At 45.9% G+C, this 144,179-nt stretch overlaps 1 pseudogene; it reads right to left on the bottom strand.

Annotated features, from left to right (window-relative positions):
• Positions 1 to 69,037: 69,037 nt before the first annotated feature.
• LOC148532213 (uncharacterized) lies at positions 69,038 to 130,779 on the bottom strand (annotated as a pseudogene).
• Between the last annotated feature and the right edge of the window lie 13,400 nt (positions 130,780 to 144,179).

The raw sequence follows: 144,179 nt of genomic DNA, 5'->3' as shown, positions 1-144,179 counted from the left end.
ATCACCAGTTTCAGTAAGAGGCACACCACCGACAAGCTCTTTGTGATTTGTGATATCTGACAACGCCACCAATATTGTGCGGGCATTACATCTGGGCAAATTCCAGCACGTCCCATGTTTTGCTCACACTATAAACTTGGTGGTGCAGAATTTTCTGAAAAGCGACAAGGGCGTACAGGAGATGCTTTCGGTGGCCCGAAAATTTCTGGCCACTTTCGCCATTCAGCGACTGTGTGCCAAAGACTGGAGTGCCAGCAAACACTCTTGAACCTGCCCCGCCATCACCTGAAGCAAGAGATTGTGACATGGTGGAACTCAACCCTCTATATGCTTCAGAGGATGGAGGAGCAGCAAAAGGCCATTCAAGCCTATACATCCACCTATGACATAGGCAAAGGAGGGGGTATGCACCTGACTCAAGCGCAGTGGAGAATGATTTCCGTGTTGTGCAAGGTTCTCCAGCCCTTCGAACTTGCCACACGTGAAGTCAGTTCAGACACTGCCAGCTTGAGTCAGGTCATTCCCCTCATCAGGCTTTTGCAGAAGCAGCTGGAGAAAGTGAAGGAGGAGCTAAGACGGAGCGATTCCGCTCGGCATGTGGGACTTGTGGATGAAGCCCTTCATTCGCTTTGCCAGGATTCCAGGGTGGTCAATCTGTTGAAATCAGACCACTATATTTTGGCCACCGTGCTCAATCCTAGGTTTAAAGCCTATGTGGTGTCTCTCTTTCTGGCTGACTCAAGCCTGCAGAGATGCAAAGACCTGCTGGTGAAAACACTGTCAGCTGAAGCGGAACGTGACACGTCAACAGCTCCTTCTTCATTTTCTCCCACAACTGGGGCTGCCTGGAAAAAACTTAGGTATCCTAAGCAATCCGCTGGCAGTGATGCAGGGCAGGCAGGACCAAGTTTGAACATCTGGTCCGGACTGTAGGACCTGGCAACAATTTCTGACATGTCTACTGTCACTGCATATGATACTGTCACCATTGACAGAATGGTGGAGGATTACATCGGTGACAGCATCCAAGTAGGCATGTCAGACAGTCCGTACCTGTACTGGCAGGAAAAAGAGGCAATTTGGAGGCCCCTGTACAAACTGGCTCTATTTTACCTGAGTTGCCCCCCCTCCAGTGTGTACTCTGAAAGAGTGTTTAGTGCAGCCGGGAACCTTGTCAGTGAAAGGCGTAGGAGGTTGCTTCCACAAAATGTGGAGAAGATGATGTTCATAAAAATGAATTATCAACTCTTCCAGGGAGACCAGCCTCCAGAACGTACAGAGGGACCTGTGGTGGTGGATTCCAGCGGAGACTAATTAATAACGAATTAATACTCGGATTAGGATGTACACAACACTGAAGAGGGTGAGGAATCGGTGGATGAGGAGGATGAGGACGACATCTTGCCTCCGTAGAGCCAGTTTGTGCAGGGACAGATTAATTGCCAGCTTGTTTTGTGGGGGCCCAAACGAACCAATAATTTCAGCCACAGTCGTGTGGCAGACCCTGGCGCTGAAATGATTGGTTTGTTAACGTGTGCATGTCCTGTTTATACAACATAAGGGTGGGAGGGCCCAAGGACAATTCCACCTTGCACCTCTTTTTTTTCTTTGCATTATGTACTGTTTGGGGACTAGTTTTTCAAACTGCCATCCTGTCTGCCACTGCAGTGTCACTCCTAGATGGGCCACGTGTTTGTGCTACCCACTCGTGTCGCTTAGCATAGTCATCCAGCTACCTCGGTGCAACCTTTTGGACATAAAAACACTATTGTGAGGTGTGAGGTGTTCAGAATAGACTGGAAATGAGTGGAAATTAATGTTACTGAGGTTAATAATAGCATAGGAGCAGAAAAACCCTCAAATTCTGTGATTTTAGCTGTTTTTATGCTTTTTTTCCAAAAAATACAGATCCAAAACACAAAACCCAGAACCCAAAACACGGAAGGGTGATTTTGGCAAAACCAATCCAGATCCAAAACACGAACAAAGATCCAGATCCAAAACCAAAACACAATACACGATACACGAAAAGTGGCCGGTGCACACCCCTCATATATATATATATATATATATATATATATATATATATATATATATATAATATATAATATATATACATACATAAATACATACACACATAAATAAATGAATATACATATACATAAAATAGAAAAAAATAAGTTACAAAATAAATTACAAAAATGTGTTAAATGCAATAAAGAACTAAAATAAAAAAATGTGAAGTCTACACAAAGGGCCTGATTCAGACCCACTCGCAAGCGGCTGACCGCTCGCAAGTGGGTCGATGTTGTGCACTGCGCATGCGCACGAAGGCGGGAGCTCCGTCGTGCGCATGCGCCATACGCGACGAGCGAAGGACTTTCCTTCGCTCGTTGTGTCTGATCAAAGGGGGCGTGCTGTCGATGTTGATTGACAGCACGCCCCCTTTGGTGGGCGTGCCGGGGGCGTGCCTCCCTGACGGGGGCGTTCCCAAGGGAACGCCTCCCGTCAGAAGCCGGCCCACTGACATCACTAGTGATGTCAGTGGGAGTGATTTTGGCTCTGATAGAGCCAAAATCACTCCGGGCCTTGCGGTTGAAAAACTCAACCGCAGGCTCCAGCTCGCAGTGGCGATGGTCACGATGGTCAAGACCATCGCGGCCATCAAACTGCACGCACGTATAGGCTGTGGGTGTTGACCAACAGCTATACGAGCGTCCAGGAGGACGCTCCATAATTATGGAGGGCGGCCCTCATTCAGAGCGTGCGCTCTGCTCAGAGCATACGGCTCTGAATGAGGTTTTGATTCTTATTGTTACGGACAGGTTTGGTATGGGTTGCCAGCAGCAAGGCCAAAACTAGGATTTCTGTCACCCGGGGCAAGGCACTAATTTGGCGCGCAACCTCATGTTTTGACTTTACTGATTGTCTTACTGCCTCCCCCCTCAACCCCCTCTCTATGTTTATTACAACTTACCTGACCATTAATAACACCACAGAAAAACCCTCTCACCTCACAGCCCCCCACAGCACAGCCCCCTCACTGCACAGTCCCCTCACTGCACAGGTCCCTCACACCATAGCCCCCTCACTGCACAGTACCCTCACACCACAGTCCCCTCACACCACAGGCCCTTTACACCACAGCCCCCTCACTGCACAGCATAGGCAAATGCAGGGGGGTGTCTGGTTGCCAGGAAACCCCCCTCCCCAGGCCATACCATGACCACTATGGAAATAGTAATATAGAATGTTATTACTGCTGCATGTTATTCTCAGACAGTAATAAATACACCTGCGCACCAATTAGGAGATCTGTAAAAACATGCACTGTTAGGGGTGCACTGCTATAGACCAACAATAGGGTTAATTATTAATACCATATAATAATACACTATCCAGTGCATGATGAGACCAATATGTACATATATGTCCAGGGCAGTGCTAGGTTCTTCTGCCCGGACTTGCTCCTATGCTCTGGAATGGTGCCCACATCTGAAATAAAAACATTCAGCTCAGGCAGGATGGCCCTACTGTGATTGCTGGTCTTGTATATGCTGGAATTATGACACACAATACACTGTGTATGACGCATAATAAAGATGATTAAGTGATAATTATGCCCTCTTCATGGACTGGCCACACTCACTCTAAAATTAAGCATTGAAAACCCCCCTCTAGAAATCCTGCGTTTGCCACTGCACAGCCCCCTCACAAAATAGTCCCCTCACACCACAGCCCCCTCTCTGCACAGCCTCCTAACACCACAGCCCTCTCACTGCACAGCCCCATCACACCATAGTCCCCTCACACCACAGCCCCCTCACTGCACAGCCTCCTTACACCACACCACACCTCCTTACATCACACCACAGCCCTCACACCACAGTCCCCTCACACCACAGCCCCCTCACACCACAGCCCTCTCACTGCACAGCCTCCTTACACCGCACCTCCTTACATCACACCACAGCCCCCTCACACCACAGCCCCCTCACTGCACAGCTTCCTTACACTACAGTCCCCTCACTGCACAGCCTCCTTACACCACACCACACCTCCTTACATCACACCACAGCCCCCTCACACCACAGTCCCCTCACACCACAGCCCCCTCACTGCGCAGCCTCCTTACACCACATCACACCTCCTTACATCACACCACAGCCCCCTCACACCACAGTCCCCTCACACCACAGCCCCCTCACTGCACAGTCCCCTCACACCACAGTCCTCTCACTGCACAGCCTCCTTACACCACACCACACCTCTTTACATCACACCACAGCCCCCTCACACCACAGTCCCCTCACACCACAGCCCCCTCACTGCACAGCCTCCTTACACCACACCTCCTTACATCACACCACAGCCCTCACACCACAGTCCCCTCACACCACAGCCCCCTCACTGCACAGCCTCCTTACACCACACCACACCTCCTTACATCACACCACAGCCCCCTCACACCACAGTCCCCTCACTGCACAGCCTCCTTACACCACACCACACCTCTTTACATCACACCACAGCCTCTTTACACCACAGTCCCCTCACTGCACAGCCCCTCTCCTCTACCCGCCAGGCTCCTATACAGCGGGGGACTGGCGGCGGCAGTCGAGGATCGGCGGTGGCGTGGAACTCTAAGCATAAAGGATGGGCAGACACTGGCTGCCCGCCCCAACACCGCGGGCGTACTAACTGCTCCTTGGTGCAAGCCAAGGTAATGTGTGAACAGACTGGGAGAGTCGTAATGACATCTCTCCCAGTCCCAAGAGACACTGCAGGGGGAGGGATGGACCAAAAGGTGCCCACTGCCCACTGCAATGTGCCCACTGCAATGTGCTAACTCTACCCTAACCCTCCCTTCCTGTTGCCTAACCCTAACCCCCCCAGTGCCTGAACCTAACCCCCCCTCCCCGCACCCTAAACCTAACCCTCCACCCATAGTGCCTAACCCTAACCCTCCCCCTAGTGCCTAACCCTAACCCCCGATACTTAGCTTTGGGATGCCAACGGTCAGTATTCTGGAGCCGTGATCTCAACTGCTGTTGGGATTCCGGCGCTGGTATTTAGACCGTCGGCATCCCATCAGCCGGGATGCTGACTACATCCCTTACACACAACAGTAAGCCTTTGAAGTGAGAAAAAGTAAAAATATTTTTTAAAGAAAACATTGTACTTACCTGTCATCTTTAGGTACAGAGATATATGGTATTAAATATGATCCTGCTTGCATTCATCCATGCTGCTTCTGATTAGCAACCACAAGCCAGGGAGAGCAGAGTCAAAGTTGTGATGGGGGTGGGGGTCAAAGACATAGAAATTGGTAATCAGAGGAACACATGGGGAGTGATGGTCAGAGGAACACATGGAGAGGGGGTTTCAGAGGAACACATTGAGTAGGGCTGTCAAGGGGGGACACATTGGAGGGGGGTCAGAGGAAAACTTGGGGAGGGATGGAGGTAGAGGAACACTTGGGGAAGGATGGAGGTAGAGGAACACTTGGGGAGGGATGGAGGCAGTGGCACAGTTGGGAAGGGAGGCGGGCAGAGGCACACTTGGGGAGGGAGGGGAAAGAGGCACACTTGGAGAGGGAATGGGACAAGGGCACTAGGGGAGTGATGGAGGCAGCAGAGGCACACTTGGGGAGGGAGGGGGCAGAGGCACAGTTTGTGGAGAGATGGGAAAGAGGCACACTAAGGGAGGAATGGAGGCAGCGACACTAGGGGAGGGATGGAGGCAGCAGAGGCACACTTGGGAAGAGAGGGGGAAGGGGCACACTAAGGGAGGAATGGAGGCAGGGACACTAGGGGAGGGATGGAGGCAGCAGAGGTACACTTGGGTATGAAGGAACAGAGGCACACTTGGTTAGTGATGGGGCAGAGGCACTTGGGGATGTAGGGGGGCAGATGCACAGTTGGGAAAGTTCTGCCACTGTGTGCCTCTATTACTGTGCAGTATGGCATGCACAGCAGGCAGGTACAATGGAAACAGCAGTAGAAGGTGAAGAATAAAGGAGAGTTGTGGTCAAGGAATAGGAGGAGCTAGGGGTGTATCTAGGGGGTCCAAGCACCCCTGGCAAAGTAATGGACTGGCGCCCGCCATAATTTCTGAATAATTACGCTCTGTACTTATAACGTCTCCCCAGCCAGCCCCCTTTCTGTCTCCCCAGCTACCCCCATCTGTCTCCCCAGCCATCCCCCATGTTTCATCAGCCAGCACCTCCTTTTGTTTCATTGGACAGCACCCCTTCTGTCTCTCCAGCCAGCACCAATTCTGTCTCCCAGGCCAGATCCCCTTCTGTCTCCCAGCCAGCCCCATTCTGTCTCCCCAGCCATCTCCCCTCCTATCTTCCCAGCAGGCTCCTCTTCTGTCTCCCCAGCCAGTCCCCTTCTGTCTCCTCAGCCAGCACCAGTTCTGACTTCCCAGCCAGCCTTCTTCTGCCTCCCCAGCTAGCTCCCCTTCTGTCTCCCCAGCCAGCCCCATTCTGTCTCCCCAGCCATCTCCCCTCCTGTCTTCCCAGCAGGCTCCTCTTCTGTCCCCCCAGCCAACTCCCCTTCTGTCTTCAGCCAGAAATGTGAGTGATGGTACAGGTATGAGGCAGTCCCTATATCTCCTCACTCTCAAGATTAATTTAAGCCATAAATTAAGTTAAAGAGCAATAGTTTAGGAAAATAAAACTCCAAAGTGTAAAGGAACAAAGGGGCGCTCCACCATGCACCTTTGGGGCCTAGCAGCAAATCCACAAATTAAGATGTACAGATCTGCCCAGCTTCATTGTTGCTCATGGCACAGCGAATCGCGAAATGCGTGGCGCGAGATGCCCTCCCGTGATCAGCGATGCGCAATAGCATATCCATTCAATCCTATGGAGATGCACTCCTGCGATCGGGGACGCACCATAGCATAGCATGGTGCATAGCTCGATTCACGGGCATGTTTGTGCTGCAACCGGCAACAATGAACCTGGCCGCATCTGTAGTTGAATCCTACCTTGGGGTTTGCAAACATTGTGACATGGGTGTATACTTGCAATGCATTGGGCAGACAAGTAGGTACATTTGTGTAAATAGGGTTTACAGAAAAAAAGAAGAAAGAAAAGAAGTTTCCCTCTAGCACACTGCAACAAACAGCATAAAGGCTAGAATACTGCATGACAATAGAAACTCAGAGGTCTTTGTTGCATATATTTGCAAATATATGGTTAAATGCACCCTCCCAGTGCTGGTCCCGTACATGTAAAGCACATGCGAAAAGCCATTAAGTTGATATGAGCAACCACTATTTTGTAAATAGGGTTTATTTATTAATAGTGCAGTTAAATCCTCAAAAAATAGCATTCCATATCGCCGCACATTAGGTCTCCTATTAGTGGTAGTCTCCTCCTACCTGGCCGCCTAACGCTACCAGCAAGCAGTTACTGCAGTATATGCATGAGCGCCATTTGGGCGCTTAGGTGCCAGCGTAGACTATCATGGAGGGATCCTTAGGACACAAAATTCAGAGGCTTATAAATGAGAATGTTGGTCTGCGATATTGTGCCTTACTTATCTGTGACATCTCCTGTGTTCAGCATCTGGTAAATTGCAGATACATAAAGTATGCAGAATACTGGGAGATATTCAGTATACTTTACCGCCGGCCGGGGGGGGTGCCTAACCCTAACCCCCCCACGGGGGCGCCTAACCCTAACCCCCCCTTCCCCTAGCCTGACCCTAACCTCTTGGGGGGGTGCCTAACCCTAAGTCCCCCCCCCGGGAGACCTTAACCTAACCCTCACCCCCCGTGTGCGTCCGCGCCCGGCATCCCTTCGATCGGGATGCCGGGCGCCGGTCTCCCGGCATCGGTAAAATGACAGGCGTCTAGATTTAGATGCCTGTCATGTAACCTTCGCCGGGATTAAGTAGTCTGGAAGCCGGCGGTCGGCATTGTGTCCACCGGCTTCCCGTACGTATACGAATGTGAGACCTTTAATAAATTGACCCATTAAAGAAGAATTGGGGGTCATACTTTTTTTTGGTTCATAAATGAACCTTATTATCAGTTATTCCCACCTGTGTTCTTATTTTAATATAAGCAAAAACCTCACCTTTCCGTCAGCACATTTGTTGTACCTATTGAATATTATACAGATTTACTTTACTCTCTCCTACCCTAGAGAATGGGGATGGAAGACTCTGCACTAGGACAATACAGATTTAAACTCCTCTATTTGTAGCATTTCAATTTGTGATGCATCTTGAGGCCAGCAACTATTTGTTTTCTGCAATGAAAGAGGTTTCTTATCAAACACTACGGGGAGGTGGAAATGATTTATGATAAGGCTGTAGATTGTTTATGCATCTTGCAGAGAGCAATGAAGAATAGATGTGTATGTCCAAGCCTCATCTACATGCAGATGGAATATAAATGAGACACTGTATGTATGCAGTTTGTTTACCACTATGGGCCGTATTCAATTAGAAGCGAAAAGTCAGTTTCCACGATACTTTTTCGACGATGATGTCATTTTCGCCAATTCCATTTATCCCCGTATTCAATTTGTCCGACTTTTTTCGCCGGTGCGAAAAATTTGCGCCTTGTAACCAGCGGAAAAGTTTCGCCGATGGATACCCAGTGGAAAAAGTGCCTTTTACACCCCTCATTGACGCTAATTGCGTCAAAAAACGCAAAAAAAAAGCCACAAAAGTCACCCCAAAAAAGCACTTTGAAAAAGTGGGTGAAAAAAACCCAAAGTGGGGGTACAAAATAAAAAACTAGCAAAATAGCCTTTGGGGAGGTCTGGAAGTAAGGGGGAGGTTCTTTTTGGATTGCAGGTGTTTGCTGAAGGTGCGTTTTTGGCGCTTTTTAATGGTTGACTTTAGCAAATTTGCTGGGACAACTTTTCCACCGCCCTAAAAAAAATTGGAAAATGCTATTCTTCACCACTTGCTCCAAGACGCTAAATGAGACCATTTAAAACCCCGAATACCTTTTGCAGAGCTATTTGGGGGTACCCATAGTGAACCCCCATGTCAGAGCATCTTTAGGGGGGTGTCAGGCTGATTTCCCCAAAAACGACAGGACTTTTCGCCCAATTAGATTTCACCAGATCCCGTTTTCACACATTTGCAATTGAATACGGGGATGCACGGGGACGTACGCGATAAGTTTCCACCGGCAAAACCTCTGATGACGGCGAAAAGTCCGACAGTGGCCTTTTCGCCTCTGATTGAATATGTCCCTATATGTGAGTTATGAACTGTTTGATATGTTTTAATGGTTTCACATGTGGCCGTTGGTGCATCAAGGGAGCATTCACATTACAGAAGAAGTACCAGCTGCAGAGGATGTAGTAAAATGCAATGGTCCCATAGGCATCCATAACTCAAGTGGTGTGGTCCATGCTCCTCACAATGGCAATATATTATCCATGTGATAAAGCTATGACTGCCCACTCACTAAATGTAATGGAACACAATCTGGCCAAGTTGCCGTTGGCCTCCAACCCCCAGACTTAATTTTTTACACATTGCTTTAGAGGCTGAAGATCCAAACTGTGTGTATTATATGATAGGTTTAAAACCAAGGCGGTAGATGTATCAAACTTTCTACAGAGGACAGATGGAGAAGTTACCCTAAGCAACCAATCAGCTTCCAGCTATCATTTTATAGACTGTGGTAGATAAATGATAGATAGAAACTAATTGGTTGCTATGGGCAACCTTTGACCTCTTTAGGTTTGATACATCTCCCCCTAAGACATCGCTGGCAAATTCAGCTATTATGATAAAATATATAGACTCCCTCAGGAGGTTGAACCGACTCATCTTGAACTCTACCTTAAGATACTTGTTACCCAATTTTCTCCCGTGACCTCTGAAGATCATCTTCTTCTTGACTGAGCCCAACATGCACTGCGTCCCCGCTCACAGGACCTGACTCACTTCAGAGACGTTATTCTGAAAATGCACTAATTCAGTGTGAAAGCAGCTATCACGAGGGAAGTTCGTAAATATCAAACAATAACTTTCAACAATACTGTCCTACAAATCCTCCAAAATGTCTCCCCAGTTACCCTGACTAAACGCAGAGTTTTCAAACCTATCGTCACTTTACTTCACCAAAGAGACATTAAGCACCACTGGGGCTTTCCCTTCCACATGCCGGTTTGGCACCAAGGGAAGATGCTCACGTCTAGATCCCTCTCTGAATCTCAGGCTTTGCTCTCCAAACTGGTTATTGCCACTGGAGAAGGTGATCCTGCTGCTGCACCCTCCTTCCCCCAAAGACCACCAAAGATTCTGCATGTCAAACCCCAGATCTGATTGGACCACCATTCCTGCTCCATCTACCTCTCCTGCCCTGCTTCCTGGAAGTGGACTTACTGCAACAGGTTTTTGTTTTTTTGTTGTGATTACTAATTTGTTTCTCTTGACAATTAATAGAGGTTGTCTTCCTCTACTGAGAGGCCCCTATTAGTCCTTGTGTCTGATCTATGCAATCTCCCTCAGACTCTGCACCTCTGGCATAGTTTATAGTTTTTATTTTTTGGTTGCCTCATACTACTCCACTGTTATGGTCGCCCAGGCTGTTTTTTTTTTTTTAGTATCCGTCTGATCATTCTGTGTCTTCTGACCATATTATTGGGTTAAACTTACTTCAATTATGTTTGTTATATGTTTTATGCAAACTTTGTTTCATTTAATTGATGTACTGTTATAATGTATATACCTCATTCTTCTATGTTCTCTCGCATCTCTTGCCCTTTTTTGATCCATGCCTCTCTTCTACTCCTCGCTCTCTCCTGCCCCTATCCCCCAGCCTACCATTTGCTTCCTCTGCCTACTTGTTATTTTCACTTCCAGTCTATTACTTCAGGTTCCCCAAGAGGGGCCCATCCTAGCTTTCACCCTGTGTTCACCACAATGCACCCCCCAGATGTTCTGCCATGCTCCTCTGGGGCTTCCAGCCCTCTAGCTGGCCTATGTGTCCCTCGAGCGCATAGTAACGCTCCCCATTGTCAGCGCTATAGTTCCCGGCCTACTTTGCCAAAGGACCATCTTTCCCTTCTCCCCTTTCCAGTTCTCCTCCCAACTCCCTTCCCCCTTCCAATTGACCACGATACAATTTTTCTCCCAACCACTGTTTGCCTCCCTGCACACTTCTGCTATCCTGAAAGTGTTTCTTTTGATTTACTCATCATGCACCTTTATACCTCTCACACGGATGTCTTCTGCATCCTCCTCTCATTTCACTGCCCATGGGTTTCTGGGTACTATACTTTAATGTAAAAAGGCTCAATAGCCCCCAGAAACATGGAAACTTTTTGCCACCCTCAGGTTCCAAATGTGGGATCTAGTCTTTTTACAGGAGACACAACTCCCACCCCGAACTACACTCCAAACTGTACCCTGACAGCTACCATGCATGTGACCAGACTGCTAAAACATGGGGTCATGACCCTGTTTGCCCGCCACCTCAACTTTGAACTTGCAGATTCCCTTGCAGAAAAAGAAGGGCGCTGTCGTATTCTAGTGGGCAAGTTTAATAATAAATTATGCACTCTGGTTAATAATTATGTCACTAACCAATGTCCAAACCAGTTCTTTGCTAAACTGAATTCTCTTCTTGCCCGAGTGAGGCAGGGGAAGCTCATTGTCCCTGGAGACTTCAATACTGTCCTGAACAAATCTTTAGACTGATCTACCCCTGCAATCTCAGCTCTCCCTCCATCAGACTCCCAACACACTAAGGGGTAAAACTACTAAGAATCGAGTTTGGGTGAGATTGCAATCTCACGTGAGTTTAGACATGTTTTTCAACTTTCAAATTTACTAAAAACAAACTGGAGTGAGTTTGGAAGAGAGTTCTCTCTTTTCACAGTTAAAACACGTGTGAGATATCAAACTCGGATAAACTCACCATTGGCCAAACTAAGAAGTACTTAACATGAAAAAGATGCTACTCACAAATTTACCAATAATCGAGATTACTATCTCAAGTGAGATTGTAGCAAACTCACTGATAAATTGAAGTTTCAAATAGACCATCTCCTAAGCTGTGCGTTTGCCAGAAACATACACAGATCAGTGTATGTTTCTGCCTGTATACCTAATGTAAAGGTTTTGTTTTGTGACATATGGCCCCTCCCCCCCAAAAGCTATAACTAGCCCCGGACTTGTCAGCCTGTCCTGGTACCTAAAATTACGGGGAACAAAACGAGTAGGGTTCCATAGTAATTTAGGTACCAGCACCAGGCTGCAGGGCCAGTCCTGGTTTTAATTATAGGGAAAAAAAATGCGTAGGGGTCCCTCTATAATTAAAACCAGCACCGGACCCAAAACAACCAGTGTATAATGCCACAACCCAGAGACCCAATTACCGGGTCTCCAGGGCCAAAGCATTCTCACCCCAAGTCGCTCAGGCCAAGCCAGGGAGCTCAGGGGAGGTGGGGACCCCCCAAAAAAGGGGTTCCCCCTCTCCCAAAACCCCAGGCTTGGTCTGAAGCCTGAGGCTCTTCCCCGCTCCCCTGGGCTGTGGGTACGGGGGTAATAAAGTGGAAAATAGTAGTAAACTATTGTATTTTACAATGGAACTACAGGTGACAGCATGCCTGTACCTCCATTGTAAAAGAAATAGTTAAACAAAGACACAACACATACACCGTATACAGTAAAAATGTATTACACACCTACCTCACTCACACATACTTACCTACTGCCAGATGTTCCCGTCCCCTTGTCCCATTTAGAAATCCGTGAGGAATGATCTGCAAAAAAGATCCTATACTCACCTCCATCCTCGTGCTGGTCTCCGTAGCATCCAGGGGGGTCTTTGCAAAAAACAAACCGAGTACCTGATCCATATACTTACCATTAGTGTTGTATGTGTGTGACCACATACACCGCTAACCGGCTCCCAAATGATCAGTGAGAACTGTCAGGAGCTGCTAGCCAATCAGCAGCCGCACTTCAGTTAGCGAACAGTCGGGAGCCGGTTAGCGGTGTATGTGGTCACACACATACAGCACTAATGGTAAGTATATGGATCGGGTGGCGGTTTGTTTTTTTTGCAAACACCCCCTGGATGCTATGGACACAGCACGAGGATGAAGGTGACTATAGGAACTTTTTTGCAGGTCATTCCACATGGATTTCTACATATATCTTTGCTTTGGCCCTGGAGACCCGGTAATAAGGTCTCCTGGCTGTGGCATTACACCCTGGTCGGTTTGGGTCCGGTGCTGGTTTTAAATATAGGGGACCCCTACGCAATTTCCCCCCCTTATTTAAAACCAGGACTGGCCCTGCAGCCTGGTGCTGGTTCCTAAATTACGGTGGAATCCTACTCGTTTTGTTCCCCGTAATTTTAGGAACCAGGACTGGCTGACAAGTCCGGGGCTGGTGATGCTTTTGGGGGGAGACCCTACATAATTTTTTTATTATATTTTAACTTGTTTTTTACAGGTACAACACACAAGCAGCCTTCACATGTCTCATTGATATGTGCAGGCTGCTTGCTCGGGTGAGTTTGGCAGAGAGAAAAGACTGCAATCTCGGGTGAGTAATCTCATCTAAACTCGCAACTAGGGGAAGAAGTATCGATCTACTTCACCATCGGAAAACTCACTTTCAGCTAAACTCATTTCTTAGTAAATTTTCGAGATGAAAAACGGAAAAAACTTAACCGGGTTTCGGAGAAGTAAAGAGTGTTTAAAAAAAAAAAAAAACTCGACCAAACTCGATTCTTAGTAAATTTACCCCTAAGTTCATTGGCTGTGAGAGGTCAGGTCTTGCCTCTCAGCCAATGAACGGCTCCCTCCATTGAACTCAATGATGGGAACCACAGGATAAACTTTAGTTACCCTGCGGCTCTCCATTGAGTTCAATGGAGGGAGCTGTTCATTGGCTGAGAGGCTGGGCCTGACCTCTATCAGCCAATGAATGCTCAGACATGGACCTTCAAAGGAGGTTGCCACATCTGAGTGCTTCATTCGGGAAGTAATAATCATCCTGGTTTATCGTTTTGTTATTTTAAGAAGACCCATGGATGCCTACTGGACAAGGGGACCACTCGAGGTAATACAGGTGAGTATGTGTGAGTATGTATTAAACTTATACTGTGTAAGGTGTGTGTGTGTGTTTCTTTTAACATTTCTTTACAGGTGAACAAAAAAATGGCGGCTGCTCAATCAATCTCATAGTACTTTTCATGTACATGAAAGGGAGGGGTCATACCAAGTAGAAAGAGAAGGGGGTTTTAACCCCCTATTGTTCCTCAGCAAACTGAATTATACTAGCAACAACATATGAACACTATATGGTAATAGAAATCAGAGATATTGGTTGCATTTGCAAATACATGGGAAGCTGCTAGGCCTCATCATGGCTTCTCTGTCACTAGCAGTCCCTAACACTAAGTGGTTCACGTCCGGGGTGCAGTGCACCCCAAAAAACATCCAGCCCATGAACCCCCAAGGGCATCACATGAAAATGGAAAAAGAGTGACAGTGCAGTGTAAAGTATAGATGTGTGCGAGTAATCATTAAGTGTGGAATGAGAGGTTAAAATATATGTGAAAAAATACATGAATAATAAACAAACATAAAAGGTGATGTGAAAAGTAACTATGTGTATTAAGTTGTGCAAAGGTGAGGCGATATCTCTTAAATCACAGCTCAGACTCAAGAAGACCCCCTTTTTTAGGAGAAAGGAGAGGAATGAGGAGCATTTGACACAGGAGGTTTTGGAACTCGAGGGAGAGACTCAAAAAAGCAAAGTAAATAAAAGAAAGAAAAGTAAATTAAAGAAAAGAGGGAATAGAGCTGGAAAAAAGAAAAAAATAAGAAAGAAAACAAGTAGTTTGATAACCATTGAGACCACTAATGATGGGGAGGAGAAGAAACTTATCTTCAACCTCAGTGACCGAGAATTAACTAAGGAAGAGGAAAAAGTGCTTAATAAAGGATTGAAATATGCACCAAAGACACATATGGATCATTTTGAAAAATTCGTCAATGTTCATAAGTTTGTAAGGAAAGTTACATTAAAGAAATTCTTCGCGATGAAAGAAAAAGAGAGTCAAAATGAAAATAACGATGACAACAATCGGGATAACCTGGAGGAAATGAACTCAAAGACGAGAAAGAAATCAACCTTCTATCCGGCCTATATTAAGGGAAATTTCATAGATACTTTTTCTAAAGTTATAATAGAAGAATTGGAGAAACTTAAAAAACCCAAGATAAGGTTTAACCTTACTAGAAAAGAAAGAGAGATTGTGAACCAATTAGGATCAGACGAAAATATAATCATTAAGCCCTGCGATAAAGGAGGGGGTATAGCGATTATGAATCGGGAAGATTATCTAAAGGAAATATACAGACAGCTATCAGATGCTAAAACATATACAAAATTGAAAGTCGATCCCACTAAACGAATTAAAGAAAGATTGGACCTTTTGATTAATGACCATATAAGTAAGGGAAGTATCACTAAATCCGAAGGGGATTATATTAAAGTGGAGAATCCAATTATTCCCACAATATATATATTGCCAAAGGGTCACAAAAGTATGGTGAATCCCCCGGGGAGGCCGATTATTGCCGGTATGGAGAGTCTCACTTCGAATTTGTCATCCTTTATAGATGGAATTTTGCAACCATTAGTGGTAAAAAATCCCTCTTATTTGAGAGACACAGGAGACGCCCTTAAAAAAGAGTTTAATTGGACCGAAAACACAAGATTGGCATCAGCGGATGTAACATCCCTATATACGTGCATACTCCATGAAAAAGGGCTAGAAGCGATATCTTGGTCTCTGGACAAAACTACTTTACTTCCATCAAGAAAAATGTTTATTTTAGAGGCAATAAAGTTCATCTTGGAAAATAATTATTTTCTCTTTAATGGGGACTTCTACATACAAAAACCGGGACGGCTATGGGCACAAAATTTGCCCCAAGCTATGCTAACCGCCTTATGAGTTACTGGGAACAATCATACATCTATAATAGCATAGCTTGGGGCACGAACCTTATCAAATGGTATAGATACATAGATGACGTGTTACTTATGTGGGATGGAACAGAGGAAACTTTGGAAGATTTTTTTAACCTTCTTAATATAAATGATATGAACATAAAATTCACGCTCACACATAGTTGTGAACAAATTAATTTTTTAGACCTTACCGTCTATGTGGAAGATGGTACTGTTCACACAAAAACTTTTAGAAAACTTACAGATGTCAACACGTTTATACCCATGGATAGTCAACACCATATACAATGGCTTAAAAGTGTCCCGAAAAGCCAGTTTACCCGCGTTAAGAGGAACTGTAGTAAAGATGAGGTGTGTCAAGAGCAAATAAATTGTATGAAGAAAGACTTTGTAGAAAAAGGTTACAAGCAAGAGGATTTAGAGATAACTATAAAAGAAACTTTGAAAAAGGAAATAATTCATCTTATTGAACCAAGAAAAAAGGTCACGGACCGAAATAAAGATAAGACTGTGGACAAAAAGAAATGGGCTCTTATCACCAATTATGATGCCCAACACAAACAGATGGAAGGACTGATACATAAATATTGGCATTTATAAGGGACCCAATCTTGAAGGATATAATTCCAGAAAGACCACTCTTCATATATAGGAAATCAAAAAATCTAAAAACACATCTTGTAAAAAGCACTTTACCCGCTACGACTAGACAATTAATCCGTACGAGGGGTTTCCACAGATGTGGAGTTTGTATTGGTTGTAGGAACATCCAAGACAATCAATCAAGATATAATGAAATAGAAGTCAATGGAACCAAAATGAAAATTAGAAATTTAATTACATGTCATACTGCCAATGTAGTGTATTTAGTGGAATGTTCCTGTGGGCTAGTCTATGTTGGACGGACCACCAGACCACTTAAAGTCAGGATATCTGAACACTTACGAAATATAAAGAAAGGTCTTTTAACACATCATTTATCCAATAATTTCAAAACAGAACATAACAGCTCAGTTGCACACATTCGAAGATTCGTAGGGGTGCAACACATTAAACCCTCTATGAGAGATAAAAATACAGAAAGGAAACTCGCCAAATCAGAGATGAAAACCATCTTTAATCTCAAAACTCTAAATCCAAGAGGCTTAAATCAAGACTTCGAGCTGAAATGGTTTTTATAACCAAGATCCAACTTTCTAACTTTATTTCCGCTTTATAGCCAAAAACCACATTCCAGTGGTATTTCAAGGGGATATTCCTTAATATAACATTCTAATATGTCTTGATAAACCAGTTTTATCATGATTTGTTTTTATTTTCCACCTATTGTAAAATAAGGTTATGAACTCTTACTTTAGATATATAATATATGTGTATTGTAAAGAATGAATTGGTTTTCATTTCATTGTGCCATGATGGCATAATAGAAGCATATGCAGGTTCAATGTATATTTGACTATGTAACACCTAAATTAGGTATTGTTTAATTAATCCGAGTTCCAGCCCATAAAGTGAACATCGCAGTCTTGGAATTTGTAACCACCGATTGCTATGGGGAGTTCAGAATATAAGACTTGATTAATAATATGTCAGAGTTAATTGTAGTTCCAATTTGAAGAGGTACTACTTTTCCTGAGTATCATTTGCGCTTTTGTAGTTCTTTTTATGATAATTCACTACATTTCCCAACTTCCCCTGCGGGTGGTCAGATATATGTAGTTCTAAGAGATTGAAAAAACTACATCTCCCAAGCATCCCCGCGGCTGCTCGAATACTTCCGGTTTCCGTTTTATAACGGAGGCTATTAGAAGGAATTAGGCCAGCGTTCCTGGTTATGTCCCTGGGTAGGGCATTCAATCGCGAATACTGGCTAAAGGACAGGAGAATGAGTTTATAATAAGCTCTCATTCTTTCAGATGATATACTTCGCGAACCGGAACCGGAAGTGACGCGGGTATGATTAATCATGGACTAGTATAAAAGCAGAAGAAATGCCATTATACCTCCATACCTTGATAAAGAGAATCATCTCGAAACGCGTTGGTTGTGGAGGCTGGAGAAAAGGGAAAAGAAGACTCTGCACTGTGGGAATTTTTCCTTGAGGTATGTGCTCTGTGTTTTTTCACTAGAGCTGTTTTAAATCCTTTTTGTGTGTTTCACAACACATACCTCACTGTATCCCAGTGCAGATCTATATTCTTCAAAAATCCCTTTTTATATATTTTTTGTATCAAAGACAATTTTATATGTTTTAAAAAAACACCTTTTACTTTTTCGAATAAATTATATTTATGGATCTAACTACATAACCTGTGGGAATCTATATGAGTGAAAGAAACCCAGATACATGCATCATTTCCGTGCCATACGTGAGTACGGTACGCAAAACATATTATCTGTCAAACCCAGTTGAATCTCCCATTATAGGGGTGGCATTATTTCAGCTATTATTTTGAGGAAAAGAAACTGTTACAAGTTTATAACCGCATATACCATACGTAAGTCAGGTGTGTTACCTGATGAAAATATTTTTTGGAGAAATATATGTAAAGATTCATCTCACAAGACTTTATTACCAATCAGTGGGGTGTGGACATTGTGATTAATCACCCAATGTTTGCTTGTTCCCATAAGATCATAAAAGATTGATTGTATGAACATATAATTAATATCATAGGACTGTGTATGGTCAGTAATAGCAAGTTGGATTACGATATTCTGCAACTGTGTATATTTCAGAGATTTGTGTATGGTAATACACAATGGATTATATGTTTTTTTACATATCTGTATGAACGACTTGAATTGATGTGAAAGAGTGACAACATCAACCAAATGAGCAGCATATGAGATAGTTTAAGATAAGTATTTTTCTTGGTTTCAAACTGTCACCTGTGATTTAAGAGATATCGCCTCACCTTTGCACACCTTTTTATATTGTATTATTGGTTACCCATTATTTAGACCTTCAGGGATTGGTCTTAATAGTGCAAAAGGGCAGAAATCTTGGAAGTGTAGCGCCACTCCTTCTCCCAGCACCCAATTTGTTCTTATTTATGTGTATTAAGTGGTGATGCCCTGAGGAGGCCCAGCCAGAGTAGTCTCGGGGGGCCCTATGCCCAAACGCTCCCCCCAAATGTAATATATACCAATTAAAGCCTCATAATAAAGGCACATATATTTTGGCAAATGTAAGGCCTCATGATAAAGGCACATACCTAAATGCATCCAAATTGAGAGCCAGCTTACCTGGGAGTCACCCCTGGGAACTCCAATTAGCACTACTAGAACCAACATGCCCTCCTAATGCTGGCTCATTCATGCAACTCATAACAAACAAAAAAGTGGCAGCTGCTCAATCAATCTGGCAGTACTTTTCAGGTGCATGAAAAGGAGGGGTCATACCAAGTAGAAAAGATAAGGAGGTTTTAACCCCCTATTGTTTCTCAGCACACTCAATTATACTAGCAACAACATATGAACACTATATGGTAATAGAAATCAGAGATATTGGTTGCATGCATTTGCAAACACATGGGAAGCTGCTAGGCCTCATCACGGCTTCTCTGTCACTAGCAGTCCCTAACACTAAGTGGTTCATGTCCGGGGCGCAGTACACCCAAAAAAAAGTCCAGCCCAGGATCACCCCAGGGCATCGATGTAGATATCTCTGATTTCTATTACCATATAGTGTTCATATGTTGTTGCTAGACTTTTATATGGGGACTTATTGTATCAATATACAGATACATTCTTACTAGGTATAAGAGTTGTAACAATTGTAGCATTGTGTTGAATACATTCTTTTTATAAAGACAGATTTTATGATGTTATATATATTTTTATTGTGTGTATAATAAATGTTTTTTTGATTCAGAGAAGCTTATTATTATTCAGCTCACTCAGGCACATTTTATCAAACATTAGCGGTAGCAGAACTTATTTCTTTTTTTCTTGTGTTTTTGCTGTGTATGTCAGACTAGCAACTGACATTAAGTTTTTGCAGCACTGCAAACTGTGTAGGAAAACAGCAATTATATAATTTGATCTTTACAAATAAATATATATATCTTTTTTCAACTATTGCAATTGTGTTTCATAAAGCGCCAGGTGTAAACTGAGGACTTCAGTTTTACTGATAAATCTCAGTTTATTTTATAGAGTTCTTTATTTGTTAAATAGCAACTATACTTAATCATTGCCTAGACCAGGGGTCTTCAAACTTGGCCCTCCAGATGCTGTGGAACTACACATCCCAGCATGCACTGCACATAGTTTTAGCATGCTGTTATATCAAAAAGGTGGCAGTGCATGCTGGGATGTGTAGTTCCACAGCAGCTGGAGGGCCAAGTTTGAAGACCCCTGGCCTAGACCCTTAATTCCTACACATTGACTCTATACAAACACACTAATTACTATACATAACGTTGTATAATTGACATATGATTTATTCAGAATACTTTTGCATCCATACACATATTACATTCTGGGTCTCATTCAGATCCGCTCGCGAGCGCAGGACGCTCGCAAGCGGGTTGATGGTACCCAAATGCTCATGTGCACGATGGAGGCTGCTCCGTCGTGCGCATGCGTGACACCCGGCGAGCGACGGGGAAGCCGTCGCTCGGGGTCTCGCACCAAAGGGGGCGTGCTGTCGATGGTGAGCGTGGTTGCCCAGACGGAGTTGTTCCCATGGGAACGCCTACCGTCTGGGTCCGGCCCCACTGACATCACTAGTGATGTCAGTGGGAGTGCTTTTGGCTCTGATAGAGCCAAAATCACTCCAGGGCTTGCGGCAGCGAGACCCTACCGCAGGGTCTCGTCGCAAGCCCGATGGTTGCGATGGTCTTGACCATCGCGACCATCATCATGGACGCTCACATAAGCTGTGGGTGGATCAGGCCCACTGTCCCTTCCTGTTTACATTGTATGAATGATGTACATTGCATCCATGTAGTTCATTGCAGCTACACAATTTTCGGTTTTGCGGCTTCCTCACACTTTGACCAATGAGAGCAAAGCTGCTCTGTTGGCTTAGTTACTGACTGGCTGAGAATAATGTCATTCCCGACAGAACTCCTTTCCAATCTATTGCCAAACTCATACCTCACGGCATTTCCCATTTCCAATGAATTAGGAAAGTGAAAGATGAAGGTGGCCACACACACACCGGGGGCATGTCTAGGTCATTTCCAACACCTGATCAATACTTGCCACTAAGTCTCATGGTCTTCAGTCTCAACAACAGCAACATTACAGACAACAATAAACCCATCTATTACTAGATTGTATTTTTTTATTTATAGGACTCCACAAGGGTCCGCGGTGCAGTGATAAGCAAACACTTCATATAAATACATAGAATAACATTAAACCTATTAGATACCAGTACATTGCAATATACTATACACACCGGGGCAATTTGGCCCTACTCGCAGGCTTTACTATACGTTCTGAAACATGTTAATTTACAAATACAGTGCAGAATAGTGAAGCAGAAGCATAACTCCACATGCGTGAGATGTATCCGTTCAGCTCGAATACCAGCCCACTATGATCTGTGCAGCCTTTGTTATGTGAATAATGCTTACAAGGGTTAACAAATGTAAAAAAAAAATTGCCCCACCCAAAATCAATAATCAGACCTGGGCCTCTGAGACTAGACTGGCATTAGAAAATAGGGGTAAAAAATGGAGTGGGATCCCCCCTATTTTCCAACAACCACAACCATCACCAGCTGGACCAGCTATGCCATAGCAGGTGGACCAGTGGCGTAAGTTCATCCCAGACGCAAGTTATAATTTGGTGCCCCCCCTCCCCCCACATCACAGCCGCTGACACTGTAATGTAGCAATTTGCATGCAGACAGGCTGTAGGCAGCAGCTGATGGTCTGACATGGAGCTCTCCACTAGTGTATGGTGGCTTCTCAGGGAAGGGGTGCCATGTATTGGGCAGCCGTGACGGTACACTCCGGGTATATAGTTAGAGCCCTAAGTGGGGTGGATATGTTGTGGACAATGGAGGAGGTGCCCCTTCAGAGCTGGAGCCTGGCGGGAGGCGCCTCCATTGTCTCCCATAGTTCTGCTCCTGAGGTGGACATAGCTGAAGTCCCCATGCCATAACGGCAACCCTTCCCAAGTACAACCACCCCCTGGGGCTTTGGATGCAGATGTAGTATTGTAATTATATAGTTAAATAACATTGTTCTTTACTGGTGGATAACAGGTCCCAGGAAAATTTTGCAGGCATAAAGGACCTACTGACACCTGTATTCCACCTGTACAACAAATATTAAACATAGACACACAAGTACAAACACTGGGCCTGATTCAGAGCCGTTCGCTATTTGTGGTCGTTCGTTCAAAAACAAGGGGTGGCTATTCAAATGATCCGTTCGCAAATTGCAGTCTGTTCCCACCTCTAAGCAAAACATACGCTCGTTTTTTTGATAAAAACGCCCCCTGGCCGCACGCACCATACGTAATGTCCGCTATTTATTAGATTAATCGAGTACATCGTACAGCGTATGAACTGCTCGCTATTCTTGTGGTTGGTGTTTTCAACCGCTATTTTGCGAGCAGTTCTGAGTTAAAAAAAACCAAGTGACGTGGTCAATGACGCTGCTGTATTAATTATGCACTCCCTTAAAACGCCCGTTTTGACCTTTAAGCACGCCTGCGTTCGGATCTCCACTCCCCGTTTTCAAGCACCTTCCCCTGTTACCACCCACATACGCCTCATTCTGTCACTCAAAATAGCAGGCCCTCGCTATATTGCGTACCAACGATTTTCGGCCGCACTGACTGGTTCGCGCATGCGTACTAAAAACCGTACGCATGCGCAGATCTGCGAACATCTCTCGGAACGAGCGTACTGCCGCTAGCGAGTGGCTCTGAATGAGGGCCACTGAGTATGTTAGCAAATGAAAAAGTGTCCCACATTGCCCTTGTTTACTCATTTATTACTCGCAAAATGTCAGGGTTCACGTCCTCTTTGTTCCCTATGCCAACTGCTCATTAGAGAGCCATGCCGTGAATGAGATGTCACTCTTGCACTCTTGCACAGTCTCCATAAGAGTGAATGAGGAAATGCTGATTGGTCAGAGCGTGGGAACTGCCACAAACTATTGTCCATTTCTTTAGGGATTGCAGTCCTGGGCTGATCAATTTGGGGCAGGTTGCCATTGTGGCAGGGGTATCCCAAGTGTTTTTTTTTATTTTATTTTAACCCTTTTAAACATTATTCAAAAAACAAAACCTGCACAGATCAATGTGATCTGTGCAGTGCTGCACATCAACTCGGAATCAATATATGAAATACCGCCGGCAGCGCCTGGCCGACAAAAGCAGAGTTCCCGGCAGCGGAAGCCCGACAGCGCTGGAAATCCCGATCGTCGCTAAGGTAAGTATAAACTAACCTAACCCCCTAATTCTCCTTAGGGGTGCCTAACCATAACCTCCCCCCCCCCCTTCCCCGCTGCCTAGACCTATGTCCCCCGGGGAGGTGCCTAACCCTAACCTCCTCCCGGGGGTGTCTAACCCTAACCCCACCCTTCCCCTAGCCTAACCCTAACCCTCCCGGGGGGGTGCCTAAGCCTTTCCCCCACGGGTGCCCTAAACCTAACCACCCTCGCCGGGATATGACAGTCGGGAAGCCGGCTGTCGGTATTAAGGCAGCCGATTTCCCGATTGTATACCCATCAACTTGCATGTTAGAGGCAGGTTTATTATTTGGGCAGGGTTCTATTCTTGTTACTAAAATAACATTAATAGTAGATATGTGCGGGTCTGGTTCCCACAGAACCAACAACCAAATTTAGGGGTTTTGAGTTGAACAGAGTCTGAGTTCGGAATCACTTTGGGGTATCGAGTCGAGTCGAACCGAGTCCTGGATAAGATCTTCCTGCGGTTCAGAACTTGGATTTTAAAACCAAAATTGGGTTTTGGATTGCATGTAAACAGTGAAAAATGACATAATTATAGCTTTTTTTTTATTAAACAGATCCAAAACCAAAACACAAAGATGAATCCAGATCCAAAACCAAAACACGGGGGTTGGCTTATATCTCTAATTAAGGGATGTAGTCAGCATCCCGACGTGCGGGATGCCGATGGTCTTAATACCGGTGCCGTAAGCCCGACAGGTCGGGATCCCGGCACCAGTATCCTGACCATCGGCATCCCGAAGGCAAGTATCGGGGTGTTAGGGGGAGGGTAGCGTTAGCTGTTAGGGTTAGGCACTAGGGGGAGAATTAGGGTTAGGCACCGTGGAGGGAGGGTTAGGATTAGGGTGCGGGGAGGTTAGGTTTAGGGGGAGGGGAAGGTTAGGTTTAGGCACTAGGGGGGGAGGGGTCTTAGGTTTAGGGTACGGGGAGGAGGAGGTTAGGTTTAGGCACTAGGAAGGGGGGGGGTAAGGTTTAGGCACCGGGGAGGGAGGGTTAGGGTAGTGGTTAGAATAGTTCCTACCTTAGCGTCCTATGGGTGTCGGTATTCAGGATGTCGGGATGCCAATGTCGGTATTCTGAACAGCGGCATCCTAACAGCCGGGATATCATACCCAACCCCTAATTAATAGTGAGCCAATGTTTTATTATATTCTAAAGTTGGTCCTTTTGTAAATCAGCAAAATCAAATGGAAAAATGCCCAAAAAAGCAAAACCAACCCTTAGATAATGTACCCCATGGTCTCTTTGCTCCACCCAGCGGTGCCATATTTCCAGCGATATCTTTGGAAAGGTGGCAAATGCACAGAAGATAGCAAGGACTCTCCTTTGCTGGCGGCAATTTTCCGCTGGACAAATGGTCTGTTAGCGTTTTGGTCCAGATTTTGTGGTGATAGATAGAATGTTCAGGCTACAGTATGGTTTATGTTTTGTCTCATTGTGAAAAAAAAGATACAAAATGTAATATGTTGGCAGCAGACGTTGATCCTCATCACTGAGTCTGTTAGTATTGCCTGACAGTGATGAGGTCACAGTGCTCAGTTTGCACAATGTGCAGCCAAAACTGCAATTAGCACTGAGCATGGCAGTATTAAGGATGACACACAAGGGATTACTGACGGAACGGCTCAGCCATGGGATCAGCAAGAGTAGAAGAATTTCACACTCAGATTCTTTGATTTCCATATATGCATAATGTACATCATAAACCATTCCATCATTCCAGTGTCAGAGAGGAAAGATATCTACAGTATGCGATGCTGTCTCCTGAATCATACTGTAAATCCCGATAGATCAGGGATGGGGACCCTCAGCCCCGGGGGCCGTATAAGGCCCTCGGGATCATTTGGACTGGCCCTCTGAGCTTTTTTCTGCTAGCCTCATCTCGCTTGCAGGATGCCTAGCATGTCACTCTGCAGCAGGTCCGTCCTTAGGATGCTTCAGATGGTCACACCGCTGCCCTTACAGCTCCCTGGAACATCCTCAGGATGCTCCGGGCATTGCTGTAATCACTGGCGATTGTGGCCCCGCCCCATGTGATGTCACATGGAGGGGGTGTGGTCTGCACCAGGCATGCGAATAATGTTAAATATATATCCAAATGGCCCTCTGCAAAAAAAAAGGTTCCCCACCCCTGCTATAGATTGTAGGCAGGGGCGTACTAAGAGAGGAGAGGGCATATGTGCAGTCTCCATCCGGTGCCTTCTTCTCTCTGGCCGGCGGCCACAAGCGCACGGAGTGCAGCTGTAGATTCTTGGAACTAGTAGACTCTAGCGCGGTGCCAGAGTCTACTGCACATGCGCAAGTCCCTATGGTTTTCGCAAACCCTCATGTGGTTTGCGGTTTACAAAACATTTGCCAAATGACCAGGGACCCTAGGACCATAGAAAATTTACATGTACAAAGTCTAAAATCATACTGGCTGACTGCATGTAACCCCCTCCAGGAGAGATACAGGCGTCTAGTGCTGGGGTACAGGGTAATGCAAATCATGCCACCATGGAGACGGTGCTTCTGTGATACGAGTCACTGATACACCCCCCCTTCCCAACCCGACCATTTGCAGGAGTGTGACCTCATCTTCTGAGAGTCCTTGGAATCCACACATTGTGAGAGTTTCCCGGATGTTCTGGGGGAGTAGTTATGTGTATGTAGCTTCATTGTACATGTAATGAGAGTTTAAAAATTAACTACTGTCAGTCAACAATATAAACTGTAGATTTGTAACAAGACATTTCAGTGCTCTGGGAGATAGAATACACTGGCTCTCTGTTATTAGGAGCTATAGGGACTGATTCAGAGGCGCTCGCTGTTTGCGAGCGCTCGCTCTGAATCAGGGCGGGGATTTTTTTTTCTCCTGCCTGCTCACTAAGCTGTGGGTGCCCAGTTTGTGCGAGCAGGCTGGAGACGGTTGCGATTATCGCGACCATCGGCATTGCGAGGAGACCCTAAGGTAGGGTCTCAGCACTCGCAATGCCGAGTGGACTTCCTGCTCTAATAGAGCAGGAAGTCCACTGCTGACATAACAAGTGATGTCAGTAGGGCCGTCCACATATGGCAGGCGTTCCTTCGGGAACCCCTCCGTTTGTGCAGCCACCCCCCCTACCTGTCTACAAAATGGGGCGAGCTGTCGATCAACATCGACAGCCACTTTGTTTTGTTGCGTGCCCTGGAGTGAGTGAAGTTCTCACTTGCTATAGGGCTTGGGCATGCGCTTGCGCACTGGGCCACCATCAACCCGCTTGTGAGCGCTGTGCGCTCGCGGGCGGGTCTGGATCAGGCCAATAGTAGGTAATACACAATGAGACATGGATAACCCACTTGCACCGTACTAGTAAAATTTAAGATTTTCCGGAGCTTTTTGTTACCACCAGGCACTACCCTCTCATGGCATTATGCCGCAAATCATGGGTTGTGAAGAGGGGGCAAAGCCAAAATGATGCCAGTCTCTGAGAAGTGAGTGAGTGACCTATTCTCCCAGAAGTCTGTGGGACTACACAAAAAATTTGGGAGCCCCCAGACATTTTGGGAGAGTAGCAAGCAAGACTTCCACACAGTACAGATCACGCAGCTTGGACTAAAACTAGGATACCCTAGGCCAGAGGTCTCCAAACGCGGTCCTCAAGGCTCCCCAGCTGTTCAGGTTTTAGAGATATCCAGGGTTGAGCACAGGTGGTTAAATCAAATTGACTAAGGTACTAATTAAATCACCTATGGATATCTCTAAAACCTGAACTGTTGGGGAGCCTTGAGGACTATGGGCCTGATTCAGAGCCACTCGTAAGCGGCAGCTCGTTCGCTCCGAGCGATGTTTGCCCAACTGTGCATGCGTACGGATCGTTATACGCATGCGCGAACCAGTCAGTGCGGCCGAAATTCATGTGCTCGCAAAATAGCGAATGCCTGCTAATTTGAGTGACAGGATGAGGCGTATGTGGGTGGTAACAGGGGAAGGTGCTTGAAAACGGGGAGTGGAGATCCGATCGCAGGCGTGCTTAAAGGTCAAAATGGGCGTTTTATGGGTGTACATATTTAAAACGGCAGCGTCATTGACCACGTCACTGGGTTTTTTTTTAGCCAGAACTGCTCGCAAAATTGTGGTAGCAAAAACCAACCACAAGAATAGCGAGCAGCTCATACCCTGGTCGATGTACTCGATTAATCTAATAAATAGTGGACATGACGTAGGATGCGAGCGGCCAGTGGTCGTAGTTTCCCAAAAAACGACCGCAAGTTTTGTTCGCTCGTTCAGACCTAGAGGCGTGAACAGACCGCAAACAGCGAACGGTTCATTTGAATATCCACCCCTATTTTCAGGACGAGCGAGCGCTAATTGCGTCCGGCTCTGAATCAGGCCCTATGATTGGTAAACCTCTGCCCTAGGCACAATAGGGTAATATTGGGTTTCCACCACTTACATTCAATCTTCTTCCCATAGATACAGTAAAGGTGTCCTCAAACATTCTCTCTATCTGGATGTTTAATGACGGGGCTGAGTTTCTGTGACATTTGGTGCAATTCATACACCCAGGCAGAACAAATTACTTGTCACTCGTCATCTAGAACATACATCTGATGAATGGATTACTTTTATCTAGTATGAATAAATTGTGAATTACCTTTCTCTTTGACTCCTGGAGATAGGTGGTATTAAATAGTCGTGAATTACATAAAAACAATGGAGGGAGGGGCGCTGTCATGGATATACTGCAGAAGGGGTGTGCATTAATTTTATCCCATTCATTACTGGGGGCTTTCTCAGCCCTGTGCTGACTCTGCATTTACCAACATCAATATCACTTATTATTTTATGCCGCGGTACCCACACAAATTATATATATATATATATATATATTTTTTTTTTATCAGAAGACTTTGTATTTTCTGAATTACCATTAGGTTTTTTTTTTTATTGAATTTTCAGAGCAGTGATATAAAAGGAAATTACCTTTAATCAACTTAAACACCACAACTGAAACATAATCTGTGGTTCTGGCTTTGGAATTAATTTATCTTACCAAAAAGGCAAACAGGATTCTACGCAGAGATTTTCATAATAAATGTTACAATTCTGCTTTTCGATACAGATGTGTCCTCAATACACACAGGGCCATATTCGATTGAGGGTGAAAAGCCATTTTCAGCGAAAAAGTTTTGCCAGTGACATCATTTCGCCAGGCGAGAACATATCCCCGTATTCAATTCCAAAGACTTTTTGCCGGTGCGAAAAGTCTGCGCCTTGTAACCAGCGAAAAGATTCACCTCTGAATGCAGGCGGAAAAAGGTGCAGAATTGCGGTTTTGGGGTGCACACTTTTGAAAACCAGTCCCCCAAAGGTAAACTGCGTAAAAATAAATAAAAAAACCCATTAGAACACCCCAAAAAAGTACTTTTGTTTTGGAGTGAAAAAAAACAAAGTTGTGGGACAAAGATAAAAGCTAGTGAAATAGACTCCAGGGTTTCCCCCAAGTATGCCCCAGGTGTTTTTTTTGATTGCAGGCAATTGCTGAAGGTGCATTTTTTAAGTTTTTTAATTCATCAAGTTAGTTATTTTTAACCATGCTAGCACCCATTTTCATGTACCCCAAATTTGTTGAGACTACTTATTTTTAGCAAAAAAACAACTCCTACATGCTATTCTTCACCACTTGTGCAAAGACGCTAAATAGCAGCTATTGAGAGCATTTTAGCACCCCAAATACCTTCAGCAGGGCTATTCGGGGGTATCTATAGTGATCCCCAATGTCAATGCATCTTTTGGGGGGTGTCAGGCTGATATCCCCAAACCTGACAGCACTTTTCGCCTGTTTCAGTTTCGCCAGGACGCGTTTTTGCGTCCTTTAGAATTGAATAGGGCAAAAAGTGGCGACCTGCATGATACTTTTCCGCATGCAAAACTAGTGATGACAATGAAAACTCCAGCATGCAAAAACTCTAGGACTTTTCGTCGGCAATTGAATGCGGGCCTTAGACTCAAAACTCGAGGCGTGACTGAGCTGCTCCGAGAGGTACCATCTTTTTCTTAAAATTTTGAGTCACATTGCAGACGTAGCCTAACATCACTCACAGGAGGTCATTCAGACCCGCTTGCGAGCGCAGGACGCTCGCAAGCGGGTCGATGTTCCCCCACTGCGCATGCGCACGACGGAGGGAGCTCCGTCGTGCGCATACTCGAGACCCGGCGAGCGACGGGCTCTCCATCGCTCCGGGTCTCGCACCAAAGGGGGAGTGCTGTCGATGTTGATTGACAGCACGCCCCCTTTGGTGGGCGTGCCGGGGGCGTGCCTGCCAGACGGAGGCGTTACCATGGGAACGCCTACCGTCTGAAGCCTGCCCCACTGACATCACTAGTGATGTCAGTGGGAGTGATTTTGGCTCTGATAGAGCCAAAATCACTCCAGGGCTTGCGGCAGCGAGACCCTACCGCAGGGTCTCCGTCGCAAGCCCGATGATCGCGATGGTCTTGACCATCGCGACCATCATCATGGACGCTCGCATATGCTGTGGGTGGTCACCCACAGTTATGCGAGCGGCCAGGAGGCCGCTCCATTTTCATGGAGGAGGGCCCTGATTCAGAGCGAGCGCTCTGGTCAGAGCGTTCGGCTCTGAATCAGGCCCACAGTGTATTACATTGCTAGGCTTAAACATGAACCACACAGTCTTGCACACTTACAACGTCGCAGATAAAGCACAGCAGAACTTGGCGTGAGAAAAAGCCGCTGCCGATGCATCGCAGCACTTCATATACATCAGACTCTATCGCACACAGATATACAAATGTAGCTCATCGAATTGATCAGCGCAATCTAGCAAAGTAGTTTGTCACTTCCAGTGAATAAGATGCACAGTTTGAGCAAATAAGACAATTAGCGCGGCCAAGCCACCTGGGACCTGGCATGCCGAGAGCGGAAGTTTGGCGAGACTGAAGCCACCGTGTATGAGGACACATCTGTACCACTCTGTATGGTAATGTTATTGCAGCCATTACTACTGTAGTCCAGAAATCCATCCCAGCCCAATATTATTCTATTTATTTTATAAGAGGACCAGGATTAAGCTGGGAACACACTTTTACAATTATAGTTAAGATGCGATTGTTCTTACAATTTCACTGACCATTAAAAGTCCCAACAAACCTGCAAATTCACACATACACACTATTACAATCTACCTTGTGATATGTTACCCTTATCTCTCCTAACCATCTGCTGAAAAGATCAGATAGCTGGCTACACTGTTGGAGGAGCACCTGCAGATGTATTAGACAGAATGGTTGGTAGTGCGTACACACTACCAGGTTTGCCTGACATTGTACCATCCCGTCACAGAAATATTAGGTTGCAAATAAAACCAAATCAGCAGACGCAACCTGTTTTGTTGAGATAAAACATGATCTCATCTGGTATCTTAACAACAAGTCATGAATCGTATGAACTGCAACTGGATTGTATAGGTGTGTACCCAGCTTTAGACAGTGACAACTGATTAGAGGCTTTCTAGGGGAGGAGGGAGAATGGAATCTACGGAAGACAATTATCCACTACTAGTGTACAGCTTGTACTGGTCCCAATAAAGTGGGCAATGTGGAAATTATAATGTTTGAAACTAAACTTATAAGGAAATATTCATGGGGCAGAGTTTCACTGAACAGCCATTTCTCAACTAAACACTTCAGATTGGTGTTCTATTTCGATTGAACTTCAGTATAATGAGAGCAAGAGAGAGAGTGAAAGAGAGAGAGAGAGAAAGAGAGATGGAGAGACCTATTTATCATCACTTCATTTATACAAAAGCAGGTGAAAATTAACATTTTCACCTGCAATTGTAGAAATTAAGTATTTGGGAGGATATCTCCTACTTACCTTCCTATGGCGGAATGGCCTGCTGTCATCATACACTAGTATCACAGATATCTCCTACTTACCTTCCTATGGCGGTATGGTCCGCTGTCATCATACACTAGTATCAGATATCTCCTACTTACCTTCCTCTGGCGGAGTGGCCCGCTGTCATCATACACTACTATCACAGATATCTCCTACTTACCTTCCTCTGGTGGAATGGCCCGCTGTCACCATACACTAGTATCACAGATATCTCCTACTTACCTTTCTCTGGCGGAATGGCCCGCTGTCCCCATACACTAGTATCACCGATATCTCCTACTTACCTTCCTCTGGTGGAATGGCCCGCTGTCCCCATACACTAGTATCACAGATATCTCCTACTTACCTTCCTCTGGCGGAATGGCCCGCTCTCCCCATACACTAATATCACAGATATCTCCTACTTACCTTCCCCTGGTGGTATAGTCCGCTGTCCCCATACACTAGTATCACAGATATCTCCTGCTTACCTTCCTCTGGCGGAATGGCCCGCTCTCCCCATACACTAATATCACAGATATCTCCTACTTACCTTCCCCTGGTGGTATAGTCCGCTGTCCCCATACACTAGTATCACAGATATCTCCTGCTTACCTTCCTCTGGCGGAATGGCCCGCTGTCCCCATACACTAGTATCACCGATATCTCCTACTTACCTTCCTCTGGTGGAATGGCCTGCTGTCCCCATACACTAGTATCACAGATATCTCCTACTTACCTTCCCCAGGTGGTATGGTCCGCTGTCCCCATTCACTAGTATCACAGATATCTCCTGCTTACCTTCCTCTGGTGGTATGGTCCGCTGTCATCATACACTAGTATCACAGATATCTCCTGCTTACCTTCCTCTGGTGGTATGGTCCGCTGTCATCATACACTAGTATTGGGACAGAATTCATCAAGCTTCGAAAATACAATATTTTCAGAGCTTGACTGCGGGAGCATTCACCATCTTAACATGGCGTTTGCTCCGCTTGTCTATTGCAACCTTTCGGAACCCTCCGCCCCTGTCCGGCTCCTTCCGCTGGACACCGGGGCTCTTGTGCGCATGCGTGACCTGTAGGTTATGCATGCGCCCTTGCCTCACTGCTCCGAAAGGAACAAACTGCTCCGAAAAGTTTTACTGCTTGGAAAGGAGCGGTGAAACACTTCGGGGAGACAGCTGATTTTGATTGTGCACCGGAGCAATGATGAATGGAATGTCAATTATCGGGGTCCGTTCGGATAATAAATAGGCATCAAAGAAAGAGGGAGAGAGAGTTTCAGTACCCACTGAGGTCTCGGCGACACTGAAAGCATGCTTTGCTATTTTATCTTTTTGACACATTTCAGAGCCACGTGGTCACCTTGGTTTTACCAAGGAGTTACATTACAGATAGTATTTTTGTTAGAGGGGATTGAGCTACGGCGCTCTCTCCACTGCTGTGATGCGCCTGTGGGATGACGTCACCACCAGGCTTGTGCACATGACACTGTGCGGAGCGCCACGGTACTGCTAGTGAGGTTTGATTACCACTTCCATAGACATTACTGCTGCTTATGGTGTATACTTCTGACACCGCGTTACCATAATAAACCATCCAGCCCGTTAAAAGGACAACCGTGTGGACTATCCTCCATTTCACATTCTGCGGACACCTATTGTGACCAAACCGGTTCTACCAACAGGTTATACCGATAGTTTTCACACGCAGGGAAGCATTGTTCAATATAGCTGCATTATTCAATATTAGCATACAACAAACTGCTTAAATTAGTTTGAGGATTAATGATGCTATAGGAAACTATAACTTGACAATTAATTAAAACAAAATGTTTTCCAATATACTGTGTATTTTACTGTACTTCTATATCTTAAATGAAAGAGATTTATGTTTATTCTGTGGCAGGAATGAGACGTACTTCTGCAGTGCTGAATGATTAATGGGCTACAAGACATGTTTATTAGTACATTATCTGGCATACATGGGTATCTACAGAACAGACCGCCGCCATCAGCAAATCTGTCACACATTACTCCCATTCATTTCTCATTTACGGCCCAGGAATGTGATTTTCTTCCTTATATGCTACTTATTAGTTATTAACGGAGGAGGTAAAATGGCTATGCTCTGATTATACAGTGGTTGTATGAACTGCAGTCTGACCCGTCACCCTTCACATTGACAGTATTTTATTACAGTTCTTGGAATAGGTCACCCTGCCTGGTCTCCCAATCTCCTGTCTCCCATATTGATGTCGTTATCAGAATATTGAACCATACAGGAATGTCTCTGCAATGACTAAGAAATGATTTATCCAGTCACTACCAAACATCATGGGTCAGGGGCACCTCGATGTATACTCTGGAATAGCTGGAAGGGGATCAGATCGGCACTGGAATAACGCCCCCCAGAGTTTATAGATGGCCGGCGGACAGGATACTGGTGATCAGAAGACCAACAGCGGCATCCCGATCTGCAAAATCCAGACGGGCTGGTAAGTACACTTACCCTCCCCCTGTCCCCCCCTAACCCTCCCCCAGTGGTGCCTAGCCCTAACCTACCACTGGTGGTGCCAAAACCTAACCCCCCGTCCCCGCACCCTAGACCTAATCCTCCCGGGATGTGGTGACTAACCCTAACCTTCCCCCTATGGTCTTCCCCCTATGCCCTCCTCCCCACAGCCTAACCCTAACCTTCCCCCTATGGTCTTCCCCCTATCCCCTCCACCCCACAGCCTAACCCTAACCCTCCCGGGGTGATGCCTAACTCTAACCTCCCCCATGTGGTCCCTAAACCTAACCCCGCCCTGCAGCCTAACACTAACCCTCCCGGGGTAGTGCCTAACCCTAACCTTCCCCCTATGGTCTCTAACCCTATCCCCTCCTCCCCACAGCCTAACCCTAACCCTCCCGGGGTGGTGCCTAACACTAACCTCCCCCATGTGGTCCCTAAACCTAACCCCGCCCTGCAGCCTAACACTAACCCTCCCGGGGTGGTGCCTAACCCTAACCTTCCCCCTTTGGACTCTAACCCTATTCCCCCCCACAGTCTAACCCTAATCCTCAAGGGGTGGTGCCTAATCCTAACCTCCCCCCTGTGGTCCCTAAACCTAACCCCCCCTTCCCCGGACAGACACTAAGCCGCATACTTACATTCAGGATGCCGGCAGTCAGGATGCCGGCATCAGTATCTTCATCCTCTTCGGCATAGCAGCGTCGGCATATTGATCGTGCTTGGGATTCAAGCGTCAGTATATCGATGTCCGGCATCCCGTCCGCCGGCATTCTGATTATGTAGCTCATTCAGACTCACTCGCTATGATGATGCGTTCGCTCGCTCCCTGCATATGCAAATCCAGCACACGCCCTGCAAGTAAAGCAATCACTCGTCAAGGCATTAGCACGCCCACTATGTCTTGGCGTGCGATCACATTGTGTATGCAGATGCCCACCAGCGGTTCATAAGATGCCCACTTGCATATGTCATCTCCAGGAAGTGCTTTAAACCATTGGTACATCGAGCACCATCGGATGCGATCGCAGCGCTTAAGGTTGACTATACCCTGCCGCAAGCACTGCGAGCATTTGAGAGTGAAATCCCACCAAGTGACGTGCACTATGACGCTGCCTTTTAATTATGCACGCCTCTGAAATGGCGTAGAAGTTCATAAGCACGCCTGCGTTCGCACCCCCGTTACTTGTGGCCAGCCCCTGTTACCACCCACAAACGGCCTCTCCTGTCACTCACTCTGCTGGGCTGTCTATGCACAGCGAGCGAACGCATCCCGGACTCTCGTACTTGTTCGCGCACGTGCATTGCGAAACATAGGTATGCGCAGAAGAGCGACTATCAGCCAGCAACGAGTGTTCGCATCATAGCGAGTGGGTCTGAATCAGGCCCTATATCCCAGTGTATGTTTGTCTTCAGGTGTCACTGTCTTTAGCTCGGAAGTTGGTCTGGAAGTGGGTATTAGGGGAGGGGGGTTTACAGTAGCCTGACATTTTGCCTAGGTCTCCGAGAAACCTTGCACTGAACTTGACTCCAATGGGCCTATTTATCAAGCTTTTCAACCACATAAATCATGCGGAAAAGACAGTTTTCAAATTTTTTTACACTGAGTTAAGTGAGGTTACAATTTATCAAGTGTCTAACGCAGGAGGTATTGCAGATATACACAAAATAGCGGCGTACCGGTATCCCCATACACATACAATGATCGCGTTAGCATGCTGTTTCCTTGGGTTTGCAAAGAGCGATCTCTTCAGATCCTCCCGTTACCCTTCTGCTCTTTTAGGGGCTTATTTATTATTATTTGTGGGATATCCTTTGAAAAACTCTGCAAATAAGAATGTATGTACAGGGGATCACAGCAGTTATGAGGGATATCTGCCGTAGTCCCCTGTTTTCACCTGCAAAAGCAGCCCCCATAGAAACTATGGGACTGTTCTTTTGCCATATTTACAAAGCTCTGGAATGAGATTCATCCCAGAGTGTTTACCCCGGTAGCTAACGCCACCTGAAGATGCTGTTATCCATTGCATCCTATAGCCTACAGATTGCAAAAAATACTGGGAGAGGGATCCTTAGGACCCCTCCTCGGCACTCTCCTCTCGCACATGCGGGGTCAGCAGACAGCACATGCGCAGTATTGCCTACTTTTTATTTTCCTCCCCGGGAGGAGAAGCAATTGGGTTGCGACAGGGGCGGGGCCCGACGGGTTGCATCATAAAGCCCCACCCCTTTTGCTATAAACTGATGGAATTGGTGCTAATTTAAATAGGGGTGGGGCTAAATGACATGATTCATGAAGAATCACATCATTAAGCTCCGCCCCCTCACGGGGACCCACCACCGCCGCGGAAATTCTGCCCACTTCACTAGGAAGTGGGCAGAGTGCGGGAGAAGTGCCTACCCTTCCAGGGTGGCGGCGGGTTACCCGAAAAATCGGGAACCTCCCGCGAATTCCGGGAGCGTAGGCATGTATGTGCTAATGCAATCCCTTAACTTCTTACACACCACAGGGATGGGCCTCTTTCGGAGCCTATGTCCCTGCTGGGGAATTTTAATATATAACAGCGGCAATAAGAAATTATAATTATCGGGTATAGGACACAGTCGTGTATAACTATTCTTAGTGCCCATGTGCTTACACCCTGCCGGGACAGACCCCATCATTGTAATGTTTCGCTGCTGACATCAGAGATATACATCGATAAGGAATGTTCACTTATAGGGTCGTATCGATATTATTAGTAAATATAGCCCCCAAATGAATGAAAATCTGAGGAGACATTTCCTTCTTGTTTTTAGTAGTATCCCAAGATAACAACGTAAACCAGTCTGCTTGGCTACATAAAGACATGGGTGAAAAGCACAGATGAAAGCTAGAAAAAGTCAATAAATTATTGTCAAAGTCAACAAATTATTGTCCTCTTGAGGAGCAAAACCCATATTTTAATAAACATCAACAAGGAGGTCATTCAGAGAGACAACTATAGCCCAAGGAAAATGACAAATGATAATTCCATATAATACTGTGATCAGTTAAAGTGTTATTGATTTGGGAACCATGGATTCAGTTTTCCTTTAATACATGAGAAGCGAGATTGTCAAAGCAAAATAGATCAACAACCATTAACTGATCTGGCAGCCACTGGCCAGGGCACTAGATATATTGTGATATTTTATTTGTGGTAATATACACAATTGTAGAGACATTTTCTGTATTGATTACACCAGTGGGACACAAAATTGCATTTAGTCTTTTAAATACCGAAGTCAGAAGCACAACAGTGGGCTGGACATTCATGTTTTATTTGACAAAGTACGGAAATAAATAACTTTTATTACAGAAACAATTTTACCCATACAGTGCCCCCAGTTCCCATTATTCCACACACTGCCCCCAGTTCCCATTATAGGGCTGATTGTAAGTGGGGAGCACAGCAAAAAAAGAAAACAAGTACTGTAACTTTGCGCATGGAAAAGCCATGTTGCAAAGCAAGGGGTGCACATACAGTTATTTTTGCATGTACTGTAATGCTGGACAGCTTTATTTTTACACTGCAATTTAGATTTGAGTTTGTACACACCCCATTTTAAATCTAAGGGGTAAATTTACTAAGATTTGAGATAGGTCGAGGTGACCATCTCGGGTGATTTATTGATTTTTTCCCTGCTTGAAAATTTACTAAAGGCAAAGTCGGGTGAGTTAGAGAGAGATTTCTCTTATCTCACTCATAAAACTCGGGTGAGATAGCAATCTCGAATCTTATCACCATCGGGCCAAATCGGAAGTACTTTTCACCAAAAACATACATCTCTCAAATTTACCAAAAATCAGGATGACAAGCTCGGGTGAGATAGGAGCAAACTCTCTGTCAAAATCACTTTTCAAACTCTCAAGCCCCTGAGCTGTGAGATGGTCAGAAACATACAGAAATCATTGTGATTTGTGTATGTTTCTTTCTGTAAATGGATAAAATAGGGATAATTATTTAAAAAAATTACGTGAGGTCCCCCCCCAAAACACTAACCAGCCCCGGGCTTGCCAGCCTGTCCATGTTCTTAACATTACAGGGAAAAAAATGTGTAGGGTTCCACTGTAATGTAAGAACCAGCACAAGGCAGCAGGGACAGAGCTGGTTTTAAATATACAGAGAAAAAAATGACGTGCGGTACCCCGTATATTTAAAACCAGCCCTGGACCCTTTCTAACAGGGTAAGATTGGGGGGTACGTGCACTCCTTGGTTGTGTGTGTGTAATGGTGGGGAGAGGGAGGAGGGAAAAAAACGGGGGGGTTGGGGGGAGCAGATGGCTGTGTGTTGTGGTGGATGTGTTGTTGTAGAACAGAAATACTGGAGGCTGGATAGGTGGTGGAAGAAACAAATACATTTATTTGTATCTGTGTGTGCACATAGGGGGTGGTAGTTGCTCAGTAGGAGGCACAGTGCTCCTGGAAGATAAATGTCTCTTAGATGGTTCGTGGCAGCACACACTGCCCAGTTGTTGGTGATTTGGGGTGACAGGGCGTATCCACAGTGTGGGGAGTAGGGTCAACCCTTTCAGGGGGCTCCTTGACATGCGGTCCTGACTACTGCATGCTTCCCTGCTGGACCTATGGTCGACAGACTTCTGAACTGGGATGCCCTGTTGGAGGTGATCAGGGGTGCTCCCACTTTGCAGCGTCCCGCACTGGTGAGGAGAATGGGTGCTGACCTACCGGTAGGTGCCCAGGTCCGTTGGTGTGGGATCAGTTCTTCTCAAAGTCCAGTATGATGCCGCGGTGGGGGACGTGCACTGTTTCAGTGGCTCACGTCCATGGATGCAGTGCAGGGGAAACCTGTGCTGCGTGCGGTGGTGTGAAGAGCGCATGCAGCGCTGTCGTTTGGCAGAGGCTGGGGCTGGTGTGAGTGGGGACCAGCGTCCGGTTAAGCGCCGCTGCTGCCGTTCAAGTGCCCGGATTGGGGCGGATGTAGATGCAGGTGGGTTCAAGATGGGTAGGTGTCTGGGGCTCTCCAACGCGTTTCGGCACAGATGCCTTCTTCAAGGCACCGCAGCACTGCCATTCCATGTACTGTGGAGCAGTGGCGTAACTAGGGTATTTGGAGCCCAGGGCAAATGTAAAAATGGAGCCCACCACCCCCCTTATGTGCGCTCGCCGGAGCGCGCACGTCAAAAAATGGGCATGGCCACTTAAACATGGGGCGTGTCCACATGACACACCCCTTTATCGTCACTCTGAACATTCCTTTCCATATGCACCTTAACCCCAGTAGTGTCCCTTATACAGTACCCCGAGTATGCAATGTCCCCAGTTGTGGTCCCTCTTATGCAGGCCCATAGTAGTGCCCCTTATACAGTACCCCCAGTAGTGGTCCCCCTTATGCATCCCCCAATTAGTTCCCCTTATACAGTACCCCAGTATGCAATGCCGCCAGTAGTGGTCCCCCTTATGCAGCCCCTCATTAATTCCCCTTATTCAGTACCCCAGTAGTGGTCTCCCTTATTCAGTGCCCCCCCTATGAAGTGCCCCCAGTAGTGGTCCCCCTTATGCAGTGCTCCTTTATATAGTGCCCCCAGCAGTAGTCCCCCCCCTTATGCAGTGCCCCCAGTAGTGGTCCCCAGCAGTGATCCCCCCTATCCAGTGCCCCTTATACAGTGCCCCCTGTAGTTTTCCTCCCTATTTAGTGCCCCTAGTAGTAAGCCCCTTATATAGTGCCCCCAGCAGTAGTCCCCCCCTTATGCAGTGCCTCCAGTAGTGGTTCCCCCTAACCAGTGCCCCTTAAACAGTGCCCCCTGTAGTTTTCCTTCCTATTTAGTGCCCCCAGCAGTAGTCCCCTAGTAGTAAGCCCCTTATTTAGTGCCCCCAGTAGTAGCCCCCCCCTCCCAATGCAGTGCCCCCAATACTAGTCCCCCCCAGTTGTAGTCCCCAGTAGTGCCCCACCCACCCCCAGTAGTGGTCCCCCCCAGTAATGGTGCCCCCAGTAGTGGTCCCCCCAGTAATGGTGCCCCCAGTAGTGCTCCCCCTCTGTAATGGTGCCCCTAGTAGTGGTCCCCCCCGTAATGGTTCCCCCAGTAGTGGTCCCCCCTGTAATGGAGCCCCCAGTAGTGGTCCCCCCTGTAATGGTGCCCCCAGTAGTGGTCCCCCCTGTAATGGTGCCCCCAGTAGTGGTCCCTCCCTGTAATGGTGCCCCCAGTAGTGGTCCCCCCCTGTAATGGTGCCTCCCCGATGTGCAGACATACAACACAAGTAAAAAACGTTTTTTTAAAATACACTAACCTGAATCCACGCTCCGGCTCCAGCCACTGCTCCTGGCGCCGCAAGTCAGTCCTCCCGGGCTGGCGCGCTCTGCGTTATGGGAGAGACGTTATGACATCATGACGTCTCTCCCATTACCCACTACAGGAGCCGGAAGGGAGCCGGCACTTGCAGTGGGAGCTCAGCAGTCAATGAGAGTCTGTCTGACTCTCATTGGCTGCTGGTTAACACACACACATCGCTGCCGCATGGCGGTGATGTGTGTGCAGCAGCAGCAGCCAATGAGAGTTTGTCTGACTCTCATTAGCTCCTGGTTAACACACACATCGCTGCCGCACTGGCGGCCATGTGTTTGTTACTGCACAGCCTGAGACCGCCGCCTCCCTCCCTCTTCCTGGCGCTATTGGGTAAGCGCTCAGGGGGAGGGAAGGTTTCGGCTGTGCAGCAAAGGACCGGCGCTGGGCGCAGGGAAGCCTAGCGCCGGTCCTTTGTAAATGTGTAGCGCTGACCGCACACACTGCGGTCGGCGCTACACTGCCTAACTAGGGCGGGTCGGTACCTTGGCCGGTGATGCCCCCACGCCACCGGTGCTATGGCGCCCATGGCACATGCCCTGCTCGACCCCCCTTAGTTACGCCACTGCTGTGGACTCCGTCAGCAACCCTGCTCTGCCGACACTGCTGTCACAGTAAGTGCACTATTGGTGTATCCAACCCACACTGTATAACACACTGTATCTGTGTTGGAAAGTGGAAGCTGAACTGCCACATGTTAGTGCCGCCCACTGTGTCGCTTAGCTTAGTCAGCCAGCTAGCTGAATGCAACCTTTTGGCCTTAACTAGATGAAAAAAATAATATTGTGAGGTGGTCAAAATTGATTGGAAATGACTGAAAATTAATTTTTAATTAGGTTAATAATACTGTAGGAACACAAAAACAGGCCCATTTTATGTGATTAGAAGCTCTTGGCCGTGTTTACACTGTACACCTGACAAATTTAGAATGCTTCTATCTCCGAAGTTTGCTTTACACCGTTACAGGTCCTACTTCCTTCGAAGACCTTAGGACTGTGGATGGGGAATTTTTGTTACACTTTTCGTGAGGCCTGCTTTAGGAGAAGTTTGTTGGAGGATGATGTGTAAACAAACATTCTTAAAATCCTGGACAACGTCGGGTACTCCAGCTGGTATGACAATAAAATGAGATATTTAAACGCCAGCACTGTTATCTGTGTTTTATTTTATATGGTTAAGCTGTTTAAATTTCTTGTTGCGATTTGGTGACATTTTAGGCACAACAGAAGGAATATACTGTACCGTTGGTGAGTTTACCCACTAATCAAGTGCTCCGGGCTGGGGTAATTAAGGGCGCTTGTGTCTGCAATCTTTTTTCAAAAGTCTATCATACAACACGTCTTATATGAATAAAATGAGGGCTTGTCCAATGAAAGTTTAGCAGAAGTGTAGACAGTCCCATCAAACGAACATTGTGACGTCATGATGAGGGGTGGGGCCAGGAAGAAGCTGAGCTCCCAGCATCCTAAAGGGGATCCTGATGGCTTTTCGGCGGATCTCTAAGCTGCAGGGTACCTTTCCAGGCCAATCAATAAATAAGATCCTGGGCTAGCAATTACGTGTTGGTCGGCCGTACAGACAGCCAGATGTACCAATATATCTGCAAAGTCCGATGCGATATGTCTGTGAATGACATCGCTCTCAGACATATTCTGTACACATGTACAGATGCACTAGGCGACATGTCGTTCGTCGGCTGATTGAACGACATATCGCATAATGTGTACCCAGCTTTAGCCTACAATGTCTCAATTTTCTATTAGCACAAAAGCTCTGTCTTAAACCCCGCTGTGCCAGCAAAGAGCATATTTTTGCAGATGTGAAAAATTGTATTCAATGTTCCCTTTTTTTCTTTTTGTTTAGAGACTAGAAATATAGCAGCAAGAATTTTTTTTTTTTGCAAAAAACTATAGACTAGGAGCAATTCTTTCAAAAAAAAGTCTGTATTGCAGATAAATTATGATTACAATGGCACCCTTCAAAAGAGAGAAATGAAGTTGCAGAGTTTGCCAAGGGCACTACACGGCGGCTCCCGTCAGTTTGAGTAATGCTTTAAACACCTGCTGAGCAGAGGTGAGGGTCTAAGCCAGCCAGTGTCCTCTGTGGAGGTTGTAAACAGTAGAACACCCTGGGCTAAATTGAGACCTCAGAACAGATATGACAGTGAAAATACAAGGTGCTTGTGGTGAACTTTTATAGTTTAGGTGAGACAGCGCAGAGGAACAGACAGAAAATGAACAGGCAGGCAAAAAAAAAGTGAAAATGTACCTCTGTTTTACTAAAAAGAAACAATGAGGGGAACGTAATAGGGTGCTAGTTATTTAATGTAACGATTTTTCTGCAATTCAGCTGCGGGATGTAAAGCGTGATATTTTAAAGGCAAACTCTGTTTTTCTAATTTGATTACAAAAAATAATTCATACACTCACTGGCTGGTGGGCTGTATAGAACCCTGCTCCACTCCATCACCAGTGTGCATGTAACAGTGAGTATGGCTGTACCTGCTATCTCTCAATAAACCAAAACCTCTGGTTAAGTAACTGGGCTTTTCATAATTTGAGTCATCCGCTGGTATGTACCTACTGTATATCATTCTGCAATATCAACACCTGCACAAGCATAATTTCTAACAATGAGTCAGGGGGTAATGCCGGGTACACACTAGACGATATGTCGTCCGATCCAGCCAGATAAAATGACATATTGGCACTTCATCTAGTGTTTACCGCAATGGTGCAAATGATGCATGCTCCCTCGCGTCGTCAGCAACATTGCCCATCGGACCTGCATGCAGGTCTGTCGGGGAACATCGATAGTGAGGGCCATGCTGCTGAATGCAGCGTGGCCTCCACCGTTGCTTCGTTGCTGCTGGCATCGGCAAGTGTGCACGCCAGGTCCCGCCCCATAGAGGGCAGACCACTACCAACCATCCCAATTAGCATCACTTAGGGGACGTGGTCCATGATAATTAGGCCACTCCCCTTTTCAGATGCGCAGATTGAGGGGCGTCGGAGTCCCTCCATACAGGGGGTAGCAACACCTGGTGCCAGCACTGTGAGAGAGTTATTAGAAAAGAACTCACAGTGCCTCTATAAGGTTATTTCTACTGCAGCCTTCATAATTGTTGGACAGCTCCCAGGCACAAAGCAGATTGAGGGGTCTATTTACTGAGCCTTGGATGGAGATAAAGTGTACGGAGATAAAGTACCAGCTAATCAGCTCCTAACTGCCATGTCACAAGCTGTGTTTGAAAAATGTCAGGAGTTGATTGGATGGTACCTTATCTCCGTTGACTTTATCTCCGTCCGAGGCTTAGTAAATAGACCCCTCAGTCCCTGCCCTAAGCTCTTCACAGGCAGCAGGCTCAGTATCTCAGGTACCACCTCAATCACTGCCCATAAGGAGTGGCTAGTACGGGCTTATCATAGAGGAGAGTGGGACAGACTCCACCCACCCTCATCTCTGCTCTCCGGATTGGCCGTTCTCAGCCTCTTCCCAGCATAGCGCCACTCTCCAGGTCAGTTACCTCAGCTCTGCCCCGACCAACTACTGCTCGCCTCCAAATGTAGCTTACCTCACCCCCTGACACTGCTCAGGTGATGTCCAGCTGACCTCCTGGGCAGCTGCAGAGGCTGCTAGGGAATGTGGTCTGCCTGTGTAATGACATACACATGTGCTGCAGTGGGATGCACGGTGTCAGGCGTATTACCTCGCGTAAGTGGGTAATGTATTATGTATCAACAGGATGTGTGTTTTCAATTGCAAAAGCTATAGGGGAATGCTAGGTGGTCAAATTTACCAAGCTCCAGATTGCGGAGCATTTCGAAGATTGGCCCCTGTAGCTAATGCCATCTTCAGGCTACCCTGTCGCCGGCTCGACGCTGCAAAGTAGCACTACGGAGAGGTAAGTATAAGACTATGGGTGCAGGGTGTGCGGTGTGGGCCCCCTGGACCCATGAGCCTGTGTGCCCCGCACACCCTGCACCCATTATAAATACGCCCCCGTTTCCAATCAACATGTATTTTGTATATCCAGTGATGAACATGGTGGTCTATTATTAATACATAGACATTGGATATAGCAATCTGCTGCAGTTTACATGGAAAAGGTGTTCGAATAGAAAAATATTGTTCCAGGTATTTGATATTCTACAGGATTTTAATGTCACATTAGTTGTCTCAAGTGCACACTCAGATTAGTGGAGATGGAAATTACCGTATATACTCGAGTATAAGTCGACCCGAATATAAGCCGAGGTACCTACTTTTACCCCAAAAAACTGGGAAAACTTACTGACTCGAGTATAAGCCTAGTGTGGGAAATGGCAGCAGCTGGTAGTGCCCCCAGTAGTAATTCCCCCTGGTTGTGCCCCCAGTAGTAATCCCTCCTGGTAGTGCCCCCAGTGGTAATCCCCCCTTTCAGTGCCCCCTGTAGTAATCCCCCACTGGTAGTGCCCCCTGTAGTAATCCTCCCCTGGTAGTTCCCCCAGTGGTAATCCCCCCTTTTAGTGCCCCCTGTAGTAATCCCCCCTTTTAGTGCCCCCTGTAGTAATCCCCCCCTGGTAGTGCCCCCTGTAGTAATCCCCCCCTTGTAGTTCCCCCAGTGGTAATCCCCCCTTTTAGTGCCCCCTGTAGTAATCGCCCCCTGATAATGCCCCTTGGTAGTGCCCCTGTAGTAATCGCCCCCTGGTAGTGGCCCCTGTAGTCCCCCCCCCCTAGTAGAGAGAGACGTGAAAAGAATAAAAAAAAAATAAACACTTACCTTAAACTCCCGCTCCTGGTCCCGCCGCTGTCCGCTCCTCCAGCCGCTTTGCATGGGAGAGACGTCGTCATGACGACGTGTCTCCCATCACCCACTGCGGGAGCCGGAAGATGGCTCCCGCAATGGGAGCAGCAGCAGCCGCTGAGAGTCTGACAGACTCTCAGCGGCTGCTGATTACACCAAACACGCAGCTGCCAGCTCCGGCGGCTGTGTGTTTGGCAGTGTGTAGCGCTGACCGAACTCCGTCCGGTCAGCGCTACACTTGACTCGAGTATAAGCCGAGGGGGTACTTTTTCAGCACATTTTTTGTGCTGAAAAACTCGGCTTATACTCGAGTATATACGGTAAGTACAGATGAGAACTATGGATTAACCTGGAGATGCACAAAGTGTGGGTCACTAACTGCCCCTTTTGGGGTTATAGAACAATTCTACATTGAATCTTAGGGATAACCTTACTATGCGGCACATTTCAATGACGCCCTGCTTAGGTTATTTTGCCGCTGGATTTAAAGAGGCACTACTATTAAATACAAAACCAGGCATGCTCCGTATTTAATACATACTTGCCAACTCCCCCTCATTGTCAGGGAGACTCCCTGAAATATTAGCAATCTCCCTGTCTCCCTGAAGAGTCTAGCAATCTCCCTCATTTCATCCTTACCCCCATTATGAAGCTGTTATATTAAAAAACAGAGATATATACATTCAAATGGGATCATTAGTGTAATTTCCTTGCATTGGTTTTTATAAGGCACAATGATCCCTATGAATTTCTGAAAAGTATAATGGTGCATACACACGATCAGATTTTTCCTTCAGATATGAACGATAACGATTTAAAAATCGTTCAGTCGTTCATATCTGAAGGAAAATCTGACATATCTGACATGCCTGAACGATGGACGATCAACGATGCGCGTTCCCGTTTGTCAGATAACGATATCTGACATCTGATGGGTTTGCAGTCAGACTTGGACGATTCCATTCATTTTAATGCAGTCAAAAATCGTTCAATCGTTCAAATCGTTCAAAACTTTGGTCAAATCGTTCAATCGTTCAGTCGTTCATCTGACAAATCTGACAAGTCTGACAAATCTGACCGTGTGTACGCTCCATTAGTGTGTTTTCATCAAGAAAAAGATCTTACTAACTGCTTTTGGGCTGGTTTACATTTGGATTTGTCAGGTTTAGGACACGCCTCTCAGATTTATCAGTACACGCCCACTGTAACATGCGCTCATAGGTGCTGCTCTCACATTCTCCCTGAAATGCTTTTTCAAAAGTAGGCAAGTATGATTTAATATTATTGCCCCTTTATATGCACAAGTCAAAACTGCTTTAGACGCGGTGGCTTTGAAAAGTGCTGCATAGTGAATTTACCCTCAAGTGTCCCAAACTGTACAAAGAACTGAACATCAGTGCTGTGAACAAGGACATGTATCAGGTCACAGGTGCAGCAATTTCATTATTAGTACATTAGGTTATTCAATAAAAATAACTCCATTCATTCCTCTATCTCAGGGGTTCTCAAACTTGGTCCTCAGGACCCCACACAGGTCACATTTTCCAGGTCACCCAGCAGGTGCACAGGTGTATTCATTACTCACTGACACATTTTAGAAGACCCACAGGTGGAGCTAATTCTATCACTTGTGATTCTGTGAGGAGACCTGGAAAACATGCACTGTTTGGGGTCCTGAGGACCGAATTTGAGAATCGAATATAGATGAAATCTTAGTGACATTTTATTTTTTATCTTTTCTCATCCATTTAACATAGTAAATAAGGCACAATAAAGACTGAGGAATTAATATACAGGATTCAACTTTAGAACCGCAGAGAATGCATTCAGTATTTCACTACAATGACTGAAACTTAAAAAGTGATTTCTCTGCCAGAAAATAATACTTCATCATGGGTTGGCTATGCTACACAGTTGTGTAAATCAGTATTGACTGCAGAGATGGCTGACAACTTACTTAAAACAATTCAATGCGTCATTAACTTTAAATTTCATTGACTGGAGGCCTTAAAAGATTGGAAATGTAATGGGACAATGACGTTTGGTATTGTCGTTGAGTTTTGCTCATTTGTTAGGCAAGACGTGCCAATGATAGGGAGAGTATAAATAGTTTATACAGTACATGCTCGTGCTTCTGAGCTCTAACTTCTCAGCACCTGGGGCATAGGTCATAATCCTCATAAGAATACTTGCTAAATAATTCCCCAAGATGTTCATTATGCCCGCTCATCAAATACCGGAGTATGTTGTCATATTGTACCTATTGTGTAACCTTGGCGAAGAAATGTCAAGAAACCTTAATCATATCTATTCTTTATTTAAATTCTCCAGAGATAAAATAACAATTCAACTTTGTTAAATAAGAAGAAATAAAAAAAGAGAATTCTTTAAAAATGAATGACCCTCCACCCTGACCTGAATAATAATTGGTCCCTGCTGTATCACGGTGGTACTTCAGTGTGTCAATGTAACAATACCTGAATTGTTAATGTCAGTATTAGTGCTAGGACTGTAACATCGTATTACGTTGGCGGGATTAGCATAACCCCTGTAGTAAATTCAGTGCATTGGGTCCTCTTTTATAAAGGCCCCGACATGATGCATAGGGCCTGATTCAGACCCACTCGCGAGCGGCTGTCCGTACGCAAGTGGGTCGATGGTGTGCACTACGCATGCGCACGACGGAGGGAGCTCCTTCGTGCGCATGCGCGAGACGCGACGAGCGAAGGACTTTCCTTCGCTCGTAGTGTCTGAGCAAAGGGGGCATGCTGTCGATGTTGATTGACAGCACGCCCCCTTTGGTGGGCGTGCCGGGGGCATGCCTGCCAGACGGAGGCGTTCCCAAGGGAATGCCTACCGTCAGAAGCCGGCCCCACTGACATCACTAGTGATGTCAGTGGGAGTGATTTTGGCTCTGATAGAGCCAAAATCACTCCTGGCCTTGCGGTTGAGAAACTCAACCACAGGCTTCTGCTTGCGGTGGCGATGGTCGCGATGGTCAAGATCATCGCGACCATCATCCTGCACGCTCGTATATGCTGTGGGTGGTGACCCACAGCTATACGAGCGTCCAGGAGGACGCTCCATATTTATGGAGGTGGGCCCTGAGTCAGAGCGAGCGCTCTGGTCAGAGGGTCCGGTTCTGAATCAGGGCCATAATTTTTAAAAAAACTACTTTTGAGATTTAAAAGAAATTACATTTAGCCTACGTTGGGGGTGTATTAAGTGAGGAGAGGGCATGTATGCAGTCTCCGCCCGGGCCCCCTCCTCTGTTAACCATCAAGATTAGAGTCCTGAAAAGGTCCCTTAAGTGTATAATACTGTACAACATTCCTGGACGGATTCAACAAAATTAATCAAAGTGCAATTTTTGGCTGCATATGGGACAGGATGTACTAAAGTGAGAAATGTGGTAAAACCCCCAAAAATACAGTTTATAGGGGGGTTAGTACATTTTCCATATGTACTAAGCACTTCGTCCCGGTGAGTAACGCCATCTTCAGAAGGTGTTTTCCAATAGAAGCCGATGGGCTTCTCATCCGGACACTCCCCGAGAGGAATCAAATCGGATCCCTCCCATCTCTCCCGCGGCGCGCGCAGACAGACACAAGGGGGACTTCTGGGTGTTAAACCTGGACGTTCCTCTATCCTAGGGCATCGCAAAGGACAGCTATTATCGGGAGAGCTGTCCTTTGCAATTTTCATCTAATTTCTAAGTACATACTGCGGTAATCAATCACGGTATGTACCTGTTAAGGGGCGGGATGTACCGCATTGCAGATGCAATGCACATCCCGATCTTTGTCATTATAGGGCTTTTCCCAGATACATGAATTTCCTATTTTAGATGATTCTATTTATGAACTGTGCATAGTGCAATATTTGTTTTTTTGTTTCAAAAAACACTTTGGGCACAGAGATAAATTTAATTCATTAAAAGTATGTTGTGGATTTATGGGCCTGATTCAGAGATGGACGGTACTGCAGAGCCGCACAGAAGCAGCTGTGTAATACCGTCCAACAAAATGTAAATGCAGCAGGAGGTGCCTGTATAAAATAGACACCTCCTTGCTGCATTTGCGATCCGAGTGCAGTGTCCATAGACGCTACCTTGGATCATCCCTGCAAGAGCGATAGTTGCTCCTTTGGTCAGGCTGTGGAAGCTGGAGCTTGCCTCAGCCTGGCTGGTTCCTGGTGGAAAGCTGCAAACCATGGCCTCATCCCTCCCAGCTATTGCACACAGGGCAGGGGGCGCTGTTTGGGCCTGTCAATTTTATCATTCTCACTTGTAGCTTCCTCTTCTTTTATCCCCAGCATCTCCTGGCCTCCCCTATCTCTTCCCTGCCCCTTCCCCATGGGGCAATGGCCCCTTTTCAGGTGCACTATTATATGTTCCTATTTAAAAAATGGAGGGGGGGTGCCAATGCTCTCTCTCCCACAAAATCTAGTTATAGCTCTGTACCCACTACCAACTTGCTGGCGAGCAGGTAGGATGTGGAGGGGTGGGGCCTGCTCAGAGGGGGGAGAAGCATAAGTTTGCATTGGCTAATGATAGGAATTATGGGCAGCGACAGTGTTCCTTGATAAATAGGGAGTAGACCAGTGGCGTCCCTACCTCTCTTTGCACCCGGTGCGGGCAGTGGCAGGGCGCTTGTACTGCATGTGGCGCCACTGCCGGCAAATAAGGGGGCATGGCCTTGTGGGTGGGCGTGGCCTCATAGCCCGAACCCCAGTTTTTAGTCACACTGGGGATGCCGGAGGTTCAGGCTGCCCCGGGGACCAGCCTGTGTGAAGTGCCAGCACCCTCACTGTGCTAAGAGCAGAGTGCTGAACGTAATGCAGCACCCGGCTCCTGTCACTGAGGCGGAGCTAGCACTTTGGAGTCACCCCTCGGCTGGTGACACCCGGGTGCGGTCCACAGCCCCCCGCACCCCCTTGTGATGCCAGTGGAGAAGGCAGAACAGTGCAAAAATAGGGATTTTCATTTGGAGGAGCAGTTAACACTTAACAAACTAACCTAATATAAAAACTAGAGATGAGCGGGTTCGGTTCCCAGAGAAACGAACCCACCCGAATTTAGCATATCCGAGTCGGATCCAAGCAGGCACGGAGGTTTCCGCCTTACTTGGTTCTCGAAACCGAGGCAAAACCATAGAGATGGAAATCTTGTGGTTCGCGAGCTTTCGTCTCTATGATCAGTGTAGTATATAGGGACCACGCAACAGACGCCATTTCACTCCGGCTGTAGAGACTGAACAGGGAGGGTGGGTAGTGTAGGGCTGGGAGGGGTGCTGGTGCTGTCTGCTGTGTCCTGGGCTGGTGACTGCTGATCCATTCTGGTCTCTGGTCACGGTGGTGTCACTGTCACTGTACTGTCTCCTGAGTCCTGATCCATTCCGGTCTCTGGTCATGATGCAGTCACTATCGCTGTGCTGTCTGCTGATCCATTCTGGTCATGGTGCTGTCACTTTCACTGTGCTGTCTGCTGATACATCTGGGCTGTCTGCTGTGTCCTGGGCTTGTGCTGTGTTCATCTCTGGGCCCAAGTTCCAGACTCCAAAAAAAATAAAATGTAAAAAAAAAATAAAAATCAAAGTATCTTTATTATATTTTTCTGTGTGTGCTCGTGGGTGTTAGGCTTAACCGCAGTAGCACACAAGAGCCAGCGACTCCAGTCGTGCTCAATCAAAAAAAAAACAATTAAAGTGTCATATTTTTTTCTTCTGTGTGCTCGTGGGTGTTAGTCTTAACCGCAGTAGTGCACAAGAGCCAGCCAGCAACGCAAGTTGCAACCTTGTGCTGCCCGACTACAGTCATACTCCAAAAAACCTCTGGGGCAAAGTTCTTCTGGAGCTGACAAAAAATAAAAATCATCATTTGTCTTTTTTCTAATATTTTTGTGTGTGTGTACGACTGCACGTGTGTGAATTTTGTAACTACACCTTGGCTACACTATTGGTGATTGTGATACTGCTTCCAGACTGCAGAAAAAATATGAAGGGCTGTCACATGACAGGAGTGCAAGGCCGTCAACTTCTTCGACCTCTAGGAAGGCCCATGCCCCAGGGCTTAAGTCACGCTATCGATATGGTAAAGCAAGTTTTACTGAAATTAAGAAAAGAAAATTGAAAGAATATTTGCCTTTAGATAAACAAAAAATTGGCAATATGCCATTCACTAAACGAAGTGGCAAGGAAAGGATAAGGGCTTGGCCTTCTTTCTTTATGAAGACTGCTGGTTCTGATAGCCCTTCTGCTTGTAGTAGTAGTGGTGGTGGTCCAATTAAAAATATGAAAGTTGTTTAGACAGCTCTGGAAAAACCAACTTTGTGCCCTGAGAAATCGAAATCACAAATCCCCGAGGAGAGTGTGTCTGCAGCTGCCATGTGTGAGCCCGACCTAAATACTAGTGTACTGGAGGATCCTCCAAGTTCCAACATTTGTGTGCCCTCTGTAAATGTGGGGAAGGGCAGTCAACATCTTGCACACGTAGTCATTGAGGATGCTTCTGTGGAATTGCACATGGAGGAGGAGGATATTTTGGTGGATGAAGGTGCTTAGGATGATGAGGATGTTGATGATGAAGATGTTGGTGATGAGGATGTTGATGCCGAGGATGTCCTTTGTGTAAGTAAGGCAACAGCTGTTACCCATGGCTTGAAAAAGCTAAAGCCCATTGTTGTCATGCCGTGACAAAAGACAAAATAATCTGCTTCTCACGTGTGGAATTATTTCCATCCCGATCCGGACAACAGTTGTCAAGCCATATGTGCCCATTGCCATGCAAGAGTGAGTAGAGTGAGGGACCTAAACCATCTAGGAACCTCCTCCTTGTTACGTCACTTGGCGCGCATTCATCAAATATCAAAGTGTATGTTGCCAAGTTCCAAAACTCAAAACGTAACAAGCCCAGTGTCACCTACCTGCTCCCTCTCTGTGAGATCCAAGCGCCTTCGATCTCCAACACCAACACCTGCATCATCAACATCCTCATTCGTCATCACAAGTAGTCCTGCTGCATCCAATGTTGGTATTTGAAGCATGATTGACTCCTCTCCTATCAGTGATCCCTCAGAAGGATCCTTGATGACTATGTCTGTTGCTGCTGCTGATGTTGCTGTGAGTGGATATTCATCCCAGGAGGGGACCAGGAGGAAGACGCGTATCCTCCAAAAAACATTTAACTGTTAAACAATCGTTTGCAAGGGCAAACAAGTATGACAGCAATCACACAGCTGCACAGCGGATTACTGACGCCATAACAGCTATGCTGGTATTAGATGTGAGTCCAGTATCCGCCATTACTGCAGTGGGTTTTCAACAGTTAATTCAGGTCCTGTGTCCTCGCTACCAGATCCCTTCTAGATTCCACTTCGCTAGAAGAGCAATTCCAAATCTGTACAAGGACATTAAAAAAACCTTATTAATGTCCTCAGAAATGCCATTGTACCCACTGTCCACTTGACCACTGATATGTGGACAAGTGGGACAGGGCAAACTAAGGATTACATGACTGTGACAGCCCACTGGGTAGGTGTATTGCCTACAACAGCAACATCTACCAAAAGACAGCTGATACAGAGGCAGGCTACTCTTTGTATAACTGGTTTCACTAAGAGGCATACCGCTGAGAACCTCTTAGAAAAACTCAGGAAAATCATTGCTAAATGGCTTACCCCACTTGGACTCTCCTCAGGATTTGTGATTTGGGCCAATAACACCAATATTATGAGAGCATTACATCTGGGCGAATTTTAACATGTCCCATGTTTTGCTCACACAATTAATTTGGTGGTGCAAATTTTTAAAAACTGACACGGTCATGCAGGAGATGCTCTCGGTGGCCCGCAAAATATCCGGACATTTTAGACATTCGACGACTGCTTGTCGAAGATTGCATGACCAGCAGGTACAGTTAAATTTGCCCTTCCATCAGCTGAAGCAAGAGGTAGTAACTCGGTGCAACACTACCCTCTATATGCTTCAGAGGATGGAGGAGCAGCAAAAGGCCATCCAGGCCTATACAACGGACTATGACATAGGCCGTGGAGGGGGAATGCACCTTACTCAAGCGCAGTGGAGAATAAGTTCCGTGTTGTGCAAGGTTCTCAAACCCTTTGAACTTCCCACACATGAAGTTAGTTCAGACACTGCCAGCTTGAGTTAGGTCATTCCCCTCATCAGACTTTTGCAAAAACAGCTGGAGAAACTGAAGGGGGAGCTGAAACGGAGTGAAAGCGCAAAGTATGTCGGACTGGTGGATCAAGCCCTTGATTCACTTCACCAGGATCCAAAAGTCGTCAATCTATTGAAATCTGAAAAATATATTTTGGCCACCATTCTGGATCCTAGGCTTAAGTCCTACCTTGTGAGTTTTTTTTACAACAGACTGAAATCTAAAACTATGCAAAGAGCTGTTGGTCAAAAAATTGTCAGCAGCAGCCACATGTGAAACGCCTTCATCTCCTCCTTCAATTTCAACAACTGCTAGGAAAAAACTAAATTTTCCTTACAGAATGCCTGCTGGTCATGCAGATCAGTCACCAAAAAATGACATCTGGTCGGACCTGAGAGAACTGCCTACTGATACGGTCTCCATTCACAGAATGGTGGAGGACTATTTCAGAGATAACATCCTAATAGACATGTCAGACAGTCCCTTTCAGTACTGGCAGGAATTTGGAGTCCCATACACAAACTGGCTTTGCATTACTTAAGTTGCCCACCTTCCAGTGTGTACTCCGAAAGAGTTTTCAGTGCAGCTGGCAACCTTGTCAGTGATCGGTGCAGGAGGTTACTTCCTCAAAAGGTGGAAAAGATGATGTTCATTAAAATGAATTACAAATTCCATGAGGAAAACCTCTACCAATAATTACATAAAAAAATTACAGAGGCGCCTATGGTGGATTCCAGCGGGGACGAATTAATATTGTGTGAAGGAGAGTATGTACACACTGATGGGGATGACGAGGACGAGGACAACTTGTAATGTAAAGCCAGTTTGTGTATGAGATCAGCTTGTTTTATGGAGGTCCAAACAAAACAATAATTTCAACCATAATTGGTAGTCCTTGTCACTGAAATGATTGGTTTGTTAAACTGTCCTGTTTTGTATACAACATAGGGGTGGGTGGGAGGGCCCAAGGACTATTCCATCTTGCACCTTTTTCATTTCCATTATGTGCTGGTTGGGGCATTGCTGCCTGACATTTTAAATTAATATTATGGTTGGTTTAGGAACCAATGAATAACAGCCAGGGGCTGCACCCAACTAATTGTTTTTAAATTAATTTATGATCAATTTAACAGCCAGGGGCTGTACCCAATGAATTGTTTTTAAATTAATTTATTATCAATTTAACAGGCAGGGGCTGCACCCAATGAATTGTTTTTAAATTAATTTATGATTAATTTAACAGCCAGGGGCTGCACCCAATGAATTGTTTTTAAATTAATTTATGAACAATTTAACAGCCAGGGGCTGCACCCAATGAATTGTTTTTAAATTAATTTATGATCAATTTAACAGCCAGGGGCTGCACCCAATGAATTGTTTTTAAATTAATTTATTATCAATTTTACACCTGGCTGTCACTATCATCGCTGTAGCTGCGCAGGGGTGCTGTGCTCCTGTCTGTCGAAGGGCTGCTGCCCAAAATAATAAATAAACAATTTTTTTTGTGTGCATGTCAGCCACACCTGTCATCGGCATAACTGTGCAGGGGTGCTGTGCTGCTGTCTGTCAAGGGGCAGCATGAATATTGCAATGAAAACTTTTTTTAAGTTATTGCGTTACAAAAAGTTTTTTTTTATTAATCTTAAACATAGCAGAAATGTTATGCTAACAGCTTATAAAGTTATATGCTCTAAAAAACTAAAGCCTATATTTGTAAAAAACTAAAGCTTAATTCTGCCAAAAGAGACACCACGGCTAAACATAAGTCACCTTCTGGATGTGAATTGTCTCATTTGCATGGGGAAAACCCAACCCTCAGATGAATTGGATCTCAGCCAGTGGACAACATTGAAATTACCATTAAAAAGTCACAATGGAAGACTACAGTGTGGAGAATCTTTCTTCACAGTCAGGAGAGGCCTCAGAGAACATGAAAAAAAAGATGCTCTTGGTGCTGAACTTCAAGGGATTTCTCCATCATGTTCTGCAGTGTGGAAAGGTTTCATTCACATGTTTTCTATAAAGCAGTTCAAAGTTACAGCCTTCAAAGTGTCTGGCTATAACACCCACCTTTGCCAGGAATTACCAAAGATTATTACAAGCAAAGGATTCAACCAATACCTCCCAGTCTACACCCACTGGGGGGGACCAGGTCTTGATAATGACCATCCCCATCTGTTGCTAGGCCTTCTTCTTTCAAACCATCCATGCTGGACTTCCTGTCCAAAAAGGGTAAGCAGGGTACAGAAAGAGGAGCTAGATGTCCCCAATGACATTTTTTTTCTTCTATCATAGATGATGTGGAGAGATAAGAGTGTCAGATGTTGGAAGTACAGGGGTTCCCACCTGTTTGACTTCCCTCCAGAGAAAAGAGCTCTGTTCCTCAGGAAGTATCTATGCCTGAGCTGATAGGTAGGTAGTCTCTGTCTGTTGGTAAACACCCTTCAGGAGATGGCAACCCAGAATAACAACAACTATAATATAATGTGTCCACTGATAACCAGCCTGATCCCTTAACAGCAACATACCCCATATGGCCAACTCATAACATGACACCCAGTTAAAAGCCTCCTTATGACACTAATTCAGTCGCCATGGTTGATCAATCAGCCATGTGTGGTCCACCAAATTTTTGGCCTTCCACATTCTAACATTCACATATCTAAGAAGAAGTGGACAGTGGGAACAATGGCAATTTGAAGGCCACTAACTAACTCTGTTTTTCTAATGTCTCTGTACAGATCAGAAAATTCTGTTACAGAACAGAAGGTTTGCAAAGTATTATTTAAGTCAATTGTCTATTTAATTTTGGAAAGCACGCTTCCTGGTCCCCGTCTGGGATGAAAAAAAATCAACTCCCAGCAAGCAGGCATGGCGCTCAAGAAAGACACAACGAAATACTTAAACTTTAGATCTGAAATGTTGCATTTGCTGCTCTGTTCCGCTTGTTCACAATATATCTCATATGGTTAAGTGGACAGTGGGAACAACGGCAGTTTGAAGGCCACTAACTAACAGGTTTTTTTTATGTCCCTCTACAGGCTGGGAAATGCCTTTATAGAAGATTTGCAAAGCATTATTTATGTCAATTGTTTATTTATTTTTGGAAAGCACTCTTGAGGTGGTCAAAATTGACTGGAAACGAGTGGAAGTAAATGTTATTGAGGTTATTAATACTGTAGGAACAAAAAAAGGCCCATTTTATGTGATCTTACCTGTTTTTTTTATTTTTTAAGAAAAAATCCAGATCCAAAACCAAAACACAAAAACAAAACACGGAGGTGAGGTTTGGCAAAACCAATCCAGATCCAAAACTAGGGGAGATCCAGATCCAAAACCAAAACATGAGGGTCAGCACACTTCTCTAATAAAAACACGGACACAGATGTGGCGTTAAAAACTGGTCGCTCTCTTTATTTGAAACATAAATAATGAACTATTGTATATATATATGGTGGTGACAAAAAGAAACAGGCAGCTGTCAGGGCCAATAGCTACGATTAGATGTAAAAGTTTAGTGCTGGGTGCATGACAAAGAACTGCTTGGCGACATTTGTGACATAGATACAGTAGACTGAGAAGGTTAAGCCTTTATACAGTATATGGGCACACGAAGAGGTATCTCAGTGTAATGCAGATGATTAATCACCCCCTATTGTTCTCTAACTGCAGCAGAACAGAAGAATTGAGCTGAAACCAGAAAGAACTGGACTTTGTTCAGCATAATAAAAATCAGCTTTATATAATGTGCAGTTCATGTAGCGTAGAAGACTCAAAGATAATAGAATAATTCCATCTAAAATTAAAAATTGTTTTCGAGTAGCATAATTTGCCTAAACCCAGTTCCCCAAAGCTCCCTCACCACCCTGCGTTTGTAGAGTACGCCTCAGCGATATTCTATCAAGGCATCATGATGACCAGTCGCCCAGAGAGCCACACAGTTGGCCATAAATCTTAAGTATTAAAATTGTTATTCTATTTTCCTCATACAAATTATGCAATTGTTGTACTTTTACGTACAGTATTTAGGGAGACATTGGGGCTGATAGTGTGCAGGTGTACAAGCCCAGATGGTACTGGCCACACCCACATGGCACTGGCCACACCCACATGGCACTCACCACACCCACTTCTAACATTTGGGGGTATATTTACTAAGATGGGAGTTCTATTAAGAAGTGATGTTGCCCATAGCAACCAATCAGATTCTACATACAGGAGACATACTGTATCTTGAACAGCAGTTAAGCAAGCTTTGGGGACCGGAGTTTTCTAAAGGTTATTCCATTCAAAATGGAAAATGGTCTTACAATAGAATGAGATAAGTAAGCATCGTAGACATCTGGATCATCTGGATCACTCCACATTGAGGGCCGGCTCAACCATTAGGCAGCTTTAGTGCCACATCTGCCACTGCCCCAGTCAGCCCCAACCTGCTGCACATCTCCAACCCTTTCCTTACTGTCCTGCTCCTATCTGCTGCAGTGATCTCCGGTGTCAGCAGCCCACCCTGACAGCTCTAAGGGGCTGGGAAGTGTGTATTGGAGGGGTTGGGGTAGTAGGCTGAAGGGGATGCAATCGGGAAGCCGTCTGACGTAAGCCCGACAGCCGGCTTCCCGACTGCATTATACTGGCGAGGGTTAAATGACAGGCGTCTAAATCTTGACGCCTGTCATTATTCCGACGTCGGGAGACCGGCGCCCGGCATCCCGATCGTCGGGATGCCGGGCGCCGCCAGCGGACAGCCGTGTGGGGGGATGGTTAGGTTTAGTGCTCCTGGGGGGGACTTAGGGTTAGGCACCCCCCCGGAAGGGTTAAGGTTAGACTAGGGGGAGGGAGGGTTAGGGTTAAGCACCCCCGGGGGGAGGTTAGGCACCCCCCCGGGGGACTTAGGTTTAGGCAGCGGGGAATGGGGGGGTTAGGCACTTAGAGGGGGGATTAGGGTTAGGCACAGGGGGGGAGGTTAGGGTTAGGCACCCCTAAGGAGGGTTAGGGGGGTTAGGTTAGGTTAGTAGATACTTACCTTAGAACGATCGGGATTTCCAGCGCTGTCGGGCTTCCGCTGCCAGGCTCTGCTGTTTTGTTGGGCTGCTGCTGCCGGGATTCGAACCTTGCACCGGCTCTATCCACATTGATTTTGAACAGTTTATGATGCTAGCCCTCACTTGATATACTGCCGGGAGAACACAGTGTCAGCACAGCAGACGGAGCCTGAGAAGCGACCAGAGTGACGGAGGGAGCCGGCGGAGGACCTACCCAGCTGACAGCAGGTAAGTGTAACCCGCTATATGCCACCTCAGAGTGGCGGATAGTAGCACTATCAAATTCCGAAAATACATAATTTTCGGAATCTGATGAATAGCATAATTTCCATATCCCCATACTAATGTACTAATGTATGGGGACTGTGGAAATTAACACAGGTGGACTTAACCAGGAGATATCAGTGATATCTCCTGTGTTAACTGTCTTCATGAATACTAAAATAACGGTAATTAAGGAAAATGTCCTTAAAAACATTATTTTAGTGTTGATGAATAGGCCCCAAAGTCACAGAACAGGCAAACTTGCATGTTTTTCAGACTCAAAAAACTCTCAAGATGTAAACTCTCATCCAGGTGTTTCCTGTTTTGAAAATACAACTGGATCAATGTATTAGTGAGAGATTTACTGCTAAACTCTCTCATTTTCTAAACTCTCACCCTATTACATTTGGCATACTGTGTTTTTTTTTTGCACCCCAAAGTATCAGAAGGGGCTCAATGACCAGAACGCTGGAAATACTCATCTCATAGCTAAAATGGCTGGCCAGAGATGTACATAGGTCACAGACTGGCCCGCGCTCCCTACACGAGTCCCTATGTGTTGGAAGCACTGCCTAACATAACTCTTTTGCTGCCATTGGCTGAGCAATAATCTGTGTGAGGCCCCGAATAGTGTACTGTAGGTGCCCATCTCCTAAGTAGTAGCTGTTAGCAGGTTAATGTTTTTAGACAAATATAGCCTAATATTGAGGTTGACTGCCATCTGAGTATCTATATGAGGGCTATAGTTCAGTAGTTGAACAGATATACAGATGTATGGTTGAAAAACTGGAGTCCTAGTTTGATTTTCTATACATTTTATTTATTAGTATGCACTGGCTCAATCTCTCATCGCCAGCACTATGTAAATGGGAGCAGTCCTTGTTTCAGAGGAATATAAATTACACGCCAGGCAAAGTAATAGACTGTAAAGTGTTTTATGATGCAGCTGCCTCCATTTCATAACACAGAACGCGGCGTAAATAAATGCACATAAAATAAAGTACCTACAATAATGAAATAAGACCTCGTCCACCTCACACAATCTATTTTTCCAAACTTTATGGAGAGCAAATCACTGAACACATATCTACCAGCAGTTAAAGCTAATATGCTTCGCTATACACAGTGTACCGCATTGGGCTGATCCTTGTAACAAGTTTGTTTTTGTCAAAATAATATTTTTGTTCTTAACATAAAGAATGGCTTAGTGCAGATAGTAGTGATAGCGGCTGCTTTCACAGTGCAGAGCATAGTTACCTACCTTTTATAATCTCTTCCCGGGAGAAGCCCGGGTAAGAGAAGCAGCAGGGGGCTGATGGGGGCGGGACCTAACGATTCACATCATTAAGCCCCGCCCCCTCGCGGCAAAACTGCCGCGATTGGGTAAAATTTACATAGGGGGCGGGGCCAAATGCTGCGATTCCTGCAGAATCACATCTTAAGCCCCGCCCCCTTCACGGAGACCCGCGATCGCAGCGGGTATTCTCCTCATTCTGCCCACTTCACTAGGAAGTGGGCAGAATGTGGGAGAAATGCCTACCCTTCCGGGGGTGCGGGGGGTTACCCGAAAAATCGGGAGCCTCCCGCGAAAACCGGGAGGGTAGGCATGTATGGTGCAGAGGGCTGGGGCGGTCGCAATCGCATAGATGTGGGCCAGTGGCACCACAAGGGGGGTGCGGGCTTCACCCGTGTGTCACCCGCCGAGGGGTGACATCAAGGTGCAGACTCCCCCTCAGTGACAGGAGCCGGGTGCTGCACTGTAGTATTAAGTGCAGCACTCAGCTCCTGAAACTGTGAGGGAGCCGGCACTGCAGACAGGGCAGCCGCACCTCCTGCACCACCCTGGTAAAAAGCACGGGAGTCGGGACTACGGGGTTCGGCCACGTCCCTGCCCACAAGGCCACGCCCCTTTTTTTGGCAGTGCGCGGCGTATCCGCGAGCACAGCATCCCTCCCCGCACCAAGTGACACCACGGGGAGGGACGCCACCATTAGCGAATCTTGCCTAGGGGCTGCGGGGCTGCAGCCCCCCAGCAAAATCCACCACCTCAGTGTAGTCAGTACAGTCTGTGACTGCACTGCTACACTGTGACTGGCATTGGCTTCCAGTTCCTATTGGAAGTGCCACCAGCCAGTCACATATAGAACAGGCAGCCCCAGGGGGAGGTGCCTCCCCCTCCCTGGGACTACCAGTCCGGGCTGCTATTAGCGGAGAGCGGTTTCCAGGAGGAAGCTGCTACTCTGCCTTTCCGCCAGCCCTAACTGGCTCCTTGGGGCTGCAGCAAAGCAGCCCTTTGGAAGCTGGTGGTGACATGCGCATGTGCCGGTCTCGGCGCCTGACAGATCGATTACGCAGACACGGGGACCTGGCCAGGAGGAGGAGGAGGCAGGAGCCGGTGAGTGATCCTGAAGTTTTCAGTGGCGTCAGCCCATCTCACCAAAGAGGGTAGGAGCCGCCTTTGGACGTCACTAATGTGGGCGACTCAGAATCAGGGGCGCCGAGAGGGGGGGGGGGAGCGGGTACTAATTACCTGGGCCTGGGCTTGCTGGAGGGGCCCGGCGGGGGCCCGGGTCCGGCACCCCCCCCCTCTTACATCACAGCAGCCCAGCACACACTGCAGTGTGCTGGGCTGCACTGGCAGGCTGCTCGCAGCTGCTAAGAAGCAGCTACAGCAGTCTCCTATGCCTGTGGGGGGAGCGATCAAGCTGATCGGTCCCGCCACTGGTTATGCGCTGGGCTGAGGGGGCTCACTGCGGACCCCTTGCTAGCACACAGCGCTGCGAAGCGGCGCTTCAAAACATTTTTTTTTTTTAAACCTAAAGGGTTAAGACTCTGATACTATAAAATTGCTGTGTCCAACATGCCGACCCTTCAACATGCACATCGACATCATGATATGTCGATATTATTCATGTCAACTTGCCACAAGGTGACATAACATCTATGTCGACTTTATGAATGTTGACAGTCTGGTGTCAGCAATCTGAATGTCGACATAACAGACCACACCCGAATAAGGGGGGAGATTTATCAAAACTTGGCGGGAGATAAAGTGGAGAGAGATAAAGTACCAACCAATCGTCTCCTTACTGTCACCTTACAGGCTGTATTTGAATAATGACGGTTAAGATCTGATTGTTTGGTACTTTCTCTCCAAGATTTGATACATCTCCCCCCATACTCATAATGGTAAAACAGTTTCTTCCTGTTTTCTGATAATATATTTGATTAGCTACAGATGGGATATTCTTATGAGCTGCAAGAAGTGAACAATGAACACAAATAAAGCTGGGCATACACGGCCAGATAAAATGTCTGTCAGACCGACAGACATGTTATCTGGCAGCCTGCCAGTCGCAGATGTCCGTGGCATACACTGTGAGATTTCTCTCACAGTGTATTAGCCGACATCTGTGCTCCGCCCCCAGGGGAGGAGACATTTCCCTGTTCCTTCCATGGGAAGGAACACAAGAAATATCTGTCTGCCGGACAGGCATGCTGGACAATCCGGCATGCTCGACTGAGCGATATTTAACTCTCCGCCCCCCCCCCACACTCTACAATTATCAGGGCGATCCGCGGATAAGTGTATAGCCAGCTTAAGAGGCATACCCAATTTAGAAGAGGTGTGAAGAGTTTCAGCTAATGGGTGGCCGTAGTTAGGATATAGCCACTGCTTTAATGAGAAGCCTCTTGCCCAGTCTAGAACGGTGTAACTCATGGACATAAAATAAACAGGAAAAATATACTATTATCAATTTATGTATTTGTGTATGTTTATTTATCTGTATGCAACACTTTGTAAGTAACTAAGTTTGTTTTTATATTGTACAGTATGATATTATTATATTTTAGATTGTTTTTGCTTTGTTCCAAATCAAATTTTTGGAAACGCTCCATGCAGAAATCCTGCATTTGCTCCTGATCACTTATAGCAGCTGCTTAGGCTTTCATAAAGCACATCATTCTGCCTCTGTCCTCCTACAGACACAGAGGGCCTGATTCAGAGATGTACGATAATCCGATGATGAACGTACATCTCCGATGTTGAGGGGCCTGCGCATGTGCAGAATGGGTTCTGCAATCTCGCTCGCAGACCCCCCCAAGCAACAGCATGACTGAGTATTTGAGGAGCGGAGTAGGGCCGTGCCTGGGATCACAGATTGCAGTGCAGCATGGAGGTGTGCAAGTACCACAGTAATCAACGATGCCACACAGGGGTGTAACTAGGTATTTGAAGTCCCCATAGCAAAGGTTTGTAAGGGCCCCTATGTAGCACCCAATGGTGAAAACTGTATATAACACACGTAACTTTGACAAGGAAGATGGGCCCCACCTCAGCTCTGGGGCCCACAGCAGCTGCGCCCCTTGTACCTATGGTAGTTACGCCCATGATACCACGGCAATGTCATTATGTGCGATTCTGTGATGCACAGGCCCTTCTCTGGCCCAGTTGCCGGCGCCAACTAGGAGTAACAAAAACCGGGAAGGAGCAAGCACCTGCAACACTGTTCTCTGCTCAACCCTGCACACACCATCCTCACCCCTGAGGCAGCCACAGCATAACAGCAGACCTGGAACCTAGTAGTCTACTGACCAGTGACTACTGAGTCATGTCTACATTCTACAACAATAAGTACACACTGGTGGCAGCCTGCCTCATCATCAGTGATACAGTGTGAGGTAAGAGTATGTTTTGTATATTTGGTGTTACATGTATTGGCACACGCGGGCAGCCCGGCGACAGGGGGGAACAAAGGGGACACTTGTACCGGGCCCCAACCCCTCAGGAATTTCAGGAGCCCAGTTCATGTGGTCCCCCTTGCCTCTGCCATCTGCTGTGTAAGCTGCTTACACAGCAGGTGGCCGAGGCAACAGTAGTAAGCAGGGCACCCGGTGCAGGCAGTCTAGTCAAGGGAACATCTATCCAGTGTCCACTACGGAGCAGAGTCATCAAGACTCAAGAGTATAACAGCCGCTGCAGCGTGCGTGACATCATGCCACTGAATCAGGGAGTAGCTGACGGCCGGGTCTCTGAGCCTCCAGAGAAGAGCAGACTGAGCAGTACAACAGGCAGCGCAGCAGGTAAGTGTTATCCGGGGCTGGGCTGGGCTAGATAATCATGGGGCAGGTAGTGAGGAGCTGCAGATGAAGGAAGGGGGGGTGGTGACAGGCACAGGGGGTGTTTGTGTCAGACGCTGGGGGAGAGGGGAGGGTGTGACAGAAATAGGCAGGTGAAGGGGGGGATGTGACAGACTGGCTGGGGAAGAGGGGGGTGATGTCATTAACAGGGGCAGGGGAAGAAGGGGGATGTGACAGACACAAGGGTAGGGGAAAAGGGGAGATGTGACAGACACAGGGGCAGGGGAAAAGGGGGGATGTGACAAACACAAGGGTAGGGGAAAAGGGGGTGTGTGATAGCCACAGGGCCTGGGAAAGAGGGGTATGTGTGACAGACACAGGGACTGGGAAAGAGGGGTATGTGTGACAGACACAGGGGCAGGGGAAGAAGGAGGGTATGACAGACACAGGTGCTGAGGAAGAGGGGGGTACACAGGACTGGGGGAAATGTAGCTGAGAAACACAGGGGCTGCAGGAAATCAAACTTAGAGACACAGGGGCTGGGGAAAAGATGAGAGACACAGCTGCAGAAAATGAAGCTGAGAGACACAGGGGCTGGGAAGCTGATGGAAATGGGGCTGAGGAAAATGAAGCTGAAAGACACAGGGTCCTGGGAATAAAGATGAGGGACACGGGGGCTTGGAAATGAATCTGAGACACAGATGAAGCTGAGATACATGGTTGGGGGGATAATGATGCTAAGAGATACAGGAAATATGAGTGGATGGCTGCAGATGGAGAGGCACAGGTGAAGAGGCTGGAGACAGGATGGTACAGGTGAGGAAGAAGCTGGAGAGATGAGGGTTGGGTCTGGTGTAACACAGGCAAGGATAATGCTGAGAGACACATTTGGGGATGAGGCTGCAGAGACACGGGATGAGCCAAATGCCGAACTGCATGTACCTACCAGGAGGATGTATGGGGCCCCAAAAACATGAGTGTACTGGGCCCCAAGATTTCTGTGGCTGGAGGTATGTGTGGTGCAGGAGTTGAGGGTGGTGGTTTAGGACCGTCCAGGTACATCAGTGTACTGTGCCCTAAGATCAGGGACGTAACTAAGAGGTTTGATATCCAGGGCAAGGGAATAAATGTCTAGTTCCCTGACAACCTGGTGGTCTAGGGAGGGATTAATGGTAGCCTACCTGTCTGGTCCTCAGCTGCATTCTTCTGTTGCTGGCCAGCGGCACAGCCACCGGAGCTCTTCTGTCTTGAGCCTGGTATCTTCTGGCCTCTTCCCGCGACATCTCCATCCGTCACCACCAAGCCGACTTTTCTGCCCAGTGGCATCTGATGGCAGACGCCACAGGTGGAGCCAGGCATGACGTGGCGAGCTGCGTTTGTCTCGCCGTGGCTGCTTTATGTTAGCTGTCAGTCCGCAAGCCGTAATTGGCTCGCAACCAGCCCCAAATTCAAATTGCCACCGGTCCGTGAGCTGCACCCAGCTCGCTGCCAGCGCCAAATGTCAATCGTCTCTGAGAACAGTCTGATGAGATGTGTCCCGTCGGGGTCACATCTCACTGGACTGCAGGACTGCCGGAGCTGGAATCAACACTGGATCCCAGTGTTGGATATTGCCCAGGCTGGCGGTGCCCTCTCTGCAGATGGCACCCAGGGCAAGGTGCCCCACACACGCACCCCCCTTGTTATGTCACTGCATCAGCAAGAGCCTTCTAGCCAGTTAATTATCTACAGATATACTGTAAAAGACATCAACCATGAGGACTGCACTGCAATTAAAATACTGCACCGAATATGATCAGATCCAATAGTCATGTCCAACCAACTAAGTGGAGGTCTCCGTCCACAGATGCCAGAAATGAAAGCATTTAAGTTCTCATCGGCCATCTGATTCTGAAGGAAAACCTAATGATTACAGCTGTTTCCCTGGGGTTGTGCTGCATTACTGTTCTTACAAACAGAAGTGAGAGAGCCCTAACATAGGTAACATAGGTAACTAAAAATAATCTGCGACAAGAGTTGATAGGGACATTTTGTGTCAGGGGTAGGCTGTTGGCACTGCCCATTGCCCTGCACTGGCATTCCATTCCAATGAAAAGAACCTGATCCGCTACTCTAAGAAATATTGCGCTAAAAAATAAATCTGTGCTCTAAAAGATACCTTCTCAAAGCTCGAGCATATGTAGGCTAAAAAGATTTGGATACAGAAATGCAATTATCAACTGACAATATAATTGTTGCATAATAATTATGCAATATAAATATAATTTATTTCTTGGTTGGTTTTGATGCCTTGCAGCAAGGAAAATAATGTTAAATTCCCAAGCCCCATAGCAAATAAAATAAACAAAACAAACAAACAAACAAAAAAAAAACCACATGCATAAAATCTCCAAAAGAATTGTTGTTTGAATTAACTAAATAAATAAATACGGTAATTATAGGAAAATTTACAAAAACTTTATTTGGATATTTATTTCTCTTATTTGTTCAGTGGGCAGAAATAATTCTATCTGGATAATCTTTATTTTATATATATATATATAAAACATCATATTGTGGTTGTGAGATAATTAACATTTTGTTATCAAGTTGCTTGCAAAGTTAAGGTATTAACTTTTTGCACCAAAAACCCAGTTCTGACCAAGGCTTCCGAACACGGTTCCAACGCGTGTCAAAGCTGGGTCAGACCCCGTTTACACTGCACCTTGGGCCCTGGTTATTCTTGGGTTGGCTTTGTTTACATTGAACCCGGGTCTGCCCTGAAAAACCTATATAAGTCATTAGAAATGGCCTTTTTTAAGCTCACAAAGATGAAGTCTTAAAAGAGCTGCTTGTGACTGCTCACTGAAGCTCCAACCAGCAGCTTTATTGCATGACCCAGGTCAGATAACCAAGGTCACGCTACTTACACCACACCATTATGCAGGTCCTTCAAGGGTTCTACCCTGGTGACTACCAGGGTCGAATTCCCCGGTCACTCGACCTGGGTTATTTTTTAAGGACCCTTTTATACTAAGCCTTTACCTGGGTAGACCTGGCAATAACCCAGATTATTTGGGCAGTGGAAAAGGGGCATGAGTGTCAGCCTTACACACCATCATACCTCTTTTACACCGACCTAAAAATTCCGGGTTGGTGCGCATCAACCTAGGATTTTTGTCGGTGTAAATGGATACACCTGGGTCCAGGGATCCAACTCGGGTACTTTGCAGGGTTGGCCACAGGTAGTTCCTGAACCACCCTGCAGTGTAAACGGCGCAATCCGGGTCACGATGACCCAGATTGTGCCGCATGCTGCCCGATTGGCCAGCTTCAGTGGCGCTTGGAGATGACATCATCTTCAAGCACCCACTGCAACACCAGAAGAGCCTGGTTACTGCAGACCAGGCTCCGGTGTGAACGTCGCAGACTCAGGAATATCCTGGGTCGGCACCGCAGTATGAAAGGGGTAAGTTCTGATTCCGATCCAGATTGGAACCCAAGACCTCATTCAGACCCGCTCGCTAGATGCGGTTGCTTGCAGCATGCGTATGCAAATTTGGGAAGGCAGGCGACACGGCAAGGTATTAGCACGCTCACTATTGTGGTACCCCAGAACCTGGGTGTACCCCATGTTGAGAGGGCATATGTATATTATGATTGTGACCCTTACATCGGGATATTATCCTTTTAATTGGTGCTGTATATATATTAATATAAACCCCCTCTCAGAGGGGAAGTGGTTTGACCCTGCCTGGGACTGGCTGCAGGGGCTCTCCCACCTCTGGCTGAGCGGGGGAGTCCTGTCTGCACTGTGAGGTACAAGGCAACTGTCAGATTCAGCAGCGCATGTGGTCAGTTGGAAACTAACTGTCATGTGACTACGGTGTATAAATAGGGGCCCTGCACTGGCTGTTGGGGGGCACTCCTGAGGTAACTGGCTGTGAGGCAGGAGCTGCGCTGGCAGGTGATCGCTGCCTGTCACTGGTGAGGGAGGTCAGGCCTTCTCCATTATGTCTGCTGCTGGGGGGCTGTCTTAAGAAGGAAGAGAGCTCCAGAGCTACCCCTCTTCCTCCATGAGTGACAGCTGTAGCTCAGTGCTGAGAAGAGAGGGCCGTCTGGCTATTGGTGATCTGCCAACAAGGAACAGGTCTGTCAGTATACATGTCACAGCAGGAGACACGTAGTAGTGACTTTCCCTTCTCTTCATGAGACAGCTGCAGCACCAAGACACATGTACTAAACCATAACTTCACCAGGACTAGTATAGGGGAGCTGACAAGTCTTACGTTAACATCAACATCTCCTTTATGAGGTGCAGTGACTTTTATTCTTACAGTTAAACGTCCTGAGGTAATTGCCCTGGCAAGCTGTCAGATTTTGTCATAGAATAGCAGTGCTCAGGTTTGCAGCTCTTCCAGGTTACTGAGGAGAACTCAGCCCATATACAGTAAGTTGATTGCCCGAAATGGGGACTAATCAGAGCAAAGAACACTTAATACCCCGAGCTATTAGAGTTTTAGCTGCACCAGGAAGGAAAACAACCCTAATTAGTCTTCAGACTCTGCAGCTTAAAAGTATTAGCACTTCCCAAATACTGTTTAAACTTTTAGGATCTTCAGACATGAATGGACTTAGTAAATTGCTATAGTCACAGAACTGAGGTTTCCCCTGCAGTGACTGTACAGTTAAGGAATTCTGAAGGGGTTCAGTGCCCATCACTTAAATCGTCTTAAACAGCAGGGAAATAAGTTGCTAACAAACCCGGGTTTGCACCATACAAGGGCCCAACATAACAACAACAGTCTTGCTACAACCAGGATTCAGCGTCAGTTTACAGCCTTCTTTAAGTAATTCAATTATTATCTACCTATGTGCACCAACTTAACAGTGTCCGGCCAGAACGCTATAAATTTTCATAACATTATTGTGTGTTACTAGTACTTAGCTTAGGTAAAGTTCAAGTTAATGCAGAAGGATACTTACTTATGATTTAGGAAAGTATTTATGTTATAACTTGTGTATCTAATGTGAACTACTAACTCAATTTGCCCCTACAGTAAATGCACTGAAGAGCTTCCAGTTTAATAAATATTTTGTTTCTATTTGTAAAGGTGCATACACACACAACGATTTTTTGAACGATTATCGTTAAACGATATCGTTAAACGATATCGTTTAACGATGATCGTTTGAAAAAATCGTTCACTTTCTGAGTCAAACGATGAACGATTATTGTTCATGCGCGTTCACATTTGTAGTTTGTAGTTTGTAGTTCAGTCAGACTTGTCAACTCAACGATTTTCATTAAGTTAATATGCAAAAATCATTTGTAGTTCATAAAAATCGTTCATTACATTTAAATGAACATAGTAAATGAACAACTTTAGTAAACGATTTTAGTTCATTTTTTTCAAGGTAGAAAATCGTTTACTAAAATCGTTCATTAACTAAATCGTTGTGTGTGTATGCAGCTTAACTGTGTGTGTTATAAGTGTGAAAAGTTTGCCTTCAAATACTGTTGTATTGTGAAAACCCATCTATGTTAAACTTAATGTATTGTGCCATCAGAGAACTAAATTGTTCGTGAAAGGTAAAGAAAATTCCTCTTTAAAAATGAAGTGTTGGTTTTTGTGCTAAGGACCACGCCATACTCCTCAGCTCTCAGTTGGAACTGAAAGAAACAAGAGGAAACACAACAGTGCAGAGGAATACACCCTTAACAGGTAACATACGTTAAAAATTGTGATTTCACCATCTACCCCACCTGACGGGTTATCACACTATGGGGCCTATTCATTAAACCTAAAAATTCGATGGAGATAATTAGGTTTAGAACTCGCATGGAGTTCTAGCTAATTATAGGTGGAATTCATCATTCCACCTCTCCATAAGTATCTATTCCGAAAAGCTGTCATTTTTACGATGACAGCTTTTCGGGAAATAGATACTTTTCCCTGCCTACACTACCTTATCGCATCTGGAAACAGTGCTGCGCATGCACTGTTACATCTGTAAAACCAGCGCATGCGCAGCACTGCCTACAGATGCGTTAAGTTTGTGAACCCCCCAACCCCCTCCCCCCTCCGCTCACCTCCCCCCTCCCTGACTTACCTGTCCACGCAGCAGCCTCCGGCTCCGTCCTGCTGGTCTGTCATGTGGTTTCCCAGCAGACCACATGACAGATTAGAAACAAAAAAAACCTTTTTTTCTCTTTCTCTAAACTTTCTTGTGCTCTGCTGGGGAGCACACATGTCCGACCAGCCTCCAGAGCCTGAGGACGGAGCAGAGCGCCGGAGGGACTCATCGGGGGACCTGCACACGCGGATACAGGTAAGTCGATTCTGCTATTCGCCACCTCACAGTGGCGAATAGTAACTGCATCAAATTCCGAAAATTCATAATTTTCGGAATTTGATGAATACCACAATTTCCGCATCCCCATACTAATGTATGGGGAGTGTGGAAATAAACGCAGGGGAACTTGGCAAGGAGATATCTGTGATATCTCCTGTGCGAAGTCTGTTCATGAATACCAAAATAACGTTATTTAAGTAAAATGTCCTCAAAAACGTTATTTTAGTGTTGATGAATAGGCCCCTATGTCTTGGCGTGCGAACACTCGGTATATGCAGACGCCCACTGGCCTGTCTTAAGACGCCCACTTGCGCAAGTCATCTCCAGGAAGTGTATGCAACCATCGGTACCATCGAGTACCATCGGATGCGATCACAGCGATTGTGGCTGACCATACCCTACCGCAAGCACTGCGAGCACTTCAGTGTAAAAAACAGCCAGGTGACGTGTACTATGATGGCGTTGAGACGTTCAGGCACGCCTGCGTTCGCACCTCCATTCCCCCATTTTTTAATGGCCAGCCCCTGTTACCACCCATAAACAGCCTCTCCTGTCACGCACTCTGCTGGGCTGTATATGCGCAGCGAGCGAACGCTTCCCTATCTCTAGCACTGGTTCACATACTGCGATGCGTACGCATGTGCACAATGCGAAAATCGGCTGGCTACGAGCTAACACATTCTAGCGAGCGGGTCCCCTGTTCCAACCCCTAGGTCAGACCCAGAACTTTGGTATAAAAGAGGTATTAGTGTCATAATAATATTATTAATTATTATTATTATTATTATTATTGCAGCTGTATAATAAAAACATATTGAATATACAATAACTAACTAAACAGTAAATAACTTACAATTCAAATGCATAAAATGTATTGAATGTTAAAATCTTTCCAATAGGGAAATACAAATAACATACTGTATATTGCTTTAAAAATATAGCATAATAAGCAATACAATATACATACAGTATAGTGTGTAGGTATACGCAGACTATGCAGTAAATGTAAAACAATGGTTTTAAAGTTAGATAATAATGATAATCCTTCATGACATGCTCCTCCCTTGGACAAGCTGAACAATCCGATAGTTCTACTTAATATGCACTAAGCAGTCAGACTCTCCTGAGATGAGATGGACTGATTTCAGCTATAATAACGCAGTGTGTGCAATTTTCTTTTGCAGAAGAAAACTTTTATACCTGCCAATTACCTGTAATGGATGTAAGATTGAGGCCACCGAGGTTCCATCTATTCTCATTTAGCTAATTATGCTCCAAATCAAGAAAGATATGTGGAGACCTGGACATTACGCTGAGAAATAACTCTACCAATTAGATATTTGGTCTCTCCCAGCATAACAAGCATTTCAATCATGTGTTGAATAATTGGAGTAGAAGTATCCTGATGAGAATGAGTGTGTTATTTCATGATTAAAGCGCCTGCTTATTGATTAGGTGACACAGCAAAGCAAGCAGCTACGTCACAGACCTCTAGAAAGGGTTGCTGGTCCCGACGCGATTCTGGCAGTATTGCAGATAGCTTTAAAGCCGCAGTTTGTCTTAAAGTGAAATCAACCTGGTTTTGCCGTAAAACCGTTTGGTGCTGTAAATCAAGCAGCTATATTGCCAGATTCATTAACCAATTAATGACAATTAAAAAAAAACTTAGAAACAGTTTAAGTTACACACATTTTGTTGAAACACTTTTTTATTGGGGGGGGGGGTATATATGTGTAAAAGTAAACTGATCACTTTAATGTACCCTTCACTTTCAATTTACAGGGGGTGCCGCAATAATGCGCATTTTCAGTCTACTGACTGTGCAGATGCAAGTGGGGAGTGGCGGGGAGGGAACCTGCGGCTTCTTCTCCCGGGCACTTTTTGCAGACTGTAGACCAGGGGTTCCCAACCACAGTCCTCAAGGCCCACTAACAGTCCAGGATTTAAGGATAGCCATACTTCAGCACAAGTGTCTTAATTAGTGCTGTAGTTATTTTGATGTAACCATCTGTGCTCAAGTATGAATATCGCTAAAAACCTGGACTGGTAGTGTGCCTTAAGGACCGAGGTTGGGAAACACTGCTGTAGACTATAGCAACAATAGCAAGGGATTTAGCTATCGGGGCCAACATTCTGGAGCTTGGTAAATTTGGCAAGAAAGCAGTCCTCATAGAAAATTAAGGGGGCTGCTTTTCTGGGGATGCAATTGGGAAGTCAATTTCCTGACTGTCATAACCCGGCGAGGGTGAAATGCCCGGCGTCTAGATGTAGACGCCACTCAGTTTCCCGATCAAAGGGATGCCGGGCGCCGCGAGCGGACAGCCGTGGGGGGGAGGGTTAGGGGGGACTTAGGGTTAGGCACCCCCCCAGGAGGGTTAGGGTTAGGCTATGGGGAGGGAGGGTTAGGGTTAGGCACCACCAGGGGGAGGTTAGGGATAGGCACCCACCGGGGGACTTAGGTTTAGGCAGCGGGGAAGGGGGGGTTAGTTTTAGGCACTTAGAGGGGGGATTAGGGTTAGGCACTTGGGGGGAGGTTAGGGAGGAATTTCATACCGATTCCACTTTTCTGTGTCCTCACACACTAAGCGTCTGCAAGTCTCGGAGTCCTCTTTACACAGATTCCCACTCAGTCGTACACAGATGTACAAATGCTGCAAGCCCCAGAGGTCAGTGTATGCTAGCAATGCAGTTCTGTCTCTTACAGTTGTTTTAATTATGCAAATAAGGCACATTTTGAGTGAAAATGACACACGGCACAGCCAAGCCACATGGACCCTGGTGCGCTGAGAGGGCTATTTGGCATGACTTGAGTCACAGTGTATAAGGACTCTCCATCTCTCTACAATCCTTCAAATGGGCTCTCAAGGGAATCAGTAACCCTAACCTTTGCCCCTAGTGCCTAACCCTAACCCCCCTCTAATTGCCTAAAACTAACCCCCCTTCCCCGCAACCTAAACCTAAGTCTCCTGGGGGGGTGCCTAACCCTAACCTCTCCCCGGAGGTGCCTAACCCTAACCACCCCTTCTCCTAGCCTAACCCTCCCGGGGGACTGCCTAGCCCTAAGTCCCCCCGAGAGCCCCTAACCTAACCCTCCCGTGTGGCTGCCCGCTCCTGGCGCCCGGCTTACCTTCGATAGGGATGCCGGGCGTCGGGCCTGTCATTAGACCCTGCTTGGGATTAGACAGTCGGGATGCTGACGGTCGGCATTTAGACCATAAGCATCCCGACTGCATACCCTCTCAAGTCCCACTACTTCATCAGTGCCTTCCAGCTCTCATCTTAACTTGCTGCTACATGCTCCCTCCTCCCCGTCTACCCCATCTGTATCATGCCTGTCTGTCTGCCCCTCCCCTTGAGAATGTAAGCTCTTGCGAGCAAGGCCCTCTACCCTCTTGTGCTTCTCCTTACTTTACTTTCATCCACTTATTACTCCCCACTAGGGCACCTAACACTTGTTTGCTTTGGTCTGTTGCTTATATGGGTGTAATGATCGCTAATGTACTGTAGCAATGTCTATTATCCATGTCCTGGTCCTGTATTGTACTGCAAGTCACTGGTCAACCTATTTGTTTATGTACTTTGTAAGGCGCTGCGGAATACTTGTGGCGCCATATAAATAAACGATATTAATAATAATAATAATAATGACACATCTGTACCTCTTATATCTGCTTCAAGCCCCATTACATACTGTATATGCAGGGATACTTAATATTTGTGAGTACCTCGAAAATGGGTGTTTTAGGGGGATATTCCACAAATATTAGTTGATAAATTGGCTCCTAATATCTATAGTCTTCAAGGAGACTAATTTTGCCAATATAAACCTGTGTTTGAGGTCACTACTATTGTTTTCATAATGAACTATAATTAAAATAAAAAAAATTTTTTAAAATATATTTTATGTATTATTATTATTATTATTATGTATTATTATTAATTATTATTATTATGTATTATTATTTCCATTTTTATTTATTAATTTCTTCACTTTTACCTTTTTTCTATTCCGGTCGCTACCAGATCTCCCACTTTGTATTTGTATAGCTATACCCCTTCCCTTCCACGTACTGTATTGCCTGTGTACTGTATGTGATGCTCCCATTTTGAACAGCAAGACTGAGTCGGACTATATATTAAAGATTTCTCATAGTTTTAAAGGATCACAATGAAGAAGCGCTGGGTAAGCGAAACGCGTGTGTTTATCATTTACAGCACCACAAATTGTTAAACTTTGATTTGACTGATTCAAAACTCTGGCCATATCTAGAGGTATTTTCAATAGCTACAGAAACTATACATACTCCACACGCACCTTTAAGAACTTACGGGAGTTATGCGCATTTCAGTTGGTTCTTAGAGACCGATGACTGGGCATTACTGCACGACTACAGCACATAAGAGAAATGTTCCGCGGGTGGTGGAGTTACAGCCAAGTCTGAGTCATGTGTATGCACAGTGCACGCCAAATTCAGTCCCATCTCCTGCACTTAGCATGGACTAGGTGCAAGAACTGATGACTGTCTCGCGTGTGGCAAGATTGGCGCTACTGCATACTTGCTGGGAGGAGGCAGCCAGATCAGCATAGCAGGGGGGCGTAATGCTAATTTGGGAGCGGATCGGGGGCATGACAGCGCGATGCTGAAATTACCGCCATTGTGCAGCCGGGTGTGGAGCCACGATGACGTGGTTCAGTGAGAATCACATTATCAGCTCCCCTGGACTGCCCACTTACAAGGGGGAAGCAGACGCCGGCAGGGGGGGAAGGGCTGTCTGGGAGACTTGCTCAATCTTCTGGGGTGTAGGGAGCACCACCAAATTTTCAGGAGGCTCCCGGCCATCCCAGGAGAGTAGGGATGGCCGGGATGGACGTTTGCACAGATGTGTACGATTCTAAATATCATAATGATATTCCGTCCGCTGCAGGCACCCAGAATTCCATTGTCATTACGAAGGACTTACAGTCAGGACCATAATCTGATATAGGTGAGACAATGGTATGTATGGAAACAGTTTTTACCACAACAGATTTCAGAGAGGAATTAAGAATATTTAGTCATACCTCGTGGTCTCTGTAATGCTGTGTTTTAAATATTTTGTCATCTGAAAGCTTTTCTTTAGGATCTTCTTCAGATCGTACATGCCTGGCATTGCGGCAGTCACTCTCTTTACACGGATGCGTGTAGTACTAGTTACAGAACACAAATTGCCTTATTTAAAGAATCTACTGTTAAAATTTGTATAAAAATATGTAAAATGTCACCTGAGGAGATATTTCACATTATCTATGTAGCTGAGGGCAAGTTATTGTTCTCTGTTACCACTCATTTCAGGGTGAGGTGAGGCTGACTGCAGCGTTCATTAATGGGACTACTACGTACATATTTTATTAAGCATTGTATGCAAACATTGACATATGGTCACAGCATGCATGAGATCATGTATTGTCACTTTATACGTGAATGCTTGCATTGTTAAGACATGAGAGAGGGAGACAAGCTTTCACATGCCGAGACCGTGGTGCTAGACATAGATTAGATTCAGAATGATATAAAACCACCTAGAAATAACATGAAATAAGGCTATGCATTGTCTTTTGTTCTACCACAGATAAGCACTTTATAAACCTATCAAATAAATAATTAATAGCACACGCAGTTCACCTGAAATACTTAGATAAGAACACTACTGATACATAAAGTACTGTCCAAATTTAGATTTGGTTTCTGAAGTTTTAAGAAGGAGGAATCAATTACTTATGCTGAGACTGAAGTAGCTATTTAAGGGATCCAATGTGAGAAATTAGTTTGGGTCTTTCTGGTGGGTAAGAAAAAGCCGAACAAGTCTACTCTGTGAAGACTCCAGGAAGATTCTACCTGAGGGCTTCAGAAGTTGGGATCCCCATGCTGTAATGTAAATGATTTACTTTACTTAACTTCACAAAGTGAGGTTAGCAATAAAAAAAGTTAGATTTTACAAGAACATCATCAGATCAGTGTTACGTATGTTAGTAAGTCAAGAAATGTGCGCGCTCATAAAAAAGCGTACATGTTTCCTCATACACAGTGGCTTCAATCACGCCAAACAGCTTATCCCAGCGTCCCAGGCGACTCGGTGGCACCAACCATCTTTCTCGCTCAAAATGTGCATCTTATCTTCATAAGTAAAACAACTGGAAGCGACAAAGCTACATTGCTGGATTTCACTGATCAGTATGATGTGCAACATTTGTACATCTGTGTCAGACCGAGTCTGTCTGTATACAAAGAGTTGAGATAGACGACCGCGGCTTCTTCTCACGCCAAGTTACGTTGTGCTTCATCTACGACTTTGTACTAGGGGTGTGCACCGGCCACTTTTCGTGTTTTGTGTTTTGGTTTTGGATCTGGATCTTTCTTCGTGTTTTGGATCTGGATTGGTTTTGCCAAAACCACCCTTCCGTGTTTTGGGTTCTGGGTTTTGTGTTTTGGATCTGTATTTTTTTTTTAAAAAGCATAAAAACAGCTAAAATCACAGAATTTGTTGGTTTCTCTGCTCCTATGCTATTATTAACCTCAATAACCTTAATTTCCACTCATTTCCAGTCTATTCTGAACACCTCACACCTCACAATAGTGTTTTCATGTCCAAAAGGTTGCACCGAGGTAGCTGGATGACTATGCTAAGCGACACGAGTGGGCGGCACAAACACGTGACCCATCTAGGAGTGACACTGCAGTGGCAGACAGGATGGCAGTTAGAAAAACTAGGCCCCAAACTGTACATAATGCAAAGAAAAAAAAGAAGTGCAAGATGGAATTGTCCTTGGGCCCTCCCAACCACCCTTATGTTGTATAAACAGGACATGCACACTTTAACAAATCAATCATTTCAGCGCCAGGGTCTGCCACACAACTGTGGCTGAAATGATTGGTTCGTTTGGGCCCCCACAAAACAAGCTGGCAATTAATGTGTCCCTGCACAAACTGGCTCTACGGAGGCAAGATGTCATCCTCATCCTCCTCATCCACCGATTCCTCACCCTCTTCAGTGTGTACATCCTCATCCTCACAAAGTATTAACTCGTCCCCACTTGAATCCACCACCACAGGTCCCTCTGTACCTTCTGGAGGCTGGTCTCCCTGGAAGAGCTGATAATTCATTTTGATGAACATCATCTTCTCCACATTCTGTGGAAGCAACCTCCTACGCCTTTCGCTGACAAGGTTCCCGGCTGCACTAAACACTCTTTCGGAGTACACACTGGAGGGGGGGCAACTCAGGTAAAATAGAGCCAGCTTGTACAGGGGCCTCCAAATTGCCTCTTTTTCCTGCCAGTACAGGTATGGACTGTCTGACATGCCTACTTGGATGCTGTCACCGATGTAATCCTCCACCATTCTGTCAATGGTGACAGTATCATATGCAGTGACAGTAGACATGTCAGAAATTGTTGCCAGGTCCTTCAGTCCGGACCAGATGTCCAAACTTGGTCCTGCCTGCCCTGCATCACCGCCAGCGGGTTGCTTAGGATACCTAAGTTTTTTCCTGGCAGCCCCAGTTGCGGGAGAAAATGAAGAAGGAGCCGTTGACGTGTCACGTTCCGCTTCAGCTGACAGTGTGTTCACCAGCAAGTCTTTGCACCTCTGCAGGCTTGTGTCGGCCGGAAAGAGAGACACCACATAGGCTTTAAACCTAGGATCAAGCACGGTGGCCAAAATGTAGTGGTCTGATTTCAACAGATTGACCACCCTGGAATCCTGGCAAAGCGAATGAAGGGCTTCATCCACAAGTCCCACATGCCGAGCGGAATCGCTCCGTCTTAGCTCCTCCTTCACTTTCTCCAGCTGCTTCTGCAAAAGCCTGATGAGGGGAATGACCTGACTCAAGCTGGCTGTGTCTGAACTGACTTCACGTGTGGCAAGTTCGAAGGGCTGGAGAACCTTGCACAACACGGAAATCATTCTCCACTGCGCTTGAGTCAGGTGCATACCCCCTCCTTTGCCTATGTCATAGGTGGATGTATAGGCTTGTATGGCCTTTTGCTGCTCCTCCATCCTCTGAAGTATATAGAGGGCTGAGTTCCACCGCGTCACAACCTCTTGCTTCAGGTGATGGCGGGGCAGGTTCAAGAGTGTTTGCTGGCGCTCCAGTCTTCGGCACGCAGTCGCTGAATGGCGAAAGTGGCCAGAAATTTTTCGGGCCACCCAAAGCGTCTCCTGCACGCCCCTGTCGCTTTTCAGAAAATTCTGCACCACCAAGTTTATTGTGTGAGCAAAACATGGGACGTGCTGGAATTTGCCCAGATGTAATGCCCGCACAATATTGGTGGCGTTGTCAGATATCACAAATCCCCAGGAGAGTCTAAGTGGGGTAAGCTACTGGGCGATGATTTCCCTCAGTTTCTCTAAGAGGTTGTCGGCGGTGTGCCTCTTACTGAAACCGGTGATACACAGCGTAGCCTGCCTTGTAACGAGCTGGCGTTTCTGAGATGCTGCTACTGGTGACGCTGCTGCTGTTGCTGCGTAAGGTGATACATCTACCCAGTGGGCTGTCACAGTCATATAGTCCTTAGTCTGCCCTGTTCCACTTGTCCACATGTCCGTGGTTAAGTGGACATTGTGTACAACGGCATTTTTCAGGACACTGAGGACACTTTTTCTGACGTTTCTGTACAGTCTCGGTATCGCCTGCCTAGTGAAGTGGAATCTAGACGGGATTTGGAACCGGGGACACACTACCTCCATCAATTGTCTAAATCCCACTGCACTAATGGCGGATACCGGACGCACGTCTAACACCAACATAGCAGTCAAGGCCTCAGTTATACGTTTTGCTTCAGGATGACTGCTGTCGTACTTCATCCTCCTCGCTAAGGACTGTTGGAGGGTCAATTGTTTAGTAAAAGTAGTGGTGTTCCTACTTCCTCTCTGGGATGATGAACGACTCCCAGCAGCAGCAACAGCAGCAGCGGCAGCAGTAGGCGTAGCAATGCAGGATCCTCCAGAGGAATCCCGGATAGGAGAGTCAGTCATGCCAGTGACATGGCCTGCAGGACTACTTCCGATCCTGACTAAGGAGGAAATTGACGAGGAGGGAGTTGACGGTGTGGTTTGCAGGCGCTTGGATACAACAGGACAACGGGATTTAGGTGTCCCTGGACTGCTTACGGTCTTAGCCAAAGTTTCTGAACTTGACAGTAACTTTTTATCAACGCGCTGTAGGTGCCGTATAAGGGAGGATGTTCCTAGGTGGTTGACGTCCCTACCCCTACTTATTTCACCTTTACATATGGTACATATGGCAAGACAGTTGTTGTCCGGATTTGGATAGAAATATTGCCAGACCAAAGAGGTGGAATGTTTGGTCTTCTGCCCAGGCATGACCGTGATGGGCTTTTTCATCCCACGGACAACAACTGTCTCCCCCGGAGCCTGATTTAAACAAACCACATCACCATCAGAATCCTCCTCGCCAACTTCCTCCTCAGCGCCAGCTACACCAGTATCCTCATCCTGTTGTACTTCAACAGTGACATCTTCAATTTGCATATCAGCAAGTGGACTGTGGGTGCTCCTTTCAGCACTTGCAGGGGGCGTGCAAATGGTGGAAAGAGCCACCTCTTCCCGTCCAGTGCTGGGAAGGTCAGGCATCGCAACCACCACCACACTTGGACTCTCCTTGGGGATTTGTGATATCTTCTTAGAAAGCACAGTTCTTTGCTGTGCTTTTGCCAGCTTAACTCTTTTGACTTTTTTAGTGGGAGGAGGGCTTCCATCGTCATGTGAAGCTGAACCACTAGTCATGAACATACTAGGGATCGACCTTAGCCGTTCCTTGCCACTCCGTGTCGTAAATGGCATATTGGCAAGTTTACGTTTCTCTTCAGCTGATTTAAATGTCTTTTTCAAGGTCATTTTCCTGAACTTTGCCATTTGGGATTGTATGTGCCCTCTACTATGACATTGGGCATCGGCCTTGGCAGACGACGTTGATGGCATGTTATCGTCTATGTCATGACTAGTGGCAGCAGCTTCAGCACTAGGAGGAAGTGGTTCTTGATCTTTCTCTATTTTATTTTTATCGGAGAAAGTTTGGTCCTCCATTTATGTTATATCGATTTGATATATACGTGCGGCTAAACACAGAAAATAATTTTTTTTTTGGTTTGGACTGGAGTGTACTTTGGGGGTTACAGCACCCTTTAACGGTCAAGCCAGCCGGCCCTTTACTTATGACACAGGCGCACTCTTGGCACTACTTTGTTGATGCACGTGCGGCTACTGCGCACACAATTCACAAACAAAGAAAATAATTTTTTTTTTGGTTTGGACTGGAGTGTACTTTCGGGGGTTACAGCACCCTTTAACGGTCAAGCCAGCCGGCCCTTTACTTATGACACAGGCGCACGCTTGGCACTACTTTGTTGATGCACGTGCGGCTACTGCGCACACAATTCACAAACACAGAAAATAATTTTTTTTTTGGTTTGGACTGGAGTGTACTTTCGGGGGTTACAGCACCCTTAACGGTCAAGCCAGCCGGCCCTTTACTTATGACACAGGCGCACGCTTGGCACTACTTTGTTGATGCACGTGCGGCTACTGCGCACACAATTCACAAACACAGAAAATAATTTTTTTTTTGGTTTGGACTGGAGTGTACTTTCGGGGGTTACAGCACCCTTAACGGTCAAGCCAGCCGGCCCTTTACTTATGACACAGGCGCACGTTTGGCACTACTTTGTTGATGCACGTGCGGCTACTGCGCACACAATTCACAAACACAGAAAATAATTTTTTTTTTGGTTTGGACTGGAGTGTACTTTGGGAGTTACAGCACCCTTTAACGGTCAAGCCAGCCGGCCCTTTACTTATGACACAGGCGCACGCTTGGCACTACTTTGTTGATGCACATGCGGCTACTGCGCACACAATTCACAAACACAGAAAATAATTTTTTTTTTGGTTTGGACTGGAGTGTACTTTCGGGGGTTACAGCACCCTTAACGGTCAAGCCAGCCGGCCCTTTACTTATGACACAGGCGCACGCTTGGCACTACTTTGTTGATGCACGTGCGGCTACTGCGCACACAATTCACAAACACAGAAAATAATTTTTTTTTTGGTTTGGACTGGAGTGTACTTTCGGGGGTTACAGCACCCTTAACGGTCAAGCCAGCCGGCCCTTTACTTATGACACAGGCGCACGCTTGGCACTACTTTGTTGATGCACGTGCGGCTACTGCGCACACAATTCACAAACACAGAAAATAATTTTTTTTTTGGTTTGGACTGGAGTGTACTTTCGGGGGTTACAGCACCCTTAAAGGTCAAGCCAGCCGGCCCTTTACTTATGACACAGGCGCACGTTTGGCACTACTTTGTTGATGCACGTGCGGCTACTGCGCACACAATTCACAAACACAGAAAATAATTTTTTTTTTGGTTTGGACTGGAGTGTACTTTGGGAGTTACAGCACCCTTTAACGGTCAAGCCAGCCGGCCCTTTACTTATGACACAGGCGCACGCTTGGCACTACTTTGTTGATGCACGTGCGGCTACTGCGCACACAATTCACAAACACAGAAAATAATTTTTTTTTTGGTTTGGACTGGAGTGTACTTTCGGGGGTTACAGCACCCTTAACGGTCAAGCCAGCCGGCCCTTTACTTATGACACAGGCGCACGCTTGGCACTACTTTGTTGATGCACGTGCGGCTACTGCGCACACAATTCACAAACACAGAAAATAATTTTTTTTTTGGTTTGGACTGGAGTGTACTTTCGGGGGTTACAGCACCCTTAACGGTCAAGCCTGCCGGCCCTTTACTTATGACACAGGCGCACGCTTGGCACTACTTTGTTGATGCACGTGCGGCTACTGCGCACACAATTCACAAACACAGAAAATAATTTTTTTTTTGGTTTGGACTGGAGTGTACTTTCGGGGGTTACAGCACCCTTAACGGTCAAGCCAGCCGGCCCTTTACTTATGACACAGGCGCACGTTTGGCACTACTTTGTTGATGCACGTGCGGCTTCTGCGCACACAATTCACAAACACAGAAAATAATTTTTTTTTTGGTTTGGACTGGAGTGCACTTTGGGGGTTACAGCACCCTTTAACGGTCAAGCCAGCCGGCCCTTTACTTATGACACAGGCGCACGCTTGGCACTACTTTGTTGATGCACGTGCGGCTACTGCGCACACAATTCACAAACACAGAAAATAATTTTTTTTTTGGTTTGGACTGGAGTGTACTTTCGGGGGTTACAGCACCCTTAACGGTCAAGCCAGCCGGCCCTTTACTTATGACACAGGCGCACGCTTGGCACTACTTTGTTGATGCACGTGCGGCTACTGCGCACACAATTCACAAACACAGAAAATAATTTTTTTTTGGTTTGGACTGGAGTGTACTTTCGGGGGTTACAGCACCCTTAACGGTCAAGCCAGCCGGCCCTTTACTTATGACACAGGCGCACGCTTGGCACTACTTTGTTGATGCACGTGCGGCTACTGCGCACACAATTCACAAACACAGAAAATAATTTTTTTTTTGGTTTGGACTGGAGTGTACTTTCGGGGGTTACAGCACCCTTAACGGTCAAGCCAGCCGGCCCTTTACTTATGACACAGGCGCACGCTTGGCACTACTTTGTTGATGCACGTGCGGCTACTGCGCACACAATTCACAAACACAGAAAATAATTTTTTTTTGGTTTGGACTGGAGTGTACTTTCGGGGGTTACAGCACCCTTTAACGGTCAAGCCAGCCGGCCCTTTACTTATGACACAGGCGCACGCTTGGCACTACTTTGTTGATGCACGTGCGGCTACTGCGCACACAATTCACAAACACAGAAAATATATTATTTTTTTAGCACTTGGGGGGAGCACCCCTGATGGACAGAGCACCCCCTGGACAACACTACAGCACTCCTTTAGGACTGGGACACTGCACAGGACTTTGGAGTGGACACAGCCCCTATGGAGAACTGACTGCACAACACAGTCCAGCCAGCCCCTATGGACTTTGAAGTAGTGGACACAGCCCCTATTAACAACAGCAGCACAGCACAACACAGCCAGTCCCTATGGACTTTGAAGTAGTGGACAACAGCAGCACTACACTACACTACACTACACAGCCCTAACTCCCACCCTCCCTCTTCACTGTCCACAGCCGAGTGAGAAAATGGCGCCGACGCGGGTACCTTATATAGGATCCAAAACCCGCGAGACTCGGAAGGCGGGATGATGACGTTTTGCCTCGATTTCAGATCCGAGTCAGGCGGGAAAAGTCGAGCCTGACTCGGATCGGACTCGGATCGGGGGGGCTCGGGGGGGTTCGGATTTCAGAAATCCGAACCCGCTCACCCCTACTTTGTACGCATTTACACTAATTCCTTTGTGGTTAAAGTCACAGCATAGTGGCTCTATTCTCTGTGATGCGAATAAGACACAGAATATAAAGAGACCTCTGGGAGCGAATCGGTTACGCCTCTCGTCTTGCACCGTATGACGCTCATACTTGCCAACTCTCACTGATTGTCAGGGAGACTCCCTGAAATAATAGCAAACTGTATCACGACAAACGGAGGCTCACCAGCATATGCTGCTGCAGAGTCGGCTGAAACTCTGTGAGTTTGCCTGACTCTGACCAGCGAATCTGGAGCCCTGGATTAAAATGTTCATATCAGGCATAATTGTATATGAGTGTCTGTGCCTGATTCTGCACTGGCAAGGCTAACCTTGTAAAAGCCTCAGCGAAACTGTCGAAGCTGGATAATTGGCTGAGACCGAATCGGTTTAAAATTAAATCTGCACAACGCCATTTTGTGAATGGCAACAAGACGCCATTTTGTGAGTGGTCGCCCAGCACCATTTTAGCAAATCTCACTTATTATAAATACATACTGCGATGATATTATTTAGCGTTGTGCGATTCCCATGCAATAGAAAGATGTTAAAAGTCCCCTTTATATAAATGCATACATTGAAATAAACTTATATGTACTCCATAAACACGTAGTTGCACAACGCTAACTAGCGTCTTTTCTCAATACCCCAATACTTACACACTGCACATTTACATAAAAAGGTTCCCTAGCATTAAGGTTAATATTTAAGGTTTTATTCATTACCAGTAATGTTGTAAAATACATGTTATTTGATATCTAAGGTTTAGTATATGATAAGCAGACCGTGTTTGGTGTTAATCTAAACCACTGTGTCTTTGCAGATTTCCGGTTTCATCGGTGAGAAGATCGCAACATCTGTCTGCAAATTATGGATCATAGAGAGTTAGGCATTAAAATGTATCCTGTAATGTAGCCAGCCTAGATTTGTTATGCAGCGGGAAAATGGACACAAAGAGCTGTTGGAGGCTGGACTGTGACCATACGAATTAACCTATGAACTGTACTGTAACAGAAGAACCCGGAAGAAGAACCAATGGAATCATGCCAAACGGTTCTATTGTATTGCCTATCTTTGTAAGGGTATATATGTGGGCTCTCTGAAACTAGAGCCCAGTCTTCTTGCTTTGCTGTTGACTGAGGTTTCATCTTTGATGCCGGGATCTGGATCCAGAGTGCGTGCATATGTAACGACTGTACATTGTGTGTCTGTATAATTTGTTTGCATTAATTGTATTTGGATCACAGCGTGTAACTATCTGTTTTTATGGTGAATAATAACTTTTTGTGCTTTGGAACCACAATCAAAGTCTGAAAGCAATTATTTCTTGTGCGACTCATAACGCTAAATAGCGACAATTTTAGAGTATATAGATATGTAGGAATCGATAAAGCGCATCTCGGTGTCCTGCTGTGTGTCTGATGCCGCATGTACAAATTGTAAATACTCTTATACAATATATATTTGTGAAAAGACTGCAATTCTGACCATCTTAGAGATATATAATGCACTCTCAACAATGGTAAATTAAATTTTTTTAATTGTATAGATAAAAAAACATGCAGAGAATTATCATGGGATACATAAAACATGCAAAAGGTTAAGTATTAAGGACTTAATGTCTGATGGCTGCCAGATGCAGCATATAATTAGCACATACAGTCTTTAAGTAAAGGGCAAGTAATATAAATGTCCTGATATGAAATAAAGATTGGAGTGATCCTACCCAGCTGAGGTGTTGGAGCTGCAGGTGGTAAAAATGTAAGGCACATCCGGAGTACCCTGCATAGGCTCCAAAGGCAACTCCATGTGGGCAGGTATTATTCTCCCAACGTGGTGCAGGCACTGTTCTTAGGCCAACGTGTTTCCAGCTGGTAGGTGCTCTTTATCAAGCCTTGATAAAGAGCATCTACCAGCTCGAAACGTGTTGGAATTCCCATAACTCCTTATGGAGTATTTTTTTTTGCGAACACCTTCGGCCTCCTCCCCAACTTCACCCAGGAACACCCATGGATTGCAGTGGTCTGCTCAGGACCTTGCGATCACTGAGACATTGTAAATGGCGTGTAAAATGACAGCTCCCGCTTTCCTCCTTGCAGAGACGGCCCTAGCCAATTTGCTGCCCTAAGCAAAATTTTGACTGGTGCCCCCTAGAAGATAATCCCACCACCAATCTAAGGCCCCCATTTATCAATGAAGCATAACCCCTTTAGAGCTCGCTAAAGGGGTTATGCCATCTTTTCTAGAGTTAAAAAACAGTTGTAATAAAAAATTACTGCTGTTTGTCAAGCATCGCTCTCGCCATCTTTTAGATGGCGAGAGCGATGCGGTCCCCATTGCCGGCAATGGAGACCCAGCGGTGCATTTCCAGCTTCAGAGGTTTTAAGCACCAATGAAACATATATACATACAATATACATATATAATACATATATATATAAAATACACACACATATATATATTCACATACCTATGTATATATTATATATATATATACGGACAGATGCCAGCACCACAAAATATAAAGGGCAAGGGTGCACATCCAGAGACCAAAGCTGGCCCCCAAACGCAGAAGCGCAGCACTCCATGGTCTTCAAGGAAATGACCACAGCACAATACATAATTTGACCAACATTAAGCCTTGTGCTGGGGTTATTTCCTTGAAGTCCACAGAGTGCAGTATATATATATATATATATATATATATATATACATACACACTTATCTATGATCTTGTTGTTTTTTTGGGGATATATATCTATATCTAGAATCCTATATATATAATGTGATAGAAGCACTGGTAAAGTGGTCAATGGCAGGTAGATTTGTCCTAGGTTTTTGGCCTATATGTTCTAAAAAACCCCAGGAGAAGTCTGTTTTGTAAGCAGACCAGAGTACCGGCTTTTGGAAAATCTGGTGTGGGTCCTGGGGGTGTGGATGTTTTGAGGTTTTGGGCCTTTCAGCCTGGTAGCAGGCTCATTAGTGCTTACAGCTGTAACTAGCTGATATAAGCTGTGTTCAGTTGTAGCTGAGTGTCTCACACCTGGGGAAGTAGGCATGCAGGCTAGCATGTCCAGAGACACTGTTATGACAACCCTGTAAGTACTGTGCACTTACTGTTGTTGACGGTGTGGGCAGTAGGCCCTACCATCCTGGTGGTGAGGGTACCTACTGTTTAGTTATTGCCCAGACGGGCTAAGATTTTGGTTTATGAAGTGTTATATTCATTTGGCACAATAAAGACTGGCGCCGACCAGTTTATACGAGAATCCCAGACTTGTGTCCTGTTTCTACGGCTGCTGTGTATGTAAAGAGGGAGTCCATCTACCCCAGGAGAGGGACCCCTATCCCGACTGTGTCACAATATCTATATATACTGTATATATATATATATATACATATATATATGTATATATATATATATATATACATATATATATGTATATATATATATATATATATATATATACATAACACAGCTCAGCCCCCCTCTCTGCCCACAGTGCCTGCCTAAGCAGGTTACACTTACTTTTTCATGCAGGTAATGCTGCCACCCCTTGACGCCTGGTCCAAGGGCGGGGTGCTGGGCAATGCCGGTCACGGGCCTGTGGCTAGTCTTCCTCCGCATTTCGCGCAAATACGGTGGCCAAATAGCGCTCAACTGCATGAACATCAGTGCAATGTACAACTCTGAATCAGGCCCCAAGTCACTTCCCTACTTTCTAAGATGAGATAACATATACAACAGCCTAACCCTAAACCTTATCCTAACCCTCACCCTAAATCTCATCCTAATTCTAACGCTAAACCTCACCCTAACCCTAAAACTTACCCTAACTCTAAACCTAACCCTCACCCTAAAACTTACCCTAACTCTAAACCTAACCCTCACCCTAAATCTAACCCTAAACCTCACGCCAACTCTAAGACTCACCCTAAACCTCACCCTAACCCTAAAACTCACCCTAACCCTAAACTTAACCCTCACCCTAACTCTAAATCTAAACCTAACCCTCACCCTAAACCTAATCCTAACCCTACACCTCACCCTAAACCTAACCCTAAACCTCACCCTAACCCTAATCCTAAACCTCACCCTAAATCCAACCCTAAACCTCACCCTAATCCTTAAACTCACCCTAATCCTAACCCTAAACCTCACCTTAAACCTAACTCTATATCTCACCCCAACCCTAAACCTAACTCCAACCCTAACCCTTACCATAAACCTAACCCTAAACCTCACTCTAAATCCAACCCTAAACCTCACCCTAACCCTAAACCTCACCCTAATCGTCACCCTAACCCTCACCCTAAACCTAACCCTAAACCTCACCCTTAACCTCACTCATTACCTCACCCCAATCCTAAACTTTACCCTAAACCTAATCCTAAACCTCACTCTAACCCTTACGTTAAACCTAACCTTAACCCTCATCCTAAACCTAAACCTCACTCTATATCTCACCCCAACCCTAAACCTCACCCTAACCCAAAACCTCACGTTAACCTTCAACATGTTAAAGAACGACATTATAAACTTGTCAACATTTTTACTTGTCGACCTTATGCCCATGTACTAAAATTTGGGTGTTGACAATCTGACCGGATAACACATAGGAGTTAGGGGGCAAAGGGTCTGTGAGAAGATTAATCATGCAACAGTTACTGCTAGGTGAGATGCCCTTAAATAATGACCAGAGTCTTCATGCCAGCATTTCTTCCTCTACTGCGCAGTGCCTGAACTTCCAGCTGTTGCGTTCCAACAGATGCCCCCTCCCAGGTGCCTGACCGCTATTAACCAGAACTGCTCTGGCGGCACCAAAACGTAGGTACAGGACCTGGGAACAGCAGCCTACTCGCGGTGAACAGACTGTGTGTCAGCGCTGGGGGCTTCAGCAGAGATCTGTGCAGGCTGTGTTAGTTAAACTGATAAAGGTAGACGTCCCTACTGAGAGTGTATTACAATATAGGGTAATTCTAATACCTGCAAGAGACTGAGCTTACTGAGATGGACTCAGTTCACATCACTGCTGCGTCTTTGGACACAGCAGCGATGTGATAATATAATAATGCTGCAGATGATGTCTGAGGAAAGACGCCTCCTGATACCATTGCAGATCTGATGTCTTACCTTTGTAACCAAGGCCAGGAAATCTACATCTTCTGAAACAGACCCTGGCCTTGGCACTCCCAGAAAACATGCCCCCATTTCTAGGAATGCAGGATGGTGCCCTCTCTGTCCCTAAATGGCCATAGCCTATCAATCAGATGGAGGCCTGCATGTACGCAGTACACATCCTGTGCATGCGCAGCCCTCCCACCATTGGAGATGTACCATCAGGTTTGCATACATCTCTGAATGAGGCACCGAGTCTATTAGTGTAAAGAGAGAGGAAGCCATATTGTGAGAAAGATTGATAAAAGAGCTGATTAAGAGTGCCCTTGGGACTGAGCTACTGATACTATTGAGTGCTGAAGATAACTGTACTACTAAAGAAGAACTTTATTCATTTTGCTTTATAATTGGAAAGTGAAGGCTATTGTTCTCTGGAATCATGAAAAACCAGCGTTAGATGCTAATTCTGTTACCTTTGCCTATTGTGGATTACAAGTGCATACATGTAATAGGACAGTGACCACCTAGCAAGATAGTACTGCACCAAAATATCTTTGTGTTCACTTTTAAGTAAACTTTCCTCCAACCATCCAACTAGTTGGTTGGTTGGAATGAAAATCTGGTAATGCACAGGGCACGGCAACAGAAATCTTGTGGCCTGGTACACTGATGTCTCTGAGGACCTCACCTTCTAACCACCAGCACTGACCCCGTACCCACACATCCCTCTCCTGCATGATAATGTTAACTGAAAGATATGCCAGCCTTTAAATAAAGTAAAAATACACTATGACTTACCACACTGTCTCTCTGTCACTGATGATGCAGGCTGTATTTTTTGTCTGCTGTCTCTTCCAAGGTCTTCTGGATGCCTCAGGGGTAGGAGGGATGGTGTTTGTAGCCAGCCATTCTCAGTACTCAGTCCCTCATCACCTTCCTCAAGTTCAGCCACTCATCACTATCCTTAGCCCAAAAGCCCCTCATCACCTTCCTCAGCCTCAGACCCTCATCACCATTCTCAGCCCAAAAGCCTCTCATCACCTTCCTCAGCCTTAGACCCTCATCACCATTCTCAGCCCAAAAGCCCCTCATCACCTTCCTCAGCCTCAGACCCTCATCGCCATCCTCAGACCTCAGCACTTTCATCAGACCACCATCACCTTCCTTAGCCCCCAATCAATTTCACCTTCCTCAGCCCTTCATCCCATCACCTTCCTCACCCTCCAGCCTCCTTCATTTTCTTCAGTCTCAACTGCCTTCCCCTGCCCTCTGCCCCTTCCTCCGCCCCAGCCCCTCTCCACCGCAGCCTACATGACAGGTGGAGACCATGTGCGGCGGCTTGACCTATGACGTCACAATGCCACATTGCTGAAGTTCATGTCTGGCCTGAGCCGCATCCGAGTCACCTGGAGGAGCCCAGCGCTGCCCGGGCCAGACTACAAGGTAGCAGGACGGTGGGTACGGGTACTTGCGGCCGCAGTGCGCCTGCTGGAGCAATGAGTCTGCCATCCATGGCCACGATTTGTGCCCATCTGGACCTCAGAGCCCCTCTGGACCTTGGGACCCGGTATGGGTGTACCCTTAGTCCCGCCTGTCGCCGGGCCTGGTAACGCATGGGAGCAAATAAAATCAGCCATTTGCTCCCATTCACCAGAAAATGGACGAAAGCTGTTGTGCAGATAAGTTTTTTTTTTAAATAAAACAGATTTAACCAACTTGCCTGACCGACCTTTTTTGTGTTTTCTGGTGTTTGGGAGCAAATTGCTGATTGTCCTTTGCTCCCATGCATTACCGGATTTTCATTCCATCCAACCAACTAGTTGGATGGTTGGAGGAAAGTTGGTCTGGTGTATGGCCAGCTTTAGTGATTAGTCTCAGATATGGGCTTCTCAACATTCTATTGTCTCTAGAGGAGTTTCCTTATCCCGTATATAACATCTCCATCAAACTGTAACCAGCCCGCCGCCCGGCACCTCATGGAATTGTACATACATAGGTACATGAAAATGTGCAGTAATCTGCTCAAAGCAGAACAGTTGTTTTTATAAGTCTGACAAAACCTTCATCCCAAAATCCTTATTCTCAATATGCATCCAGTCTGAGTAGTATATGCGCCACGTGTACACCAGGATGAAATTGTGGTATATGCACCTTGTTTACATCAGGACGTGTGTGTAGTGCTAAAGGCACAGTACCCAAGATATGCACAATATAATATACTGTAATACAGTGTCACATACTTTACATAGAGTAATATCCAGAAAGCATTATTAATAAATGCTAAAGTTGTATTTACTATGTAAAATTCTATTAAATACAGACACAAATACAATATAAAAGTTCCCACTAAATTCAATTAAATGCACTTTGTCTTCCCCTATACAAATCAAAGGGGAATCTTGTTCCAGACCATGGACCGAATGCAAATATCAATTAATTTACGCGAATAGCCTGCAGCAACCACACTAATAATCTGCATACTATCAGTGGGAGGGATCATCCAATCAGAAGTGATAGTCAATCATTATCATCAGTACATATTTTACACAAAACCACTCACACCAATGTCACTGTGTGCCCTGTGCACAGACTGCTATGTAACCTATCCTATTCACCCACCACTCACACCAATGTTACTGTGTGCCCTGTGCACAGGCTGCTATGTAGCCTATCCTATTCACCCACCACTCACACCAATGTCACTGTGTGCCCTGTGCACAGACTGCTATGTAACCTCTCCTATTCACCCACCACTCACACCAATGTCACTGTGTGCCTGTGCACAGACTGCTATGTAACCTCTCCTATTCACCCACCACTCACACCAATGTCACTGTGTGCCCTGTGCACAGACTGCTATGTAGCCTCTCCTATTCACCCACCTCTCACACCTATGTCACTGTGTTCCCTGTGCACAGACTGCTATGTAGCCTATCCTATTCACCCACCACTCACACCAATGTCACTGTGTGCCCTGTGCACAGACTGCTATGTAACCTCTCCTATTCACCGACCACTCACACCAATGTCACTGTGTGCCCTGTGCATAGACTGCTATATAACCTCTCCTATTCACCCACCACTCACATCAATGTCACTGTGTGCCCGGTGCACAGACTGCTATGTAACCTCTCCTACTCACCCACCACTCACACCTATGTCACTGTGTGCCCTGTGCACAGACTGCTATGCAGCCTATCCTATTCACCCACCACTCACACCAATGTCACTGTGTGCCCTGTGCACAGACTGCTATGTAACCTCTCCTATTCACCCACCACTCACACCAATGTCACTGTGTGTCCTGTGCATAGACTACTATGTAACCTCTCCTATTCACCCACCACTCACACCAATGTCACTGTGTGCCCTGTGCACAGACTGCTATGTAACCTCTCCTATTCACCCACCTCTCACACCTATGTCACTGTGTTCCCTGTGCACAGACTGCTATGTAGCCTATCCTATTCACCCACCACTCACACCAATGTCACTGTGTGCCCTGTGCAGAGACTGCTGTATAGCCTCTCCTATTCACCCACCACATCTTATTCAAGTGAACGCAAGCCCAAAGCACCTCGCCCCCCCACCCCTTATCGATCTCGCGCATGTTGCCACACCTATCTCTTGCATTGATGATGCCGATAAATGTTGTATTTGTTATTGCTCAGCTTTAACTTGATGGATCGATATGAAACAATGCACATTGGGCCTGATTCAGACCCACTCGCGAGCGGCTGTCCGCTCGCAAGTGGGTCGATGTTCTGCACTGAGCATGCGTACGACGGAGGGAGCTCCGCCGTGCGCATGCGCCAGACGCGACGAGCGAAGGACTTTCCTTTGCTCGTTGTGTCTGATCAAAGGGGGCGTGCTGTCGATGTTGATTGACAGCACGCCCCCTTTGGTGGGTGTGCCGGGGGCGTGCCTCCATGACGGGGGCGTTCCTAAGGGAACGCCTCCCGTCAGAAGCCGGCCCACTGACATCACTAGTGATGTCAGTGGGAGTGATTTTGGCTCTGACAGAGCCAAAATCACTCCGGGCCTTGCGGTTGAAAACCTCAACCGCAGGCTCCGGCTCGCAGTTTCGATGGTCGCGATGGTCAAGACCATCGCGGCCATCAAACTGCACTCTCGTATAGGCTGTGGGTGGTGACCCACAGCTATACGAGCGTCCAGGAGGACGCTCCATAGTTATGGAGGACGGCCCTCATTCAGAGCGTGCGCTCTGCTCAGAGCGTACGGCTCTGAATGAGGGCCATTATTTCTAGGAGTCTCAACTATAAAATGATGCATGAATATCGGTTCAGTAGGTTTTGCACCAACTTGGAAGAAACAGACAGACACAACGGGGTATATTTACTAAAGTTCAGGTTTTTAGAAGTGCAGATGTTGCCCATAGCAACCAATCAGATTCTAGCTATTATCTACTAGAAGGTGCCAGGTAAATCTTAAGTAGAATCTGATTGGTTGCTATGGGCAACATCTTCACTTCTAAAAATCTGCACTTTAGTAAATATACCCCAATGTTCTTATTATTAGTAGTAGCATACTTGGAGGGAGCAGCCAGGTCGGCTTAGCAGGGAGGTGGGGCCTGTATAGAGGGGCGTGGCCAGACAAATTACAAGTCATTTAGGGGCAGGACTGGGGGTGGAGCCACGCAATCATGTCATTTAGGCTCCGCCCCGCTACACAATGCTGATATTTCTGGCATTGCGATGCAGGGGGCGGGGTCAGCGCGAATCGCGTCATCAGCCAGTCCGCCGTGGGGGTTTGGAGGGCTCGGGAGACCTGCCTACTTTTCCGGGGGGCCGGGATCGGCACCCGATTTTCGGGAGGCTCTCGGCCACTCGGGAGAGTAGGCATGTATGAGTAGAAGTACAGATATAGATAAGGCTTAAGAAACTCTGGCCCTCATTCAGACCCGGACGCAAGTGACCGTTCGTACGTTCGGCATACATAAAAAAATATTTAAATTCAAGCACACGCTCGTATTTTCGCTCGCAGCCAAACATCCTCCCCAAACTCAGGCGACCCCTCCTCTAACTAACGAGCGTGCCAAATAGCGAGCGTACATCCCCGAAGTGGCTTGAAGGGAACGCACGCACTAGTACTACCCGGAAGTTGGACTGTCAGATTTCGATTAACTGCTCGTTTATTCTGCCTACCTCCCTCAATCGTAACATGCCAATCAATATATCAATTAGCTTAATTGGTTTTTTTTTGTTTTAACACAATGCAATAAACTTCATTCATGTCCGTGTTTGTGTTTACCCGCAGAATATGTATGGCTTAAACATTCGCTTTTAATTGTCAAAATACATGTTAGCCCCTATTAAATAATTGTTCTATTTGTTTTTCTACCCGCATATTTCCCGGAGTTCATTTCTTTATGTAAATTTGCTTACGCATGTCACTGCATCAAGCCTATCATAAGTCTCAACAGATTTCTGGCCCTGTCGAACACATGACTCATACACTAACCAATAGAATTGCTCCTGTTAATTTCCCAAATACATTAGCCAATCATAAAATTTGGGTGCACTTTATCAAAAATGATTTTTATGAAAAACACCATTGCCATCATGAGAGCCTCCGCATTCACCAGGCGCGAGCTGCTGGTGCTTCCGGAGGTGATGGATAGGCGGATCACCAGCCAGCCTCCACCCATCACCAACCGCGAGAAGCGTTCCGCATATGCGGAGGTTCGGGCCTGCCTGCGCTCCTTCGGCTCACGCCGCCATATCGGGCAGCTGGTGGTCGGACCTGCAACGGCGGACGCCCCGCTTGCTGACATGCTTTCGCATGCAGATCGCTGAAAGTAAGTTTTATGGATTGTGGTTTTCATGTTTGTCTTTGTGGCCCTAACTGCGTGTGCATGTTTTCCTTGTATTTCATATTTATTCATTCTCCTCATATCTGCATGGCCATGTTTTCCCTGTATTTCATATTTATTCATTCTCCTCATATCTGCATGGCCATATTTTCCCTGTATTTCATATTTATTCATTCTCCTCATATCTGCATGGCCATGTTTTCCCTGTATTTCATATTTATTCATTCTCCTCATATCTGCATGGCCATGTTTTCCCTGTATTTCATATTTATTCATTCTCCTCATATCTGCATGGCCATGTTTTCCCTGTATTTCATATTTATTCATTCTCCTCATATCTGCATGGCCATGTTTTCCCTGTATTTCAGATTTATTCATTCTCCTCATACCTGTTTTTTTTTTTTTTTGGGGGTGGATTTGAAATTGTTTTTGGCCGCGGATTTGTGTTGAAACTAACCACAATTTGTTTCACATCTTTTAGGGGCCCAGCGAAGACTACGCCGTCAGCGTCCGGCCAGACGTCGATCACGGCCACTCTCCCCAACCCCCAGCCAACACTCCAACTCCAGTCCTTCCCCTGTTCCCCACTCCTCCCCAGCCTTCCTAGACCCTCAGCCTGAATTTTCGGGCCTCCTTCCCCTCCGTCCCAATTCCCCCTCTCCTCCAACCACCCCTCTTAGAATGACCCCCCCCCGGAGTCAGTCATTACCCCGCCCCGATCTTTGGGGAATGGACCCACCTCCAAGGAGGACGATGGAGGGCCTTCCGTAGCTGGCGTTGGGTCTTCCGGTATGTTTTTATTTGCGTTTTTTTATCGTCACAAACTGTTTGTATGTAATCATGGGTGTTTCCTTTTTTGGGGTTTTGTGGCTAAACTTTTGGGGTTTTTGGCGATTGCCTTTACCTGTTACTGCTGTTTTCCACATACACATATCACACCTGTCGGAATTTGTACATAGGCCTTGTATTTTTGGCCTACACCATTTTAGTTTGATGAATTTTAATGCTGTTTTTTTATGTTTTTGGTGGAGTTTGGTTTTGGTTTTTTTTTTTATGTGGTTTCACTATTGTTGTATTAATCCCCACACTTTTCTCACCCACAGAGGAACAGAGGCGTCGGGCCGATTTATCCGCCTGTGTGGCCCAGATGCACCACAATATCATCGGGGTGCTGGTGGTCCTTGACCGTATGTCGGTCCTCCTTAGGGAGTAGTTTTTTGTTTTTGGCCCATTATGTAAATAAATTGTTATTTTTGAAGTTACGTTCTGGCTCATTAGTTTTTTCTAAAGCACATATTGTTTACCCTGACATAAGTAGACTGTTCCTGCATGGATTTCCATTTTTTACACTAAGAGTGTGTGTTGGATTTTTATGTCAAACAGCCACAAGAAACACCTAACAGTAACAATCTGATTTCCCTTTTTTGGTGTAGTCACAATTAGATATTTCTACATTTGACAGGTTCCTAGTTGGTGTGCAAGCTGCTTAGGCCAATCTTACGAAGCAAAATGATTGTACAGGCTTCCTTTTGGTGTTGTTTTGGACCCAGAAAAAAAAATACATTTTAGCTCAACTGGCGTCAGTACTGGATTACCCCTTAGTCAAATGTAACGTGTGTGAACCTGGTTACACTTGCTGGTAACGTTCCAAAAAAGGTACAACATTTCACTCTCAAAACATTTATTATCAACATAACTGAAAAATCAAAGTGGTCACTCACAAACAAAACACACAGTGATAATCTCAAATACAACACATACCAAAAAAACCACATCACAAAACAAAAAATCAAGAACTGGTTGACGAAGGACCATGCCAACATGATTCCACAAATATGGCGTTGCAATAAGGGTTCCAGAATATATCCCCAAAATGTCCACATACAGGTTTTGTAAGGGTAGCAGGAAGTAGTCATCATTGGAGTGCCAAAGATTATGTGAAAAAACAGAAGATGGAGAAAATAATTAACAAAAAATTAGATGTTCTCAAACAAACCCAAACACATTAGGTATCAACACTGTTTTGTTTCCAATAATTACCTAAAAAATCTGGCCACCACATCATCGCGTATGGCCCCCCCACATACTGACCTCCGACCAACCTCGGGGGGCCATCCTCAGGTAAGGCATCCTCTGGCTGCATTGGGACACCACTCCTTATGGCGATGTTGTGAAATATCCCACACAGGACCACAATTTTCGAAACCATATCCGGCAAATACATGAGTTCGCCACCAGAGCGGTGGAGGCATCTGAATCAGCCTTTTAAAAGGCCGATACAGCGCTCCACCACTTGCCTGGTGGCTGTAAGTGCGGAATTATACTCACTTTGTGGCCCTGGTGTGGGAGCCAAATAAGGAGTGAGCAGCCAGGGCGTGCAAGGGTAACCACTGTCTCCTGTGAAAAAGAATAGTCAACATCAGACTCACTCTGTATGAAGCTTAACATTGTTATGTACTAAAGGTCTCCACTTACCCAGAAGCCACGCATCACCAGCTTGTAGGTTGGTTAATTTGTGCCATATCCCTGATTGCCGGATGACGAAGGAGTCATGTGCACTTCCTGGTAATTTTGCATTCAGGGATAGGATCTGGAGGGAGGCATCACATACCACCATTACATTGAGGGAGTGATAGTGTTTCCGGCTTCTAAATATTGCCTCCAGCCGTGCTGGAGGCTGAAGTGGTATGTGAGTACCATCCACAACCCCTATAATGTGTGGGAAGCCAGCTATTTGGTAAAAATTGGCCTTGGCCACACTAAGGGCACCCATATCCAAAGGCATTTGAATAAAATGATGGATGTGCTTGAAAAGTGCCTCCATCACTGCCCTCAGGATCCGGGAAAAGGAGGATTGTGAGATGCCCGCCACTATTCCCACCGTTGTTTGGAACGATCCTGAGGCACAGAAATGTAACACCGCCATAAATTGCGTAAGTGGTGGAATTGCTGTTGGACTGTCAATTTGCAGCTCAAGATCACTCTCTATTAATGAGAGAGTGTCTATGATGATTTTTGGAGGAAGACGGTATCGTCTTAAAACCTCATCATCTGGCATTCCAAAAAGGGTGACACGTGTTCGAAATATCTGGGGCCTTGCACGCCTACGATGCCTACGCCTGGGACGAGATTGAGGTTGGTCGGCTTCCGGGAGCAGGGCCAGAACAATCCGACCCATATCAACTTGAAATGGCAACATTGGAATGTCAGGCTTTTTACACCACCCATTAAAAAAAAAATTTACTTAGCTTGAAAATACCATCCATTGATGCTTACATGCCGGGGTATTGTCATGATATGTTGTAACTGCAAATAATCACAACAAAAATATACATCATTTTATGCTGGCCATGTCATTTTCAAAAATTGAAGCCAGAAAAAAAAAAAGGGGACACACACACATTTGGGCAAATAGCAAAACGACGTTGCGCACACTACGTCAAATTGTGGCCAAATGTAAGCAACCAATGCTCCCGAAAAAACACAAACAATTTTAAGGGATGAATAAACATTTCACAAAGCGCTAATTAGTTCGCAAATACAAGTCACAATAGTAAGAAGTAAAAATGCGCTAATTAGTTCGCAAATACAAGTCACAATAGTAAGTAGTAAAAATGCGCTAATTAGTTCGCAAATACAAGTCACAATAGTAAGTAGTAAAACTGCGCTAATTAGTTCGCAAATACAAGTCACAATAGTAAGTAGTAAAAATTTGCTAATTAGTTCGCAAATACAAGTCACAATAGTAAGTAAAAATAAATAAAAAATAAAACAACACAGAGTTCGATTTTGCAGAAACAAACGTTACATGTGTAAGGCCAACCAAAGTTGCGTAAAGACAAACAAGAACATTTCCAAAGCAGTTTAACAAATGAACTTACCAATAGATAATATATAAGAATCCGGAACAAAATGTCTTTGGGGCAGAGCCAAAAGAAAACCTAAGAGAGATGAAATGACGGGAAAAACTTATTAGAAAATTCCACACCAGAATGAGAGACAAATTGACCCAAAGTTAGACTTCCCCAAACTTACCAAAACTGGAAATGAACAAAAAAAATAAAAGGGAAAATAAATGAACGGAAATCCAAAAAAGAAAGAATCCAAAAAAAAAAACTTCGAAAAACGCAATCTCCTACACCAGCCAACAATCAACTCCAACCAATGTAACCTCCAACATTCAATAAACGCCACCTCGATTCGAGACGCACCAAGCCATAAATAGTGTTTCGTTTCCCGCACAAATTAAGGAGGGATCATAGGAACGCACAATCAATGATGCGGCCGCAAAATAAGGACGCATGTATAAATACGTCACGAGACAAAAACACAATTCTGGTGTATTTCTTGTTTGAAGCTCACACATGGCTACAGACCAGGGAAACAATGGACAACAGTCAAGCGGTAAGTATTTCATGCATTTTGACTCAATGATTATTTTGAAACATAATATTGTGCAAGTTGTGAAGTTGACAATTCTCCAAAATTACACACATAGGTGAGGAGGATGACATGGAAGAGGCTGCTGGGCCCAGTATTCCGGGCAAAGCTGCCAAAAAGAAAAGGCATCCACAATTCACAAGAAAGGAGATGGAGGTTTTGATTCAGAAATGTGTGGACATCCTGCCACAGGCAGACAGGAATATGAGTGCTAGCCAGAAGTGGAGAATGTGGGAAGAGGTAGCCGTGGATGTCAATAGGGTGGGTGATTATGTCCGTCTAGCCCGGGATGTCAAACGGCGGTAAGTAAACACTTGACCACCCTAAAACCAAAAACCAAATCAAATAAAAAGTAATGGTTCCAATTTAACCTACAGATGGCAAGACTTCAAATATCGCCTGAAACAAAAAATGGCCGACAGGGCTAGGCATGCAAGGGGGACAGGTGGAGGTCCCACCCCTGTGTCATTGGAGTTTACTGATTTAGAAGAGCTGGCACAGGGGTGTGTGCAGCCTGTGGAGGTGTTTGGCGTGTCCAACATGGATACGAACATGCCAGACTTTGCGGCTCCTCATGTTGTCCCAGGTAAATGTTGTGATGTCACCAACTCTGAAATGTTATTGTGCCAATATGTAGATTCTACTGTGAGTCTTTTCTCATTTTTCCAACAGAGACACAGGCGGATGAGTCTGCTCCAGAGGGGAGCCTTGGCCGCAGAATTTCTGCTGGCTCTGCAGGGGAGGAACCAGTACATCCGGCTGAGGACCCTGCAGAAGCCAGTCCAGGGCAATCCCCCTCGCAGGCAGTGTCCCTCCTCACAGAACTCAATTTTAAATCGGATTTCCATACGGAGATTCTGCAGAGGATGGACGCCAGTCTGGTACGGGTGGCTGAGGCCCTGGAGCAAAATGCTGTGGGCAACGTGACCATTGGTCAGGCCCTGGCAGAAAATACCAGGGCCAACATCCGCATCGCCACTGCCCTGGAGCAGCTCGTTCGCCAGCACATGGTGGAGCCGACCTCCCTTCCTGCTACTTTTCCCACACTCCTTCTGTGCTTGCCTCATATTCCTTTCTGCCCAAAACTTCCCTCTCCTTTCTTGTGAATTGTTTTTAATTTTTGAATTTTCGTTTACCCAAAAATTAATGTTTGCACAATTAATAAATATTGTGGAATGAACACTGCCAAAAATGTTTGAGTTAAATATGTGTTGTTGTTTTTTGTGGGATACCAATAAATTTACCACAAATGTACGACTTTGTATTCTGACATTATTGTAAAAATGGGTTACACTTAATCCGGGCACACAAGCCAACAACGTTCAAACTAAAAAATTACACATTGAAAAAAAAGGGCTCGTTAAGGAACGTTTAAAACATTACCCAAGGAGGAAAAATCACCTTGCAAACACAAAATGAGGGACCAAACCTAAACATGATGACATTATTGTTACAATAATCCAAAAACGAACACATTGCGGCCAAAATACACCCCCACAAATGTACGCTAATTGATTGTGTAATCCAGACATTAGCAGCTCTGATTTCCACCTGCGTTCGGTTTTGTGCTATCCAAAAAAACTGCTTTCCAAACACATACCAAGCCGGTTTTCAATCCAACACTAATTGAGTTTCTGACAAGCCGTGATTAATCGATGCTACATCGTGGAGTCCCGGGACGGAGGAGAAGGCCATCGCCACTGTGGTCGAGTTATCCAGCCCCTAAGCTGTGCGAGCATTTTGAAGGGAAAGAGGATCATCCAGTGACGTATGAGTTGGTACGAACACATTTGACGTTCACATTTGTTAATGTATGTACGCCCCAAAAACGCCTCGCCACGCCTGTGTTTTTCCATCTCCACCCCCGTCAACGCCCTGTTCTGTCTATCACATTTGACATGTCACTTCCTGTTCGCTATTTGACGAACGAGACAAAAAAAACTCGCAATCTGCCGTACGCACATGCGCAGTGTAACACCGACGCATGCGCGGTTACTCAACATCGGATCGCAACGAGCGTACTGCTGTTAACGAACGGCTCTGAATCAGGGCCTCTGTCACCAGTGAAAACACATTGTTTCCCAGTAATTTAATGTTTTGCCCTTCATTAAATTTGCTCCACTGGCCCAAAGATGTGAGGTTTATCTATCTGTAATGGAACAAGTTAATACTTTATTATATAACTGTTCTGCACTGAAATGTCAGATTTATACTAAACAATGTATTTTACTTTCATGGTTCATATATTTTATATCCAAGCTGTAAAGAGTGAGTTAAATACTTTCATTGTATTAATCAAATTATAGTATCTGGCTATAACACTTTTGCCTATTCCATAGTTATTAGAATATTATACAGTCCTATCCGACAGCAGTTATTAATACTAACCTTTTACAAACCAGAATTGAATGCATCACACATTATCAGATTATCTGTTTATTAGCACTCATTTTGTATAGCGCCAATATATATACTCTGCAGCACAAATGTACAAATTTTACAGTATGAAAAAAATAAATTGTTTCTATCGCCATCTTGTGGCAAATATTGGTAAAGCTTTGTATGTTACTTTCCAAATTCCGGGCTAGAGATGGAAAGATGTTATAGGGGTACTAGTTAGTGATGGCCATCAAAGGCTGCACCATTGATAGTCGATGGTTTAGAATCATCGGTAGAAACCATTGATGGTTCAGCCCTGCCTATGTGCATCGGGCCGGCACTGCCAATGTTTTCGTGTCATCGATCGCTGCCATTGATGGTGCAGCATCGGTGCCACACCATCGTTAGAATTTTTTTTTATACTATCGGTTGAGGACCATCAATGGCCATCCCTAATATTAGTTATAAACATCTGACTATGCATAAATGCAAGAGGTCACAAATGTTGCTAGTCAATACAAATTGAAATAAAAGAGGACTATAACACAGAACTGCCATGCTGTCAGAAACGCCCACTGCGTGGCTGCTGGAAGACAGTGGGCCTCATTCAGAGGTCGATGCAGTCCTGATGTTTCCCACTGACGGGGATGCAGAATGAATTTGGATGCAGAGAGGGGCAATCTCACTGGACATTTCTGGGTGGTAACAGGGGGCTGTTAGCACGCAGTTGCGCTGACACCAGCGGGCAAGTTCAGATGGAGTTTCTACAGCTACATTGGGCTGGTAAAATCTCGGATGGTACGTCTTCATATTTATTGCCACAGATTAGTGACACAGGCCTGGGGATCTCTGTATAAAGTCCATCGGCTTCGGCAACAGCCAGAATAAGCAGGCGCAGCTGTATTAGTGAGCACCCTCTGAACCTGGCCCAGTAGGTGACATGACTTTCCACATGGAGATGGAAGGATATTTGCCATAGAAGGGCGGATGCCCACATCAGCAGACTGCCGCGGCTGGACGGAAAAGTGGCCGCAGATAGGTCTGACTCAGAATCAGGGGCTACAAATCAAAAATAATCTGAACCCTAGTAGTAGTTTGCGCAATCCAGTTTAGGTTTCACTGAGGTGCCTCCGGGTGTGTATTAGCTGTCATGGATACTGGATTTAGGGGGTCTATTTACTAAGCCTTGGATGGAGATAAAGTGAATGGAGATAAAGTACCAGCCAATCAGCTCCTAGCTGCCATGTCACAGGCTGGGTTTGAAAAATGTCAGGAGCTGGTTGGCTGGTACTTTATCTCCATCCAATTTATCTACATCCAAGGCTTAGTAAATTGACCCCATAGTCGGCATCCCGACAGTCATGAGGATGCCGGCGGTCAGAATCCCAGCTCCAGAATCCCAACCACTGACATCCCAATGGTGAATATTAGGGTTAGGCACTAGGGTGAGGGTTATGTTTAGGCTGCGGTGGTAGGGTGGGTGTTAATGTTAGTCTGCTGCAGGGTCAGACTGGCCATCAGGCACTTCTGGCAAATTCCAGAAGAGCCGATTGCCTCAGGGCCGGCTCAAGGAGGGCAAAAGTGTCCCCTGCCTTCCACCCCTCTCTCTGGATTCACTTTGAGCTCTGGGAGACAGAAGTGATGGGCCGGTGTGCTGTGCTCGGCCGGGAAGAGACGGGGGTGTGCCGCGAGGCCAGGCACCCATGACTCACGGCACGCCCCCTTGAAACAACCACGCCCATTCGTGAGTGAGCGCACCTAAGGCCGCGCGCACAGGGCGGACTGCCATGGCTGGTCTACAGCCCCAGTCCTTCCCTGGTCTGTGGGTAAAGTGGGTTAGGGTTAGGGGAGGGTTAGGATAAGGGTTATAATAGTTACAAAAATCTGTCGGGATGCTGCTGTCAATATTCTGACCATCGGCATCCTGACGGTAGGGTTCTCATCCTGTCCGAGACACACTGCACATGTGCCCAGGGCTGGTTTTACCATTAAGCAAAATAAGTATGTGCTTAGGGCATCAAGAAAGGGGGGCACCACAGAAATTTTCCATTGCTGGATTTACCATGGATCATATGTCACTTTGGGGCAGCTGTATGTGTAACCCTGGTTAAGGGTTAAATGACATACTATATTAATAAGTACATATACAGTATGAGGTAAATATATATGTACTGCAGTCACAGTTCTTGAGGTAAAATGTATGTGTGTGATATGTATATATAATATATATATATATATATATATATATATATATTTAATGTATTTACATATAAATTTATGTGGTACTTTTTTTCCCCTGTGGTAAGGTTGTGCCCAGTGTATGGGGTGGGATGCACCTGGACTGGAGAAGAAGGGGCGGAGTAATATGGCTGAGAGTGATTTGGTTCCTGTCAGAAAAAGAGGCCAGTTTAGAGAGTGGTAGATAAGAGCTGTCAGGAGTAGCTGAGAGAGTCTGCTGATCCATCTCATCAATGCCTGCCCCCCTGTGTCCCGGGCCCTGGCGGGGGCCTGGGTCCGGCATCGCCCCCCCCTCCTTCACAGCAGCCCAGCACTCAGCTTGTGCTGGGCTGCTATGTGAGGCTGCTCATGGCTGCTGCAGCAGCCAGAGCAGTCCCCTATTGCTGTGGAGGGAACGATCACACTGATTGCGCCCCCCCATGCTTAGCACCGGGCTGGGGGTCTTACAGCATCCTCCCTGGCATGCAGCCCCCCTCCCCGGCACGCAGCGACGCACAAAAGTGATAATTTTTTTTTCAAGGCGGCGTAGCCACACCCCCATTACCCAGGCCAGGCCATGCTCTCAACGGCCCTGGTCCCAGGCAGCAGGTGAGCTGTCATATGCTGCTGGGCGCAGGGGGCACAGCCAGAGAAGGAGCTGTGGAGGCCGGTGGGCAGGGGTACTCACCCTGCTCTTTGAGATGGCAGCTGGTGCTGCTGGTGCAGGTCAAAGTGCTCTGTGGTGGCCATTGTCTGTAAGCATGGAGACTGTGTGGGAGGAGCTGAGGCACACCCAAAGACAAAGCAGCAGTAGTGGTGAGGCAGTGAGGCCTTGCAGAGTCCTGCTGTACAGCATAGTGGAGGCTGACGTCATGCACTCACAGGCAGCTGTTTCTAAAGAGCCGGACCTCCCTCCTTCACACATAGCTGCTGGAAGAGCATCTCATGCATGTGAGCAGTGGCAGTAGCACTGAGCCCATAGTGAGTAGAGTAGTTACACTAGTCTCACTTGGAAGCTCTGTAGTCTCACAGATATCATACATAGTTATAGGAAATAATAGATGCAGAAGTGATACATAAGAGACAAGAAGGGCATCTCATCAGAGTAGAACTGACTCTGGTACAGCTGGAGCATAAAACCTACTACCTCCCATATACAGTACTGTAATATTTTACCATAGGAAAAGTTTGGGGGAGCAGGTTATTCATATGTACAGCGCCTAAGGATTGCAAACACTGACTGAGATATCTCTTATTACTTTAGTTATTTAGCAAAGCAACTACCTGGATCGAGCTATTTCAGTGACCGGCATTTACAAGTAATGTGTTACTGGGATAATTATTACTTGTAGAATTAGAAGAAATATAACGTTAACTAGTGAAATTTATAACTAGAATGCTGGAGCCGTAGTTTTGACAGCAGCCAAACTAGAGACACTTGTGCTGCTAATGACAAGAGATACTTCTTATAAGAAAAGGATGAGCAGTAACTCATTGCACTGTTACATCAGTGGTATAACCACTTATAATACTTATATACTGAGGTTTGGGAGTGTGTATATCCATTATAACTTCAGTAAAGTTATTCATCTGAAATACAGAGTTACATTTATTGAGACCACAATATCTATTGGAAATGATATACCGTATATACTCGAGTATAAGCCGACTTTTTCAGCACATTTTTTGTGCTGAAAAAGTACCCCCTCGGCTTATACTCGAGTGAAGTGTAGCGCTGACCGGACGGCAGCTATGTGTTTGCTGTAATCAGAAGCCGCTGAGAGTCTGTCAGACTCTCAGCGGCTGCTCCTGCTCCCACTGCGGGAGCCATCTTCCGGCTCCAGCAGTGGGTAATGGGAGACATGTCATGAGTAATGACGTCTCTCCCATACAAAGCGGCTGGAGGAGCTGTTAGCGGCGGGACCAGGAGCGGGAGTTTCAGGTAAGTGATTTTTTTTTTTTCTTATCACATCTCTCTCTACTGGGGGGGGGGACTACAGGGGGCACTACCAGGGGGCAATTACTACAGGGGGCACTACCAGGGGGCGATTACTACAGGGGGCACTACCAGGGGCACTAAAAGGGGGGATTACCACTGGGGGAACTACCAGGGGAGGATTACTACAGGGGGCACTACCAGGGGGGGATTACTACAGGGGGCACTAAAAGGGGGGATCACCACTGGGGGTACTACCAGGGGGGATTACTACTGGAGGCACTGAAAGGGGGGATTACCACTGGAGGCACTGAAAAAAGGGGGGATTACCACTGGGTGCACTACCAGGAGGGATTACTACTGGGGGCACAACCAGGGGGCATTACTACTGGGGGCACTACCAGCTGCTGCCATTTCCCACACTAGGCTAATACTCGAGTCAATAAGTTTTCCCAGTTTTTTTGGGCAAAAGTAGGTACCTCGGCTTATATTCGGGTTGGCTTATACTCGAGTATATACGGTAATTGCACACGTCATAGAGGGAAGTGACATTATTCATTTATATTCTGGAAAATAATATACAAGGAAGTGCAATCAATTAACCCTTCTGGAGGATAACTGTTCTAAGTGTCTCAGACTTCTCAATGTGTTAGCAGTATAAGACATCTGGACTTTATAATAGGTAAAACTGAGGGTTACACTTTGATGTAAAACACTGTTATTGTATAAGTTGTGGAGGGTGAATCAGAACTAACATAGTAATATCCATATAGTTCTCATCACTAAGAGAATTACAATGGTCTCGCCCTCATTCATCCCATTTGTATTTACGTATAGCAAATGTTATGGTCATTGATGTAAAGTCTTGGAATAATACACTGTTATTATATTTAGCATTTGCTATAACTTTAATGCACTGTATGTAAATTGATTTTTTTTTTCCGTACTTATGCATACTTTGTTGTATTGCTATGTATGTGTAAAGCATTAACCATTATATTTGCTTGTCGGTTTATGATAACTTAGTAGATATATAAAGTGTTAAAATGTATCTATTCATGTGTTTACTTACCTCGGAGAGTGTGGAGAATATCATATGTCATATCATTTTAGGTAAGGTAAAGAAACATACTTATCTCAGGCTTATCCAGGCAAGCCTTAATACTACATACTATCCAAGCCAATGCATAATAGGGTTTTCCCAAGAAGGCCCAGACTACTACTGATGCTTGGGTGGAGGCACTGAACTGATAAAGAAAAGGTACACCACTTAACATGAGTTTAAGGGTGGGTAAAACAAGATACATAGGAGTTAGTAACCTGGTGTCCCTTTAGAGGGTAAAGGGGGGTTACATATGAAGCTCTGGAAAGTGATACATTGGAGAGTGATAAACTACCAACCAATCAACTCCTAGCTGTCATTTTTCAAACACAGCCTGTGACATGACCGTTAGGAGCTGCTTGGCTGGTAGTTTATCACTTTCCAGAGCCTAGTACAGGGGTGGGCAATAAGCGGCCCTCCAGTTGTTGTTGTACTATACATCCCAGAAAGCCCTGCAACAGTTTTAGCATGGAAAAATACCAAAACTGTGACAGGGCATGCTGGGAGGTGTAGTTCTACAACACCTAAGGGGCTGCTTATTGCCCACTGCTGGCTTATTACATCCTTCATCATCTACTGAAATTGAAAGGTATTCTCAGCTGAGCTTCAGCAGTTTCACTCATATGTGCGTCATAAGTTCAGCGCAACACAAAATGTAAAAACAAGATTCAGCCTTTCTGGGAGCAGCCGGAGAGGACCTGCAGTTCTCAGTGTCAGGGGGCGGGGCCAGGCTATAGCCATCATTAGGCCCCACCGACTTTACAGTAAATCCCTGCGATTTACGGGTCTGTGAGGAGGGGGTGGGGCTAAATATTGCAATTTGCGTCATTAAGGCCCGCCCCCTCCCTACGGCCCTGCAAATTTCTTGGAAAATCTCCTTATCCTGCCCACTTCACTAGGAAGTGGACGGGATGTGGAAGATCTGTCTACTCTTCTGGGGGTGTGGGGGTTCCCTGAAAAATAGGGAGCCTCCCGCAACTCCCTGGAGAGTAGACAAGTATGATTCAGTCATGTTAAAAATATTGAGTGCCTTTCCAAATGTAGACATTTGCTTTGATATATTTTTTAACATTAATGGCCACAAATTGCTCAGCTGAGCGATCATTTTCTCAGTTGAAGTCTATTAAAAATCCCAACAGACCAACTATGAAAAAAAAGCAGACTGGAAGCCTTATCTCTACTAATTATACAAGCAGGATGTGTTACATAAGATTAGTTTTGAGGATCTGATCAAAGACTATGGGGGGATGCACTAACATAATGCGCTACTTACCGCCACACATATGCGATCAGTAGCACAAAGGACATCTCTTCCGATAAGAGCTATGCTTTGCGATCCGCACAGCCCCGTGGACTTCCGGGTTTATGACCCGGGAGTCCATCTGCGCTTGAGCAGAGTGACATGGCAGCTGCGGGGCATGCTGGGAGGGATCCGATCAGATCCCTCATACCAGAGCGATGCGGTAGAAGTCCATAGGCTTCTTTAGGGTAATGCCAGCAATAGCTGGCGTTACCCTCTACATCGGAAAGCCGGCGGCTACACATTAGTGCATATGGAAAATGTGGTAAAACCCTGTAAACTGGGTTTTTATAGCATTTTCCATTTAGTACATTTCGCCCTTTGCAATTAGAAATAGTAGGAGAAAACATTCTCTGACTGCAGGCAGGTGCAATGTCTGATGGTGCAACTTCTCCACTTTATCTCTCTCCGAAGCTTAATACATCTCTTCCTGTGTGTGGCTATATTGTGTCTCAAGATGTGTGTGCGGGGTGCCCAGAGAGTGGAATTTTTTTGTTTGACAAAAGATGCGCGACAACGCGGTGGCATCATTTTTATATCACCGCTTAGCTTTACTTTTAAAAAAATATATATATACAGTATATATATATATATATATATATATATATATATATATATATATATATATAGTCTGTGACAGTTTGGCACTCCAATACTCCAAGTTCCTGACGAAGGTTTAATTACCGAAACGTTGAAAGCAATTGGGCTGTTGTCCTCATTTCTTTGAGAAACCGTGAGTGCCGGCGTGCTTTTGTTCTTAGAATATATATATATCAAAAACTTGGCGGCACCCACAGTATTCTCCATGAAGTGACAATTATGTTATATTATTATTTAGGGATGTGTGCCGACCCCGGTGTTTTGGTTTTGAATCTGTATCTCTTTGTGTTTTGGATCTGGATTTGGTTTTCCCAAAACCACCCCTTGCTGGTTTTAGTTTTGGTTTTGGATCTGTATTTTTTAGCAAAAATTTATAAAATCTGTTAAAATCACATAATTTGTTTTTTATGTGCCTATAGTATTATTAACCTCAATAACATTAATTTCCACTAGTTTTTTCCAGTAAATTTTTACCACCTCACAGCTCACAATGTTGTTTTCTTGTCAATCCTTGAGCGCTATGCTTGCTGTTGCTGGGAGTGGATTTTTATCCCAGAAGGGGACCAGGAAGACTTCTAGTAGTGCTTTAAAAAACAATTGACTTTTAAATAATCCTTTGCAAAGATTCCACTTCACTAGAAAAGCATTTCCCAACCTGTACAGAGACATAAAAAAAACTAAATTAGTGGCCTCCAAAATGCCATTGTACCCACAGTCCAGTTAACCACAGATATGTGGACAAGCTCAAGCAAATGCAAGATTTAAGATTTAAGTCTTACATTTTGTCTTTCTTGAGAATCCTTGAGTGCTGTGCCTGCTGCTGCTGGGAGTAGATTTTCATCCCAGAAGGGATGAAGATGTTGTGTCTGTCTTCCAAATGGACACAGATCTGAAGAGTTGCAAAGAGCTGTTGGTGATAAAATTGTCAGCTCAAGTGGCACGTGATGCAGCGATGGCTTCTCCTTCAGTTTCTCCAGCAAGTGCATCTGCCGAGAAAAAAATAAACAAAAACACCCACTGGTGATCCAGATGAATCAACACAACCAAGTTTTGACATCTGGTCGGGTCTAAAAGAATTGCCTACAATTAATGAAACCTTTACCATGACTCCATCTGTATGGTCACCATTCAAAGAATGGTTGAGGACTATTTAAAATTTTTTAATGATAGCATCCAGATAGGCATGTCAAACAGTCCTTGACTACTGGCAGGAAAAAAAGGTAATTTGGAGGCCCTTGCACAAATTGGCTTTGCTTTACCTGAGCAGCCCACCCTCCAGTGTGTACCCAGAAAGAGTTTTCAGCACAGCCGGGAACCTTGTCAGTGATCTGCCTATGAGGCTACTTCCCCAAAATGTAGATAAGATGATGTCCATCAAAATGAACTACAAATTCTATTAGAAAGACCTTTACCATTACATGCAAAAATGACAGAGGCACCTGTAATGGTGGATTCCAGCGTGGGGACAAATTAATATTGTGTGAAGATGATGTATACACTGATGAGGGTGAGGAATCAGATGATGATGATGGCAACAACATCTTGCCTCTGTAAAGCAAGTTTGTGCACATAGAGATCATTGCCAACAATGTTAGCTGCCCAAAACAAACCAATCGCTTCATGATTGAGGATATTGTTGATGAAGGTGTTGGTGGTGAAGATGGCAGGTGCTTGGATCTAACAGCAAGAAGGGAGCTAGCTGACGCTGGACTGCTTGTTGTTACTTTTTTAGCCAAAGTTTCTGAATTTTGCAAAAATGTTTTCGATGGATGTGCTGCAGATGATGTAACAGGGTGGAGGTTCCTAGAAGGTCCCTACCTCTACTTTTTTGGCTTTACAAATGGTACAGTTGCCTTCACAACTGTTGTCAGGATTTGGGTTAAAATAATTCCACACCCAAGACGTGGCTTTTATGGTCTTATGCCCCAGCCTATAACCCCAGTTTATATCATTACCCCAGCCTACAACATCACCCCATTATACCAGCACCCAAGCCTATATCATCATCCCATCCTGTGTTGTATATAAATTACAGCTGCGCTCCCTGTTAGATTGGGTATTCATTCTCCACTTTAGTGGATGTTAGCTCCATTTTAGTCCATATCACCACTCCCCCTACGCATCTTCTGACCTAGGTTACAGGAGTAGCAGCTGCACTCTGGAATACGGTTGCATGGAGTTGCCCCTGTGACTCGCTGAAATTCAGGTAGAGGGGACTGGGAGTAGGGACACTATAATCAGAGAATGCAGTTTTAGCTGCTTTATTCTATTTTTTAAACCATATCCATTAATTTCACTTTTTGAAAATATTTTTATGTGAATCTCAGCTGAGGCGTTTGTGATGTCATTATGTTTTATATATTATGTATGTTAATTAGCACTTTGTTGTGGTCTTGTAGTCGACGTGTAGACTAATAAATTTTTTCATGATTGAGGAAAGAAGTGAAAAGTTGCATTTTTTTATTGCTAACTTTGTGTTATCAAATTGTAAAATTGTGAGGTTTACACTTACAGTGTCACAAATTAATTTAATATGTGTTGAATATTACACTGCAGTTCCACTTACAGTGTCACTAGATTTTTTATGCATAAGAAAAGAATAACAACAAGAATAACTACAGTGGGGAAGAGCACCCCTGGATGAGGCAGCAGCCCCTTGATGAACAACACAGACAGCACCCCTTCTTTATGGACAACAAAGCACCCCTGCCGAGTGCGGAGAGACCACCTGCAGAGTCACAAATACGTGGACGATAAACTGCGGTCTGGTCGGCAGTGTCACCAAATAATAACAGCGCAGCTAAGTTGCTAACACACAGAAAAAAAAAATTTTTTTTTTTTGTGGATTGATATTGATATTATTAATTTAATTTCACTTTTATTTTTTTCACACTTGGGAAGAGCACCCCTAATTGACAGAGCACCCCCCCTGGACAACACAGCACCCCTTTATAGACTGCAGCTCTAGCCTGATGCACAGGACAAAAACACAGCAGCAGCCACAGCTAATTGACAGAAGTGACGCAGCAGCTACAGCACCCACTGAAGGAAGCCCCCCTTTATATACTGCAGCCTAAGCCCCTTTATGGACAACACAGCAGCAGCCTTCAGCCCAAGACCCTGACTGGACACACACACTGAGTGACTGACTACACATCTGCTAGCTTCTCTCTCTACAGCCGGAGTGAAAATGGCGCCGATCGCGGGGACCTTTATATAATCCAAAACCTGCAAGAATACGACAGCCGGAGGATGACGTATTTTACCTTGTTTTGAGATCCGAGTTACGTTGGAAACCTCGAGCCTGGCTCGGTTCTCGCCTCGGATTTGGAAGTTCGGGTGGGTCCAGACCTGCTAATCTCTAATATATATATATATATATATATATATATATATATATGATTCTTGAAGAAAGTTTTAACAAACACTGACGTCATAATGTTTATATCATTGTGCAAGTGAATAGTTTATGCTTATGTGAACCACATCTGGACTCTTAACTTCCTGAGATTCCATCATAATGTAATAGTATCTCCAAATGAGTTAATCGCAGAAAGGAGTATAATGGCAATCATAGTGTACTATGTGGGAGATGTAAGAGGGGGTAATAGGTGTAAAATCGGTAACCGCGCATGTTATGTACTGCAATTACCCCTTCCCTGCATGTAGTAATGCAGGAAAGTGGCCAGAATGACATGGGTGCTGTGCTCCCCAGTCATTATTGGCACTGCTATACCTAGATAGGTATCTAGTTATAGCAGTGCCAATAATGACAGGGGATCTGGTGTGGCAATGAATGGTCAGTGGCACTGGCCGTTCTGATAACTACAACTACTGATTTTGGCAAGTGCAGCTTCCATTTGTGCGCCACTGCACTGTCAGGGGTGTGCTTGGGTGCGCTGTGCTCCGTCCAGGGGGCTGTGTTGTCCAATCCAGGGGTGTGCTGTACTCCTTCCTGGGGGCTGTACTGTCCATCATGGAGTGTGTTACCCATTAATTGTGCTGTCCATCCAGGTGCTATAAAAAAAAGTCTGTACCCCAGTGTATGCTTCTATGCCCCAGTGTATTCGTATAAGCACTGTGATGCTACAGGCCGTACCCCAGTGTATGCTTCCGTACCCCAGTGTATTCATATAAGCACTGTGATGCTGCAAGCTGTACTGCAGTGTAATATTCATACATGTATTGTGACGCTGTACGTCATACCACAGAGTAATATTCAATTTCATACAAGTATTGTGACACTGTAGGTCGTACCTCGGTGTAATATTCAATTTCATACAAGTATTGTGACACTGTAGGTCATACCACAGTGTAATATTCATACAAGTATTGTGACGCTGCAGACTATACCGCAGTGTTATATTCATACAAGTACTGTGGCATTATAGGTTGTACCCCAGTGCATTCACATAAGTGGTGTGACTCTGCAGTGTCAGTTGTGAACAAAAAATTTTTGCACAAATTGTGGTGTGTGCTGTACCTCACTTCGTTCATGTATGTTGATACGGAGAACGATCAGTTGAGAGGAGAGCAGGAACCACATACTAGTGCTGGAGCTGCTGCCACCAGTCATGACGATACTAATCCGTCAACATCATCTACTAAAGCCGATGCCCAAGGGCATAGAGGGCTTAAGTCAGAGGATCTAAAATCAAACAACCAATATTTTACAGTGGTAAAGAAAAACATCAAAGGGAAAGTTGGCCAATATGCAATTCATCACATGAAGTGGCAAGGAAAGGCTAAGGCATTGGCCTTTATTTATGATTGGTGGTTCTGCAACTGTCAGTGAGGCATGTTCTTGTGATGATGTAACCCAGGGATGGGGAACCTCAGGCCCGGGGCCGTATAAGGTTCCTGTAATCATTTGGGCTGGCCCTCTGAGCTTTTTTCTGCTAGCCTCATCTGGCTAGCAGGGTTCCTAGAATGGCACCCTGCAGCCAGAATCTATGCAGCAGTGCCACCTGGAGCGTCCTTAGGATGCTTCAGATAGTCACACCGCTGCCCTTACAGCTCCCCAGAGCATCCTCAGGCTGCTCCGGGCATTGCTGTAATCACCGGCAATTGTGGTCCCACCCCATGTGATGTCACATGGAGGAGCTTGGCCTGCAAATAATGTTATATATATCAAAATGGCCCTCGGCAGAAAAAAGGTTCCCCACCCCTGATGTAAGCCCTTCTCACTGTAGAAGAGGTCAAAAAAATAATAAACACTAAGGCACAGGAACTAAATGTGTGCTTACAAATGTCACAAATCCATGAGTAGGGTCAAAGTGTGTCCACGGGTGCAATGTGTGAGCCTGACCTTGCCAATACTGTACTTGAAGAGGAGCCTCCTTCCACTGTATGTGGGGATGAGCATCATAAGTCAACATGCTGACATAGAAATTGATGATGCTGCTGCATGCTGACATAGAAATTGAGGATGCTGCTGTGGAAGTGCACCAGGAGGATATTTGTGTAGCTGACGCTGGAGCTAAAAGGATGTTGATGATGAGGATGTTGTTGATTAGGATGTTGTTTGTGTAAATCAGGCACCAGTGGAAATGGTTGTTGCCCATGATAAGAAAAAGCCCATTGTCATGCCTGGGCATAAAACAAAAAAATCCACCTCTTATGTGTGGACTTATTTCTACCCAAATCCAGACAACAATTGTCAAGCCATCTGTAGCATTTGCAAAGCCACAGTAAGTAGAGATAGGGACCTTAACTATCTAGGAACCTCTTCCCTGTTACGTCATTTGCAGCGAGTTCATGGAACGTTTTTTGGAATATCAGAAACTGGTGCTCAAAAAATAATAACAGACAGTCCAGTATCAGTTAGCTCCAATATCAGTTAGCTCCTTTCCCTCAGCTACTGTAAATCCCAGCACCTGCAATCTCCACTGCCAACACCTTCATCATCAATATCCTCACTATTGATCTGAGGTAGTTCTGCATCCAGGAAGCCTACTATTAGTATTAGATAAGAAAAAACAATTGACTGTTAAACAATTCTTTGAGGAAGCAAGTATGACAGCTGTCACCCAGTTGCACAGAGGATCACTGACACCATGACGACTGTGCTAATATTAGATGGTGAAATAATAAATTTGAGGATGATAGTGTGGAGGCAGTGCAAAAGGAGGATGAGGAGAATATTTGTGTCCTATCTGACGCTAATGAGGATGTTGATGATGAGGATGTTGTTTGTGTAAATCAGCCACCAGTGGCAGCAGTTTTTGCTCGTGATAAAAAGAAAGCCTTTGTTATGCTTGGGCCCGAGACCAGAAAAGCCATGTCTTGGGTGTGGAATTATTTTAATCCAAATCCTGACAACAGTTGTGAAGGCATCTGTATCATTTATGAAGCCAGTTAGTAGAAGTAGGAATGTTAACCATCTAGTCACCTCCTCCCTGTTATGTTATTTGCAGTGACTTCATGCAATTTATTTAACAAAATTATAATAATTTGTAAATTAATAACAAGCAGTCCAGTATCAGCTACCAGCAATTTGGACCAACACATGCAATCTCCACCACCAACACCCTCATCATCAACCTCCTCCTTAATAATTGGAGGTAGTCCTTCCAAAAAATTGTTTTGTGTGGGGCCCAAACAAACCAAGGACTTCAGCCATAAAAGTGTCAGTCCTAGTCGCTAAAGTGCTTGGTTTGTTAAACTGTGCATGTTCTTTTTAATATCCCACATAAGAGTTAGTGGGGGGGCAATTCCATCTTGCACCTCTTTTATTTACATTTTGCACATTTTGGGGCATTGCCAACTGACATTATTATATTTTATTAAACTGCCATCCTGTCTGCCACTGCTGTGTGGCAATGTTTCATACATGCTTTATATTTTTGTAAACTGCCGTGCGTTTGTGCCGCGGCTCTGTCGCTTACTTTAGCCAGCCAGCTCGCTGCAGCCTTTGGCCTATATTGGGGAAGACTAGTGAAAAAACAATATTGTGAGCTGTGAGGTGGTTAATAATGACTGGAAATGCCTGAAAATTATTGTTATTTAGGTTAATAATACTCTAGGAACAAAAACAGGCCCAAATTATGTGGTTTTAGCTGTTTTTCTCATTTATTGAAAAAAATGCCGATCCAAGACCAAAACATGCAAGGGCGGTTTTGCAAAACCAAATCCAGATCCAAAACATGAAGGAGATACAGATCCAAAACCAAAACTAGAAAAAATGACCTGGCGCACATCTTTAATAAATACAGTCCACTTACATCGTTGCTGATTGCGCTACAAATGTGCGCACGCATCGCGCCATGTGGCTGCATATGCTGTGGTACGCTATGGCACGCACTGCGATCGCACCATACAATTCTATGGGGTTGCAGGTGTGCGTATCCATCTGCGGGTGCATGACTAGCGCCATGCATGGTGAGCAGCAAGGATGTAACTGGGAATATCTGTATAAACTCTAAACCAGTAGTTTAGCAATAGGGGTAATAGCAGTAGTCCTGCACTACTGCTTTTATCGCTAGCCCTGGATTTCTGCTGTAACCCCAATAAGCTATAGGCTAAAAGATGTGTGGTTGTTTCCGTCTTGCTACAAATGTAGGAGCCCCAGTCTGTAATATATAGTAGCTAGCTTTCTACATTCTAAGCACAGTATGATGATGTCACTGCATCACTGTAGGATAAAAATTATCTACTAAACAGGCTCAGGGCCTGATTCAGACCCGGTCGCAAGCGCTGAGCGCTCGCAACCGGGTCGATGTTTGTCCACTGGGCATGCGCACGACGGCCCCGGCTCCGTCGTGCGCATGCGCGAGACCCGGCAAGCGACGGGTGCTCCGTCGCTCCGGGTCTCGCCCCAAAGGGGGCGAGCTGTCGATGGTGATTGACAGCTCGCCCCATTTGGTAGGTGGGCAGGGGGGGTGGCTGGCCAAACTGAGGCGTTCCCGAAGGAACGCCTGCCGTTTGGGGTCGGCCCCACTGACATCACCAGTGATGTCAGTGGGAGAGCTTCCGGCTCTATTAGAGCCAGAAGCTCTCTGGGGCTTGCGGCCACAAGACCCTACCACAAAGGTCTCGTCACAAGCCGATGGTCACGATGGTCTTGACCATCGCGACCATCAACCTGGCCGCTCGCAATAGCTGTGGGTGGTCACCCACAGCTATGCGAGCGGCCAGGAGGCCGAACAAAAAAACCCAACACATTGATTCAGAGCGAGCGCTCATTCATAGCGTCCGTCTCTGAATCAGGCCATCAGTTTGTACTTTCAGCTGTCCAAATGCTTTGTGCTGTGTGCTGGGCTGCCATGAGGGAGGGGGGGCAGCGCCGGATCCGGGCCCCCACCGGGCCCCTCAGGAAGCCCGGGTAATCTGTACTTGCCCCCCCCTCTCGGCGCCCCGGTGTGTTGTCATTTGGAGGCTTGGTGATTAGACATACTGTAGCTTTTTGGGTTCAGACCTTGCTAGATATTTTCGCCCTGATGGGCCAGTTTCCCTGGGAAGCTGGTTTTGGTGGGAGAACGCTGCATCTCAGTGGCTTTATGTGGCGATGTATATGGTGAGGTTGTCCTTCTCTGTGCGGGAAGACCTGGGCACTTCCTGTCGGTTCGCATCTAGAAAGCTGGAACTGAGTTTGCAGTGTCTCTTAGCCACCTCGTTTAGGTTAATTAATTTAATTGATAAATAAAAGCTGTGATCTTTTTGGCCAAGCTGTGATTGTTTCCGTGTCTTTATTTTTTAGTTTAAATTTAGTGTTAAGTTAAGATAAGGATGGTTTAAGGGGTTAATTAGCAATAAACCTACGGAGGTCTTAAATACATTTCTGACATGACAAAGCCACCCATTCCCAGCTATTTGGACTCTTATTACAAGAAAGCATGTTTTTATACCCCTACTGTATATTACCCATTTATATACTGTAGATACAGTATATGTTTTGTCAGGGCCGAAACTAGGATACCTGTCACCCGCTGCAAGGCAGCAATTTTGCGCCCCCTCCCTTCCTGTACCTGAAGTTTGTCCTTGCTCATCCATGCGGACGGCTGGCCTGGCATAAACCCCCTGGTAATGAGCATAAACCCCCCTGGCCAGTAAGGACCTCTAGCATTTGTCTCCTCTTTGGCGGTGGCCATTTTTGGATGGCCGTTTTCTGAGTCTGCAGCCCCCAAGCCACCTTGAGTCAGCTTTTTTCACCCCCTGCAATCTGGCACCCGGTGCACGTGCACCTCTAGCCCCCCCCCCAGAGTTGCGGCCCTGGCTTTGCACACGGATATTTTCTACTTGCTTTGTTTGCTTTGTTTTGTAGAATTTTTATGGTAATAAGTAAGTATTAGTCATTATTATATATTCTCACACGGGCTATGAGAACTCCTCTTCCTCTACAAATTACACAGACAGAGCCCAGGAGCAAAAGTGCTGGTTTGGGGCATTACTGGGACAGCTGCTTAAATTGCCCCAAAAAACTGTTCCGAAATCATCACAAACAGCAGCTATAAGGAAAAATATGTTTGTTTTGTTTGCTAAATAGGCCCCTAGACTTTAATATTAATATACAATGTAGAATACAATTAGGTACTTACAGTATGAGGTACTATATACGTTTCCCAGCAAACAAGGTACCAAACTACCAATACTCACTGGATGTCATGGGCTTACATTCCATACTCTTGACAAGTCTTTAGACAGTTATTTTATTAATTTCTGAAGTGACTTCACTGACTTCTCGGAGGTTGTTATAAGTAATACAGATTATACTAAATGGTGTCAGTGCAAACCATCAGAATGGCAATACTGTGTATATGTATAACAAAATCTGCGTGCTTGTCTTTCAGGAGACAGTAGATGGCGCTATTGGCCAAGATAATTTCTATCCATCTCTTTGTTTTTAATGTGGATTAGGGGGAAATACTGTAAGAGCAGGTGCTGGGACACAGTGAGCCTTTCAAATAGTGTTTATGTTTTAAGTCACTACTAGGGAATGTAATTATAATATCTTCTTAAAGTGCACTTGTGTTGGCAGTTATTTTGTGGTCTAAATTATATGCATGAAATACAGTTTGAATTTACCTGATTCACTAGGTCAGTGATGACATTGCAGAGACACACACTAGTAATTCTAATAGTTCCTAATTAATGGCTGCCTATGCCATGTATAAGTGACCAGTGCAGTACAAGAAAGGGTACCACGACTCTCGGCGTGCTCATACTTACTCCAGTACACCTAGCAAGTGCCAACGTTTTACCATCGCATGTTATTGCAGCAAAAGGGAAAGCGAACAGCATTACCGTCACTTTTGTGACTATATTATATAAATGTCCCTCTTTGTTTTATCCTGACTTTAACCTATAACTTATAGAAATAAAGGGCTGGAATGTAGAACTGAATGATATGTATGGGCGTCGGAACGAGAGGAGCAAAGGGGGCTGCTTGTCCCCCCCAAACATTTGAGAGGAGCGGCAGCTGCGGGCGGTCAGGGGCTGTGCTTTATAGCAATAGGCTGCACGGCTCCCCCCTGTATCGCACGGAGGAGGTGTAATGTGCGCTCTTTAAGGTGTAATGTGCGCTCTTTAAGGTGCAGGGGCTCACTACAATAGGGGCGGCTGTCGGTGGTGATTGACAGTTTGCCCCGTTTTGTAGGCGGGGTGGGGGGTGGCTGGCCAAACGGAGGCGTTCCCAAAGGAATGTCAGGGGTGATGTGAGTGGTGAGCTTCCGGCTCTATTAGAGCTGAAATCTCACTGGGGCTTGCGGCAGACGAGACCTTACCGCAAGGGTCTCGTTGCAAGCCCCGATGGTCGCGATGGTCTTGACCACCCACAGTTTAGCGAACGGCCAGGAGGCCGGCTCTTTAGAAAGAAGCGGCCGCCCTCATTCAGAGCGAGCGCTCGCATTTTGCGAGCGGCTCTGAATGAGGTCCTGAGTTTGAGAACCACTGCTCTACTTGTTGCTGGTGAGCAGGAGCCTTCATTGCAGGCCACTTCAACTGAATCCATAAGCACTATTAATTATTCTGCATGTGTAAGTAAATGGATCCACAATATATGATATATATTTTAATTGCGCAATTGTAACCCTATCCTACTGGTTTGGGTAATAGAAATTTGTTTATGGTGTGAAATGTTAGTAGACACGTGGCACATTGTATGACTTGCAAGTTTTTTAAATAATTTGTTGGAAGTTTGGGAATGTTATAATTTGTTCATAAACTGTCATATTTATCAATAATTGGTTCTACACCAGATTGTGGCAATGTAACTGCTCATGTTCCACTTCTTCCTGGCACATGCACAATGCTACAGATTCCAGGGTGTTGGTCTACAAATTTGCGATGAGATAAATTAAATCCATCGCACCACTAAACTAGATTCGCATTCCACAGTGGTTTTTGCATCGCGATTTTACTCTGAATCCTATTGTTACTTCCGCTAATAAAGTTTTTTTTCCGCATTGCGTAAATCTGCGATTATAGGTGAATGCTAGAGTTATGTAAGACTGTACAATATCGGGAGAATAATGTCATTGCACTCACACTGTCAGCAGGACGAAATGATACAATTGATGTAAAAGCCACAAACAAGCCTCCTGCAGCTGCATAAATAGAAGAGTATGATTCTGTATTCTCTAGTGTTGAGCCGTGAAGTTTAATGAATCAGATCACCTTCTTATGCGTTTCTTGAACATTCCTGTTTCTCTGGTCATTTTGGGACATTTGGAAGATCTTTAAGTTCTTCATTGGTTGATCTCTCAAGTGCATGTCATTATAGTCTGTGAATCCATAAACAAATCTAATAACTTGCATTCTGTACAGTGGTGTAACTAGGGTATTTGGAGCCAAGGGCAAGTTAAAAAATGGAGCCCCATGCCACAAGGGGCATGGGCACTGGTAAATGGGACCGTGGCAACATGACACACCACCATTTATCATCACTGTGGGAACATTCCTTTCCATTCCATATGCACCTTCATACCCCAGGTAGTAGTGCCCCTCTTGCAATGCCCACTGTAATAGTGCCCCTTATGCAATGTCCCCAGTAGTGGTCTCCCCTATGCAGTGCCCCTTATACAGTGTCCCAGTAGTAGTCCCCCCTATGCAATGCTCCCAGTAGTGCCCCTTTTACAGTGCCCCCCAGTAGTGGTCACCCTTATACAGTGCTCCCAATAGTGCCCCTTCTATAGTGCCCCCAGTAGTAGTTTTCCCTTGCAGTGACCCCAGCAGTGCCCCTTATATAGTGACCCCAGTCCCCCTTATATAGTGTCCCCAGTAGTAGTCCCCCCTATGAAGTGCTCCCAGTAGTGATCCCCCTATGCAGTGCCTCCAGTATTGCCTCTTATATAGTGCCCCCAGTAGTAGTCCCCCCTATGCAGTGCCCCATGTAGTGCCCCCAGCAGTGGTCCCCCCTATGCAGTGCCCCTAATATAATGCCCCCAGTACTAGTCCCCACCATGCAGTGCCCCCAGTAGTAGTCCCCCCTCTAAAGTGCCCCTTATATAGTGGCCTCAGTAGCAGTTCTCCCCGCCCTATGCAGTGCCTCCAGTAGTGGTCCCCACGATGCAGTGCTCCCAGTAGTGCCCACAGTAGTAGTCCCCCCCAACAGTGCAAGACACAGACAAATACGTTGAAAAAACACAAACACTTACCTGAATCCCCGCTCCTATGCCCACCGCCCTCCACTCCTCTGTCCTCCCAGGCTGGCCCGCTCTGCATTATGGGAGAAATGTTATGATGTCTCTCCCATCACCCACTGCGGGAGCTAGAAGATGGAGCTCATGAGTGAGCTCCAGCCCCTGCTCTACAGCGGGTGCAGCAGTCAACGAGAGTCTATCTGTCATTGGCTGGCTGCCAAAACAAACACACTGACGCCGGGTAGTACGAGTTTACTAGCCGGCGGCTGTGTTTGTTACTGTGTAGTGCGGTCCACACTAAACTGACCACCCGTGTCCGGTAGGTGGCGTCCCCCGTGCCACTGTTCCAATGGCGCCCAGGGAACAACTCTGCTCGACCCCCCCCCAGTTACGCCACTGATTCTGTATAGATCACTTTATTTTTATTTTACATAATTGTCATGTAACTGCGTGTAAAAACTTAACCCAATCTTAAAAAACTGTATCTGAGTTATTTTGTGGTTTAAAGCCTAGGAATTTTGTATAGCTACTAGTATGCTGAATAATGTAATGGAGGTTTGGGCTAGAACCAAAGGCACATAAACTTCTAGTAAGAGATAGAGGGGTTAATAAAGTTAGGGGTTTGTTTGTGCTTGTTTTGACAGTGGGTTGGCAGCAGTGATAGGATGAGAGGTTTAGGGGGCGTGGTTAGGTGAGAGAGTGTGGTGACAGTATGAGAGGTTAGGGGGCCTGGTTAGGTGAGAGGGTGTGGTGATAGGATGAGAGGTTAGCGGGCGTGGTTAGGTGAGAAGGTGCGGGGAATCTGTTTTTGTAACTCTGCCTCTTTGAATTTGATCTGCGACAAGGGAAGTTCAGTTTCTTGTCAGATCTGTTCTTGGTATTTTTATACTCTTGCCTTGTTTTCTTTACTATCTCTTGCTTCATCTCTATTCTCTTTTCCTACTCTGTCCCTCACTGTATGATGCAGCACCCCCAACATGCACGCTCGGTACCCGTCTGCCTCTCCGATGGTACTGGGTGCTATCTGTAGGGCCACCACAGCTAGTTCGCGGCCGAGTCTGCCCTCCCGGTGCCCCGGTGTGTCAGGCGCAGCCTCTGAGGGACATCCGGTGCCCACGGCGGTTGCGGGTGTGTGGCTGTAGTGATGAGCGGTTCGGATTCTGAGGAATCTGAACCGCTCCGAACAGGTGGAATCCGAGTCCACCCGAACGCAAGTTCGGGTGTTCCAGCCTATCTCGGATTCCACCTCAAGGCCGAATGTCACCCGCCCGGCTTTGGATTCTCGCGAGACCTTGCAAGAGCCGGGTGACGTTTGGCCTGTATAAAAGGTGCTGCGCCCGGCTGTAGGCGCCATTTCACGTGACTGTATCAGACGGAACAGTCATGCTTAGTTAGTGATAGAGAGGGGAAAAGTGAGACTAGAGTTAGTTTACAGTTAGAGTAGTTCTTGCCACTGTGTGCTCCGTGACTGGACTTAGCCCACTGAGTATGTATTATACAAGCTCCGTGACTGGACTTAGCCAACTGTGTGCACTGTGTATTATACAAGCTCCGTGACTGGACTTAGCCCACTGAGTGTATTATACAAGCTCCTTGACTGGACATAGGCCCTCATTCAGAGCCGCTCGCTATTTGCGTTCTAAAACAAGGGGTGGCTATTCAAATGAACCGTTCGCTCATTGCGGTCTGTTCACGCCTCTAAGTCTGAACGAGCGAGCAAAGCTTGCGGTTGTAATTTTGAAAAATACGCCCCCTTGCCGCTCGCACCATACGTCATGTCCGCTATTTATTAGATTAATTGAGTACATCGAACAGCGTATGAACTGCTCGCTATTCTTGTGGCTGGTTTTTTCAACCGCTATTTTGCGAGCAGTTCTGAGTAAAAAAAACCAAGTGACGTGGTCAATGACGCTGCTATATTAATTATGCACTCCCTTAAAACGCCCATTTTGACCTTTAAGCACGCCTGCGTTCTAATTCCACTCCCCCGTTTTCAAGAACCTTCCCCTGTTACCACCCACATACGCCTCCTTCTGTCACTCAAAATAGCAGGCATTCGCTATATAGCGAACAAACGATTTTTGGCCGCACTGACTGGTTCGCTCATGCGTATTAAAATCCGTACGCATGCACAGATGTGCGAACATCGGTCAGAACGAACGAGCGGCCGCTTACGAGCGGCTCTGAATCAGGGCCTTAGCCCACTGAGTGTATTATACAAGCTTCGTGACTGGACTTAGGGCCTCATTCAGACCCACTCGCAAGCGGCTGTCCGCTCGCAAGTGGGTCGATGGTGTGCACTGCGCATGCGCACGACGGAGGGAGCTCCGTCGTGCGCATGCGCCAGACGCGACGAGCGAAGGACTTTCCTTCGCTCGTTGTGTCTGATCAAAGGGGGCGTGCTGTCGATGTTGATTGACAGCACGCCCCCTTTGGTGGGCGTGCCTCCCAGTTGGGGGCGTTCCCAAGGGAACGCCTACCGTCGGAAGCCGGCCCACTGACATCACTAGTGATGTCAGTGGGAGTGATTTTGGCTCTGATAGAGCCAAAATCACTCCGGGCCTTGCGGTTGAGAAACTCAACCGCAGGCTCCGGCTCGCAGTGGCGATGGTCGCGATGGTCAAGACCATCGCGGCCATCAACCTGCACGCTCGTATAGGCTGTGGGTGGTGACCCACAGCTATACAAGCGTCCAGGAGGACGCTCCATAATTATGGAGGTGGGCCCTGATTCAGAGCGAGCGCTCTGCTCAGAGCGTCCGGCTCTGAATCAGGGCCTTAGCCTACTGTGTGTATTATACAAGCTCCGTGACTGGACTTAGCCCACTGTGTGTATTATACAAGCTCCGTGACTGGGCTTAGCCCACTGAGTGTATTATACAAGCTCCGTGACTGGACTTAGCCCACTGTGTGTATTATACAAGCTCCGTGACTGGGCTTAGCCCACTGTGTGTATAATACAAGCTCCGTGAAAGGGCATAAGCCCACTGAGTGGATACAAGCTCCGTGACAGGGCATAAGCCCACTGTGTCTATTCTACAAGCTCCGTGAAAGGGCATAAGCCCACTGTGTCTATTCTACAAGCTCCGTGAAAGGGCATAAGCCCAGTGAATGCATACAAGCTCCATGAAAGGGCATAAGCCCACTGTGTCTATTGTACAAGCTCTGTGAAAGGGCATAGCCCACTGTGTCTATTACACAAGCTCCGTGAAAGGGCATAAGCCCAGTGAGTGCATACAAGCTCCTTGAAAGGGAATAGCCCACTGTGTCTATTGTACAAGCTCCGTGAAAGGGCATAAGCCCACTGAGTGTATTATACAAGCTCTGTGACATTGCATAAGCCCACTGAGTGCATACAAGCTCCGTGAAAGGGCATAGCCCACTGTGTCTATTACACAAGCTCCGTGAAAGGACATAAGCCCACTGAGTGTATTATCCAAGCTCCGTGACTCCAGGTCATAGTGATAAATTAATATGGATCACGAGAATGAACCGAGAGGAGAGCAGAAACAACAAGCAAATGCTAGCATTGCAGCGGCTGGAAGTCCATCACTTTCATCTAAAGCTGATGCTCAAGGGCGTAGAGGCTGTAAAAACTTAGGGAACCTGAAATCAAAAAATTTAGATTTCACAGGGGTAAAGACAAAAAAACCCTCTAAAGACTACTACAATTGCAGAAAAACAGAAAATTGGCAACATACCATTCACCACACATAGTGGCAAGGAAAGACTCAGGCTATGCCCTTTATTTCTGAGTGGTGGTTCTGCAACTGTCAGTGAGGCATCTTGTGTCTCTCATGATGATAAAAGACCTTTTCAATCAGACTATAGAAGTGTGAAGAAATTTAAAACCAATAAGGCAGTAGATCAAACTGTGTTTTTTGAAACACAAATGTCAGAAATCCCTGAGTGGGTCCACAAGTGGCTTTGCTATGTGTAAGCCTGACCTTTCAGAGATGCTGCCCTCCACAGTTTCTGTAGTTATGGCGATGAGCAGTATTGCTGAGGACATAGAAATTGAGGATACAACCCTGGAATTGCAAGAGGATGAGGGGAATATATGTGCAGCTGACGCTGGCACTAATGAGGATGTTGAGGATGAGGATATTATTTGTATAAGTCAGGTACCAGTGGAAGCAGCTCTTGGCCAAGATAAGAAGGCCATTGCCATGCCTGGGCATAGAACCAACAAATCCACATCTTTTGTGTGGAATTACTTTTACCCAAACCCTGACAACGTTTGTCAAGCCATTTGTAGCCTCTGTGGGACCACAGTTAGTAGAGGTAGGGATGTTAAGCCTCTAGGAACCTCCACGTTATTACGTCATCTGCAGCGAGCTCATGACAGGTGTTTGATAACAGAAACTTCTGCTAAAAAAATAACAACAAGCAGTCCAGCATTGCTAGATGCCTTCTCTCTATTAAATCCCAGCACCTGCATTCTCCGCCGACAACACCTTCCTCCTCAATATCCTCAGGAATGATCAGTGGTAGTACAGCATCCAATTTGTTAATGCTAAGTCACGGTGACTCCTCCACTTTCCAGGACACCTCAGAAGAAACTGAATCTTTGAGCGCTAGGCCTGCTGCTGCTGCTGCTAGTGGATCTTCATCCCAGAAGTGGACCAAGAAGACTACTAGTAGTATATCAAAAAAACAATTGACTGTTAAAGAATCTCTTGCAAGGGGAAGCAAGTATGACAGCTCTCACCCTGTCGCACAGCGGATCACTGATGCCATGACAGTTATGCTAATATTAGATCTGTGTCCAATATCCGCAACGAATGCAGTGGGATTTACACAGTTAATTGAGGTCATGTGTCCCCGGTACCAAATTCCATCTCGGTTTCATTTTACCCGAAAAGCCATTCCTCAGCTGTACCAGGACGTTAAACAGAACCTAATTATTGGCCTGCAAAATGCTATTGTACCCACTGTCCACTTAACCACAGATATGTGGACAAGCGGTAGTGGACAAACTAAAGATTACATGACTGTGACTGCCCACTGGGTGGGTGAATCGCCTTCAGCAGCAGCAGTATCTTATACCCCTTTTACACCAAAATCCCGGGTCCGACCCTGGAATTTGAACACTGGTCAATCCGCTTCCGAACCCGTTTACACTGCAACTCGACCCGGGTTATTCACGGGTTTGCCCCGTTTACACAGAACCCGGGTAATCCCTGATTTTCCCTGCTTTTCCCTATAGATGTCATTAAAAATGGTCTTTTTTTAAGGGCTGACAAAAATGAGGTCACAAAACTGGGTGGGGACTGCTTACAGCATTGCAGTAATGATGGCAGACGGAGCACATGTGCGTATTCCCGATGTCCTCACTGTTTTCAGCTTTCTGTTGATTTCAGCAACCGAGAATTGGATGCACCTTTTTATGATGTGGCACCTTGTGCAGGGTTCGAGGAGGAGAGCGCAATTCTTGGCTGAGAGGGCCAGATTTCGACGGCAATATTTGCGCAGGAGGAGAGCACTAATATCAGCCAACTTCACCACCATGATGAGATTAACCAGGATGAGAAATAGAAGAATGTGGGCCAGAGACCGCCACCATGCAGAAGCTTTCATGCTGACTGTAGAAGCTATCCAAGTGGAGCAGTGGCTGGAACACTTTCGGATGTCGCCTGCCACCTTTTATTATATATTGGAATTACTGGCACCAGCACTGATGATGCAGACCACCAACTACCGAAAGCCCATCACCCTAATCAGGAGATTAGCCATTGCACTCTTGTGGTATGCTACCCCCGGAGAGTACCGCACACTCTCCTGTCTATTTGGTGTTGGGATTGGCACAGTCTGCAAGATCATTTACCAGGTGACGGGGGCATTAGTTGATACCCTGTTCCAGCGCTTTATCTCCTTGCCAGAAGGACAGCGCCTAGATGAAACCATCCAAGGCTTCCTCAGGCGTGGGTATCCGCAGTGTGCTGGTGCCATAGACAGGACCCACATTCCAATAATCGCCCCCCTTGAAAACCATGTGGATTATTATAATCGAAAAGGATGGCATTCCATTATTCTTCAAGCTGTTGTGGACCACTGATACTGGTAAGTAAATTTGTACGAATTATTCTTTCATATCTACTTTTATTTTATGTTTTTTGTTGGTAGAATACTCTATTTTTCTTTTTTTTTCTTTTAGTTTTACAGATGTTTTCATAGGCTGGCCTGGATGGGCACATGCCGCCAGAGTACTAGCCAACTCTGACTTGTACAGCATAGCAGAGGAAAAGCGGGGTGGATGGCTTTTCCCTAGAGAGGAAAGAATATATGGTCCTTTTACTCTTTATGTCCACTATACTTATGTGCTTTAGCAAAATATTAAGTGTGTAATGGTGCGGAATGCATGATATTCCAAAGTATTTGTCAACATATTGTGTTGTAAAATACATGAAATTTCTGAAACCTACTTGACCACCATGGGAATACATACAGTCAGGTCCATAAATATTGGGACATTGACAGAATTTTCAGATTTTGGCCTCTATTCACCACCACAATGGTTTTGAAATGAAACAAACAAGATGTGCTTTAACTGCAGACTTTCAGATTTAATTTGAGGGTAATTACATCCAAATCGGGTGAACGGTGTAGGAATTACAACAGTTTCAATATGTGCCTCCCACTTTTTAAGGGGCCAAAAGTAATGGGACTATCAACTCAAAAGCTATTTCATGGACAGGTGTGAGCTATTCCCTCGTTATTTCATTATCAATTAAGCAGGTAAAAGGTCTGGAGTTGATTCTAGGTGTGACATTTGCATCTGGAATCAGTTGCTATCAACTCTCAATATGAGATCCAAAGAGCTGTCACTATCAGTGAAGCAAGCCATCATTAGGCTGAAAAATCAAAACAAACCCATCAGAAAGATAGCAAAAACATTAGGTGTGGCCAAATCAACTGTTTGGAACATTCTTAAAAAGAAAGAACGCATCGGAGAGCTCAGCAACACCAAAAGACCTGGAAGACCACGGAAAACAACTGTGCTGGATGACAGAAGAATTATTTCCCTGGTGAAGAAAAACCCCTTTACAACAGTTGGCCAAATCAAGAACACTCTCCAGGAGGTAGGTGTATGTGTGTCGAAGTCAACAATCATGAGAAGACTGCACAAGAGTGATTATAGAGGGTTCACCACAAGATGCAAACCATTGGTGAGCCACAAAAACAGGAAGACCAGATTAGAGTTTGCAAACAACATCTAAAAAAGCCATTACAGTTCTGGAACAACATCCTATAGACAGATGAGACAAAGATCAACTTGTACCAGAGTGATGGGAAGAGAAGAGAAGGAAAGGAACTGCTCATGATCCAAAACATACCACCTCATCAGTGAAGCATGGTGGTGGTAGTGTCATGGCGTGGGCATGTAAGGCTGCCAATGGAACTGGTTCCCTTGTATTTATTGATGATGTGACTGCTGACAAAAGCAGCAGAATGAATTCTGAAGTGTTTCGGGCAATATTATATGCTCATATTCAGTCAAATGCTTCAGAACTCATTGGACGGTGCTTCACAGTGTAGATGGACAATGACCCGAAGCATACTGCAAAAGCAAACAAAGAGTTTTTGAAGGCTAAAAAGTGGAATGTTATGCAATGGCCAAGTCAATCCCCTGACCTGAATCTGATTGAGCATGCATTTCACTTGATGAAGACAAAACTGAAGGGAAAATGCCCCAAAAACAAGCAGGAACTGAAAACATTTGCAGTAGAGGCCTGGCAGAGCATCACCAGGGATGAAACCCAGCGTCTGGTGATGTCTATGCGTTCCAGACTTCAGGCTGTAATTGCCTACAAAGAATTTGCAACAAAGTATTAAAAAGTGAAAGTTAGATTTAGGATTGTTTAGTTTGTCCCATTACTTTTGGCCCCTTAAAAAGTGGGAGGCACGTTGTAATTTCTACACCGTTCACCTGATTTGGATGTAATTACCCTCAAATTAAATCTGAAAGTCTGCAGTTAAATCACATCTTGTTTGTTTCATTTCAAAGCCATTGTGGTGGTGAATAGAGGCCAATATATGAAAATTCTGTCAATGTCCCAATATTTATGGACCTGACTGTATATAGTGACCATATTTTTTTTTTACAGAAATCGGTGACCATAGATGGGGTGGAGGTCCCAGTCCACATCATTGGCGATGCAGCATATCCGTTGAAGCATTGGCTAATGAAGGGTTATACCCAACATGTACAGTTGTCCCTGGAAAAGGTCACCTACACTCACAGCCTTAGCTCTGCTCGGATGGCTATGGAAAATGTTTTCGGACGTCTAAAAGTACGTTGGTGCTGTCTCATGGAAAGGAATGATGTGGACCTAAAAATCATGCCCCATGTAGTAGCAGCCTGCTGCATACTGCATAATATTTGTGAAATTCAAAAGGACCACTTCCTTCCCGAGTGGAATGTGCAGGACACTGAGGTGGGGGGCATTACAAGTGATGCAGTAAGCTACATGGGGACACATGAGGACAGCGCCAAGCTCATCCAGGTCACAATTGCAACAAACCTTCACTTATTGGTTTAAAATAAAATGCAAAATTTCAAATTTCAAATTCCAAACATGATTTTGGTTTATTTGGTTGAATTTTTTTTTTTTTTACTTTAACCATGTGCATATATTGTGTTTTTTAATAGAACAGTTTTAACATAATCTCAGATTATTGCAAAAGTATAAAAACAGTGTAAACATATGTCAAGCATCATATGTCCAGTATAAAAGAAAAGTGCCTTATCCCTGCAGTCAAAACAATACACTGTAAAAGTGATAAAAAAATGAAAAGTGCCTTCACCCAAAAAACATTCTAATTTTAGCCACACAATATAAAAAACAAAACTAAAATAGCAAATGTTCCGGCCATGTTTACGGCAATTGCTTATACACTGTATACTGTGGTGACTCTTGGTTTGTTTGTGTTGTGTTAGGGTTAGTGCTAGGGTTGTAATAATTGGGCTCCATATTGCATTGGCCAAATCTGTGTTCTGGGTACACTGGGGCCTGTGGTAATGCCTGTGTTTGGTTGGGAAAACCACGAGCAAATGTGCGCTCAAAAAAAGACATCTGTCTGTCCTGCATATCCATTAATGCCTCATAAATGACTGCTGCATTTCCCTTTCGGACTCTAGAAACCAATCCAATCTAGCATCCTCCTGCCTCTGAATATTGGCATCCAATTCGCGGAGATGCTCCACGATCACAGAAGTCATCGCTCTAGCCGCTTGCTCCGACCTGTTGAGCTTCTTCTTTCTGGGTGGCACATTGTAGACTGCAAAGGGGAAAAACTAAAAAAAAATATATAATATGCAGTGAGCCGAGGTAAAGATAGCAGTGGTGTTTGCGTACATGTGCTTGTGGCCTTCTATCTACCTGCACGCTAGCAGCACTCTGCAACAGTTACCATTTGGATTTAAGTGAATGTAGTGTGCGTGTGTAATGTGGGTGTATTTATTTTTTAAAATATTTACTATTAGCGCATAGCGGAGGGGTCTTTTTAGGGGGCGCAGTCTCTGAGCTTGTCTCAACTACCTCATCTATGGTGGAAGCGATACTGTCAGCATTCACAGATGAATCCATCCCACTACCTTCTCCAGGTTCATCGGTCAGTAGGAGCTGTGATGTTGGTACGCTTTGCGAGGACGGCAGGGTAACCCGTGTAGCCGGTACCTCTTGACTATCCTCCTGCTGGCTGGAGCAGGATGGTGCGATTGAGGAGGACAGTGCTATGGGGTTTGAAAGCGCTGTATTTCCAAAAGCGCTGTAGCACAATTGGTAATGCACCCATTCCTTGCGGCCTGCACCACTTTTGTTGCGGTTATGATCGTGCACTTTAGTGAACTGCTTACGCAAGGCCCTCAATTTATTGACCACTTGCTGCTGCGTGCGTTTTATCCCTTGGGACTCCATCATCTGGGTTATATTGTGGTACACTACTGCATCTTTCACTGTACTGGTCATCTGGCATTTAATTTCTTCCTCCGCCCTGATGAGCAGTAGCTCTCGGATATCGGCATCGGTCCAGTTCGATGCAGCACACATGCTGCTGTAGCAACAAGGTGTGGCCCAGGCTGCTGTTATGGCTGTGTATCAGCCTGTGTTTGGAGCTGCTGGTCAGGCTGTGGGTCAGGCTGCTGTTATGGCTGTGTGCAGGCTGTGTATCAGCCTGCATTTTGTGGGAGTTGGTCAGGATGTGGTGCAGGCTGTGTGCAGGAGGTTAGGCAGGCAAGTAATGGCTGCGTGTGCATCTCTCTGCAGGGCCCTGACAAATGACATAATCTGCCAGCGCCCCAGAAGCTCCAATCAGCTAATAGCTGAATGTAGCCGGGTAAAATAATCCGGGTAGCACCCGTTCACACTGCCGCATGACATGGGAACAACCCGTTTTCAACTCTGCTCTCAACCCGAGTAACTCATTCCGCACCGGATAAATCAACCCGGGATTTTTTTCTGGAAGCCGTTCACACAGAGCATCGACCCGGATTGACCCGGCAATAACCCTGGTTATTCGGTTGGTGTAAAAGGGGTATAACAAACAACACCAGCTCATTCAGAGGCAGGCAACTCTGTGCATCACTGGATTCAATAAGAGGCATACTGCTGACAACCTCTTAGAAAGAGATGTCATAGAAACATGGCTTACCCCACTTGGACTCTCCTCAGGATTTGTGATTTCTGACAACGCTACAAATATTTGCTAAAAGCATTACAGATGGGTGAATTCCAACACATCCCCTGTTTTGCTCACACAATAAATTTAGTGGTGCAGGGTTTTTTAAAAAACAACAGGGGCGTGCAGGAGGTGCTGTCTGTGGCCCGAAAAATTTCTGGACATTTTCGGCATTCAGCAACAGCATGCAGGAGATTGCAGCACCTGCAAGAGCAGTTTAATTTTCCCTGCCATCAACTGAAGCAAGAAGTGGTAACGAGGTGGATCTCAACCCTGTATATGCTTCAGCGGATGGAGGAGCAGCAAAAAGCCATCCATAGCTATATGACAAGCCATGACATTGGGAGAGGAGGGGGTATGTACCTTAGCCCAGCACAGTGGAGAGTACTTTCTGTCTTGTGCAAGGTGCTCAAACCATTTGAAGTTGCCACTTGTGAAGTGAGTGCTGACACTGCTAGCTTGAGTAAGGTGATTCCCCTGATTTCGCTTTTGGAAAAGCAGCTGGAGAAATTGAAGGATGAGATTAAACAAAGTGATTCCGCAAAGTATGCTGGACTGATAGATTAAGTCCTTTGTTCGCTTTGCCAGTATCATCGGGTGGCCAAGATCTTGAAATCTGATCATTATATTTTAGCAACCATGCTTGATCCTAGATTCAAGTCGTATGCTGTGTCTTTTTTTTTGACTGGCATAACTTGGTTTTGTGTGATTATCTTAAGCTGGCCACAGACATAGCGATGTGCTGACCATCAACCAATGTGTACGATTTGCCGTGAACTCTCCAGGGGAGCTTCCCGGCAGTCGTGAGCATGATTTGGTAGAAAAACCTGCCAATTTGACTTCCAATCTCACGATGCATCGGATCGTACGAATCGTGAGTTTCATCTTTACTTTCCCAAAACAAGAGAAGAGGCTCTTCATGATTGGTGGGAAATTTAAATAATAATAACTAGGGATGAGTGGGTTCGGATTTCTGAAATCCGAACCCCCCTGAGCCCCCCCAATCCGAGTCGTATCCAAGTCAGGCTAGACTTTTCCCGTCTGACTCGGATCTGAAATCGAGGCAAAACGTCATCATCCCGCCTTCCAGATCTCGCCGGTTTTGGATTCTATATAAGGTCCTTGTGTCTGCGCCATTTCTCACTCCAGCTGTGGACAGTGAAGAGGGAGGGTGGCAGCTAGGGCTGGCTGGGCTGTGTTGTGCTGCTGTTGTCCATAGGGGCTGTGACCACTCAGTCCATAGGGGCTGACTGGGCTGTGTTGTGCTGCTGTTGTCAATAGGGGCTGGCTGGCTGTGTTGTGCTGCAGTCATAGGGGCTGTCTGGGCTGTGTTGTGCAGTCAGTTGCAGTCATAGGGGCTGTGTCCACTCCAAAGTCTATAGGGGCTGGCTGGACTGTGTTGTGCAGTGTCCCATAAAGGCTGTAGTCCTAGAGGGGTGCTGTAGTGTTGTCCAGGGGGTGATCTGTGCATCAGGGGTGCTCCCCCAAAGTGTTTGTGAATTGTGTGCGCAGTAGCGTCAACAAAGTAACGCCAAGCGTGTGCCTGTGTCATAAGTTTAGGGCCGGCTGGCTTGACCATTAAAGGGTGCTGTAACCCCCAAAGTGCACTCCAAACAAAATAAAAAATTATTTTCTGTGTTTGTGAATTGTGTGCACTGTGGCTGCACGTGCATCATCAAAGGAGCAGCGCCAAGCGTGCGCCTGTGTCCCATAAGTAAAGGGCCGGCTGGCTTGTCCGTTAAAGGGTGCTGTAACCCCCAAAGTGCACTCCAGAAAAAAAAATATATATATTTTTTTGCGAATTGTGTGCACAGTAGCCGCACATGCATCAACAAAGTAGCGTCAAGCGTGCGCCTGTGTCATAAGTAAAGGGCCGGCTGTCTTGAACATTAAAGGGTGCTGTAACGCCCAAAGTGCACTCCAAACAAAATAAAAAATAATTTTCTGTGTTTGTGAATTGTGTGCATTGTGGCCGCAGGTGCATCAACAAAGTAGCGCCAAGCATGCGCCTGTGTCATAAGTAAAGGGCCAGCTGGCTCATCTGTTAAGGGTGCTGTAACCCCCAAAGTGCACTCCAAACAAAATAAAAAATTATTTTCTGTGTTTGTGAATTGTGTGCACTGTGGCTGCACGTGCATCAACAAAGGAGCAGCGCCAAGCGTGCGTCTGTGTCCCATAAGTAAAGGGCTGGCTGGCTTGTCTGTTAAAGGGTGCTGTAACCCCAAAGTCAACTCCAAACAAAATAAAAAATGATTTTGTGTTTGTGAATTGTGTGCACTGTGGCCGCACGTGCATTAACAAAGTAGCGTCAAGCATGCGCCTGTGTCATAAGTAAAGGGCCAGCTGGCTTGACCGTTAAAGGGTGCTGTAACCCCAAAAGTGCACTCCAAACAAAATAAAAAATGATTTTGTGCTTGTGAATTGTGTGCACTGTGGCCGCACGTGCATTAACAAAGTAGCGCCAAGTGTGTGCCTGTGTCATAAGTAAAGGGCTGGCTGGCTCGTCTGTTAAAGGGTGGTGTAACCCCCAAAGTGCACTCCAAACAAAATAAAAAATATTTTCTGTGTTTGTGAATTGTGTGCACTGTGGCTGCACGTGCATCAACAAAGGAGCAGCGCCAAGCGTGCGCCTGTGTCATAAGTAAAGGGCCGGTTGGCTCATCCGTTAAAGGGTGCTGTAACCCCCAAAGTGCACTCCAAAAAATATATATTTTTTTCTGTGTTTGTGAATTGTGTGCACTGTACGTGCATCCTCAAAGCAGCAGCGCCAAGCATGCGTCTGTCTGTTAAAGGGTGGTGTAACCCCCAAAGTGCACTCCAACAAAAAAAAAAACATTTTGTTCTGTGTTTGTAAATTGTCTGCTCTGTACGTGCATCCTCAGAGCAGCAGCACCAAGCGTGCGTCTGTCTGTTAAAGTTTGGTGTAACCCCCAAAGTGCACTCCACAAAAAATTCTAAATTCTTGTGAATTGTGTGCACTGTAGCTGCACGTGCATCAACAAAGGAGCAGCGCCAAGCGTGCGCCTGTGTCCCATAAGTAAAGAGCCGGCTGGCTCATTTTTTAAAGGGTGGTGGAACCCACAAAGTGCACTAGTCTCCAACAAAAATAAAAAATTATTTTCTGTGTTTGTGTGCGCCTTAGCCGCATGTATATATCAATATAACATAAATGGAGGACCAAACTTTCTCTGATAAAAATAAAATAGGGAAAGATCAAGAACCACTTCATCCTAGTGCTGAAGCTGCTGCCACTAGTCATGACATAGACGATAACATGCCATCAACGTCGTCTGACAAAGTTCAGGAAAATGACCTTAAAAAAACAAACATTTAAATCATCTGAAGAGAAACGTAAACTTGCCAATGTGCAATTTACGACACGGAGTGGCAAGGAATGGCTAAGGTCTTTCCCTATGTTCATGACTAGTGGTTCAGCTTCACATGACGATGGAAGCCCTCATCCCGCAAAAAAAATCAAACGAGTTAAGCTGGCAAAAGCACAGCGAAGAACTGTGCGTTCTAAGAAGATAACACAAATCCCCAAGGAGAGTCCAAGTGTGGTGGCGGTTGCGATGCCTGACCTTCCCAGCACTGGACGAGAAGAGGTGGCTCTTTCCACCAATTGCACGCCCTCTGCAAGTGCTGAAAGGAGCACCCAAAGTCCATTTGCTGATATGCAAATTGAAGATGACACTGTAGAAGTACAACAGGATGAGGATACTGGTGCAGCTAGCGCTGAGGAGGAAGTTGGCGAGGAGGATTCTGATGGTGATGTGGTTTGTTTAAATCAGGCTCCGGGGGAGACAGTTGTTATCCGTGGGATGAAAAAGCCCATCATGGTCATGCCTGGGCAGAAGACCAAACATTCCACCTCTTTGGTCTGGCAATATTTCTATCCAATCCGGACAACAACTGTCTTGCCATATGTACCATATGTAAAGGTGAAATAAGTAGGGGTAGGGATGTTAACCACCTAGGAACATCCTCCCTTATACGTCACCTGCAGCGTGTTCATAAAAAGTTACTGTCAAGTTCAGAAACTTTGGCTAAGACCGTAAGCAGTCCAGGGACACCTAAATCCCTTTGTCCTGTTGTATCCAAGCGCCTGCAAACTACACCATCGACTCCCTCCTCGTCAATTTCCTCCTTAGTCAGGATCGGAAGTAGTCCTGCAGGCCATGTCATTGGCATGATTGACTTTCCTATACGGGATTCCTCTGGAGGATCCTGCATTGCTACGCTTACTGCTGCCGCTGCTGCTGGGAGTCGTTCATCATCCCAGAGAGGAAGTAGGAACACCACTACTTTTACTAAACAATTGATCCTCCAACAGTCCTTAGCGAGGAGGATGAAGTACGACAGCAGTCATCCTGAAGCAAAACGTATAACTGAGGCCTTCACTGCTATGTTGGTGTTAGACGTGCATCCGGTATCCGCCATTAGTGCAGTGGGATTTAGACAATTGATGGAGGTAGTGTGTTCCTGGTTCCAAATTCCCGTCTAGATTCCACTTCACTAGGCAGGCGATACCAAGACTGTACAGAAACATCAGAAAAAGTGTCCTCAGTGTCCTGAAAAATGCGGTTTCACCCAATGTCCACTTAACCACAGACATGTGGACAAGTGGAACAGGGGAGACTAAGGACTATATGACTGTGACAGCCCACTGGGTAGATGTATCACCTTACGCAGCAACAACAGCAGTGTCACCAGTAGCAGCATCTCAGAAACGCCAGCTCGTTCCAAGGCAGGCTACACTGTGTATCACCGGTTTCAGTAAGAGGCACACCGCCGACAACCTCTTAGAGAAACTGAGGGAAATCATCGCCCAGTGGCTTACCCCACTTAGACTCTCCTGGGGATTTGTGATATCTGACAATGCCACCAATATTGTGCGGGCATTACATCTGGGCAAATTACAGCACGTCCCATGTTTTGCTCACACAATAAACTTGGTGGTGCAGAATTTTCTGAAAAGCGGCAGGGGCGTGCAGGAGCCGCTTTGGGTGGCCCGAAAAATTTCTGGCCGCTTTTGCCATTCAGCGACAGCATGCCGAAGACTGGAGCACCAGCAAACACTCTTGAATCTGCCGCGCCATCACCTGAAGCAAGAGGTTGTGATGCGGTGGAACTCAACCCTTTATATGCTTCAGAGGATGGAGGAGCAGCAAAAGGCCATTCAAGCTTATACATCCACCTATGACATAGGCAAAGGAAGGGATATGCACTTGACTCAAGCGCAGTGAAGAATGATTTCCGTGTTGTGCAAGGTTCTCCAACCCTTCGAACTTGCCACGCGAAGTCAGTTCAGACACTGCCCAGCTTGGGTCAGGTCATTCCCCTCATCAGGCTTTTGCAGAAGCAGCTGGAGAAAGTGAAGGAGGAGCTAAGACGGAGCGATTCCGCTTGGCATGTGGGACTTGTGGATGAAGCCCTTCATTCGCTTTGCCAGGATTCCAGGGTGGTCAATCTGTTGAAATCAGACCACTACATTTTGGCCACTGTGCTCGATCCTAGGTTTAAAGCCTATGTGGTGTCTCTCTTTCCGGCCAACACAAGCCTGCAGAGGTGCAAAGACCTGCTGGTGAAAACACTGTCAGCTGAAGTGGAACATGACACGTCAACAGCTCCTTCTTCATTTTCACCCGCAACTGGGACTGCCAGGAAAAAACTTAGGTATCCTAAGCAACCCGCTGGCAGTGATGCAGGGCAGGCAGGACCAAGTTTGGACATCTGGTCTGGCAACAATTTCTGACATGTCTACTGTCACTGCATATGATACTGTCACCATTGACAGAATGGTGGAGGATTACATCGGTGACAACATCCAAGTAGGCATGTCAGACAGTCCGTACCTGTACTGGCAGGAAAAAGAGGCAATTTGGAGGCCCCTGTACAAACTGGCTCTATTTTACCTGAGTTGCCCTCCCTCCAGTGTGTACTCCGAAAAAGTGTTTGCTTCTACAAAATGTGGAGAAAATGATGTTCATAGAAATGAATTATCAACTCTTCCAGGGAGACCAGCCTCCAGAACGTACAGAGGGTCCTGTGGTGTTGGATTCCAACGGGGACGAATTAATACTCTGTGAGGATGAGGATGTACACAATACTGAAGAGGGTGAGGAATCGGTGGATGAGGACGACATCTTGCCTCCGTAGAGCCAGTTTGTGCAGGGACAGATTAATTGCCAGCTTATTTTGTGGGGGCCCAAACGAACCAATCATTTCAGCCATGTCATGTGGCAGACCCTGGCCATGTCGTGTGGCAGACCCTGGCGCTGAAATGATTGGTTTGTTAAAGTGTGCATGTCCTGTTTATACAGCATAAGGGTGGGTGGGAGGGCCTAGGACAATTCCATCTTGCACCTCTTTTTTTTCTTTGCATTATGTACTGTTTGGGGCCTAGTTTTTCAAACTGCCATCCTGTCTGCCACTGCAGTGTCACTCCTAGATGGGCCACGTGTTTGTGCTGCCCACTCGTGTCGCTTAGTATAGTCATCCAGCTACCTCGGTGCAACCTTTTGGACATAAAAACACTATTTTGAGGTGTGAGATGTTCAGAATAGACTGGAAATGAGTGTAAATTAAGGTTATTGAGGTTAATAATAGCACAGGAGCAGAAAAACCCATAAATTCTGTGATTTTAGCTGTTTTTATGCTTTTTTAAAAAAAAAATACAGATCCAAAACACAAAACCCAGAACCCAAAACACAGAAGGGTGGTTTTAGCAAAACCAATCCAGATCCAAAACACGAAGAAAGATCCAGATCCAAAACCAAAACACGAAAAGTGGCCGGTGCACACCCCTAATAATAACAAAGGGAGGGGCTAGCCAGGATGTATAAAAAGCAGCCACCATTTTAACTCTGTGCACATTCTGCTCTGCTACTAGTGAGGCTAGGTTTATACCAGCTGAAACCTGTACATTGCTACTGTGCTCTGCTTTGTATTTGGCTTTTACCTTTTACAAAGTATCTTCTACCTGCAAGTGTGTGTAACTGCATTCTGTCCTGTTACTGAATTCTGTGCTAATGCATCCCTATCAGTATAAAGTGTTGGTCACCCAAGCTGGGGTCCAGTTGATCCAAGAGAGGGCCCAGCGAAGGAGAACAACATGCTGGACCAAAGAGTGGCTGCAGCAAAGGGATACCCACTCTCACATGTCCCTGCTGATGGAGATCAAGGACAATAACCCGGACGACTACCACAATTACCTGCGCATGGAATGGACGCCACTTTCCAGGTGTTGCTGAGTATGGTGACCCCCCACATCCGGAGGCAAGACACAAGGTGGCAGAGGGCGATCCCTGCTGAAGAGAGGCTGGTGGCTACCCTGAGGTATCTGGCTAAAGGAAGGTCATTTGAAGACCTGAAGTTTGGGACCCTTATCTCACCTCAGTCCTTGGGCGTCATCATTCCAGAGACCTGCAAGCCTATCATTAAAGTGCTGCAGTACCAGTATTGCAAGGTAAGAAAAAAACACACACTACACATTTGTTTCTTGTGAAAGAAAAAAAGTTTTTCTTTTTTTTCTTTGTTTTTTTTTTCAATTTAACTCTTTATATAACTGTCACAGCCAATAAGGCTGCATAGTAGTCATAACATTTGTGTTGCAAGAACAGTACATTATGTAATTTTAGATATATTACATAAATGTGTGTATAAACAGTACAAAACAGTATTATCACCAAATTTTATCAATCCCAATAGGTAGCCTGCTGTATGTTGTACGGCGGGTCAGACACCAGATTGAACAGGCCAATACACACATGGCACAAGTACACATTGTGGTCCCAGCTTCCAGCAATCTGTAATTGCTCCATGTGTGTAGTGACTTTGGCCCTGATTCAGAGCCGCTCGCAATTTGCGCTCGCTCGTCCAGAAAATAGGGGTGGCTATTCAAATGAACCGTTCGCTGTTTGCGGCCTGTTCACGCCTCTAGGTCTGAATGAGCGAACAAAACTTGCGGTCGTTTTTTGGGAAACTACGCCCCCTGGCCGCTCGCATCCAACGTCATGTCCGCTATTTATTAGATTAATCGAGTACATCGAACAGCGTATGAACTGCTCGCTATTCTTGTGGTTGGTTTTTGCTACCACAATTTTGTGAGCAGTTCTGGCTAAAGAAAAACCAAGTGACGTGGTCAATGACGCTGCTGTTTTAAATATGTACACCCATAAAACGCCCGTTTTGACCTTTAAGCACGCCTGCGTTCTGATTTCCACTCCCCGTTTTCAATCACCTTCCCCTGTTACCACCCACATACGCCTCATCCTGTCACTCAAATTAGCAGGCATTCGCTGTTTTGCAAGCACATGAATTTCGGCCGCACTGACTGGTTCGCGCATGCGTATAACGATCCGTACGCATGCGCAGTTTGGCAAACATCGCTCGGAGCAAACGAGCTGCCGCTTACGAGTGGCTCTGAATGAGGGCCTTTGTCCAATTAGTGTCATCACCACCGTATAGCATACAGCCTGCACCTATTGGGAGTGATGAAATTTGGTGATAGTACAGAAGAAGAAAAAAAATAAATTAAGAGTAACGCAGCAAATCCTCCTCTGACTCCAGCAGAGCATTGTAAATGGCCCTGCTTGTGGTTGGGGTGCTGGGTTGGGTAATCTCCAACTGGGCTGGGAGGGGCCTGACATAGGCATTTGGAGCAGGGGAATAAAGCATAGGGTGGAGTCGTGCAAATTACTGTTGAGGGATCGAATGAGAAGCTTATAGACGAGCCTATGGAAATTTTTGGAAATTACCGCATCCATTTTTCTCATCTGACTATTAATGTGAGCAGTAAAGTCGTCATTATCATCAGGGGATATTTGAAGGATGCTTTCTGCTTTTTGTAGAGACAACTCCTCCTGTTCTGTGTGCTTTTTTTTTTTTTTTTTTGGGGTGGTACCGAGGAGCATGATGCTCCTGGTTCAATGGGTGTGGTAATTGTGGTGCAGCTTTCCACCTCGCTGTCCACGAACAAAGTTAGGTCCGGCGTGATGGACAAATCAGGATCTTGGGTGGAAGTCTATATATATATATATATATATATATATATATACATATATATATATATAAACAATATTAAAGTAATGTTTTTCTATAAACTTATTTTTCTATTTTTCCAGTTTCCTAACACCGTGGAAGAGTGGAAGAGCATCGCTGAAGAAATTTGAACAAGGTTGGAATTTCCCTAACTGCAGAGGAGCCATCGATAGAAAACACATCCGCATCAACCCAAATGCCAACGCTGGATCATATTACTACAACTACAAGGGCTTCTTCAGCATCGTTCCCATGGCAGTGGTGAATGCCAACTATGAATTTTTGTTTGTGGATGTCGTTAAGAATGGCCATGCTTCGGCTGGTGGGTCCTTCAAACCAGAGCCGTAACTAGACTTTTTGGTGCCCTGTGCCAGAAAGAGCATTGGTGCCCCCCTCATTTTTCAAAGGGACATAATGCACCCAAAAAAGGGTCATGGCTTCATGGGGAAGGGCAGGGAAGAGATAGAAGAGGCCAGGAGATGCTGGGGATGAAATAAGAGGAAGCTACAAGCAAGAATGATAATAAACAGAAATTTGACAGGCCCAAACAGCGGTCCCTGACCTGTGGTGCCCTGTGCGATGGCACCGGCCGCACTACCCTAGCTACGGCCCTGCTTCAAACATACTGCTTTCTACCAGAGACTCACCAACAAAACCCTCCACTTGCCATCACTGGACGAGACAAAGCACGGCCTAAATTACGTTTTCATTGCAGATGAGGCTTTTGCATTACATGAACATGTGATGGAGCCATTTGCACAGAGGGGCCTGACCAGAGAGAAGAGGATCTAGAACTATCGTCTATCCCGGGCACGGTGCATTGTGGAAAATGTATTTGGAATACTCAGCAACCGGTTCTGCATTTTCCACACCATCATCAACCTATGTGTGGAGAAGATAGATTGGGTCATGATGGCATGCTGTATGCTGCATAACTTTCTGCGAAGGAAAACTACACAATGAGGACCAGTCCCAGCTAGACCAGAAGATGTAGGACCTCTGGAGGACATTGCCCAGTTTACATCAATGTCTACACCAACAAATGCAATAACATCAACAGCACGTGCCAAAGAAGTGAGGGCCTATTTCAACGGACCAGGCGCGGTGCCATGGCAGGAGGACTGTCTGTGAGATAAATTACTATAGTGGACAACTGTGATTGAGCAACAAAAAAAAGGTATAAGGTTTTGGTTTATCAACTGTGGGCCTAATTAAGACCCGCTCGCGAGCGCTGAGCGCTCGCAAGCGGGTCGATGGTGCCCTAATGCGCATGCGCACGACGGAGGGTGCTCTGTCGTGCGCCTGCGCGAGACCCGCACCAAAGGGGTCGATGGTGACTGACAGCACGCCCCCTTTGGTGGGCGTGCCGTGGGCGTTGCTGCCCAGACGGAGGCATTCCCATGGGAACGCCTTCCGTCTGGAGCTGGCCCCACTGACATCACTAGTGATGTCAGTGGGAGTGCTTTTGGCTCTGATAGAGCCAAAAGCACTCCTGGGCTTGCGGCAGCGAGAACCTACCACAGGGTCTCGTCGCAAGACCGATGGTCGCGATGGTCTTGACCATCGCATCCATCTTTTTGGCCGCTCGCATAAGCTAGGGGTGATCACCCACAGCTATGCGAGCGGCCAGGAGGCCGCTCCATTTTTAGGTAGGAGGGCCCTGATTCAGAGCGAGCGCTCTGGTCAGAGCGTCCGGCTCTGAATCAGGCCCTGTGTCTCTACTTACCAAAAAATCCTTAGATGGTGCAATCACTTCTGCCGCCTCCTGTTCTCCCTCTCGCACGGCCATCAGGACCACTAACTGGCGTTATGGCTCTTGTTCGCTTATGAAACTTTTATGGTCATAGTACCAGTGTGTTGGCTGGTACATATCGTCACTGCCTGCCCCGGAACTTTTGGACTCATCCACTTTTCACTTTTCTTTGATATACTCGGTACGCAGGTTCTGTATTTTGTGTCATACTGCTTTAAGGTCAGCATCTGCAATGAACCTTTTGTGTACTCCAAAAGGATATTCAAGGCTGCCAATTTTGCCGACTTGTGGTGGTACTGTCGACAGGATAATCTCCATAGACACTCCTTTTTCTGGAGGATCTCTAGGAAACCGGTTACAAACTCACGTTCACTATCCACGGACATTGCTAGGAGGAAAAAATAAGGACATTTTAATAATCTACAAATGTGAATTGTTTTGTACATTTTTAATGTATATTTTTACATTTTTCAAGAATTTTGTGTATTTTATTTGCTTTTTTTTTTTTACATTATATTTTTACAGGAATTTAATGTTTTTTTTAAATGTATTTTAACATGTTTTTTTTCCAGGGATGTTATGTTTTTTTTAAATGTATTTTAATGTTTTCTTTTTACAGGGATGTTTTGTGTTTTTCGATGTATTTTAACATGTTTTTTTACCCAGGGATGTATTGTGTTTTTTAATATTATATTTTTACAGGAATTTAATGGTTTTTTAATGTATTTTAACATGTTTTTTTTCCAGGGATGTTTTGATTTCAAGCCTGGCTAAGTATCACACCAAATAAAGCATTTATACTCCTTGCTGTACCCTTTCTCTTCTAAAATTTTTCTTTCTCTCTATTTTTTCCATTCATCCCTTACCCTTTCTCCTACCAGCATTTTATCTCCCTTCCTATCCTTTTCACACGAGCAGTTCCTGCCCTCCCTATCCTATCCTTCCTCCTTCTAGAGTTTTCTTTCCCTCATTATCCTTTCATATCAACATCCCCCCTAGCTATTCCTTTCTCCTTCCAGCAATAATCTGCCCACCGCCCAATTCCCCCTTTCCAGTTTACACTGACCAGCCACTGCGTTACAGGCCAGCATGCCCCGTCCCCGCCGATCCGCCCCTCCCCCTCGCCACTTGACTGAAGCAGGCAGACCGTTCTCAATGGCGGCTGCAGCTTCAAATAGGTCCGGCTCGCGGCGCGTCCCCGGTGGGACTGTCCCCAGCTCCCTCCTCTCTCACTGCATGGCTCGCCAGGGGTGCTGCTAGCGGCTCCGGCACCCCCCGCAGGGCCACATCACCTCCCTGCACGTCCGCTGCGGCCTCACCAGGCCCCAGCCGCCATTTTGCATGCCGCCCACAGCACTAGAGCTCCTAGGCTACCCCTCATCAGCACTTCCCCCGTCCTGACGATTTTAGGGGCAAGGGGGACCAGTTCCCCAAGGCTTTTCAGTCACAGGGGTTCTCCTACCCTTGCACAGTCCAGGGTGCCCAGCACCTCCATGCCAGCAGCATTTTCTGCCCCCCTTCCTCTCCAGCCTTTTCACATGTACGCATGTTACAACCAGGCAGCCCACTTGCCCAGGGGCTCCAGAACCCCACCCGCTGCTACAGACCGGACGGTCCCCTTATTTTGCTGGCTCCAGTCAGCAATTCAATATGCCTGTCCTTGCCCCCCTTACGCACCAGCTCCCATGATGCAGCAAAAGGCCCCCCTGCAGTATATGTTTAACCCCAGTTTTCCAGCATACGACCCCATGGCACTGGGGGCTGCCGGTTATTTTCAGCCTCACCTAAAGCCCCCCCACAACCTTGTGGTTTTCACTGCAATGGTACCCCTACTGCCACCTGTTCCAGCAGCAGCCCCCCCACCACCGCCCATGGCCAGCATATGGTGGTCACCCCACCTCCACATCTTCCTCACGCTGTCATTTTGAGCCCTCAGGTTCCGGTTCAGGTGATTTCCAAGGATCCGCAAGTCGATTC

Source organism: Taudactylus pleione, unplaced genomic scaffold (genome assembly GCF_031769625.1).
Source record: "Taudactylus pleione unplaced genomic scaffold, aTauple2 ptg000081l, whole genome shotgun sequence".
In the NCBI taxonomy this organism is placed as follows: domain Eukaryota; kingdom Metazoa; phylum Chordata; class Amphibia; order Anura; family Myobatrachidae; genus Taudactylus; species Taudactylus pleione.
Note: the sequence above shows the minus strand (reverse complement) of the source record. Positions and strands in the feature narration are given on the sequence as shown.